The sequence below is a fragment of the Pseudoliparis swirei genome, chromosome 9 (assembly GCF_029220125.1).
Source record: "Pseudoliparis swirei isolate HS2019 ecotype Mariana Trench chromosome 9, NWPU_hadal_v1, whole genome shotgun sequence".
Lineage (NCBI taxonomy): Eukaryota > Metazoa > Chordata > Actinopteri > Perciformes > Liparidae > Pseudoliparis > Pseudoliparis swirei.
Genome location: NC_079396.1, coordinates 8,529,963 through 8,674,141, shown reverse-complemented (window position 1 = coordinate 8,674,141; position 144,179 = coordinate 8,529,963). Strand labels below are relative to the sequence as shown.

Below are 144,179 nucleotides of genomic sequence, written 5' to 3'. Positions count from 1 at the left end.
AGTCAAGCACTTTATTGAACACAGGGTCAAGAACCTTCACCTGCAGGGAATCCAACAAAATTACCGTTGGTCCACAGAAGAGAGAAGAAAGGCAGAAAGATTCTTGATCCACAAACTAGGAACCTTACACCCGTAAGGCCACAATATAAATTACAGAAAATAGCTTAATTAAACCCCTAGGAATACAGGATCACATTGAAGTTCTAAAAAAACCATTTTCCACCCCTCTTCTCCCCCACAAGGGCCATCACAGCCTGAGTCCGAGGAGGAACAACAGAGGTCAATTAACTAGAGGGATTACTTCTAAAATACACCAATTTGAATTTAATGTTAATTCAAATAGATAGGTGACTTCATATTATATTAAGGTAATTACTTATTATAAATTATATAATATTTTGTATTAGCTCTACCTACATTTAGATTTAAACTTCTCTTAGGGGACAATTTTAATTTGATTGAACCAAATTAGCACTCATCAGCGGGGGTACTTAATTACATCCAGCCGTTCCCTAGTAATTAGGTTATGAATTTTTAAAGGGGTACAAATTCTATAGTTTTAAAGGGTTAAATATTAAGGAGTGGGGGACCAATGATGTGATTAGGACCATATGTCACAGCGTTGTGACGTATGACACCCTTCCCTGCACGGACCAGTACCGGGGTAGATACCCGGTACCACGGCACCAACATAGAGGACAGACGTCACTCCCCAGGACGCAGCGCAGGGCGCGCACCCGACACACACAGCGGGGTACGGTGCCCGATTACACCTGAACGCACCTCGCTCCCGACGGAGCTCACCGTCCCGATACGAAGGGACGCGTACCACAGACCGGTACCGGGGGAAAGACCCGGGACCACGGCACCAACATAGAGAGAGCAGACGTCACTCTCCAGGACGCATATTGTATAAAGCTATTCAAGCGGTACATCATTACAACGTGTCAAACTAAAAGGTCCCAGCTAAGATCAGGAAGATGACGAATAATTTGGGCAACTTCATCAAGCCGGCGTCTCCAAACCAAGCCACACAGGAGGCGTTCAAACGCAGCGCTAATGGTTGGGAACAGCGTACAAATCAAGATCCTGGAGGGTCACTATGAAAAGGTCATGGCCAGAGCTGCAGCTGCTGGTGGACCTCCCCAACAAAGAGTGGCTGGCCCCCTTTGAAGTGTCCCTCAAATGGGCTAGGAGGAACTACAGCCGGAGGCTGGCACCTGACATTGACAGACACAAAACGACACATCAACGACTACTTACTGACGCACCAGGACCCCGAGGAAGACAACCAGGAGGACCCAGAGGAAGTCGTGGGGGACCCAGAGACCACCACAACCAAGCGGCCCTCCCCTTCTTCTCCCCAACAACAGCACAGGTGCACACTCCGGCAGGTGAGGACACACCTCCCCCCATGCTACTAACACCAGCAGGAGCCCATGACAGCTCAGGAGAACGGGACCCGGACATGGCGGACAGTCTTCCCCTGTCTGTGAACGCCTCACTCTCCCCAGCATCACCACAGGAAGGAGAGGACCCTCCCTCTCCTGTGGTGACATGGCACTGTGGCAGCTGTCTCCAATTTGGCCTCGGCTGCTGGTGATTGGCAATCAGTCAGCAGCCGAGGCCGCCCTCATAAAAGCTCTCAGCTGAGTGGAGTAGGAGAGTGAGCAGAGGCGCAGTGTTGTGGTCTGCTCTGGGTTGTGTGAAACACAATAAAGAATATGTTTTCAAACAGAACCTCATTGGTCATGGCTGATCCTTGGTGCTTTTGGGGGAAACCCACGGGTAACGGCAATGGAGTTGCTACAGGCACCTTCCACAACCACTCCCTCAGAGAGCAAGAGGCCGGTGCTCTCTTAGCCTAGATAGCCTTACAGCAGTGCACCCGGGGCCCCCCACACCCCCTTCAAACAGGAACGGGTGCTTCGTCATGGACGATGATGCCTCCATCACAGAGGGACAGCGTCGCGTCCCAGGCAGGGAAGAAAACCACCCGGCCATTGGCCATGAGCTCCCCCGCGCTCACACCCATCAGGAGAAGCAACGCTCTGCAGACTGCAGTGCAGTCCCTGCAGTGCAGTCCCCCTGCTCACAGAAACAAGCGGCCCGTCTCATCCGACCCATCACACATCGGGCGTCGCCCAGGAAGGCAACCGACGGGCAGATCGTCCTGCAAAGCAAGTGGGTCACCCTGGGCGACTCCAACGTCGGCAGACTACGACCACACGACATCGCCGGTCTGCAGATTGACTCTTTTCCCGATGCCACCTTCAGGCACGGAGCAACCCTGATGGAGAACGCCACTTCGTCCTGCAAGGTGGAGAAGATCATCCTGGCGGTCGGCCACAACAGAGGGCAGAGTAAAGAGACAATGGTCAAGCAATTTTATGCTTCATAAACGTTTTTCCTGTTTATCATAGCAATGGCCTTCCCATCGCCGTCAAAGTTTCTGTTGCTCAATGAACCGAAAGGCAAGGCCATTGTGCAGGCATTCCAATTATTGAGTGCAAGTACTGCTTGTGTCCTCATAGCACCTGCTAATTGAAGATTCATTCTCTCACATCCTGTGTTTTTTCACCTACAGTATGCCATCAGGGATGAGGCTGTCTCCAGACATGTCCTGCCTGGAGACATGCAGCGAGGCGGCCGCACACATTGCCGTGCTGACCCGCCAAAAGAGGCAGAGCGAGGAGCGCAATCGGTTCCTCCAAAATGAAATCGGCATGAAGAATGACTTCATTCGCCGACTGGAGGAGCCGAAGCAATCGGCAGCATGACGTGCCATGCGCAAGTCTCGCGCAGTTTGGAACGTGAGGTCCAAGATCACGTTCCGAGCTGAACACACTTCCACGGCATCTTTTCTAAAAGTAAGTAATGCTTCAATATTATGTATGTGTGTTTGATTCATGTGTTTTCTTGTTCGGTGTCATGTTACACAGCAAATGCGTTCAGCAGTGAGAACGCTTATATAAATTCTTATTAGAGCTAACCGTCACACAATGGCCGCTCCATCAGCGAGAGCGAGCCCATTGTGTGACGGTCAGTTAATAACTGCGTAATACCTGTCGCGCTGTTCACGAAGAAACGCGTATGTGAACTGGATCGTGCACTTACAGTGAACCTGTCTAGTTAGTAAGACTTGCCTAGTCGTGACATATTAGCGTGTGTGAACTACGGTGCTGCAGCGCTCGCAGTTGCTTAGTAGCAACTACATGGGTCAGTCAGTGGCGACAGGGCACCCATTTTAGTGCTGATGTCTCCAATACTCATGGTATTGACAAAAAGTTATGTAACAGCAACATCGCGACCACGTAACCTGCACCAGTAACAATACCTGTAAATGGCCGTGTGAAAACACTAATGCAGCGAGTAAAACAGTAGTGACTGTTATGGATTCAGTGTTGGACAAGGGCATGTTAATACACCAGATGGTCTGTTGAATCCTTTGATCATTTCAGTGCAAGGAAAGTCATGCAAATGTCAACATACATGTATATATCATTTTATTCTTCATAAACGTTTTTCCTGTTTATCATAGCAATGGCCTTCCCATCGCCGTCAAAGTTTCTGTTGCCCAATGAACCGAAAGGCAAGGCAATTGTGAAGGGATTCCAATTATTGAGTAAGTACTGCTTGTGTCCTCATATCACCTGCTAATTGAAGATTCATTCTCTCATATTCTGCGTTTTTTCACCTACAGTATGCCATCAGGGATGAGGCTGTCTCCAGGCAGGACATATACATTGCCGTGCTGACCCGCCAAAAGAGGCAGGGCGAGGAGCGCAATCGTTCCTCCAAAATGAAATCGGCATGAAGAATGACCTCATTCGCCGACTGGAGGAGCCGAAGCAATCGGCAGCGTCTCAAGATGGTAAATATGATCCGACCTGGTTTTCTAACAATAATTTCATTCATATTACACTTGCTGCTCATACCATACACAATGAACTCCTTTAACAATCTGCTTCCTTACATTTCTCAGACATCGCTGACGAGGAGATGCTCGCCGTTCCTCTTTTGGAGGAGGAAGATGTATTGTAAATATGTTGTTTGATTGTTTAAAGTTGCGTTTGATTATTTAATAAAAATGTTAGCCCAACTTTCCAAATGTGATTTCTTCCACTCAGTTGGGCCAAAGCACGTCAATGATGACGAGCTATTGTTCAAGAAGTGTATCCTACTTTGGCATTTTGTGAGTCACTTTATCCGAGTGGCAAACAGATTACAAGTACTTGACTTATTTATCAGCCTCATACATTACAGTTTTCCTGTCATGAACATTTGAATTGCAAATACATATTTATTTACTGTTCACTACAATGATTACCCTATTAACCCTCTGAAAACGAAGCACGCTGCAGTGCGTTTTGACAGCTTTACGTTTTTTAAATCTGTATATCTCCGCGACAATACGTCGCCGAGATACGTTTAAAATACTGGATGAATCCGGAGAATTTCCTCTTCCGTTTACTTCTCTCCCGTAAGCTCCTCTGCAATTCAGAGAAAGATAGGCGTACGAACGTGTCGGGTGACGCGGCACCGAGCACTGTGATTTGTCAATGCGGTTGTCGTCAACATTTTGCAGAGAAAAACAACCAATGAACACTCAAGAAATCACAAGGACCTATCCACCTCCCAGGTAAAGCTCATTAGCAGTCTGTCAGTCAGAGAAGCCAGAGAACACGGCGCCAACGGACTTCACAACAAGTAAGCAGCTGCAGCGACTTTGACAAGCAGCGCTTAGCCTCAAGAGTTCCAGAGCCACGAGGAGGAACACGCAGCCAGAAGAGATCCACTTGGACCGGGTAATTGTCTTCACTAAACGTTACGTGTCCGTTACGCATCTCTTACGTGTCCGTTTTACCGTGTCCCATCACGGTGTCCGTTACGTGTGCGCGGTGCTGACTCGTATTGTATTTTAGAGGATTCACCAGCGCCTGCAGCCGCACCTGCAGCTCTACCTGCCCGGCCAGCAAAGAGGTCTCGTGCCCCGGACCACCATGACATGATGCCATTATAGTGAAGCCATATTGTAAATATTCTGTATCAATATTTGTGTTCTGTTTTCTATTTCTCAACATTAATATTATATAGAATGTTTCCTTTTTAAAAATATATAATACATTTATTTGAAGGAAAAAAAAAAATCTAATGGTCATTTTTTATTTGCACACACCCCATGAAACTTTATCTGCAGTATGAAGTCATTTCTCAGTCACATCTTTATCATTTTGGTGAATGTGTTACGGACCACATAATTTCTACTTAAAAAACGATAATACAAAATTTGTTTTTTGACATTTACATGTATCTAGCATTGTATTCAAATATTTCACTGCTTTTGTGAACCAATTTCAAACGCCAAAACAGTTGGTCCACATGAATAAAGGTGTGTTTTCAGAAGAGATATGAAGAATTTTTAAAAATCGAACTTACATTTTCAGCTTTAGGGCCATATTTTTTCTTTCCACTTGTACCTGAGGACAATTGTGCCTCATTATATAGATAGCTGAGATTGTTATGGAATTTTTGATGTGTAACACATGGGTATGTGTCATATGCAAGAGCCTTTTAAAGGTGAATTTAATTTTGTTTGTAAAATTGAGAAAATGACCCCAGAGGGGAGACATGAAAGCATTAGTCCATTAACAGGGTCAGTAAATATTGAACAGAGCCCATAGTGCAAGGTCACACAAACAATGGAAACAGTAAAACATGACAAAAAGGATGTAATGATTAAAAAGAGAAAGGCGATATACATGACAAAACACGACCCATTTCTCTTAAACGACCCATCTGTTTCTTTCCATCTCATCAGAGGCAGACACCTGCACCATGGTCTGGTCTCTGTACAGGCAAAATACTTTAGCAAGTCAATAAACGTACTTCACTAGTAGCCCATAGAACCCGGTGTGAATATGAGGACTCTTTGGAGAAATAGAACCCCCACCCTTCCGACTACGCTCAGTCTGGGAACCTGAACAGTCATTTCTCCCAATTGATCTCCTCCACATTGACAAAAACACAATATAAAATATTCCACCACAACAAGAAAAGTATAGGCGCAGTCAGATGGAAAGACAAGCATGAGCATTGTTGGAAAAAACATATCCATAATCATAAAACCAGCAGACAAGGGAGGTTAAACAGTCATTCTTGGGGGGAAAAATGATATCCGGAAAGCCCTTAGACATCTTAATGACACCAAGTAGTATATCCCATTAGAAACACTCAAACAATGGTCCATGAACGAATAATATCCCAAAACATCAAACTAATCTTGCCACACCGACAGCACAAAGACAATTGTATCCCCAAACCTCCCGACCCTCCCTAAACCCTACATTTAGCAATTTTTTTTGGTAAATTGTTTTTATTCTCAAAAGCAGACATTGCACTTGTCATTCCCCCCCTCCCAACACAAAACGAACAAATCGCACTGCTTCAATTGTCAAGAAGCACATCACAGTATTAGTAGTTAAGTATTACACAAAAGTGAAAATAGTGTAGGAAGTAACAGTCAAACAGAAACCAGGAATGAGTTTGAGAAATTGTAAATTATTGCTATTATTAGTTCCTCCAACAGCATCAAGATAACTTAAATAGCTCCGCCCCCCAACCCCCTTTTTGTAAATAAGAAAAGAAAAGTCAAAGGACACAGAAATGGTTTATGAATCTAATGAGTCTTCAATGCATCAAAGTATTGTATAATCGGACCCAAAGTAGATTCAAATTTCTCCGGCTGTCGCCGCAACGAGAACTTGATTTTAAGAAGAATACCAGATCCTTTAACGACAAGGAGGAACTGGGAGGGTAAGGTGACTTCCAGTCCATTTAGCCATTTCTGAAAAAGTACATACATGTTGCCATTTTGCAACCCTGTATGTGAGGAGGGTAGGAGAGCCAAGTGCACCACGGTTGTTGGCCAGCCACTAACTACTGGCTGCAAAATCCCCCCACCAAGGAAAGGGGAGGAGAGTGCTCCAGCGCATGGTCTAGTAGCAACAGGGTTAGCCCTCTTCATTTAAAAAAAAGTTTAGTGTACATATTAGATTACTTTTGTAACTTTATTTTGCATTTGGTTTAGGGTAGGGTTAACCCTTTTTCTTCGACTGTGCGTAACAGGCTCGAACCGCCCTGCAGATAGGTGCTGTAGCTTGGAGTGAGGCTGCCAAGGTAGCAGATGCCAATCAGGATGGAGGCCGCCAACGACACGGCAGCCTCACACCAGCCTCCCTGCGTGTAGCAGTTGTGTACTCTTGTATTATTTATTCAGTCACACTTGATCTTGTATTGGATCAACCAGCCATTTATTCAGGCAGGCAGCTCCAGCAGATACGTGACACGGAGTTTACTGGTAATGTAATACACTCACGGCAGAACGTTTTAAAATCACTTGTATGTATTGTTAGATGTATGCACATGTTTTGGAAGAAACATTCACCTTTACATTAGAATATTAGTTTAGTTCCCACTGCAACTGCAAATATTATTTGTGTATTTAAAGGTAATAGCTTGGGATGCGTAGTCACACCCGTCTACGTCCCAGGCATATATGACCTTTTTGGCAAATGCCCGGATAGAACTACTCCTTCCCGAAAGGGGTCTTGAACGTATACAACACGCTGGACTCCAGCATACCGTGACAAAATAGAAAAAGGTCGAGAAAAAAATATGACAGAACATTTTCTTCAACCCCGTGTCCCGGGCTTGGACCTGGCCTGCAGCTCGGTGCTGTAGCCTGGATTGAGGCTGCCATGGTCGCAGGCCAGCCTCCCTGCAGCTCTCTTGTATTATTTATTACATCACACGTGAACTTGTTTTGGTTAAACCCAGCTGTTAATGCAGCTCCAGCAGATTCGTGACACGGATAGTTTACCGATAACAGACGCATTAGTTTTCATGAACCACCTCGTGGGGACAGATAAATATTCCAGATCGTATCAATAGGTTCATGTAGATTTGGTGGCACACGGTCATTGTGGCAGGCGTCAGTGCATGGACCCTCTACAGACGAGACCAGGTGCAGTAAAGGGCAGAATCAGGTGCTGCAGACCACCACGCTCCCAAGAACACCACCGTGCTCCCCAGAACACCACCATGCTCCCCAGAACACCCCCATGCGAAAGGCCACACGCTAGAATATCTCCTGAGAGAGGAAGGCATCGATCACTTCCCAACATGGAGACCAGGCAGAGATGCACAGGCAAGTGTCACGTTTCTGAGGGCAGAGACTTAGGAGCAGAGAACAGGAGTTGAGTTGAAATAACTCTTCACTGAAAGAAGTCACACGAGGAGCTCAGGCTGGAAGACTATGTAACACGAGGGGATGCAAAGAGGATCTGGCCCAGAGCACTGAGCAGACAGACTGAATACACAGGGGACGAGACACAGGCGGGAACAATTAGGGCGGGGCTTGCAATCACACAGGAGGCAGAGGAGTGGCTGAGGGCTGAAGGGAATGACCAATCAGGGGCCACAGGGAGGGAAGACAGACACACACACACACACACACACACACACGGTGTTACAGGAATCAGGTGTCCAGTGACTACTGTGATAGATGTAAAGTTAATATTTGCCTGAACAAGGACAGCAACTGCTTTGTTGAAATAAAAAGTTTGGGTTCGGTTCCTGTTTGGGAAAAATAAGAACCAAACTAACTGAAATGTTCTCAATCAATTCACATAATTAGTTGCTTCAGCAGTCCAACTCTTGTTCTTGTCTTCTTTAATAAACGTATTATTCTATTTCTTCCGTACCTTTTTTGTCCCTCTTCTCCTTCATATATCAGGCATGAGAATCCCTCACCTTTCGGCGAAATTCGCCGTTTTGAAACCAAAATAGGTGACTTACGTGAATCGTGTAGATCCGAAGAGTTTTTGTTTTGGGGTGGGGGGGGGGGTCAATTGGCCGGCGTTTATGAGATTGGAGTGGGACGCGGAGAAAGTGTGAAGTGTTGCTCTTCGCAATAAAACATCTTTGATGGGACGTGTCGCGTCTCGGCCAATCAGCGTTCAGATGTCTTCAGCGTTTGGTGGTTTAGGTTAGCTTGAATGTTAGACGCTACTTCTGCTGCTGTCGTGCTGCACGGTGGAGCGATGCTAACAAAGTACCCGTACGTTAAGAGCGATGTGATTTAGCATATTTTTAGTCTCAATACTTCATTAAAAGAGCGATCAGAGCGCACGCGCTGCTCCGTGTCAAGCTGTTTGCACGCGCAGCGCTCACAGCGAGGGGCGTTAAGTGGCAGAATTTTCGGCTTTAAAAATAAAAATAAAAAAAGATGCCAGAAGTGAAATGTTTAAGTTCAGTCTGTAAAGTTCTGTAACTCTACAGCTGCTCTTCCTAACGACCTCATAGTTTATAATCATTGATCAATGCTATGATGGCTCCATGTAGTTTCATTAATATCTTGCTGTATTAATACTAATATTACTGCTATTTGTTAAGTGTTGAAAAAGTTGGTAAAAAGTGAACCATACAGATATTTTATTTATTACTATTATAGATAAATATACCAGTATCGTATTTATGGTATACTGTTTTTATGGTATTGTATCATGATATTTATGGCAGGTATGGTATAGAAGATCGTGACAACCAGGTAGAGGCAGAACAGACTCGAGGAACAGAGTCATGGCTCAGCAGAGCACAAGACTTGAAGACTTGTTCACGCCAACAACAAAAAAAGCAAGTTGGTTCATGAATGACCATATTATACACAATATTACTATTATTATAGTATTATAGGGCCCGATCACTGACTTTGTGTCAGAATGGAGGACCTATAGATTATCATACAACGTCCAACATCGATGTTCGTGGAAGTCACCACCAGCACCCCCCCCCCCCCCCCCGCGCGCCTATCCTCCTCACCTTTTTCACCCCTGACCCGTTTTCATGCCTGATATATTCAGCTTTTTGAACCATTCAATTCAATTCAGTTAATTTGTATAGCCCAATTTCACAAATTACAAATTTGTCTCGGAGTGCTTTACAATCTGTACACATAGACATCCCTGCCCCAAAACCTCGCATCGGATCAGGAAAAATTCCCAAATAACCCTTCAGGGGGGAAAAAGGGAAGAAACCTTCAGGAGAGCAACAGAGGAGGATCCCTCTCCAGGATGGACAGGTGCAATATATGTAATGTGTACAGAAGGACAGATTTAGAGTTTAAAATACATTCAATGAATATGACAGAGTGTATGAATAGTTCATAGTAGGCATATTCCACGATGGAGACCTCCACGATCCATCAGGCAGATGGCGGTAGAGAGGAGGAGAGGGCGGAGTCTCAACAGGGCAGTAGCGTAGTCGGGAGCAGGAATTCCACGACCCAGACCTGATGATCCATCAGGCAGATAGGATCTATGCCGTCTCATAGGGTCCGATGACCCCATGAGAAGTGAAGTCAAAATGACTCCGGGGAGAAAGCAGCAGTGTTGCCAGGTTCGAGGTTTTCCGTAGTCGGAGCTGGTGGCTTTCAAGTGGGACACCTGGACAGTTGTCCCAACCTGAAGCTTCATCTCCACGGCGGCCTCCCTCCAGAGACAAACTGCTATCTGTGTTTCTCCCTGTGAGGTCAAATAATATTTTAAATCTATGTCTGTATTTCTTTCCCTCCCTCCGTCCGTCTGTGTCTATCTCTCTCTCCATATAAAGCAGAGTGCTCACCTGCTGCAGCTTCACATTGCAGAGTGGGAATTCTTCTCTCCCCTTGGTGATTTTTTTCACCGTGGACAGCTGAGCAAGATCAGTGGTGTAGTGGTCCCTGGAGAAGTAGGTATACTCTTAATTTTGCAATTTTTTTAAGCAGCCCATACAGCAAAGGATAAACGCCCTGTTTCATAAATAGTGACACTCTATTTAGTTTACCCAAAAATTATTAACCTAGTATTATTTACACATTGCCACATGATTCCTGCTGCTTGACCTCAGGGAATAAGGATTATGAAATTATTGACCCAATACTGACAAAATATGGTAAGAGACAACTACATAATTATGCAATTTGAGTGAACTATTCCTTATCCTTACTCCATCCACACAAAATTGGACAACTATTCTCTCACCTTGCAAGTTGTCCATATAGACCTTTCTTTCTTTTGTAAACTGTCTCTTGGAACAGCTAATTTACAAAACATAGTGTAGGTCAGAGTGTGGTACTATTATAAAAATAACATGACTTGGAGCAGATATTACTGGTCCTACACAGGTGGTGTTATGCATGAGTATAACATATATTCAACATGAGGCAAACACAGTTTTACAGTCAGATTTGTTTATTTTTTAACATTTATTTAAATAAATTACTTCAAAACTGAATTAGACCATGCATCCTTGTTCATGTTTCACTTTAAATTAAAAACTCATCATCCTCTTCCACACATCAAAACCAATTAGATAAACTCAAAAGTGCAAAGTCCTAAAACTGAAAAAAAAAATGGTTTTCAACAGCTGAACACTTTTTTAGCTTACCTCTTGAGATATATACAAATATCACCACAAATATTGAATATCATCATTCAAATAATTCAACAATATATTAAAAGCGATGTGTTACAAAACAACAATATCTAGTTAACAATGAACACAAATATATACATTTTACAACATATCCATGAAAACCACAGTGACTCTCAACCCAGTGCTTTGTTTCTAAATAAGTGCTCATATTACAGTATATTCCAGACAGACTTGCTTTCTGCAGTAGTTTTCACACCGCATTGCCTTGAACGCATAGACGAGGCAGCACGGTGTCTCTTCAACCAGGTCCTCGTATACTTTTGAGGATCAAACATGGAAGTGGGGGGCCATTGATATTAATCATCAAGTTTGATATGTTTGAGATCAGTAGGACAGCCCTCTTGTCTGAGCTTATATTGTTCATATGGCTAAAGTTCCTCTCACACTCTGCTGTGCTGACATGGAATGTTTTCATACAGTTCATGAGTGGTTTTAGGTCCTTGGGCTCACTATTGGGCTCTGCCTGTAGGTCTCGCATCCCATTCAGTGCTTGGTCTGTGCACAAGTTAAATCGCTTGCACAGTCGCTTAACTCGTTCTTCACCATGGCGAATGCTGGGGTTTGATGAAGGATGCTGAAGTCCTTGATGACCTCATCTTCAAAAGATATGCGTTGCCAAAGATTGTTCACAAGGCTTTGTAAGAACTGGCCTGGATTGATTGACTTCAGCTTTGCATTTCCTACCAGGGTTATAGAGCGATACTCCCCAGTCTCTTTTGCTTCTAAAGCCTCACAGTATTTTTCACCTGGACGCTCTTTGAATGACTGTATCACTCTGAGCGTTTCAGCAGATGCTCTGCTCTGAGTAGAGTTATAGAATGAGCTTGAAGCTCCTGTGACAGTAGACTTAGTTCATGGAGAGTGTCATACATGAGCCAAAGGTCACAGATAAATTCAGGACTTTGAACACGATATAATAAACCTCTGTACATTTGTTTCTCTTTGGTGAACACACATTCTTAAAGTGCTGCACAAGACCTCCCAGTGATGTCCAAACAGCACGAACAGTACGAAAGCTACTGGCCACCCAGCGTACATTCACGACTGCCAATGCGAAGAAGTTGTGAGTCTACTTCAGCTGCTGCATCTTTGAGTTCACGTTCATTTTTGTTTGACATACTATACAGAGAATATAGCTTCTGCATAAATATTTTAAAGTGATTGACACCCTGTACCTCATCAACTACATTTGAAACAGCTAGTTCAAGTCTATGGTTCATACAGTGCCATACAAAGAGCTTTGGGAATCTCGAGGTCAACCTGGTTGCTACTCCTGACTTCTTTCCTAACATGACACCTCCACTGCATTCTCAATGGCCGCTTCTTTCTGTTGTTCTGCCACCTTCACAGCTTGACAAAGCATGTGTAACAGTTTTGCTCCACGCCTTCCTTTTTGTCATAGTTGTTTTCATCCTGTCACCATCTCGTCAATCCAACTCCCCTCACCTGCCTCTGATCACTCCCTCGTTAGTCCCTCACGCCCTTCTCACCTGCAGAGCATCCCCTCATTAGTCCCTCACTATTTAGCTCCCTCACTTCCACTTGTCCTCTGCCAGATTGTCTTGTGTTTTCGTGCCAAGTTCTCCAGCGTTATTAGAGTATATTCCTGACCTGCCTCTTCTGACCCTGCCTGCCTGCCCTGACCTCTGATTCTCTGCCCCGCCCCTTTTTGGACTTGTTTGCTTCTTTGACTGATCTCCCGGTTTTGACCCAGCCTGTTTCCAACCAAAGACAGTAATCTTTGTTACTCCTGTCTGAGTCGTGCTTTTGGGTCCACTCTAATAGCGTCGTGACAGCATGTTTCCTAACCTTATTTCTCAAGACTGACAGACTTGTTTCTCTACTTCCCTGAGAAGACACTTGAATTTCAAAGTTCATCCATTCTCTTGAGAGTGATACACCTTGCTCCTTGTTGATCCCAATGGAGTTCACACTGCTACAGACCTGACATCCTGTGAAGCATAAACAAACAATGTAACTACTGTATCCACTACTGTGTGCATGGTCCATTTATCCCATATACATACAAGTACACACACAATATTAATGTGTGTCCACTGTTTCAGAAGCTACCCAAACTAACAATACACCTAAACTTACCCAGTTTTTTGATCCCAACCAGGGGTTCTTGGATTTAAAATCCTCTTTTTGTTTGACAGTCCACGGGTCAGGCCAGTCATTATTGATGTCTAAAGGAAGAACAAAAGTAATTTAATTATAGGCTATAAAGGGTAACAATGACCACAACCTATTCAAAAGTTTGAAGTTGTCGCCCTAATAATCCGCATCATTTGATTTTTTAATTTTAGCCCCCAAATAGTCAATTACACATGATGTAGCTTTATCAGTGGCTGTGTCAATACAAAGTGTGAAAACTCTTCTAAGAAAAGGCGTTATAACGTGACTCAATGTTGCACACAAATTAGACCAAAACAGACAAACCTTATCCCCTCTTCAACCAGGTGCTAAGTAAACAACAGAATAACATTTCCTTTCGTGCCTTCACCATCCTATGGCGTCAAATGATGTCAATCAAAAGAGCCAAGATGTTATATTCTTGTCATCTAAAAAGAGAAATGTGTGTGCAGGGACTTTACCTGGTTATTAAACCACTTGTTTCAGCCCATTTCTCCTCTTAACATTATTGTTGGTCAGTTAGTTCATGTATTAGGGTTATGTGATCATATTATTTCATGTGTTAGGGTTCTGATCATATTGGGATTTTAGGTTTATTTTTCTGTGCCTTAATTTCGGATGTGAGTCGGTCCGTGTGCTTTGTCTCGTAGTGGCGCTTCACATCGCTGATTTTAATATCGCTGAACATGAGTCGTACTGCTCTTGAACTGATTGTGGGAATAATGAACATATAACAGTCTCTCCATTCCTGGTTAAAGGCTCTGGTTAAGCGGTCCACATCTCTCTTTTTGGAGCGCCAAGTGAAATAACTTCTGATTCACATACTTTTTTCAACTATCTGATCTCTCTCCCGTCGCTCTGTGTGAATATGGCACAAGAGTCGAGGGCGGGGCTTAACGGAATACACACATGTGATTGGTCGAGTGTGTGAGAGGATTTACAAGGCGTGTGTTTCCTGGACCGCTGGACGAGAGCCGCAAAGGCAGGAAAAGCTGCGCCGGTGAAATAGAAGCGATCCATCAACAGTTAATAATTGGATTTCGGTCCAGGGTCCACAGACAACGGTCCGCCTGTGAGTGACCCATGCACTACTAAATAATGCGCACCAGGCACCAGTAGTGATTGAGAATTGGGTATACGCAATGCTGACTGAAAAATAAGTGGGTATTTGCCGTATACCTGCGTATACCCTGGACTACACCACTGAGCAAGATGGATATGTGGGTTAATTCATATGTTATGCTAATATACACAAATTCTTTAAATTTTGATCTTATTTATACTCCCATAATCAAGAAATTAACTTCAGCCACTATCCCCTGCACTGTTATAAACCCCTTGGCATCCCTGCAGGTCAGTGGTGAGAGGGGACGTAGTAGAGCCTCCGCTTGCTCTTTTAATTCGCTTGAAATCTCGATAGGAGCACTCCCAAAAAAACATTGTCTCCTTGGTGATATTGAGAAAAAAAGGGGGAGACTGCCCTCTCAGGGAATGTCCCCTGACTATGTAATGGCCGCCCTCTTTGAATTTGTGTGCAAATTCCTCAGACGGTGAATTTAGTCACCGTCTTTCCATCAGACATGCACGCTATTATATTGTTTTTGGTGGTCACTGGTCAAAACCCTGCGCTGCTCCGCCACACCTACCACACATAGGTGGATAGGTGGAGGTCGGTAGTATGGTGTAGGGGGCTTGGTCCCAATTGGGAGATATTTCAAATTAAAAGTCCTAAATATTTAAAGAAATCGGTCATTTCTTTCATGTTTGAGGTGCTTTATGTTTTTCCTCATAACCCCAGGAAATGACTGAGGCAGATGTGTTCAGGACGTCGTTTTTTATTCAACTAATCCTAATATATTTCAAAATGAAAGTCACACATTTGAACATTAATTCAGAACATTTTGAAAATTACGATTTTAGAACATTAAAGTGACACATTTGAACCGTGAATTATTTAAAGTGCAATTACAGAAAAAATAAAATAAAACCTTATATTGCACAAATTAGAATAAATGGAAAATAATAAATGTTGCACATCCTTTTGGTGCAATAATTAGGGACACATACAGCAGTTCCAGTTGGAATTTGATGCTTTCTGAAGGGTTTGTGTGTCCATTCCGAGGCACTGGCTGTGGAACCAGCGGGAACAGCTGTCACACTGAATCTAAAAAAAAGAGTGACAATTAATCACCTTTAACTTGACCACGGTTACATGCTGTTTTGTTATTTAAAATGTAACAGTTTGGCGCTTAATATAATAATGTTTGTATTACACCATGTGCTACATTTATTACAATGTTCAACAGTTTGGGGGCCAAAATAATAATGTATACATTTTATTTTAAAATGATCTTACCTTTAATGTCACGAATTCCCCACCTTCCTAGTTAAATTCATCCTGCTTACACGTATAATTAACTCTCCTGTCATTCCAGATCCTGTCATCCTCACCTGATTGTCCCTCATTGCTTTCACCTGGTCCTCACGCCCTTCTCACCTGCAGCCCATCCCCTCATTAGTCCCTCACTATTTAGCTCCCTCACTTCCACTTGTCCTCTGCCAGATTGTCTTGTGTGTCACCGCCAAACCTTCCAGCGTTATTAGAGTTTATTCCTGACCTGCCTGTTACGACCCTGTTTGCCTGTTAACCCGACTCAAGATTTTGCCTGCCCCTTTTTTGGGATTTGTTGCCCTGTTGGACTGACTACCTGGTTTTGACCCTGCCTGAAACATACAGTAAACTGCCTCCTCCTGCATTCCTGTGTTTGTCGTGCTTTTGGGTTCCAGTACCTGTAACCCTTACATTTAAAATAATAGCCTTTTTTTTCTCATTTGATCATTTATCAGCTCACCATCACATGATGTCAACAATCTTAAAATAATAAACACTATCATGCAGTCAGAAGACTAAAACGGATGATGAACTGGTACGACTCCAGCCAGAGCTCTTTATTGCATGTCATTCTCCATTACTTGTTGAACGTAATCCCTCTATCTTTCAAATAATATGTTCAAATTGCCCAAACAAAAAATGATGCGAGTCAAATAATTACTTCCCCAGTCAGTGAAAGCAGGCCCTGGACCGGGTGTTTTTTTGGCCGAGCACATTGAACATTTGTACTCCAATTCAAACACTAAGATATAAACACACTTATTAGATCTTGAGTACAACACAAAAAAAATATGGGTCGCAAAAGTTCTCACTCACCTGATGCTTTCAATATTTTCAGAGCTAACTGTTTCCGCTGATCGTCCATTTCTTTGAGTGTCGTACCAAATACCATGTTTGGCATGATTGGGAAGGCCTCCATGACTTCGTTTGCCATCTAAACAATGGCACAATATGTGATGTACATGTGAGCGATTGCAGATGCTGTTAAACCAACTAAAATACAGAATTGATAAATATTAATTTGGGAAAAGATTTTAACTATTAGGGACAAGATTAATAATCTCTTGCCCTTAACCAGTGCCAATCTGTCCTCAAGTGGAATGGCCTTGGAAACTGCTGTATGCCCTGGTGTATATTTGGAGGGCTTTTCTCCCATCAACCGTGACCAATTATCTTCAACGGTTTCTACTTCGAACACGTCTACCTGTCTCTTGGACCCCATCCCGACAAGGCTGCTTAACCCTTGTGTTGCCTTAGGGTCATTTTGACCCGAATCAATATTACACCCTCCCCCCGTTTTAGGATTAATTTGACCCCATTCAATGTTTAATGTCGGTGTTCTTTCGGTAGTCAACAAACAAACATAAAGTGCCTCACACTTAAACTTGGAAAACAATATTAATTCTAATAATTTTCTGGAGATTTTAATTGCTGGCGTCAAATTGAACCCAAAGGGTAAAATATGTTAGTAAATATAAAGGTAACAGGAGGGTGAAACATTGAATCGGGTCAAAATGACCCAAAGGCGGGGGGAGGATGTAATATTGGTTCGGGTCAAAATGACCCTAAGGCAACACAAGGGTTAAAGACGTTTTGCCTTTAATTGGCAGCTCTCTATTAGATATTATCAATGTGTCTCTGCTAACAGGCCACGTACCACACTCCTTCAAAGTGGATGTTATTAAACCTCTCCTGAAGAAGCCCACTCTGGATCCAGAGGTGTTGGCTAACTACAGACCGATCTCTAACCTTCCCTTCCTCTCCAAGATCCTTGAGAAAGTGGTCGCAAATCAGTTGTGCGACTTTCTACATCATAATAGTTTATTTGAGAAATTTCAATCAGGATTTAGAAAACACCACAGCACCGAGACAGCACTGGTGAAAATTACAAATGACCTCTTAATGGCAGCAGATAAAGGACTCATCTCTGTACTGGTCTTGTTAGACCTTAGTGCTGCATTCGACACCATTGACCATGACATCCTATTATAGAGACTGGCGCAGTCGATTGGCATTTCAGGCACGGCACTAAGTTGGTTTAAATCCTATTTATCAGATCGATCTCAGTTTGTATTTGTAAACGATGAAGCCTCGATAACCACCAACGTTAGTCACGGAGTTCCACAAGGTTCTGTGCTTGGACCAATATTATTTACCTTATACATGCTTCCTTTGGGCAATATTATCAGGAAACACTCCATAAACTTTCATTGTTATGGAGATGATACTCAATTATATTTATCGATCAAACCAGAAGAGAACAACCAGCTTACTAAAACTCAAGCATGTCTTAAAGACATAAAAACATGGATGACCTGCAACTTCTTGATGTTAAACTCAGACAAAACCGAAATAATTTTAATCGGCCCTGAGCACCTCAGAGATCAATTATCTGGTGATGTGGTTTCTGTAGACGGCATTGCCCTGGCATCCAACACCACTGTAAAGAATCTTGGCGTTATCTTTTATCGGGACTTGCACTTTAACTCCCACGTAAAGCAAATCTCAAGGACTGCATTCTTTCATCTACGTAATATTTCAAAAATCAGGCACATCTTGTCTAAAAAAGATGCAGAAAAATTGGTTCACGCGTTCGTTACTTCGAGACTGGATTACTGCAACTCCTTATTATCAGGCTGCTCTAATAAGTCTCTTAGGTCCCTCCAGTTGATCCAGAATGCTGCAGCTCGTATTCTCACTAAAACTAAGAAAAGAGATCACATCACTCCTGCACTAGCTGCTCTGCACTGGCTACCCATGAAATCAAGAATCACTTTTTAAATTCTTCTCTTAACCTACAAAGCCTTGATTGGTGATGCACCATCATATCTTAAGGAGCTTGTAGTACCATATTGCCCCACTAGAGAGCTACGCTCACTAAATGCGGGACTACTTGTAGTTCCTAGAGTCTTAAAAAGTAGAATGGGAGCCAGAGCCTTTAGTTATCAAGCTCCTTTTCTATGGAACTAGCTTCCACCTTCAGTCCGGGAGGCAGACAGTCACCTCATTTAAGAGTCGACTTAAGACTTTCCTCTTTGACAGAGCTTATAGTTAGGGCTGAATCAGGTTTGCCCTGGTCCAGCCCCTTGATATGCTGCTATAGGCTTATAGCTGCTGGGGGACGTTTTAGGATGCACTGAGTACCTATCTCCTCTTTTTTCTCTCCTTAAGGATGAATTTTCATCTCTCAATCACACGTTACTAACTCTGCTTTCTCCCCGGAGTCCTTTTGACTTCACGTCTCATGGGGTCATCGGACCCTATGAGACGACATAGATCCTATCTGCCTGATGGATCATCGAGGTCTGGGTCGTGGAATTCCTGCTCCTGACTACGCCACTGTCCTGTTGAGACTCCGCCCACTCCTCCTCTCTACCGCCATCTGCCTGATGGAACGTGGCGGTCTCCATCGTGGAATATGCCTACTATGAACTATTCATACACTCTGTCACATTCATTGAATGTATTTAAACTCTAAATCTGTCCTTCTGTACACATTACATCTATTGCACCTGTCCATCCTGGAGAGGGATCCTCCTCTGTTGCTCTCCTGAAGGTTTCTTCCCTTTTTTTTTTTCCCCCTGAAGGGTTATTTGGGAGTTTTTCCTGGTCCGATGCGAGGTTTTGGGGCTGGGATGTCTGTGTACAGATTGTAAAGCACTGAGACAAATTTGTAATTTGTGAAATTGGGCTATACAAATAAATTGAATTGAATTGAATCGTGGGCTGTGATGTCCTGTATGGTGTGCTCTTTTTTTATACTGTATAAATACATCTTTTTCCTCAACCTCCTTTGAATCAACTGAAATAAAAGAAAATAACAAAACACTCACTCGGCACTTGAGTTCGCCTTCCCAAAAAAGTGTACTACCCAATTTATAACAAGGAGCATGTGCACAACTGAACATATGAACACTTGAAACTGAGAGGCAGGAAGGTAAGGAATAGGGAGACAGTGCCTGATGAGACATTATGGCATATGCCTGAGTTCTGCTGATTTATCTTCCAGCTCTTTCTCAACCTCTTTGAGTTCTGTGATTTTTTCTTTGACTTTTTTTGAGTATGTTTGACTTGGTGATTAGCTGAACCATGAGTGTGCCTGATTTACCCTCAGCTTGCTCTGCCAGCTTGTTTGCATATTTTCCAAAACTTTGCTCAATCAGTATCATCTTCTTTGTAAGCTGCTCAATGTGGTCTTCTGCAACTTTTCTGTTTGTGCAGTGCTCGCATGCTTTCTATTTTCCTGGTCCAGATGTAGCCGATACTCTGACCTCGCTGAAGCTGCAGCTGCCATAAGCTCCTTTGTCAGAGGTACTTTGAGGACCCCTCCACAGACAGAGACGAAGTCACATATCATCCTTTGAGCAACCACTGTGTCTTCCTTTGTTATCAGCCTCGATCTCCTTATTTACAGAAAAGCCCCTCTCAACCATTGCTTGTTCATGGGAGAGGAGCAGAAGTTGCCTGGAGAAAGTCCAGAGATCAGGGTAGGAGTGATGGAGGAGTCCATGCAAGAACATATCCAGTCTTGTACGCATGAGTTGGAAAGAGGAGAATGATTCATCTTTTTCCCCCAGAAACAAGACATTTCCAAATTGCTGGACAATCACATCTTCAGATTAACACAATGATTTAAAAAAATGAATCAATGTATTGAAAAAGTTTAGACAGACAAACCACAAAAAAATCACATCAAGTAAGTGTGACAATGTCCATTCTGCCAGACTTCTAAATCGTAAGTACAGGCAGAGATGCTCCTGAAAGCTGGTGATCATGCAGAAACCTCTGAATCACCCCTTTCATTCTTTCATAGCACAAGTTGGTGTCTGAGAACATGTTTGTTGGGTCTAAACATGCCATCATGCCATCTGTCTCACAGATGGCATGTTTAGACCCAACAAACCTACTTCAGTGGGCTCTTGTCTTGCATTTTCTTGACAATGTTACTCAAACTGTCCATGCAGTCCTGCCAACAAACTGAGCCCGCCTACGCTGCTGTTGGGCTACTCTGGCGTTCCTAACAGGAAGAGGGGAGGAGGGCTTGTGAGATTGACTAAAAGTTTTATGCAAAAATAAATAAATGTCCTGTAACTTAACCATTGTTTGACATTTAACACCTTTGCCTTTACCTTTAGGACTGCTTCTGCTCCTAATCCAATGTCCACATGCTTTAAGCGAACCCTTGCTTCCTTGGCAGTTGTCCAGTTTGACCATTTTTAGTGCTGTGATGTCATTAAGGATCTCTGCCTTGATGAACCTCTTCAGCAGGCTCTGAGAACATGTTGAGGTTCATTAGATCTTCCGGCTCTGACTGGAAAAAACAGCGGTAGACTTTACTTTAAATCTATCAAGCGTTTTATTCAAAATCAGGATACAAGTAGACAATCATGCATGGACCCAATCAGTCTGATACCTAAGGTAATCAGACCAGAGAAAGGGCGCTTGAGCCGAGTGCGCGACGGTTTAAATAGTCATCAGGAACAGTTCTGATTGGTCCAGCGAAGAGAGGTCGGTGTCTTCTCATTGGTTCTTCGTCTCTCCGCCTCCACCGTTGTCGCTCATTCATTGGTCCTTCTCAGCTCGCCAATGAGTGCATATGTTGTGAAAAAGTGTGGGAAAAGAGAGACATGTTTCACTTGTTGCTTTCTTTGAAGCTTCTTCTACTGGGCTCAAGAGTCTTCTAAGATAGTCTTATCTCTTCCGAGATGGGATGTGCTGTATCTAGAAGGTCGTTTCCCAGGATAGCAACAAAGGGCCCGTGCAGGTGTGTGTGATGGGTCAGAGAGGGCATGTGGTTGAATCTGGAAGAAAACGGGATAATAGTTGCAACAGTTGGGCCGTTTCTTGTCTTATCTACGCTCAGTAGATGTCTCCTGTGACTTTCCTGTTCATGTGAGCATGAGTGTTGCTTTGTTCTATTCAAACCTAGGTGTGCGGTTCATTTAAGTTTCTTTCGTGTGTCACTGTTATCTTGCTTTGTTCAGTCAGGCGCTAGAATGCCCTGCTGGAGCTTCTAACCTTTATCCAGTGTTTTTCCACTTACACATAACATTTATGCACACAATACTAGGCTATGCTAAGCTGTAGTATATATTATTTACAAACATACAGTGCAACATATATAAATAATACAAATGTTCAAAAGTGTTTGAGAGGAGTTGTTGAATTTAAATTGCATACACTTATCCATCCATGGCATGTTAGACATTACCTTCATGAGAACAGAAAGATCTTTACTGATGAATGGCATCACAGGCTCATCTGTTTGATATTTAGTCAAAAGGGTTGTGAAGGATCTGGAGACGCCCATGAAGAAGTTGGCCATTATGAGAGGGTTACTCCGTGCCTCTGCAAGAGTGTTATAGGACGATGTTCTAGGGTTTGGAAGTTTTTTCTGTGTCACTGCCTCCACATGCATCACGATCATTGGCCATAATGTAATAGCACTTTCGACTACAGGTAGGATTTCTATCCAGCGATGCCCACAGAACGAACAGACACCACCACTTCAGATTAATGTCAGACTGGATAGGATAAAAGATAATGAATACTATTTCACAAATTAAGCAATGTGAGCCATCCCTATAGCCATTGTGGAGACTATTTAAACATGTTCACAGGTAAACACCAGACTCTAATACCATTCTAAAACTCAATTTGGCTGTTTTTAATTAATTTTGTATTTTAATTCATCCAATCAACATTTGGTGCCCCGTCCATAGCTGTTATTCACTTGACAGATCAGTAAAGCTTAACTATATGATCCACTAACATATACAAGATGTTAGTTAATACTAGGGCTGTCAGCGTTAACACGTTAATCTATGAGATTAATTTGGCCGCGATTAACGCACTAAAATATTTTAGCGCAATTAACGCAACTTTGTTTACTTCCGGTGTGCGTTGAAGTTGTTGCACTCCTGAGTGTCAAACCGCGGCAGTCCGCCTCCTTCCTCCTGTCTGCTCCTCGATATTCACAGAGAAACAGAGGGCGACGTGTTGGTGACGCGTGGCGGGAGGTGCAGGTGATTTTTTTTTTGTTGCTCCGCCCGATGCGCGTGCAGACACGCCGGCATGGCGCTCTGCGGCGCGCGAGACGGAGAGCCGAGAAGAGTTCACGATACGTCAAGACAGAATGACATGCTGCTGTAGAGACGACCAACAACAGACGTTTAGTTTAATAAAAGAACAAAGACGTCTTTTAGGAAAGAACCTTACATTACTTCTGCTGTAATCTGGCGCGATAGAGAAAATTACAGGGGGGCGGGGCCTCACCCTGATAGAATGGTGGGGGAAACACTGGGATGTGTCATATGCAAAAGCCTTTAAAAGGTGAATTTACATTGTTTTGTAAAATCGAGAAAATTAGCCCAGCCTCCAGGGGGTTAACATGACACATTTGCCAGTTTACCAAGGCCACTGGTTCTGCTGTTGTTCAGTGTTAAAGATGACAGGACCAATGGGGTCTCAGATATCCTTTTTTTACTAATCTGGATGTTTCACTGAAGAAACAATTTATCATCCACAATATTAAATACCTCGCTGGCACTTTATAGGTAGGAGCCTCTTTGAAAACACAGCTCTGTGTGAAGTTTCGTCTTTAAAAAAGAATACAATTAAACAAGTGTCTAAAATACACGCTGTCTGAAGTGATTACTCGTTCATTTAGAAGATTTAGGCCCCGTTTACACGATGGGGAAACGCATATATTTTCATGCGTTTTGGCCTTTCATTTACACAAAAACGGAGGTTTTATCACGGAAAACGATCATTTCTAAAAACTCCGGCCAAAGTGGAGATTTCTGAAAACTCCGTTTTTGTGTTTGCGTGTGAACTAGGTCAAACGGAGTTTTAGGTTGTCAAACGTCACAGTATGCGACTAAAAATGCTTGACGTCATGTGAGCGTCCTGTGTTTACAGTTAGTTTGCTTGCTGATCATGGATGGTGTCAAGGTAGTGCTCATTTGTGCGTTAATGCAAACCCTTTTGGCCTGTTTGTATTTACAAACACAACTGATTTTTTCCATCGAGGAGCAGAGGCGAAGAACTGCACGGAGGTCAGCAGTCCTTCTTCAGCTTTCTCTACTCCCAAGACGTCGGTACATTGCCTGCCAACGTCGCTGCCGCCGGTTTTGGATCCGACCAGGGCGAACCGCTGTCTGGTGGGAAAACTTTGAAAAAGAACTCGTCCTCCCGGAAGAATGGCATGAAAACTTTAGAATGTCGCGCTTATCACTTCTGTCTCTTTCGGAGTTACTGCGTCCCTCTCTTGAAGGTCAGACTACTGTCATGCGGTCGCCAGTCAGTGTTGTTAAAAAAGTTGCCCTCACCCTATACTATTTGTCTGATGAGGGTAGACTACGTAAAACGGCAAACGCATTCGGTCTGTCTAGACCGGCCGTTTCAATAATAATCAGACAGGTGTGTAGAGCCATAACAGTTGACTTGGGTCCTAAATATATAAAACTGCCCAAAACAGAAGCTGCTGTCCAGTCCCTTGTGCAGGGATTTGAAGAAGCTCATGGCCTCCCTCAGTGCCTAGGTGCTGTGGATGGGACGCATGTAGAGATTAAGCAACCATCTGCCAATTCCACTGATTACCTCAATAGAAAAGGGAGGTTTAGCTTAAACATTCAAGCCACCTGTGATTATAAATATTCATTCATGGACGTAGTTGTGAAATGGCCTGGGAGCGTGCATGACGCCTGTATTTTTGCAAACTCTTCACTGAACACGTCCTTGAAAAATGGAAACATCCCTCCCTGTCCAAGGCAAATCATTGAAAATGAAGAGCCAATACAAGTGTACATACTCGGTGACCCTGCATATCCACTGCTCCCATATGTGATGAAAGAGTATGTAAATGGGGGAAGCACTGCCCAGGAGCAGTACTTTGGACTATCTTTGTGCCGAGCACGGATGGTGATCGAGTGTGCGTTTGGGAGGCTAAAAGCCCGGTTCGGAGCACTGAGAAGGGCTATGGACATTAATCTAGATGATCTGCCCTTTGTAATTTATGCATGTTTTGTGCTGCACAATTACTGTGAGGCTTCTAAGGACAGAGTAGACGACCACAGTATAGTTGAGGCCATTCAGTATGACCGGGACAACCAGCCAGACACACAACCAGCTGTCAGAGGGGACTCCATGACAGCAGAAGGGAAGAGGGTCAGGAGGATCCTAACCCAATTCCTGGATCCTTAAAAGGAACAAACCTCTTTCCAGCGTGTCATACTCAGTCATACTGAGCATCAGACAAAACTGTCTGCTACAAATACAACCCTTTAAGATCTCATTGTTCAAAATGTTTTGGCTATGTTCATCACAGCATTTAAATGTACAAGACGTTTGTTCAAGCAAATATGTTTAGTTGTTTTCTTTTTTTACATTGTACATAGTTAACAAGCCACTTGAATGGAATCTATTGACATTGCCAAGTGTTACTGTTTGCATGTTTGGTAGAATACCATTATCCACATAAAGAATGAGAAATTCTTAATGGTCCTGTGTGAAAGCTTTCTGAAATAAGTTGATCTGGTTTGACCCATATTGATAAATCACAGACACACATCTTCAGTTTCCAGACATTTTACTTCTGACACTTGACAAGACACACAAACAAAATGCCTGATTGTCATTTAGCCAGAAAAACAGAGGTAGTAGTGCAAATAAGCTGCCTCTGTAGTGCAACTTTTCAAATAATAAATAAAAGCTACTTCAAGTAAACTTAAGACTTCAAGAGGAATAGACACAAGTGGTGCACATAGTTTGTACATAGTATCCATTTGTAAACTTTGTTAACAAAAATATTGGAACTGCTAGGGGTAACATTTCACACTAAACACCCCCCAAAAAAACAATACAAGTGATTGATACTTGCCAGTATGGTATATAACCCACAACATGTATTTCAAGACATAAACCATTAATCACAGACACACATCTTCAGTTTTCAGACATTTTACTTCTGACACTTGACAAGACACACAAACAAAATGCCTGATTGTCATTGAGCCAGAAAAATAGAGGTAGTAGTGCAAATAAGCTGCCTCTGTAGTGCAACTTTTCAAATAATAAATAAAAGCTACTTCAAGTAAACTTAAGACTTCAAGAGGAATAACTACATTGACACAAGTGGTGCACATAGTATCCATTTGTAAACTTTGTTAACAAAAATATTGGAACTGCTAGGGGTAACAGTTCACACTAAACACCCCCCCCCCCCCCCAAAAACAATACAAGTGATTGATACTTCACTGTAAAACTTTTCACTGTAAAATTACAGTAATTTACAGGCGAAACTGCTGCCAGTAATTTACTGTAGTTTTACAGTATCTCTACTGTATCAAAAGAATACAGCAGCTTGCTGTATTCTTTTGATACTGTAATTTACTGTAATAATTCAAAATTACAGTAAATTACTGGCAGCAGTTTCGCCTGTAAGTTACTGTAAAATGTACAGTAATATGGAAATACAGTAACTTGTAATCAAAATGTAAAGTAATTTGCTAAATGAATTCGTAAAATAACAGGACTTTTAGTGTTAGCTCTTTACCCCAAAACATTTAGGAAACTGTAGCGGAAGCATCTGTCAAATTAACAAGCATGAAAAAGAACAATTTGCAATAAATAAGACAATAGGACATATTCATAATATTCTTGTTTATTAGAATAGCCGTGACAAAAAATAGCATCCAAATAACTGATTCAAATATTCTAGCCCTTAGAAATCAAAATGGTATGGATAAGTTGCATGTGTGAGTGTGTTTTTCCGAGTGAGTGCATGGTTATCGGACAAAATGTGTACTTGATGAACTGAGTAAACACTAATGTTTCAAAAGAAAAGAGCCTCCCCATTACGCTAGGGGGTTTTACTTAACAGAACAATACTGACTATTGAACAATACTGTGTGCTAGCCCAAAACACAAAATAGCTATTACACATATAAATACTGGTGTGAATGAATTTTTTAATGTGTGTGTATTTGTACGTTGTGCATTGTACTTTACAGACTGAGACAATAGTGTTATGTTTCAAAAGGAAAGAGCCTCCCCAGTACGCTAGAGTTTTTTACTTGACAGATCTATGCTGTTGAACAATATTGTGCGCTAACTTCAAAATTTAACAGAAATAATGTCTGGTTGGACATTGTTAAGATAATAGATACAAATAAAACAAAAATAGCCCTTACAAATACAAATAGCAATGTGAATGAGTGAGACACATCCATAGATATGAAGGATTAGTGAGTGTGTATGTGTACTCATCTGAACTCCATGGACAATGTGAAGAAGTGAGACCCATACATAGAAGGGTGTGGGTGTGTGCGTCTGTGTTTGTGTGTGTGTGTGTGTGCATGTGTGCGTGCGTGTGTATGTGTACTCATCTGAACTCCATGGACAGAGTCAGGGTAGTGATAAACTCATACAAAGTCCCACTCGAAGTCCATGAGCTTCCTCAAGAGGGTGCACACATGCGGATTCAGGGATGTCGCTTTCTTTTGGACCATTCGCCCGCTCTTCTTGCTGGTCACCTTTCCCTGACGTGCCTTTGTCCCTCTCTCTGGGTTAATCCCAACACAGCTTCTGGCGAGCATGACAAGGTAAAACAAAAAGAAATAGTCAAACCACTTCTAAACTATTGTTAATGGCCACCACATATTGTTAGCATAATCATTCTTTTTCCTACTTTATGTTTATAATACATATTAGAGTAGATATATGGGAACATTTTGCTATATTTAGTTTTATATGCATCACATCTTTGGAATGTGCTAATTCAGTTTTTTTTTCTTGTACATAAGTACACGTCTTTATTACAGTAAAATGCAAAATATTATTACAAAGCACCTCTGATTAAATATGAGATTGTGTTATGTTTATCACTGAAACAGATCTGAAGCATTTAGATTTAAAAGCATTAGAATGCAAATAATTCCAATGGCATCTATGAGTACAAATGCTAGTAAGCGTAAGCTTAACCGGTGTTACGATAATTAGGGGGTCTTTTGCTATTTTTTCTACCCTGCAAGGGGTATCTAGCCCCAATAAATCTGATAACCACTGAAGTTGAATGTGTATTTCTGTTTATTTTAGAACCAAAGATAAATCTCTTTTTGGAATTAACTTTATGTGCTCTGTTCTCTGATTGAAGTCCATGTCCTTTAAACAATTGAACTATCAAGCTTGCATCCTGAAGATACTATATCTATCACATAAAGATAAATGCATGGAGGGCTGTAAGGCCCGAACACCTGAAACGAATGACTTGATATGGGATTCAAACTTACCTCTGTATGAATTCAAGTGTGCAGGCAGCCAGATCCTGATATTGGAGGTTGAAGTTGTAGTAGCATGCGAAGACAACAGCAAGCCCCAAAACAAACGTTGCTCCTTCGCACACCACGTGGCCCTCGATGCTAACCATCCAACGCTGGTCAGGAATCATTGGACCTTAAACAAAATGCAAAGTGTTAGGCTGAATGTCAAATTTACCATTTGAAATATAATGAAGTGGCAACATACTGCTATATCTTTTTCTGTATTGTACCGACATTTCCAACTGATATTTGAAAAGATTTTTTAAACAATGTAAGCTTCCGATAGATATCAGGATTTTTAATTCAGTGCGGAATGCTACTTGGCCTGTTGATGTCTCTGCAATGCACATACAGTTGCATGCAACTTAGTGACTGTCCTAAATAGAGACATCTATAGATAAATAATCACCAAACTATTTACAATTTTAAAAGCTATAAAGAGACCTTAATCAGTGGAGAAAAATGGAGAAACACAAGCAAACTACTGACATGGCAGAGACAATATTATTATATAGCCTACTGTGTCTGTATTATAGAGACTCAACTGTTTATTAACTATTTAAATTTGTGTAGTCATTTATCCAAGATATTTCTAAGCTATTTATGAATTAGTATATATTTACAGAAATGTAAAGGTGTGTGTATTATATAAAATATGAAAGAAAAACTCACCACAACTGAACTCACTATAACTGAGGGGCTTAGTGCTTACCTAGAATGATCAACCGAGGGCTATCGGGGAGGGCAAGGGATGTCTTCACAGTTGCTGCTGTGTCTGACACCTTTATAGGAGACAACAATATCATTGCAGTTATAAGTTCATGTTAATACAATTTAGCATTGTTTTAACTATGGCTGCCATCAATTTCACTTTTAAGAAAATTATTTTAAAAGATATTTAAATACTTTTAAAGGCTTATCTGGAATAAAGTTGACTACATCAGTTATACTCACATCTGCCTGCCATTTTAAAGACAACACTTTGCCAAATGAACGGTTACAACCATGAAAAGCACATTTAAATTTGATGTGGGGGGTGTTTTGGTGAACTTTCATATGCCTTACAAAGGCATATTTAGTAACACATTCGTGGCCACAAAATTGACAACTGAACATAATGGAAAAATAAGCTAGACTGCTGCCTTTCTTCCCTTGTTAACATGTAAATACTGAATACTATTAGTAACATGTTACTAATAGTATTCAGTATTTAAATATTAACTAAGCTAAGAACAGCTAACTGCTTAGCTAGCTAATGTGCATGCCAACCACATGGAGAAACATGTGCTAACTTAACTAACGTTAGCTAATCACATGTTAACAAAGGTGTTCGAAAACGTAGCCTAAGTTGAAAGTGAACTTACCGTGAGGTAGTTGGTTAGTAGTTGTCCTTTTTTTGTCTGGACTGAAGATTCAGTTGACTTTCCCAAACTGGCGGGGGTAAGACTTAAAAAAATACCCGCGGTGAAGACGTCGGTTCTCCGAGACTTGCACCACTCATTACAAGCAAAAAATGGCGGTGGTGAAAATAAATACAAATATAGCGATATCCTAATAAAGTTGGTGTCTCCTTCACTTGCACGGGAGAAGGAACGGGGTTACTGCTGCCGCGACCGGAGCGGACCGATCATGATCGCGCACAACGGTGAAAAATAAATAAATACCGCAACTTTTCTTAAAGTGGTAAAACTAAAGTGACTTGGATGTTAACACACGGAAGACGTTATCATTAAAATAGAAACTCACAAGATTGACAGAGGAATTGCAAAACTCTGCTTTGGCTACTCATTTATGAGAACTTCAAAATAGTTACTCTCCCAAGATTCTCAGCGGTACGCAGTAAACTACTGTGAAAAGAAGCACTTGACCGTTAGGATCATGGAAGCAAGCGTTATAACTCCCAGAATGCATTGCTTTTACAGCATTATACAGTAATAGCACAATACAGTATGTTACTGTTAGAATTTCACTGTAAATTTACATCAAAGTGTTACAGTGTTGCCAGTATGGTGTATATAACTCACAACATGTATTTCAAGACATAAACCATCAGAGGTAAATTCACTAAGCATCCTTGAAAAGGGCTTGAGTAAATGAAAACTGCCCCATGCCCTCGACAGGTGTGTGTGTCAAATCTGATGTGTTGATGGTGCTGAGTGGCCCTGCATTCTGTGTTCTGTTGTCAGCTGATGAGTTGGGTGGGACTGAGTGCTGAACTGGTGCTGAATTTGGTAAATATGACTGTCGTGGTGGCGTGTGTGCATATATCTGTCCATAAGGACCTCTTCCGTCAAATGGCATGTTGTAATGTGGCGGTGGTGGCGGTGTGTGCACGACTTGTCGCAGGAGATTAAACCCATCAGCAATTGATGTTGTAAGCCTATCAAGTGTATCTGTTATTCTGCTGAAATTATCAGATGCTTGCTTTTCTGAGGTCTCGATCATTTCAATCAGTTTCTTCTTGACAGCTTTGTCCTCTTCAATGGCATTCAGCCACTGGCTCTCAGCTTGCAGCTTTCTCTTCAGCCGTTCATGCCGGTGTCCATCCAGTTTAGCCTTTACAAAGTAGACCAAACAAAATGTATTTATTGTAACTATAATAGTTTGTAACTAATTTGCAGAAGTCAACCTATCCAAATACTATCTCATTTGATATCACCACAATAAATGATAGCCTACATTTTACATTTCCCTCACCATAATAAATCTATGTCCAAAGTCCTTAAGACTAAAAATCACAATTCACAATAGACTTTGTATAGGAAAATAGAAAAGTATTTGATATAAATATATATGGAAGTCTTAAAATAAATAACATACACACACAAGTTCCTTGAAATAATAAATAGATGACAATAATATGACAATAAATAGCCTACATACCTGAAGCAGGGCTCTCCTCTCCTTCACTGTGGGGGTGGGGGCCACACTGCCATCAGCATCTACCTCTGCTTCAGACTCTAGCTCCGCGACTTCAGACGAGGTAGATGAGTCCAGTTCGTTAGTTTCGATGCCGGACTGGATGGTTGTCGTGGCAGGGGAACCACCCCAAACTTGTTCACATAGTTCGTAGTAGAGAAGTACCACTCTACCATGGCCGCTCCTACGTCCAGTGTCGACTGCATTCCGGTACTTTCCTCTGACTGCCTTCATTTTCGTTGTGAGGTTCGCCCGAGTTATTTCCTCCTTGACGTGAGGATACTCCTCAGAGGTCTCGGACGGGTACTGTTCTAAGAACAATGCCAACATATCCTTGTATTTAGTTTGGCATGATTCCCAATCGACATTGTCGAGTGCTTTGTTTACCTTAAAATCTAAAGCGACTCGAAGCAGCAGCTCCACTTCGCTGTCTGTCCATACGAAAGAACCTCGCGCCATATTTACTATCAAAAGGAAACGGAAGTTGACCGTGTTTTTCGTAGTTGTTGTTGGTTTTGAGAATTCTGATTGGTTTGCATGTCTTTATCCTTCTCGTTACACTGCCGACTACAGGTTTGGCATAGTTATGACGGCGCCCGGGGGCGTATTTATGCGGGTTCATATAAACGGAAACTTTTTTGAAAACGACCTTGTGTGTACGACGTTATTTTTGAAAACGCAGGGGCAGAAATCTTCGTTTCTGTAAATACCCGGCTATGTGTAAACGTGGCCTTAGTCTTTAGAAGAAAAAAAACCTTTTAATCGCGATTAATGAATTTCAAAATGTGCGATTAATTCGTTAATTTTTTTTAATCGATTGACAGCCCTAGTTAATACATATATTTATGGCAGACTTACTTAGGTCCTGGGAAGTTGCGTGGCCCATGAACTGTGCTCCATAGAATCTTGACTGGATGTGGTAATTTAACCAATAACGCACATGCAAGTCCAGTAGTTTGCTTGTCGAACATAATAACAAAAGCACTGCATTTTTGGACCTCGGTGACGAGCTCTTTTTCTATATACGGCGCCAATCCAAATTTAGCCACGTATTTGGTCTTGTCATTTCCACTGGTAAATGACTGTACAAGCCCCGAAACTGAGAACATTGCTTTAAACACTTCTTCAATCCCGTCATTAGACCTGCATGAATTGTCGCTTGTCACAGTCCTCAGCACCCAAATCACCTCAGCTTAGAGTGTTGGCGTAGAGCTACACAATGCTCGGAGGTCAGATGGCATTACTGTTTGCTCTGGATTTCCTATGGTGACATCCAGCATTGTAGCGTTGACATCGTTGCTAGCGGTGGAGCAGAAACTAGCAATGGCGGCTTGCTGACACGCCTTTGCGTAGTGTCTGGGTTTTCTGCTCTGCACATGAGATTCCACAGCTTTGATCCCCATTGTCCCAAGTTGGAAAGTCTTTCGACACATAATGCAGCTCTCTTCAGAAGCATTTCCAGGCACCCACCTTAACCATACATACTTGTTCTTTTCAAGCCATTTATTGTTGAACTTGCATTTCCCTGTTTTCTAAAATGGCCAATGCTTAACGTTGTAGGGCATATTTTTTTCAGAGGGAGCGTTTTTGAAGCAGTGCATGCTAAAGATCTGTAAGCAGGTGTGTCCCGACCAGATACAGACTTTTAAAAATGTCAGTTTATCAAGAAACACCATCGCGGACCGAGTTACGGAACTAGCAGAAAACCTTGCAACACAGCTGGCCAAGGAGACACGCAGCTACACAGCTTTTTCATTAACTGTTGATGAAAGCACAGATAACAAGGATACAGCGCAGTTATCGATTTTAATTAGATGCGTGAAGTCGGATCTCTCTGTCACTGAGAAGCTGTTGGATGTAGCTGCAATGCATGGGACCACGACGAGACACAACATTTTTGATGCGGTGGAGAAGTCCATAAGTACAAATGCATTGCCCTGGGAAAACTTGGTGGGATTAACTACAGACAGTACACCGGCAATATGTCGAGGAAAAGTGGGCTTGGTTGGACTAATGAAGGGGGAAATGCAAAAAAATGAACTGTCACACGCCTTTGATAACATATCATTGCATTATCCATCAATAAGCTTTGTGTGGGAAGGTGCTGGGGATGAATGACATCGTGACCACGGTCATGAAAACAGTGAACTTTCATTTGCACCGTATATTCAAAACATCATCCGGACTGCATTCTTCCACCTCCGCAACATCTCCAGACTCCGCCCATCACTGACCCAGTCCAGCACCGAAATCCTGGTCCACTCATTTGTCACATCCCGCATCGACTACTGCAATGCCCTCCTCACTGGACTCCCCACCAAACTCATCAACCGACTGCAAATCATTCAGAACTCGACCTCCCGGATCACCTGTACCAAATCATCGGACCACATCACTCCTGTACTCATCCAACTTCACTGGCTCCCTGTACAATACTGCATCAACTACAAAAACCTTCTCCTCACCTACAAAGCTCTCCATAATCTGGCCCCCACTTACCTCTACGACCTCCTTCAGGAATACGCTCCCTCCCGCACCCTCCGCTCATCCTCTTCTGGACTGCTAACCATCCCCACGTCACGCCTCAGTACCATGGGTGCCCGAGCCTCCAGTTGCTCAGCCCCCAGGCTCTGGAACTCCCTCCCCCCACACATACAAATTAAGTATTATGAGGAGATTATTTAGGCAAAAAAATAGTCAAAAAATGACTTCAGACATTATTTTAGGAAGGTGACGATATGCAACTTGGAGGTGATGCTGGAAAGGGCATGAACAATGGTTGTTTCCCTCCATAGGTCAGACATTTTGGGGATTTTACACATGGACATAAATAACATGCCAGGGTATTTTGTCAGCTCCTTTGGGGTGAGGTCAGTCCAAGCTAAGGTTCCCATTCCTCAGTTTTTGACATTTGTTTGTTTACACAACAGAGGTAAAAAAAAAAAATATCAAATGATGTTTGGGTAATAGTGGTGATGAGAGGGTTGGGGGCAAGTTTAGGAATTAATCTGGTTGGGTGAGGGTGGGCAATATCAGGGTCTGCCATCGTTTTCCAGGCCTCTTGATGATGTTGTGTCATCAGCACTTCCACTGCTTCGGCCTTGGCAGATATATTTTTATATTTTTCAGAAAAATCTAAAGATACATCATACGATTAGATACGATTTATCCAAAAGAAACCCTTGTGTTTTAACAGTATAAGAATAGGAAATGAGACAAAGCCAATAAGAACAAAGTATCATTGTAATACAACTTGGATTAAATATACAGTGTATACGAACTATTACTTCCTGTGGCAGAGATGGCAACACTCCTGTGTCAAGCCTGGGGTGTGGTGGGACAAAAACTGAGGCGCAGAGGAATAGACAGGAGTCACGGTGAGCTAAAGCAAACATTCTTTACTGTGCAGACTGCAGAGCTTACAAAACAAAGGTGGGGCGAACACTCCAAGACCACATTTACACATAGCCGTATTTACAGAAACGAATATTTCTGCCCCTCCGTTTTCAAAAATAACGTTGTACACACAAGGTCGTTTTCAAAAAAGTTTCTGTTTATATGAACCCGCATAAATACGCCCCCGGGCGCCATCATAACTATGCCAAACCTGTAGTCGGCAGTGTAACGAGACGGATAAAGACATGCAAACCAATCAGATAGATAGATGTAGATGTATACTTTATTGATCCCGCAAGCGGGAAATTACAGGCAGATCCAGGAAGATTACAGCATGACACGTGGGAAGAGAGGAGAAAATAAAAAAACAACCCCCAGAATATGCCCCTAGAGGGGTACAGTGTGGGAGCAGAAAAAAACACCTCAGCACAAAAGCACATACATCTAAACAAGACGTGCAACGTGGAGGAAGGGGGGAGGGGAGGTAAACCAAAGACTGGGTGGTCAAACTCAGCCGTAGGGGGGCAGAAGGTAACCAGCGTAGAGAGTAAATATAGCGCGAGGTTCATTTGTATGGACAGACAGCGAAGTGGAGCTGCTGCTTCGAGTCGCCTTAGATTATAAGGCAAATAAAGCACTCGATAATGTGGATTGGGAATCATGCCAAACTAAATATAGGGATATGTTGGCATTGTTCTTAGAACAGTACCCGTCCGAGACCTGCGAGGAGTATCCTCTTGTCAAGGAGGAAATAACTCGGGCGCACCTAAGCAAACTAACTGTAAACATAGGACGCTCACATGACGTGAAGCATTTTTTGTCGCATACTGTGACGTTTGACAACCTAAAACTCCGTTTGACCTAGTTCACACGCAAACACAAAAACTGAGTTTTCAGAAATCTCCACTTTGGCCGGAGTTTTTAGAAATGATCGTTTTCCGTGATAAAACCTCCGTTTTTGTGTAAATGAAAGGCCAAAACGCATGAAAATATATGCGTTTTCCCATCGTGTAAACGGGGTCTAAAACTCAAGCTTGCAGGCGATACAGACCCAGGGATATTATAAAAACAGTCTGAAGGGGACAAAGGAAAGTAGGAGAGTATATATAAAATATGAGGGGAAACCACAGGTGAAGAGCATGAACAATCAGGAAATATACACAGGAGGCAGGGGAGTGGTTGAGGGCAGGTGAAAGCAATGAACAATCGGGACCCACACCATCCTCCTGTTTGTCATCCTCCACATGGGACTTTCCTCTCGCTGATAGATTTCTTTGACATTTGTATTCTTCAGTTATTTATTAACTAATGCTAAAAAGACAAAAACACTCAAACTTTCCTAAACAATATGATTACTATAATTTACAACACTAAAATATTATTTACGAAGAAAACACAACTATAACGCCATTAAGAACTATCAATTCAATTCAGTTTATTTGTATAGCCCATTTTCTCAAATTACAAATTTGTCTCAGAGTGCTTTACAATCTGTACATATAGACATCCCTGTCCCAGAACCTCACATCCAAGATGGGCAGGTGCAATATATGCCATGTGTACAGAAGGAATCATTATACACACATTAAAACACAGTAACAACACAATCAATGAATATGACAGAGTGTATGAATAGTTGGTAGTAGGCATATTCCACGATCCAGACCTTGATGATCCATCAGGCAGATTGAGGTAGAGAGGAGGAGTTGGCGGAGTGTCAACAGAGCCATGGCGTAGTTGGTAGTAGGCATATTCCACGATCCATACCTCGATGATCAATCAGGCAGATCACTGTTATATTGCATTATAGTTTTACTCTCGCTCTCTTCTCCATTACCGTAATGTACCACACATCGATGACAAGTTACGCTTCGCTTCTTAGGTTTCAGAATCCGTTGGAATAAAATTGATTGCGTACATGGTCGAGGACTTGCGGTAATTTCAATTATACACGTCACTTTCAAGCGCCGGCGCTCGTTCCAGAAGGGTTATAAGTAAGTAGGTCCATCCATCTATCAAGTATCTATATATTTAAATTACCTTTTGTGCCAGTTAAATGTCTACTTTGCAAAGAACTTTCACTTTTTATTTTAACTTTATGTACAAATCACTAACATGTTTGTTTTTTAATTGAACTCCACCCTCCAGTCATATTCTAGCTTAAATATTGAATCGGGTCAAAATGACCCGAAGGCAACACAAGGGTTAAAACACATCCTTTCCGACTATACCTTGAATAAAAACAGATTAACCCTTACTTATTCTTGTTCTGAGTTTCTATTCATGGTTGAATGCACTTATTGTAAGTCGCTTTGGATGAAAGCATCATCTAAATGACATGTAATGTAATGTAGCTGAGTTAACTAATGTGACCTAGCATAACGCAGCTCTCATTGAGAGTAAAATAAGCAACAAGCAAACATTCCTTCATACATTTTAGACTTAACTATTACGGTTAATTGCAAGAAATTTTAACGTGCAAAAGCGTTGTGAAAATGTATTTTCATTTAAATTCAAGATAATTTACCTTGCTTGTAGATTACTAAAGTTAAGTATGTGCTTGAATGCTGCATTTAAATATCTACAGAAATAAACTGAATATAATGAAGTAATTGCCTTTTTTCTTACTTTCTTCAATCAAAGCTTACGCATTGCACAAGAGTGTGAGGTTGCATGATCCTCTGCCACTTGTGGCTGATAATAAGCACAAACGATTGGTCTATGTTTATTGTGGGGAGATCTCTAAAAACTCCACAGGGGATTTCTATGACCTTGTTTTCACTCACTTGGATGTATAATTCATGGAGTCCAGGTTTTTGGTCCCCATAACATTTTAGGTTCCCACCCTGTGACTGTGTTTACATGCTTTGGGCCCCACCATATCATACAAATAAATACACACACACATATATATACAGAATACTGAGCACACAGTGGGGGACTAATAGGTTGCCAGTTTGAGTAATAAGGACCCAATTTAATGTTGTGTTTTTGACCACATGCTGTATTTGTGTGCGGGGGTGAGTTGTATATTCCTGCATTGATCTGCATTGCCAGCAGTGATTTTTCTAGTCTTTCTTCAATAACTTAAAAAATTGAAGCTTGACGGAGTAAATTATGTGCTTACTGGAGATGAATTTCTATGTATTGAAAAAACTAGAACAATATTTTACTTGTTACTGTGTTTTCTTTGAATGTTTTAGTGCATCCTGCAGCAGGTCAACCCTGTATCACAAAAATTACGTTCCCCCAGACCTAAAATACAATTTGCAGTTACGTTTGACTGAAACGTATTTCTCTCCAAATTACGTTTAAGTGAAACGTATTTCTCTCCAGATTACGTTTGCATTTGACGTATTATAATTACAAATACGTCTCTGATCAACGTATCTTTGCCGTTTGTTCTCTCTCTTTTCTACAATGCTGTTATGAATTGTAAAAAGCGTCCTCTAGTCTTATTTATTATTATTGTATCTGTTGTTTCGCCTGCGTATTCTGACAACAATAAGCGTTGTAACGGATCATATGAATTGGCGTGAAGACTTACTGCTGGTGACTCTCCTTTATTTTCTTTTTTTAGGTGACAATACATTAATTAAAACTCGTACACTATCACCACCTCATCACCACCTTAACAGAGTCAGTCCCATACGGGTCAAATCAACTATTTAACTTGTTATAAAATGCGCATCTGTCCGTAATCTATACCATAAAGTTCGCATTTTAACCTAAAAAAAAGTGTGTTTCCTTTTAACCTTTCAAAATAAAAGTCCGATTTATCTGTTAAGCGGAAGTAGTATAAAACGTCTATATTTATTCAAACAATACAATATAAAAGGCATACATACATCAAAATCAATAAGGAAAATGCCAAACAGTCAAACAACTCAAAACAATAAACCCTTCATGGTGTTATTTACAGGCGTATTTACTTTTCATCAAACAAAAAGAGCAGGTACCCGGAAAAATCTGGGAAATAATTTGGGAATTGTTAATAAAACATGATTTACCCTTCAACTTCCACTGATATGCATGCAAACTAATACATCGTTTCACACACACACACACACACACACACTGACAGAAACACATAGACACTCATATACGTACACACACACAGGCAGAGACACACACATACTCACACACACAGACACACACTCTCATACGCACACACTCTTACACACGCACACACTCTTACGCACACACAGACAGACACACACACACACAGAATGACAGACACAGACTCAGACACACATACAGACACTCACATACATACACACACAGGCAGAGACACACACTCACACACACACCCACACACACACATTTACACACGCATACTCTGCAGACTGACCCTTGACCTCCCAATTGTCTCTCAGATATAACCCTCCTGCTTTATATTTAATATATTATATTTACCTAACTATAAGACTTTGAGGTCGTGAGGGGAATCCCCTCCAAAACTTTCACAAGAGAAAATTGTCACCGTGCCAATAACCCTTGTACGATCCTTAAAACCAGTCTTTTAGTACATTTTTTATACTTTCAATCAACTTAAAGATCTGGATTCTTTTCAGATTCAAAGAGGGGCCTCTGAATATGAATACCCTACAGGTTTGGACCGATAGCTCTGAGTTAAGGGCCCCAAAAACAGGTCCAAAGGGTCAAATTGGGTAAACATGTCAGAGCTTAGCTTTCTTTTCCAGGTTGTAGCCACTCCCAAATGGGGTAGAATACAATTGAAATTGTTCATATAGTACAAACATTTAAGGAGTTGTTAACCTTTGAAGGAAGGAATTTTGTTTTTTCCGGGTTTTTAAACCCTTCCCAAGCAGGGATGCTAAGTGCTATATGTTGCCAGCCTACATGGTTGTGCCCCATTTGGGAGGGGCTACAACATGCAAAAGAAAGCTAAGCTCTGACATGTTTAGAAGAAAAAAAAGTTTAAATCAGCCCAAGCTCACAACAGGGTCTCAGATTTGTTAAACCACACACCCTCTTCAAGTCCTGGATTTCAGACAGCCAATTAACTCTTGTGGGTGTTTCAGAGGAAATTTCACCCCATCAACTCATTGTAGGCCCTGTCCTGAGTGTCTGTGTTCAATTTGGGATTTCCAGGACGAATATTTAGGAGATTATGGCCATTTTTGCACTTGTCAAAAAATATGCAAATTTAAGAGAATAAGGCCCAATTTGACCCTTTGGACTTGTTTTTGGGGCCCTTAACTCAGAGCTATTGGTCCAAACCTGTAGGGTATTCATATTCAGATGCCCTTCTTTGAATTTGAAAAGAATCCAGATCTTTAAGTTGATTGAATGTATGAAAAATTAACTAAAAGACTGGTTTTAAGGATCTATAAGGGTTATTGGCACGGTGACAATTTTCTCTTGTGAAAGTTTTGGAGGGGATTCCCCTCACGACCTCAAAGTCAAGCAGTAGGGTTATATCTGAGAGACAATTGGGAGGTCAAGGGTCAGTCTGCAGAGAATGCGTGTGTGTGCATGTGTATTTGTGTGTGTGTGGGTGTGTGTGTGTGCGTGTGTGTGATTCTGCCTGTGTTTGTATGTATGTGAGTGTCTGTATGTGTGTGTCTGAGTGTGTGTCTGTGTGTGAGAGTGTGTGTCTGTGTGTGTGTGTCTGTCATTCTGTGTATGTGTGTGTGTGTCTGTGTGTGTGTGCGTGTGTAAGAGTGTGTGCGTATGAGAGTGTGTGCGTATGAGAGTGTGTGTCTGTGTGTGTGAGTATGTGTGTGTCTCTGCCTGTGTGTGTGTGTACGTATATGAGTGTCTATGTGTTTCTGTCAGTGTGTGTGTGTGTGTGTGTGAAATGATGTCTTAGTTTGCATGCATATCAGTGGAAGTTGAAGGGTAAATCATGTTTTATTAACAATTCCCAAATTATTTCCCAGATTTTTCCGGGTCCCTGCTCTTTTTGTTTGATGAGAAGTAAAACGCCTGTAAATAACGCCATGAAGGGTTTATTGTTTTGAGTTGTTTGACTGTTTAGCATTTTCCTTATTGATTTTGATGTGTATGCCTTTTATATTGTATTGTTTGAATAAATATAGACGTTTTATACTACTTCCGCTTAACAGATAAATCGGACTTTTATTTTGAAAGGTTAAAAGGAAACGCACTTTTTTTTAGGTTAAAATGCGAACTTTATGGTATAGATTACGGACAGATGCGCATTTTATAACAAGTTTAATAGTTGATTTTACCCGTATGGGACTAACTCTGTTAAGGTGGTGATGAGGTGGTGATAGTGTACGAGTTTTAATTAATGTATTGTCACCTAAAAAAAGAAAATAAAGGAGAGTCACCAGCAGTAAATCTTCACGCCAATTCATATGATCCGTTACAACGCTTATTGTTGTCAGAATACGCAGGCGAAACAACAGATACAATGATAATAAATAAGACTAGAGGACGCTTTTTACAATTCATAACAGCATTGTAGAAAAGAGAGATAGGCCTAACAAACGGCAAAGATACGTTGATCAGAGACGTATTTGTAATTATAATACGTCAAATGCAAACGTAATCTGGAGAGAAATACGTTTCAGTCAAACGTAACTGCAAATTGCATTTTAGGTCTGGGGGAACGTAATTTTTGTGATACAGGGTTGAGCAGGTAGTATGTTCCAGAATTAAAGGTCAGTCACTGGCCTCTAGTGGTCTGAATACCTTTCTGGTGAGTGATTAATAAAGTCCACCTTTTTGTGTAAACTGCCTACAATTTACATATAACATTATGGAATGGAGTTCAAGCACTTCAAGATTTCAAGGTCTATAACACGCCACTAATCTCTTGAGAAGTCAGAGGAAGGCACCATAGTGCAACTGAATCCAGAGCTGGGAAAAGTAGAACAAACTTGAATAAAACTAAAATCAATTTAATTAAAGGATCTAAATCATTCAAGCTCTGTCTCTCGAGCATGTATTCATGAAATCTCATGCTGGCAGAAATTTAAAAACAATAATGCAGCACATCGTCATATTGTTATGAGCATCTTCAACCATTTACTGTCAGCCTCATAATACTTAAGTTATTATACAGTTATGATTTGTTTGTTCATGGTTCCACTTTACTAGCTTAAAAAACAGATCAGGAATTTCATTGTTAAGTAACTGCATATTTTTATTGTGTTAATCAAAAACAATCTGACATGACATTTCACAAAGACCTCTGGGAGTATTACAGTGCACCACGTTAACTTTGGCCTAGGACCTTTGAACTTTCAACTTCAGACCTCTACACACAGACACACACCACTGTTCCCTTTGCCATTATATACAGAGCTCTGCTTTCCCCCAAAACTCACACACATAAAAACCACAAGCACACATTTCTCTCTTGCGCTCACACATACACACACACAAGCCTCTCCTTGTGACCTAGCGTACAGGGGGAGCGTCACATGACATGGGATACAACAGGAGTGTTGATTGGAGGGCTGTGTGAACAACAAAGACTTAAATTGGACACTGTTTAGGATTTCTTTTTGTTTTACCATTGGCTGTAAAGTCCCAAAATAATGTTGAGGATGAGTCCCTATCAGCAGACAAAAACACATGTAAATCTATAATAAAAATAAAAATCCACCACAACATATCAGTTTATCTTTGCACATAAATACAAAGGAATGATAATAATATTCAACGTTGTGCTTTCTTTCTCTCGCTCTCTCGCCACCGCTTTAGCCACTAACATTGGTCATGCAATTTCAAAAGAGCACAAAACAGCTGGCTTAAAAGAGAGTCACGCATATTTGACATCACAACCATTGTAATAATCTCCTTTTAGTGATTTAGTAGAATAACCTCAATTAGTTCTACACTTGAAATGCCGAAAACATTAAAATGTTTAACTTGTTTTGATTATTTTTTTCATGCCATCACTTTGCAGTAAATCCTGGCTGTGTTGTCAAAGTGCAGTGTCCCTTTTACAAGAGTCAGTCAATCAGTTCAGTTTAAAGAGTTAATTACATCTCTATGAAGAAGGTACATAAATAACAACAATGAATCCATACATCTAAAATCCACTCGTAGACCTTTTTTGTGCTGCCTGCTGCTGTCAGGGACTGTGTGAAATAATGACCACAGACGCGTTTAATTTCAGTATACTGAACATTTCAAGACACGATACTTCTGAAGAATTTGTGTCAGAAACACAAATTAGACCAAAAAATCGTCGTAAAAATCATATTGAGTCATGAATGTAAAACACTAATTCATGTTTTATCTAACATGGCCAGTTGTGGATAGACTATGATATAGTAAAGTATGGTATCATAGGTAGGCTCTTCACCTGAGCTTGTACACACAATGGACACTAAGGAGGCACGCTACACACGACATGTTAGCACAGACAAGCAACAAACAGTTTTCTTTACAGATAATACACACAGAGAGAGAGATTGTACTAAAGATGGAGAGAAGGAAGACCATATCGTACTAATTGTCCATCACGAAGAGATGATATAAAGCAGCAAAAGGCAATGATATTAATGACTGTAACACTACGTTGAGAAGGGATTCCAACAGTGTAATAAGTCGGATGAACATTTTGTTTTTGATGGAGAGTGAAATGCATTGTGGGTAGCACAGAACAGCTTTCTGTGCATTTTGTAGTGTTGAATGAGGAGTTGGCCGGTGGCTTATCTCATATTACTTGCATATATCTATTTATCACAAACAATATGCAAGAACAGTGTAAAAGAGCAAGGGGTAGAAGTACCGTTTAGAATACGAAACAAAATCATAGTTTCACTCATAAATATCATGCTAATATATATATATATATATATAGTGTGTATATATATACTGTACTGTAGCCCAGAAACATGGGTTGTCTTACTGGTGTCCACTTCCCTCTATCACCTCATTGTATCAATGTCCCCCCCCCCCCAACCACCAAGTTCATGATTTATCCTTTATATTAATGCACAAAACATTTAACGCAGCCAAAAACAAAACCAATAAATAGCACCTTTTAGGGTGAGGTTTTGATCTTGTCAAAGCTCTTGTGTATGTTAAAAAATGCGACAAGATGTAAAGATGTAATCCAGGTCTTGTTTGGGCTTTTATTTGCTTTTGTGAATTCATTATTGGTGCTTCAACTTTGCCTGATTCCTGTAAACATCTCATCTTTCTTGCACATTGTGGAATGCCAGTAGTTTTTCCACCCCTCTTTAGTGGTTTGGACCAGTAAAGCAATATCATTATAGCTTGCCAGCATCAACTGCTCTCTAACCAACTTGCATTGTATTGTGTATTTTATTTTAAAACTACTATAGTATAACCTGTTTTGCAACAAGCTGATCTGTTCCACAGGCTACCCCACACTGCTGACATTTATACGTCTTCTGTGACTGCATTATGCACACAAACCCATGTGAAACGTGTGGTTACTGGAAATGTGTGCAACAAGAACACCACGGAAAATTGATCAGTTTATCTGTTTGTGTCATAACAATGTTTTAACGTGTTTATTTGTCTGACTGCATTTGCAGCTGCACATAAATAGTTGCAATCAAATGTGTTTCCAGTTAGAGACCATTACTTTCCAGTATATTCCAGTTTCTGTATTCCCTCCCATAATGTGCAGTACTCTCATCCAACACTTTGGGGGCTGTTTTTGTTCTGCATAGTGCAGTTTAGAGTTTAGATGTCCATTCTATGAGCCACGGTCCGCATGTAACATTGTGTAGTTAGCATGAAGTAGACAACAAAACGTGGGATTTCTGTGTCGCCGACCCACTTTCCATATACAGTCAGTGGCAGGCGAGTGTAAGTTTATTGCCCGCGGATAAAGGTGGGTTCACTCCCATGTATCCTGCATGGAACCTCAACTATGCTAGTGGATCAGTGTAAAGGGATCGTGCAGAATCATTTTGAGCTGTAAGGCAGCACATGCAGGGGCTGGCCAGTGAGACAAGCGCTCAGAGATCGGGGTACCCTATAGTGGCACGTCCATGGATAAATATGCACAATAGAGGAGGTGCTGTGTGTTTGTGTCTGTATGTGTTAACACCTCCAGGAGTTCTTGGTCTCTCCGTCTCGTTTTATCATTTTCCTCTTTTCTTTCTTGTATTAGTCATTCTTTTCATCCTGTGTCTTTCTCGGCGTTGTTATTTCCCGGCACTGCGAGGCGCCCGAGGATTCGGCTTCCCATCGTGGGTCCGGCGGTTTCTCCCCTTCCTTATCTCCTGAAGATGCTTCCACTTCTTGTTAGCTGGGCGGACAGCAGGGACCAGAGGAGGGGCAGCCTTCCCCAGAGCAGCAACTGTCTTATCCCCTTGGTCACTGCCGGCATTCTTTCGTGCCCAAACTTGCTCACAAATCTGGTCAACAGTGCTCAGGTTAGGGTGATCCACCAGCTGCATGAAGTCCCGATACCAAAGCTTTTGATTGGTCATCGGGGGCCCACCTCCACTGCGGGGTTCTAATCGGACAGGGGCATCGGAGGGTAGATTGGAGACTGAGGATGTTGAAGGTACAACTTCCAAGGTGATGCCTAGTAAGGTTTGTGTGAAGCCGTGCTCCATGGCATGGCATTGGTAGATGCCCACATCCCTCTTCAGGACTCGACGAATCAGCAGGCCTCTATCTGTATGGAGAATGCGGTCATCTAGACGAACCTGGGAAACAGAAATGTTGGAGCTGGACTTTGTGCCATTTTTTCTATTTGTAAAAGTGTTTTTTGGCACCAATGGCATCCACTAAAGTGTCATGCACAGGTGTAAAAATGATTCTGACATGGATTTTTGGAAGAGCTAAGAGAACAGACATGTTGTGGATCTGACAATGACTCTAAACAGACCTGCACATATGGCAGTCAATGCATAATTATAGAATAAAGCCCACATTGTAACTGCAAAAGAAGCTTGCATTTAAAACCTAATCTGTGAAGGTTCGCAGCATTGTACCCAGTATACTGTAAGTTGAATGCTCTTTAATTTGATTTGCCTTCTGCAATAATGACTATCTCCAAGGACTCCAAAAAACTAAAATGATCCAATTGCAGTTCGTTGTCAGAAGACATTAACATGAGTGGCACTGCTTGTGGGAAAAGCAGTGCCACGTGGGAAAAATAATTAAACATGGATACATGTTTTTGTTTTTGCAAGAATCATAATAAATGTTTAGACTTACTGCACATTGGCTTCATGACTTCATGTAAAACCTTTTTGGAATTTGGTCAATGTTCCCATCAGTTCTCTTAGTTATAACCTCTCTCCACTGTCCACCATCCCTCTCACCTCTTCACGTGGGTTCTGTGGATGTTTCTGGAAGGTCCAGGTGACTCTGGCCTGAAGGGACTTAGGGATACACTCCAAGAAAGTGCTGCTTCCCTCAACTCCATACAGCTTCCTCTCTGCAACACGGTGCTTATGGTGGTCTGTAGGGGGCAGCAGAGACAAGTACATTATGGGATCTACTAAAATCAAGGGCATCCACTCACTAATAACAATCCAGGAGAATTGAAAATCCAAAAGGGGGCAGGACAGGATAGAGAAAGGAGCTAAACAAATGGATAAAGCAAGACAGGGAAGGAAAGACCTGGACAGGTCATATCAAGGAAAGACGGGATGTTATGGGACAGAAACAACTTGAGCTGATTATGTGAATGCTAAACCAAATCTCAGATTCAATTTGAGAAAGTTATTGGGTCTTCAGTCTTGTAAGCACATGCATTTATGCATCAGTGGCACACAAGAAAAGTGTAAAGCACAGTTATTTGCCCAGTAGAGGTCTTATCTTAATAATCTAAGTTAGCACTGATGAAAGCCTCGGATGGCTGTGGATGGGAAAGTTCACTCTAATCACGAAATGACTGCATCCTGCAGAACATTGGTGAATATTTGAAAACTTGTTCACATGTTTGATGTGTGACGCCAAACAAAAGGACTCTTTTGGTCCTGGAAGTGTTTATTCATCGATGTTGTCAATCTAAGTGATGAGGTTTAGCGATGACAAAGCATCAGTGTTTGTGCCCCAAATATTAACCTGAGAAGTTTGAGCATATATATGTATATATATACTCTCGCTAATGGTGAAGAGAATTTCTAAAATATATCCACCCATTAAGACTGTAATTGGATCAGAATACACAACTTATTGTGAAATCAATGGCGTTAAATTGACCTCTGGTCAGTGCTTCCGGGCAATAACTCATCAGAGACAATCACTCTGACCTTCATTAGTTTTACACAACCCGGCTTGCATGCCACATGCAATCTAGGAGCTCCTAGAGTTTGAGAGATTTTCCGGATTTAGTTTTCTGGCAGAAAGATAGATAGCAGCAGAATGCTGGTATTGTGGTCTGGGAGGACAGAGGTCACCAGGGGCAAAAGGTTGAAGGCTTTGAGATTTTTTGGCACACAGACCGTGAGACGTTAGATGCCAAGACTCTTGAGTCAGATCAGGATCCGGGGAAAGCTTTAGTTTGTGAATATCCTCAGTAAACTTTAAAAAACTTTCATTTATGTTTTCAGTTGACCAATCAGACAAAACTATATATTATGAAGAATACCTCCAGAGCACAGGGTGTTGGGGTCTCCGTTCCTTACATCCTGGCGACGGAAACGTCTGTAAAAGGAGGCAATTACAATTTACTACTTTGAAATGACAACAGTTTTTACTGTGTTTGTCCTGCTCATTGTCATAAATGGTACATCAGGTGTGTGTTTGTGTGTGTTATTAGTGTTTGGGTCACACACCTCTTGGTGTTTGGCAGGTAGCGAGTACAGGATGTTCCGTCCCAGGCGCAGTATGGGTCTCTGGCCAGGCAGCACTCAGCGCAGGCCTTCCCATACACACTGCAGCGGTGCAGTGGAACCTGGGCAATGCCGGTGTCTGAGCCCAGATACAACTGTTGCTGTGAGGACACAGTGGAGGGACAAGTTGCAATAGAGAGTTTCAGGACCTAAAATTATACACTAAATTTACCTCACGGTCACAAATGCGCAAAATGAATGCTTGCCTCCCGTTCTTGTGGCATTGGTATTGTTAATAGTTAGGAATACATTTACTGTGCCCCATCACAGGCAACGCCATTCTCTAGTTCCGACTTAACTTACCTTTAACCCTTGTGTTGCCTTAGGGTCATTTTGACCCGAATCAATATTACACCCTCCCCCCGCCTTTGGGTCATTTTGACCCGATTCAATGTTTCACCCTCCTGTTACCTTTATATTTCCTAACATATTTTACCCTTTGGGTTCAATTTGACGCCAGCAATTAAAACCTCCAGAAAATTATTAGAATTAATATTGTTTTCCAAGTTTTAAGTGTGAGGCACTTTATGTTTGTTTGTTGACTACCGAAAGAACACCGACATTAAACATTGAATGGGGTCAAATTAATCCTAAGGCGGGGGGAGGGTGTAATATTGATTCGGGTCAAAATGACCCTAAGGCAACACAAGGGTTAAGCTGTCATTTAGCTTTTACTCTCACCAAGAACAGAGGCGCTTACACTCAGTGGCTGCTACTAGATACTTGAGTGCCTGCTTATATCTACAAGGTTATCGGCTTTGAGAGTTTATTCCCTGATAGAACATGCTGAAGGGAAGCTGTACCTAAAGGACGTGTTTGGGTCTTGACTCTATTTTCCATCCAAGACTTTGGGGAGATGGAAGCACATTACATGTTGCCCCATACTTTCCTCCAGCTGAGTTTCTTTTTCCACACTTTCCCCAACTCATCCAACTCGACCTGCTTTACCAGCAAAACTGTTCTTGCACATCTAGCTGCTTCTTCTTGCCTCTCAATCTCCTCAACAAGCAGCTTCCTCCTGCAAACTGCTGAAGGGTGTGCTACGCTTAGCCCATGCGGTACAAGCTCTACACAATACACCTTCATTTAAGTGTGGCCTGAGCTTGTAGAACTGCCTTCCTTGGTTTTTACCTTAGTTATACAAAGATCAATATTCTCTAAAGCAAAGAGAGCCACAATGTTCCATATTTTCATCAATTATTTTAAGTTTAAAACAAACATACCCGTTTTGAGGAGATCTGCATGTTGATGATGGACGAGGCATCCTTTAGAGCAGATGAGATACAGCAAATTAATTTCCATGCTAAACATCAAATATATTAATACATTTGAATTATAAAAAAACTGCATTTTAAGATACATCAGTAGTGTCTCTCGACACATTGTCGATACAGTGCTTGTATCGAGAATAAATTAGCTTTTTTATAGTTTTCTCACTTTGAAGACCTCTAGCTCTTCCAGTAGGAGTTCCTCCATGTTGTTCCAGTTCTCTTTGGGGACATTGATCACCTTTAGTACCGTCCCTTTGTCTGAAAAAAGAGATGCAGTTCATCAAGTCACACATAATGTATTACATTTAAAGCTAAGTTAGAACTGAAAACATTTCATTTACCTGTGCCAATAAACATGACATCATATTGTCCATCTGCAGCGTTGACTCTGTCCACAGCAATCTGTGTGAAGCTGTAGTCTACGTTAGTTCTGACGAAGACGGGCCGTCTGCTCATTGGGTAGACCGGGTTGTACATCAGAGGGTGGTGACGCGCAAACTGGATCACATTATCTGGGAAACCCTTTGTGGACTCAAAACTTCCAAATGTCTTGCTGGGACACTATTGGAGAGCCAAAAAAAAGATAGTTGAATACTTTTTAAAGTAGACGGTCCTTGTTTATACAAACTTTCAGACCAACACAAATGAGATGGAGCACAAACACGTTACAAATGTAGATGCTGACACAATTTCTGAAACTTCAATAAGGATACAAAATGGTTTAAGTAAATTTGAAATATATAAAACTAAGTAGATATGGAAAATTATCAAAACTGACGATTTAAATTGCAAATATTCCGAGAATGCACATTTTGTAATTATAAATGGATTACATTTTAACCAGCAATTGAAAGCCAATGCACTACTGAATGGGATTTGTGATAGCTTTGCAGAATAGGACTAACTGGTTGCTCAGAAACGGTCTACCCCATTCGGACTCAAACTATTCTTGATTTGTTTTATGATTGTTCTGCATGTAAACTGGTATACAATGTCTGACGTTATGGCTGTGCAGGACACAGTGAGGTGTTATGGAGTGATGGGTCACAAAAGGTGCAAGAGATTGCATCCAACTCAGCAGTCCAGCTTCCCTCTCAAATTAAAATTCCAGTCTTAGACTTTAATTCTAGATACTTAAGCTTTATGAACCTTTATTGTAAGATCACGCAGTTTGCATACTTATTCATGGTGTGCACAGGAGATGATGCATTTTAAACTTTGAATCTGCTTTCTACGCAATTTCGCTTACTTTCTTGAGGTCTGGTTTGTTTTTTTCAATTTGATTCTTTACGCTAATTTTACAACCCAGTGAGGTGATGATGGCATGAGAGGGGTTTACTGTCGGCCCAATACAATAACTATTCTGCGGTCAAACAATGGGGATTGTTTTGCCGTGCGGCAGTAACAGCTGAATCTTTGCATAACAAATCCTGCTGACGTTATGCTGGTGTGCTTAGAAGAATGTAAAAGCCATAATAAGCACATATTGAGTGTGAAGAGCGTTTGGTTGAAATTACGTCTAATAATGTGGATGGAGTGCTGTTATCACAAGGAAAAAACATGAGATCAATGTATTCCGATTGCTAAAACTTTACAGTTTAGTGCCCAAAATAGAAATATTAGAAACCAGAGAAGTTATTGACGTACCATTCCTGGGCGTGGATAGGGGACTTTTCCCTGGAAGGGGACCCACTGGTAGTTGGGGCCCTCTTTGTGAGCAAAGGGCCCCAGGAAGGCCCTCCGGATGTCATTCATGGAGTAGAGACACACAGCTGAGCCTTTAAATACACTGCTGCTGGGGAACAGGGCGAGCTGGGTTAGAAATAACATACAGTCCAGTTTTCATGACTTTTGGGGATATTGACTTCCATTCATTAACTGGAGATTCACCCTAACGCTAATCGTAACTGCTACCAGTCTAAAGTGTTCATCATAAAGTGTAGTGATTTACGTTACTTGGACGTAGCTTCTGTCCCCATAAGGTAGGTGAATCCCCACAATGTGATTGTGTAAACAGACTTATATCCCCCAAAGTCATGACAAAATTCCCACATTTATCTCCCTGTTTTTTTGCACAAGCACACAATATGAATGGACTCTGACCTGGAAGTAGAGAAGACTGTGTAGACCAGAGGGTTCTTTCTGTCCCTCGTCTGCAGCAGGAACACGTCGCCTGAGGACGGACAAACGTACAGACACGCACACACATACACACACACATACTGTGGTCAGGTGGTGGTAGTCCAGAGGTCAAAGGATGAGAGAAAGATAAGCAAAACCCAATGGCAATGTTTACTTTAAAGAGACGTTTAACCAATGTCTTAGTCATAACACGGAAACAAAATTCCCTACAGCCTCGAGCAGTGTTTTTTTAACATTATTTTATCGAGATTGAGTCTCATAAAAACATTTTTTAATAGCTAGGGGTCTGCCACAAACAAGATTCATCTCCAAGAACGGAGTCATGAAATACTGCAGTTAAAAAAACATTACTGCTCCAACTAGTATTGTACTCTTAAAAAGTTGTGTGTAGGTTTTTCACCAGGTTCAGAGGTATTTATACAGGGAGGTCCTTTCTAAAAATTCGGCCTCAGGTATTGTCAAAACACTTATGGTCAAGAGATAAGGGACTCATTGTGCTTATGAGGTAATGTAATGGACAGACTTAGCCGAAGGGGTGAGGAAAAATTCTTTCACTTGGTTCACTTTTCACTGCGTTACAAGATAAACCCAAAGGCAGATCATATTGTGGCGCACAGATATGTTCAGAGGGATAAATCATGAACACCTTAAGAGCTGAAACTGCTGCAAGCTGCAATTTAAATCACAAGAATGTAGGTTTTGTGTTTGTACTTTATGAGATGTTTTTATACCATTATTTAGCTTCCCATTCCTTATACATTCAAATACGAACATTCAAATTTTGGTCAAAGTATATTTGGGTTTAGTGTCAACATTTTATTTGTCTACGCCCTGCAAACAACGTTTTCCCACGTGACCTGATTTAGGCCATCAGATATGACCCTACTACAAATATACTTATCCATTGTATGTGCGTTACCTCCAGTAACGATGGCAGTCGGCATGCTCCCAGTTTGAAAATATTCTGAGCTTGTCCTGGCTAATAAGCTATGACTGGAAAATAGCTTGTAGGACGGGTTTAGCGAAGGGACAACTGTAGCAGACAACATGATTTACACTTCATCTTAATGTTCAGGGATCACTCTTCAAGCTGTTTTATCTATTAAAGTGTTACACAAATTGAATGAGTTTAGAGAGAAATGATTTCTTTATTACAAAATATTCATCTGCCAACAACCTATGCTTTGGAAATACAGCCTGGCTTCTGGATCGTGTCTGATGAAAACCTATTATTGACTTTTTGTCATATGAAGACTCTGACACTTTCTCTGAACTACTAGCCCAAACATTGGCTTTGGATCAGGCCAGAATATATTACCAATGTATCTCAAACTCATGCTTTCTGCAAGTCTGCAGGAATGTGGGGCAGAATAGTAATCTACAATTAAGGTCAGAATTCCAGTTTAATTTATTATCCTTTCACTCCCTTTGCACCCACAGAATATGCTTCTGGGTAAAAAATCAACGCAGAACAGGGTTAGAAAATCGGCACAAATTTCAACTCTTCTTTTAGCTTTTCAAAACTTGTGAAAAATATATATTTTTCTTAATGTACAATTTTGGATGGATAACGGGGACACATTATTCAACAGGGGATTGATCCACATGTGGCTGGAGTTCAGACTCAAAAGTGGGCTTTCTTCAATCCAAAAAAGGCACACATGATGATATGTGTGTGAGTATGCAGGGCCCTCACTTTAAACACCAATTACTATGACATCACGCTTTGCTCAACATCATTGTAGTCATAAACAAGTTGATCAGCCTACAGTAGACACTCTGTCAATGTGAACTTACGCAGCTCATCAAAGTATGTGTCGCTGCCGTCGGCTCCTGGCACCGAGCAGATCAGACGGGTCTTGAGGAATGTCGTCCACTTGTTCACCAGACTTCGCTGACCACCCATGTCATTCTGGTTCAAGACAAAACAATCAAAACAGAATAGGACTGAATTTTGTACCAGAATCTGCAGCTAGGTTGACTGAGCCTGGCTTTATCACACCGGCTTTAATTGGAATATTGGACTTGGTTGACGAAACGATCACTCACCCTACAGAGCTGTCCGATGCGGGAGTATGTGGACTTCCCCAGCCCCTGGGCCTCAACCGCCGTCTCGCGGAAGAAGAAAAATACCTTGTCATCATCAGGGTTCTCACTTTCTGGTACCCAAAAGGAACCAACAAACTTTGGTTCTGGTAGACGGAAACAGAGATGAACAATGTCAGTTGAGACCAGACAATCAGGTATGATATAAAATTAACTAAGCTGACACATAAACGCACACACACACACACCATTTAGCCAGCGTGAGTCATGCTGTTCAGTGCGGATGGAGGGGCGTTTCCCCAGACTTCTAAAGATGGTGAAGTCCCGTCCCATTAAGTCTGTGGCCACGCCTGCATATAGCTCATCACCTAGGAAACAGATTGAATCATCTCTCATAATCAGATAAAAAGTATGGCATGAAAATGTTAGAAAACAATCACAACTATTACATAATCCAACAAATTTGTTGGATAATCAATAATAATGAATGTACATGGGTTTCCTTACCGACGAGAACAGACACAGCATTGTGGCGAGGATCATACGGACTCTTCCCTTTCCCGTCCTCCACCTTGGAGGGGTCAATCCTGAACACATTGTCCTGAAGGAGCATGAGGATAGGGAGGATTGGATTTGAAGTTTGATCACACAGACATTTTGCTTCCTTTTGTCAAAATATTTTATGGGTTGAGATACTAGTTTTGAGGAACTGAAAACTAATTTGAAAGTGTGAACTGAAACTACGCTTGATGGATTTGTCTTCACTCTTCGCCATGATTCACCTTTTCTATAGCATCAGTCCATATTGCAGCATAGCTTGAGTAAAGTTTGCTACGCTACACTTTCCAAGCATCTTGTGATGTACTTTGACAAAGAACAATAAAAACCAGAATACTGCAGCTCAGCTTTTGCTTTAGTTTTGTGTATTCCTCACCTCCATCCTGTGTCCCACCTCCACGAAGGCACAGGTGGGATGGAAGGCCCCGGTTCCACAGGCGTACAGGTGAGTGCGGTTAAAGTGGTGCACAATCTTCACATAGTTCACACAGTCGGACTGAAACACACACAGAAACACAGTTTTAGTTGATGCTGCTTGAGGGCTTTAAACACTTTTACACAACAAGGTAAAAGGTACACAACGTCCAATGAGTGTCACTATAGGTCACGAAAACAAAGAAATGATGGGGGGGGGGGGGGGATCCCTGTAAGTGCAAGACGAACTAACAAAACTCGGACTGTGTGATGTACATTCCTCACATAGCTACTCTCACCCTGTCTGCCTGTGACAACACTGTTGAGTCTCTAGCTCCGCCTCTAACACACTGTTGTGACAGCCTTTGTGCCCTGGCTGTACACACATGCCTACAGCGTGTGTGTGTGTGTGTGTGTGTCTTATACTTTTGACTGTTGTGTGTGTTCACATGAAGGTTTGTATAACATGCCTGAGAGTGTGAGCTACTCAATGTCTGTGTTGCTGCTTCACTTGCACAGTTTGTATTTCATAAAACACATGGACATCATTTTATGTGAAACACTGAGCAGTAGATGGTTTTCATGACCAACAGATAGGACGAGAAGACGAACCCAAAGAGGAAGGCGTCCTTCTTAGCTTGGTGGCTTGTGGAATACATTCTAGTATTTTACATTGTTGGTCATATACTTGTTTACTTTCTTGTTCAGAGTCAGATGTCAGGATCCAAAATGCTCTCGTAGCTGCGTACTAAATGCCACAGACACCAGCTGGTTAGCTGAGCTCGGCATAAAGACTTTTTTTCTTGCCTGGCTGTGTGCAGGTAACAGAACCTGCCCACCAGCAGCTCTGAAGCGCATTAACTCACGTGTTATATATCCTTTCTTTCATTTGTACAAAAAAACTAAGTGTGAAATGACATATTGGGGTTATCTATCAGACTATTTCTACATCAAAATAACTTCCTGCTTCATGTAGGTTATTACATTTAACATATCTAACTCTTAATTTTTGGAAAATACACCTTTTCAGTTATTTAGAAACTATTAATTTTAACGAAAGTCATGCACATTTATTTTTGCCTTATCCTCTGTATGGTTCAGTTGTTGATACATCTGATAATTAATGGTGTATTATATAACCGGCACATCAAATGTATCAAATTTATGTCACACACAATACACAAGTTAAAGTTTTCCTCTAAACTGAAATTGTAAACTTAATATTTGACTTAGAATTTGTCCTATTATCTTCCTCCTTTTTCCTCCTTCAAATCATCAACTTTCACTATCCCTATTTCGGTCTGTTCCTCTTCTTATCGAGACAGCGGGTTATTGACCCAAAGTCACATCTGTCCATGTGAGGGTCAGGTTACATTAAGCTGGATCTCAGCAGACAGCTGGACAAATAGATTTACTGTACCCGAAGAGACTGGATGGAAACACCTTTTATGGCCTGATCTTTACACCATGCATAGAGTAGATCGGCCTGTTTTTCAGCTACCCTTTACGAGAATAGCAGATGAATACTATGATTAGCAGGACTAACATCATGATTATCAGTGGTCTTCAGGGCTCGGTAACACATAATCCGCTAATACGATGCTTTCAAGCATCTGCGTTGGAATCGCAAAACAAGTTAAGTTCACCTCAAAACTATAGTCTCACTAAATGATATCTTGCTGTAAACAAACACATCTGAATCCCTCCCTTTTTCTTCTGTCCACTATTCTCCAGACAGGCCATTTTAGCATCTGTCTGTAGATCAAATTACAGACACTATTGGACCCCTGGATAAGAGGTTTATACAAATGAATCTGACCTTCAATCACAAGCACAAAGTCAGCAGATTAATCCATATTTAATTTGTTGATGGACATGTTTTGTGTATTTTCAATCCAAAGTACATTTGGGAAATACAAGATGGGCTTCTCTCAATTTTCTTTGCTTAATATTTGCATTTTTATCAATTGTCATCATAGGTGTAGTTCTCGGATTGATGTGTTTTAATACCAAGGGGCAGAACCACATTTCCCGTACGATAAATATTTTGATTATGGATGGAGGTTGATGGAATATTTCCCATTTAATTCGGTTTCTCAATCTCTCTTTTACCTACACATTTACTCCCTTTTTTAATCAAATGTCTTTCTTTATCCATCTGTTCTGTCTTTAAGTGTCATCCGAGGGTGACGGACAGACACCCAGGTTGTGAAAGCAGCGGCAAGCGGAATTGTGGCTCATTAGGCCTGAAAACAAACACACACACACACCTCAGTGGTTGAGAACAAAGGCCTGCTTTTCAGCCTTTGAAAACCACTGGGTTAGAGTCCGAGTCGTTGGTGTGTGATTGCATACAAGCTTCCGTGTGTGTGCACATGTGAAGGTGTTCAACCAATCGATAGGTCGATTAAGCTGTTAACTAACAATGGACACCTCTGTTTCCTATGAAGGAAAGAGGTGCACACGCTCAACTTTTAGCCTCCACCCTTGCGTTGACACGGGTGTTAGCACAATGAATGAACATACACACACTTTGACACACACCTCAACAGCTTCCAAACACCCGTGGTCCTCCAAAGAAACGACCGCGTGCCACGTTTCAATCAACCCTTTCCCCATGATTCCCACTGAAGCGAGACCTCCTCCTGCTCAATCTCAGTCTCATTCTATTTCAAGACGTGTGGGGGTGTGTGTGTGTGTGTGTGTGTGTGTGTGTGTGTCTCGGAGTGCAGAGGAAGGTGAAGGAGTCAGCGGACTAGGAGTTCGACAAAGTCAATTCTCTGATGTGACCAAAGAGAAAGAAAGCGGGGGGAAAAGAAAAGGTAAGGAGAGAGAAGACGCTTGAAAGACCTTGAAAAGATCAGAAAGGAAGGAGGAGAACAAGGGAGGTGAATTATGCTAGCCATCACATTTCCTGTGTGTGTGGGTGTGTCTGTGTGGGTGTGAAATGGTTCACTGGCTCACCTTTGACCCGCCACAGACTCATTAGTTGAAACTGTGAGCAAAATGTGGGCTGTGACCTCACGGCGGCCTGAGCTGCAGGTCTTTGCCTTCACGTCTTATAAAGCTGTATTGTTCCTCAGCGGATGTCTTTTTTTCCTTTTCTCTCTTTATCCTCTCCATTCTAGAAATGATTAACCCGATCTATCTTATTTCAGCCATTATCTGCTTCCTCTCTCCACCTCTGTCTGTCTCACATGAACACGGTGTTCATGCAAGCATGACGTAGCCTTTTGGTTTATATAGTCAAAACAAAAGTACAGTTTCTCTCAATTTTGCAATGATCTTTCTTGATCGTTAACATTGGACGTCAGAGGCATTTTCTTTCTCCCTACTAATACCATAAGTGTTGTTTATGTAACATACTCACATCTTATGAGGTATAGTTGTTAGATATTATTTATTGTAATCTTTAGACAGCTAACTTGGCCAAAATCTGTGAATATTTAAAAACAATGTCCCTCATTTTCTTCCCCTTTCTTTATCTGGCATGGATATTTTTTTTAAATGCACATTTTCGGCTGTTTTAGTGCATTGTGATAAAAGATCCGATATATTTTTCTTCTGTTGTGAATGTCTCTGAGAGCAAAGAATCCCAGTGGCGCAGTAAACTTGAATAAAGTGGATGGTTTCAGAGCCTTTGACTGAACATGCAGGCCGATGACGCACAGTAGACAGCCATGAGACACAACATTATGTAATCCCAGGAATGCCTCTGAATGCTTCTGCTGAACAGGACTATGTATACCAGCGTTGGCGTTTGCCTGACATATTTCTCCTTTGGCAGAATTATTTCTGCACTCTAACCTTCAACAATCTGTCCAGCTGTAATAATATCACCAAGGAACACATCGAAGGCAGGGCAGGGTTTCCTGTTTTTTGATTAGTTGGATTGAAATGCTCAATTGTTTCAGTGAGTAAAGGGAATCTCCACACAGGGAGGATCAACAGGGACCTACTCAATAATTCTAGTAAAAGTCAAATAGTCAGTAGTTTTCAGGAGAAGACACAAAGCTGCTTCACACAATAGTTGAGGTTTAGCGTTCTGGCTCAAATACACTTCAAGTCCCTAAATGACTAATTACTGGTATTTTACCCATCAAAATAAAAAGCTTGAGTATTTTGCAGACACGATGCCAGCGCCTTGACTCTCTGGATGGCAACAATGGGCGGTTCTTTGGCTACTATTGGGTGGATTGGCATGATAGTTTGTCGAGACCGTTGTTATCCCCGGAGGATAAAACAGACTTTTCTGCACCACCATAAGCTTGATATTGACAGTTTTTAGTTAAATATATAAATGTAAAATATTGGACGGATTAATAGGAAATTTGGTAAGACATTTATGTCTTCCTCAATGTGTTTGACTTGATTTTGGTTTATAACCAAATACCTACAAACTCTTTTATTATCATCAGATGTAGCTGTATTTTGTCTTGAGTGCTAATAAGCGACTCTTAGCATGCTAACACACTAAACTAAGTTGGTGAACATGGTAAACATTATTCCTGCTAAACATCAGCACGTTAGCCTAAGGACAGCGTCACATGGTCACTAGGCATGACCGTAGATTCCTGTTCCTGTTTTCAAGGTGGGCAACAAAATGTATCCACTTATAGAAACCAACTCTGTTTGTAGAGGACAGGAAACACGAGCTTTATGCTCCAGTGTCAAACACTGCTGATGGGATCATTATATGAAAGGCCTTCTGCTGTCAAGAAAAGACTTTCTATGAAAGGAAAATGTGGACGCATTAGTTATTTCAGTCCTTCAAACAAACGACCAACGCTGTTATCTTTGTGGTGAGGGCAGTTTCAGGTTTTAAGTGTATGCCATCGCTCAACCTCAACATTAATCTCTTTACCCACAACTTCCCAGTGGGTCGATGGATTTTAACCGGCGATCTTCTTTTAATCGGCTTAAACGTGACAGCGTAAACACAATGCTATTCTATTTTTTGAGGTTTAAATATGGCTCCAACTCCACAGTCAGAGTGCTGAGTCAGACCGAGTGTCTCGGTGAACAGTTAACTGTTTACTGCCACTGTCTGTGTTTATGTGCATGTGTCTGTGTTTGTGTTGGTGGTTCTCTATGCATGTTAGGTGGCTTTTTGCTGTGCTTTAGCGGTGTGTGTGTGAGTGAAGAAGTGTTGTTAGGCTACTTGTCTTTATGTGGAGCCCATCACATGCCTTGAGTGTATTTTATTGAGCTAGCGTGAATGTGTGTACTGGGCTGGAAAACTATTTTCTTTAGCTAGCTAGCAAATTGTAGATAATTCATTTCAATGTATGTAATGCCACATAAACACACACATACAAATATAGTGTATACGACCACAGAAAACTTTCCCAACCTTTAAAGTAACAGATTTACGTTTTGGGATATATGCTTTTTTTTGCTTTCTTGCTAATATGGGAAGTCCCTTATAAATAATGTTACAGGACTAGGAGACACTTATCAAAACATAATTGTTCAAATGACTTGCTGTGGGGGCTGCACGGTGGTGTAGTGGCTAGCACTGTCGCCCGGTCTGGGCGGTCTTTCTGTGGAGTTCTCCCCCGTGGCAGCATGGGTTCCCTCCGGGTTCTCCTCCGGCTTCCTCCCACAGTCCAAATGCATGCAGGTTAATTGAACTCTAAATTGCCCGTGGGTGTGAATGTGAGCATGAATGGTTGTCTGTCTCTATATGTGCCCTGAGATGGACTGTTGACCTGTCCAGGGTGTACCCCGCTTTCGCCCAATGTCAGCCGGGATCGGCTCCAGCGCCCCGCAACCCTAAAAGAAGGATAAGCGGTTTGGATAATGGATGGATGGACTTGCTGTGGTTCTTGCTGTGGCAACAAAGGTGGTTCTCTTAAGCACAAGTTTGCATCACGCTGGTTTTCAAAATGGTGAATTATTTGCATTGCTGCCAAATGGCAGCAATTTTACTGACTAAGTTGGTAAAGTAAATCTTCTGAGACGAAAGGGTGAGCATAGAGTGCAGGAAGTGCATGCTGTCCACCACCATCTTGCCACGGTCCACAAGATGTTACTACGGTTCCAGACTTCTGAATCGTCATCCACATCTCCAGGTTTGTTCAAATGAATGTATGATTTGACCAAAGGTCTCTTCAGCCAGAATATGTGGTGACAAGGATCTGATCTATCGAAGACGGCCGGGCCAAAAAGAAGCAACCTTGCCAGAGATTAAATCCCTGTGGTAATGTCCTCGGCACAATCTTCGCGACATGAAGACACTCCTAATAAAGAGTAATTATATAATATAAAGGCAGTGTAGTGTAGATGCATGTATTTAATTATACTTAACAACATACACTTTAGCATCTCGCATTAATTCAAGTGTTTTTACTTGTCTATAATTGCACAGCAAATTTGCTAATTAGCAGCATTACAGTGTAAAATAGACCGATCCGACAGTAAAAGGGCTAATGTGAGGGTGACTGGCTGTGAAGAAAAAAAAGATTCCTCAAGCAAATACAGATCGACAATGGGAAGACTGAGGGGGTCGTAATCAACATGAGAAACCTCTGGTTCAGAGAGAAAAACTAATATGAGATACACAGAGAGCACGGGAAGAGAGAGAGAGAGAGAGAGAAAATACAGGGAAACACTTCTCTGAAATTAGGGTCAACGGTGTGAGGTCAGGTCAGCGCTGTGTGCGGGTGAATGTTCACAAATACACCAAAAGTCAAAAGGGATACGCGGGGAGTGTGTTAAACAAAGGATGAAAATAACGTTTCAAAGACCAGAAAAGCAGGAATAACAACTGGCCAGGGGAAAGCTCCTCAATGCAACGTTTGGCTGAAAATTCCCCCAAATTTCTTTTCTTTGTTTCCTTATCTCTTTCTCCCTCCACCTCTCCTCCCATTCTTCCTTTGGAGAGATTTGACTCATTCTCTCCATCACTCTCCGCCCATCCCCAATGTTACTCTCTCTTTCAAACAAACACACACACACACACAGACAGAACACATACACACAGAAACCTGAGCACACACACACGAGCGCGCACACACACACACACACTCAGACTCCTGGTCAGGTGAAACTGGAGCCTGGGGTTTTGAATGAATGGAGCTCGTTGTCTGTCTGCTCCAGCTGTGTAATCACACTGATGAAGGGTTTGTCCTACACACACACACACACATAAAAAGACGCACACCCATCGAACACTTGAACATACATGTAACAAATGTACACACGCTCTGTTAAACACAAGAATACAGTATATATAGGCATGTCAGGGAGCATTGATGGGAAGTTACTGTTTTACAAGTGCGCCCACCTGCGGGCGCGCACGCAAACTATATGAGTTTGCTAATTGTGTGTGATGTAATCCTGGGTGGTCTTTGGGCTCTCGGTGGCCTCCACATGTCGGTCAATGAAGCCGAGCCTGCTCAGCCCAGACTCCATCGCATTTAGACACATAATCATCACATACACTATTTACACTACATATTTTTGGAAACTAGATGTTGGTCTTCTGTAGATTAAAATAGAAAATTGAAACACAAAGTTTGGAGTAGCAGGGTGGCCGATCACATTAGGTCGTGAGTTAAACATTAGTCCTGAACCTCAACCAAACTTTCCCTGTAAAATAACAGTTAAAGCACAATGCAACCTGTTGTGACCCAACACGTGTTTAGGTCAATTAACAGGTTTGTCCTGTACCCCCCGTCCTTATTTTGGAACCATATCTTAATTACTGTGCTTTAAGGGTATTGGTGCTTCAAGATGCTCCTCTATTTGACTCGTCAATTGTAAGGAGACTTTTCACAAAAACTTCAATTTTTCCTTATTTTTCTTTGTATTGCTGTCACAGCAATACTTACTCTGTATGTATGTATGTATATACATACATATGTAAACTGTACATGTATATATACATATATACATGCAAATATCTTTGAATCAGGGGGTTGGCGGTTCAATCCCCGCCCTAGTCAATGTGTCCTTGAGCAAGACATTTAACCCTGAATTGCTCCCTGTAGCTGTATGTCGATGGTGTATGAATGAAACATGATTGTAAGTCGCTTTGGATAAAAGCGCCAGCAAAATGTAATGTAATATGTGTACGTGTATATGTGTATATATACATATATACATACATGTATGTATATGTATATATGTATGTATGTTTGTATGTATATATATATGTAAATCTGATTCAAACTCTAACAAGTATGGTTACATGGCTAAAAGAAATCTGGTTTTCCAAGAATCAAGCCTGTGCAAACATCGTTTATCTAATTCACTAAAATCTGCTCTCCTGCATATCAACCCCACGCTTTTCCTCAAGTGTGCTGTTTCAACCACTGTGGAAGCTGCAGCAAGGCCTCTAGATTAAGAATATGTGTGAATAGTTTGACCCATTTTCTTGTTCCCTGAATTAATGCTTGTTTGATCCCTGTGCTCCAGGATTCCTGTCGGCCTGTTTACCAGCTGGGCTGCTTGCCAACCTGCTCTCTCCAGCTGCTCTCCATTCCACTTCTGCCGTCTCCAGCCATCTCCACTTTCATTACAATAAACCTGTTATCACAGTGTCGGCGTTCTTTGATTGGGACCTCTTTACGTCATCACATCAAAATGTAAGAAGCCGTCGGTAGTGTGTAACACTAAGCCAGTCAGAAAGGATTCAAGCAAACAGATTTTGAGGGTGTGATGTTACAACAGGGCAGGTCCAAAAGGAGGAGTGTTGCACCTATTATCACATGTTATTAGTTTAAACCTGGTGTTTCTGTCTTGTGATGACTCCCATGACTCCAGTGGATTAAAAGGTGGCATTGTCTGGTTCCGGGAAGGAACGGGCGGTCCTCCACGAGGAGCTCCTCAGACCTCTTATTTATCTCTGTGGGCATTGTCTGTAGGCTGGTGTGTTAAAACCAATTTTATGTAACGGAGTATGACTCGTGCACCGTCGGTTTGTTTCGCTGATCAGTCGTAGAGTCTCTTAACTTTGGTCAAAAAGCTCGGTCTTTACATTTCCCATGAGAGGATGTCTAATACACAGAGTAGGTGTTGTAATGGGACTCACAGTGATATCCTTGCCGGCCCAGTTGCACTCCTCCCTCCAGTCGACGGGAGCGGGCCAGTAGATCTGAAACACAACAGCCAAAGGTCAGATGATTTTATCCCTTGTAATCTGAATCTCGTACGTTTTGATCAAATAAAGAAAACTTTACAACTTCAAACTTTTAAACACTAAAAATAATACGTTTGTTCCTTCTAATTGAATAATAAAGCCCCAAAGATAGCAAATGAGACCCCTCCTCGTTCTCCCTTCTCATTGTAAAGAAGGATGACCCCACCGCATTGAAAAACCGCTTCAGCTATGGATACTCTTCACACTCGGGTCATAAATCAAACTCGCCCATAAACCCCAAACCGACAGAGGCTTCACATCTAACGCAGCAAGCGCGTATATGTAATTTACTCCAAACAGCTGTGAACAGATGTTTTTAGTGGTCTGTATTTATATCTATGGTTCTCTATGCATTTAAGTGAACCCAATGTTTTTCTAGTGTGTACATTTCGGTATACATGTGAAGCTGCGGCAATGTGTATTCAAGTGTGCCTTGGTTATGAGTCCAAAGGGAATGGTTTCAATCAGGTTGGGTCATTTAGATATCAATCGCAATTTTTTGGGGGGGGATACATTCTCTCTTTTCTTCTCTGTCCACCTCTTTGATTTTCTACCTTTCTCTATCACTCCCACATGTATCTTTCTTCTATGGTTAGCCGCTCACTTGAGTGGTCACATGTGTGCAAGAATATGATTGTCATTTTCAAAGGAGCATGCTGGTAAAAAGTATCAGTTAATTATTTCTCCTTCCTCCATACCTTTAGTTCCACATGGAAACAAAACCATAAAGCATGTGTGGCTTGACAACAATAACAAATGATTTTTAGGAATCATACAATAGGACAGTGGTCGTAAAAAAAACCTATCTGCTCTGTTTTTAATAAATCTACTCAGTTGTTAACGCCAACTGAAGTAATAAAGTCATTTTATCATAAGAGGCACATATGGTTTCTAATCGGAGCACAGAGCAATAACTGACATGTTTCAGAGACATAACATTCTGAGCTTGTGAGAATTGTAAACGCATTGTAGTCAATTAACACAATAATAATAATATTTATTATTATTATATTAATTATAATAATAATAATAAACATGTTAAAAAGAATAATCTATAACCACCAAACCTTCCGTTCTTCCACATTTTTCATGGTTTTATTATGCTTTGAGCCAGTAACAATTCGCTATATTTAGGTTAATCTGTCCAACAAAAATAGTTCCTGACGATAGTTTCTAACCGGTTTTGGTTCTGACCGACCTTGTGCTCCTGCTTGACGATGTTGTCTAACGATAGCGACAGCAGGAAGTTCTTGGCCCCGACGAAGAGGCGGCCTCTCTCTTCGTCCAGCAGCAGAGCGCTGAAGCAGCACGAACGCTCCAGCTCGAACCTCCGCACGCCGTGGAACTGCTGCAACTCTAAAAGTGCACACATGTAGAGGACAACCACACGCTTAATGCATCTGTTTCATGGCCCTCTGGTACTTCCGTACATAGACAAATAGAAACCTTCAATTCAAACTGAGACAAAATGTACAACGCACTGTCAACAGTAAAAATAAATGTATTTCTCGTCATTATCCGTGTTCTCATTCTTTGAGGAGTACGTCTTCAATAAAGTTACACGTAACCGGTCACAATATCATAAAGCAGCTTCAAAGCATCAGTCTTCAGATCAGTTGGTCATCCACGAGGATGCAACAAGTCACCTGGTTGATGAAGAAGAGTACCTTCTAATTTTAGCTCTACAGTTTTTATTTGGTGTCCGTCTCCTCGGTCCAGTGACTTGTGACCAGGCAGGACAAACTCCTCTGACAGTAATGACACCGTTGGTTTCAATGGAAAAAATGAGTGTCATACTGTTTCAAAACTGGTACGAACAAATGTTGGGGGAACAGTGTCCAGGAAAATTCAGCTTATAGTTGTCAACTCAAGCTATAATAGTTACCCCAAGTCATGGAAAGAAAACAGTAATCTTGGCCTAAGAAGCTGAAGAAATTAAGGGAGTGCATCCTCCTCTGCTGGCCTACGCTTAAACGAGGAGCTCAAAAGAAAACAGCCCGCTTTGCTCAGGCTTTAAAATGGATTTATTAGTCTGCCATTGTTCTAATTCATAACTTGTATTAAGTGACTCCGACGCCATCCCAACAGCTGCCGTAGGTCTGTAGGTCTGCTCCTATTTTATATTAATGTGCCAGTTTTAGCAAATGTGTTTATCATCCAGCTCCAACATGCTGAGATGATGATAACCTGGGGCCCACAGAAGACTCCGCCTGCACCTCACCTTTTACTTAGATTCTTAGACGTTACTGAATACTCTACTGGGTTAAAAAAAAAGAGGGCGGCTCTTGACTTTGTTATGCATACCTGCAGGCGAAATTAAATCAAAAATAATGTAAGTGATACATGAGGTCATCAAGATCTCGTTCAGTCCTGCATGTGTCGACTAAAACTAAAATATTCAGCTGTCTTTCCACCCTGTGTGTTTCATGTTCCCGTCAGCCTAAATGAAAGGGAGCGCATGTCTGAGCTGGGCACACGGCCTTCAGCGAGCCTCGTGTCCTTGGTGAGGTCAGGCTGGAAGAGCCGGCTCTCAATGATGGAACACATCCCTGGTTTATGTGGTTGTGTTGAGCTGCCTTCTCCAAACCCCGCCACTGTGTGTGTGTGTGTGTGTGTGTGGGGGGGTGTGTGTGTCTGTGTGTGTGTGTGTGTGTGTGTGTGTTTGTTTGTATGTGGCTGTTTATCACACTAACTGCAAATTACAGCTGGCTGCTGTTCAGGACTGTTTACTTTGAAAAGGATATTGCGGAAGCTCACATGATGCATGAGTGTGTGTGTGTATATGCGAGTCCACGTACTGTACACAAAATCACATACACATTATGGGCAGTAGACAACTCAAACACTCCAGAGTACACAAGGGAAATGTCCCTTCTTTCCTTCTCAAAGCGGTGGATCTTACCTTTGTAGGAGAGCTTCATACGGGGTGAGGAGGAGGAAGAGGAGGATGTAGATACAGAGGAAGTGCGGGTCATGGTGCCCGAGGAAGCATTGGCGGTGGCCAGTCCCAGCAGGAAAAGACAGCTGGAGGTGACCATCATGGCCACCATCATCATCATCATGGTCATCATCTTTCCTTTTCAAAGTCAACTTAACGTTTGAGTATGAGAAGTGACTTTATTGTGGTATTCAGCCTAGATTCCTGTTCACATTAAAGCTCAATGTTTGTTTTAATATTTTTTGTTAGAGTCTGATTCCGATTTAGAACAAAAGGAAACTCGTTTATTTGTCCGTATATATGATCCACCGGCCTTGGTTTGGGCTTAGTTCCTGTTTGGCGAGGACTCAGTATCAGCTCAGCTCTCTGAGCCCAAAACAGATTCTCTGTCTCGGTGTTTGTTTAAGCAGAGCTTGTGGTCGCTCCCTGGCTTCCTTTCAAGATCTTAATATTCAGCGTAATCTCGATAACGCCCTCCTTGCTTCTGAAGAGTCTCTCTTGGTAGATTCACTGCTCCTCTTGTGAAGGACGACAAAGTTCACCTCTCACCTCCAAGACAGGACAAAACGTGGGCACAGATACCTAAAAATAGAGACAGAAAGGGAGAGGATTTAGAAATGGACACTTCAAGCATTCGTTTGCATGTGCCAGGGATACCCCAGCATACACACACACACACACCCACACACACACATACACACGCATTGGTGTCTGAGGTACAGTATATTTAGCCAGAGTCAGATTGATGCCCATGCCAGGCTGTGTTAACGCCAGCCTCCATTATGGCAACAACACTATAATCTCTTCACATTACAAAGAGACCCAGGGACAGCATCCAAAACACTCACACTGACCGTGTGTGTGTGTGACAGAGATCGGCCGTGCCACTGCCAAGCCAAGCGCAATCTCCTCCCGTCTGCGGCACTGCCAATTCAAAGCGGCCTCTCTCTCTCTCTCTCTCTCTCTCTCCAGATGAGATCTCTCTCTCGACATGATGAGCCGACAGTGACGTGGTTGGATGTACAGTATGATTGCATCACAAAGCAAAAGAAAAAAACTGTTTGCTTTTGTAATAAGATTTGGTCTCAATATTGCATTACACAGTAGTAGATAAATTACATTACAACATATTCAAAGCTTCAAACTGTTGGCTTTAATCATCATCTCTGCACACAGCTTCTATACTGTGCAGTTTCCGGGTGTATGGGTACTTTCTGTCCATTGCGCATGGTCAGGGAAAACAGAAAATTGAATCTCTATAAAGTAATTTGAGAACTGGAGTCAGATTTAGAGTGACAGTTTTGTTATTGTTGCGTAAAAAATCCCCAATAACATTGCGCCTCGCTTGTGAGCGTGTGAAACCACAACTCGACCACAGCAGGAGCAGAAAGGAGGTCACTGGTTTGTAAGCCTACATGTCTACATGTATATGAAGGTTGTGTAGTCAAAAGTGTGCACTGGACAGACACACACTCACACACGCCTCCCTTTCAGTACTTTGGACTCTGCGATCGGCCGTAACAATAAAGCCTTTCAGTAGAAACAGTCTCCTTTATTATATTACACCTCACAGTTGGCACTCAGTCAGTAACAGGCAGACAGTCTGTCCCCCCCCCCCCCCCCCCAGACAACTGCATCTGATTACAATGGATGGGGCAATATCAGGAATAGAGTAATAGTTATTAACTTTATTTACATGGCTTATAAGAACCTTCAAAATGACTGAAGGAAGCCTGTGTGGACTAAACAGGCCCGCTGGCCCACATAACTTGCTCAAACCTTGCAGCCGTATACAGACTAGACTCAAGTAGCACAAGAACAAAGAACATCGCCGAGTGAGCCGACGACCAGCTGCTCTTATCCCGACTCAGGCGCTGATGTGGCGGAGCTCGAGGTTACGGTAACACCAGAGTCTTTGTAGTCTTACGAGAATAGCTACAAAGTACAAAGTGGGTCCTTTTAAGATGCTGCAGATTTTCTTGATCACAAAACTCTTATTATATATATATATATGATTGGTGACCAAAGCTGACGTTTGATGGACATCACAGTGTGGCTTTGAGCCTGACGCATGTCATTGTGTCCACAGTCTTCAAAGCATAATTTCTTTACACATTACATCTATTGCACCTGTCCATCCTGGAGAGGGATCCTCCTCTGTTGCTCTCCTGAAGGTTTCTTCCCTTTTTTTCCCCCTGAAGGGTTATTTTTCCTGATCCGATGTGAGGTTTTGGGGCAGGGATGTCTATGTGTACAGATTGTAAAGCACTCCGAGACAAATTTGTAATTTGTGAAATTGGGCTGTACAAATAAACTGAATTGAATTGAATTGAATAAAACAAATTCACTTGATTCATTTTAAAACGTTAAAAAAAAAAACTTCTGGCGCAAGCTGCGGTGATCACATGTGCATACAGAAATACAGAAAGAGGCAGTCAACAGACAAATTGTACACACGCACACACACACACACACACACACACACACGCACGCACACACACAGACCCGTCAAGGCTATTGGCACAGGGTTTTATGAATAATGGAGCTGTTGAGGCGTGAAGACAGGAGAGCTCTCATAAGCTCAGCGCTCCCAGGCCACAACACAACAGGACAGAGCTGAGCAGTAACATCAAATCCTTCATAACCTGCAGAATGTACACACACACACACACACACACACACACATAAATGGACAAATGCACACACACCCTTCTGTTTCAGAATTGCACAAAGAAGCTATGTGCAAGTGTTATTCATCTGGGATACTTTTATAGTTTTGATCTGCCGAGTTCAGGTGTTTAGCAGTGTGTGTGTGTGTGTGTGTGTGTGTGTGCCAGAATAAAGACAGAGTCTGTGTGTGAGTCTCAAGGTTCTGCACCTCGCCGTAAAGATGCTGCAGTATTTCAAGGAGAGGGACGTCAGCGCTTTCATCAGCAACACGCAAACAGAACACACACGGCGACACTTTACGTCACAGGTGGAGTGACAGGGGCAGCAGTGAAGCCCGGACACTCTCGCCGGCCGCTGTAAGAGGAACGGCCAGTCCCATTGTTCCTCTGAAGTCTCCCCAAACTGTGTGTGTCATCATGTGTGTGTGTGTGTGTGTGTATCTTCCAAATCTGCCATGAGGAGTTTAAAAGAGCATTATTGTCTTGTCTATTCCCAGAGCCCTGAGCAGGCACACACACAATTATGTGCGGGAACATATACGTATACTCATATACAAACTCCTGCTTCTCAGCACTTTAGATCTGCAAACCCAAACACACACACAAACACGCACGCACACAAACACACACGCACACACCCCACACACAAAGATACACAAAGTCCTTGCATGCTACATAATGCATCTTAATAAAAAAAGCCATTGGGCCCACTGACACTTGCATTCAGTTCAGCTTCAATAGACATGGAGCAGCGGCATGCCAAGAGGGAGTGGATTAAAAATAAAGAGAAAAAGAGAGAGATTCTTCGGAGACAGGGGAAGGGGTGAGACAAGCCGTCCTGTCAAAAACAACCTAAATAGACCCAGGCAGACAAAGCAACCCGCCTCCAGGGCAAGAGACACTTTTCAAAGTAAGGTTAGAGTGCAAGCCTGCAGTCCACAAGGTAATCAAGCAGTTTAACCTGTAGCCCTTCCCTACCACAGGTTAGAGAAGACAATATGAGGAGAGTTGAAGACACTCAGCATCTAATAAAAAGGGAATCAACAGAGTGAGATACCAAAAGAGACAAGGGGATAAAAGGATGGGATGAGAAAAAGCTATTAGGGACAGAGAATGAGAGAAAAGAGGCATTATTGGAGGCCAAGGATTGTACGTGAATGTGAAGAGCACTTGCAACTGGAGGGAAAAGGAGAGAGAAGAAGGAGCGATGGGAAATAGGAAAAATACAAAAAGGGGGAGAAGAGGAGAAGGCAAAAAAATAACGAGGCATTGGAGAGAAAAAGGTGGGGAAGTGAGAAAAAGAAGAGATGGGGAATAATTTGGTGGATGAATTGTGGATGAAGTAATAAGAAAAGGTGAGTGGAGGAGAGAAGATATAGAAGTATCGAGGGAGAGCAAGAGATAGCGGAGGCAAGAGGTTGACAATGTAAGTAGAAGGGACAGAGCAATATACAGACGTTACACCACTTCAGCTCTGTCCCACGGAAAAAAAGAGAATACGATGGAGGGAGAGAGGGAGGGAGGAGAAAATGAGCGAGGGGAGAGGTGGTGTAGAGAAAGGAGCCAATTGTTTTGCCTGCAAAGAGAAAAGAGTTTCCCTGGCTGGTTCCCAACCAGTCAAAGCCTCCCTGCGACGGAGAAATGAAAGGAAGGAGGGCTGGATGGAGGGAGGAAGAAGAAGAATGAGGTGGAGAGGGTGAGGAGGAGGAGGATGAGGAGGGAGGGCTCTCAGCTTTACAGAACAAAATGACTGAAACAGCAGGTTACTGGTGGCTTTTGCACCAGTTTGTCTTATGGGAGGTTGGTGGCGGGGGGAAGATTAAGCAAATTATGGAGGATCTGAATTGCAAGAATGCTAAAATCTAAAAATCTAACATCAGGAAAAGAAAGAAATTGCACCATCGCGTGAAACAATGAGACAAAAATAATAATAAAATGGCATATGGATTGCGATGATTCTTATTTATTCTTCCGGCCATTCGTTAAATCAAACCGAGTTATTAATCACTGAAATAACATTTGTTTATGTCCACTTGTGTACTGCCGATCTCCATGGAGAATTTGTCCCTGCAAATAGAGGCTGCTTTTAAAACACAAAGGAACTGAAGTATGATGGGTTAAAAGAGAGCAGAGGAAGAGGAAGTGATGAAGACGAGCAGGGGGATACCGAAGGGAGGAGGCAGGATGATGTAAGGGTTCAGTCAATTTCCCTTAAAAGGAGAAATGTGACCGTTATGTGTTCACAGTTAAAATACAATTGAATTATGACTTTTTGGAAATGCATTGGAATTGTACTCACACGTTCCATGCCACGTTTTCTTTCAGGCATGTTATTGCTATTTGAATTACACATTGGCCAAGTGCTCATGGTCTACAGCCTATCAGAGGATATCGGAGTAACGGTGTGTGCGTGCTGGTGTGTATTCATCACACTGTCAAGACTAACCTCGACAATTTGATATTTCATTTATCTTAGTGTTAAAACTTTGCTTTCAGGGGTGATGTTGGGAAAACACCCACTAAGTTAACTGTTTAAAGAAAAGGGCCGGTGGTGATCAGCATGCAGGTGTGTGATATTTAAGTTACTACATAGAAGTACAAGTGCAGCAAGTATGTCAAAAGTTGGACCTCCACACTCGATGCATTCCGTCCTCAGCTGTTAGAGAAAATCCCTGAGAACTGAATAACCATAACACATGAAAGCGGGACGCCTCAAACGGGCAGAGAAACGAGGGAGGAAGAGCAGGTGATGCGGGGCGGCCTGGCTGCATGTCAACACGCTGCAGACTTTCACAAACGAGTTCCAGAGGAAGCAGAATGCAGCTAGCATATAAAAGAAGTATGACTTTTATAATGATTGCAGCTGTGACCACGTTATTGTTTCAAACCATGTGATCGTGTTGTTTCAGAGCAGAGAGCAGAGCTGTGCCACATTTTGCTTGGAAACTGAGAAAAAATAAATAAAAAGGTGCCAACTATTGCCAACTAAATGGAAAGGGCACTAATACACTTATAATTGATCCATAAATTAATACATTTTGAAAGTCAGAGCCCCAGTCAGAGTGAAGGTGAAAGTTCGGGTGGAACAAGCCTGCACAGAGATTCTAAAAAGCTCCGTCACATGACTGTCACAAGGACAAGTGCAGGGTTTTTTCTGCATAGAGAAAATTTGGGCGCGCGCCTAAGCCGTTTTCCCCGAACGCCTATGACAAATCCCGAGCGCCTAAGGCAAAAAAAAGTCTGCGATGGAAAAAAACAAACTGTGTTCATCACGTGCATGTCAGCGAATATGTTCTCAATAGTATGTTTCAAGTAGGCTACAGCCGAACCCTCGTTCTGTTTTGATCAATAGTAATCGAGTTGATAAGCGTGTCTTCTTGTCTGATCAATATGCCACTGAGGTGCGCGAATGGACAGAGCGGCCAGCTGCTGATCACTCAACAGCCCGACGTGCACGAATACACCTGTACAAATGCAAATGAAATTTCCACTCAAAAAATCTATTAGCCCATCTATTTTAATTAGTGCTGTGAAAAATAACACGTTAACGCGTTATGATTAAATTACAGGATTAATTAGTTTGTTTTTTAAACGCATTTAACGCATGCGCAGAATGACGCCACTCGCTGTGAGCGCTGCGCGTGCAGACAGCATTTAACGGAGCAGAGCAGCGCGTGCGCTCTGATCGGGCGCTCTTTTAATGAAGTATCGATACTAAAAATATGCTAAATCACATTGTTTTTAACGTACGGGTACTTTGTTAGTATCGCAACACCGTGCAGCGTGACAGCAGTAGATGTAGCGGACTAACATTCAAGCTAACCTAACTTCCCAAACGCTGTGGACATCTGAACGCTGATTGGCCGAGACGCGACACGTCCCATCAAAGATGTTTTATTGCGAAGAGCACCACTTCACATTTTCTCCGCGTCTCACTGCAATCTCAACGGCAGCGGGCCAGGTGAAAAAAATAATAAATCGGAACGCGTCTCTGGTATTGTTCAGGGGGCCGGGCCAAATGTGGAGGCGGGCCAGATGCGGCCCGGGGGCCGTAGTTTGGGGACCACTGATGGCGTTAAATGGTTGACAAAAAAGAGAAAAATGTTCTGTTTAAACATTCTGTTTAGGATGAAGATATATTAATGTTCCATATGGAAGAGAACTGCTAAATAACTGCTGAGTTGCAGCACCATTGGGGTTTTTTTATGAATAAAAAAAGAATGTATAAATGTATATATACGTCTTTTGTCATAAATCTTTATGTTCTCACAAAAATATACCGAGAATATCGGTAATATGTGATTAATCATGATTAATCCACAGAAACCTGTGATTAATTTGATTACAAATTTTAATCGTTTCACAGCCCTAATTTTAATCTAAAGTGGAAGCAAAATGATTTCCTCAAGCATAGCCTCCATTATTTCTGAAAAAAATAAATACAAAATACATAGATGTCTGCTAATTACGGTGACATGGTAATATAGACCGTATATTACCGTAATATAGAGAGAAAAAAATTGGGAGCACCGAAGACCCATTTTGACCCAGGAAAAACCCTGAAGTGTACCGACCGTGTACTATGGATTAGAAGTACAGTGTTGTTTTCAGTGGAGGGTCTTTAGGACAAAGCTAGTTACAGGAGAACATGGAAGTTGCATAGACACACACACACACACACACACATCAACGTCAAAGTAAAGTTGCTTTAAGCCCAAAGTGATTAGGAGTCTTTATGGGATTTAAACTAAAGAAGAAAAAAAAAACGAGTTAGAAAGGGAAAGCGAGACGATATGGGCCTCGAGAGCTTAGTAGTTCTAAAAGACACAAAGTGAATGAAAGAGCCAGAAGGGTTACATCGCTCTGCTGGTCGCTGGGGCCGAGCCACCTGGCCCGGCATCACCGATGGAAAGTTTCCCAGCCTGTGAACCCGTTGCTAGTAGTTGTATCCAAAATGCAAGTGCCACCCTATATCAACCCCAGGCTCTCTTTCTCATGATGATTGATATCTTTTCAAAATATATATTTTTTCCGTCAGTCCAGCTTGCACCGCCTGATTCTTTCTCTTTGAATTTCAATGTACAACTGCCTCACTATGGTCACAAGAATGCCTCAACCTCTCATCTGGTATTACAAGCTCTGAAGGAAAGAGACAATGAAGGAGCCGCTGAGGCGAAGGCAGCCTGCTGGTCGCTGGTCGCCGGCCACTTGGCCGCGTTAAACCAGCTGTAAGTCGAGACCTGACAGGGCTGCCTCTGGTCTCCTGCCTGGAGCTGCTCCAAGCGGCTCTCTGGAAGAAGACAACTCACTTTCAGCCCGCTTCTCTGAGGAAGAAGGCCACATGTCATCAGCGTGACTTGTGGAAAGATGTCTGGGTTTGTACTGGCTCAGAAACAGCAGCGCTGCACCAGAGCAGGTCACGAGCAGAGTATGAACTATTGCATCAGGATTTCCTCTCCGTCTGTGCTGAAGCACTGAATGTATTACAGAATGGTATTGCCAGAAATACCCAAATCCTTTTTACTGTGCATCATTATCTGAATCATAACTTGAATGATGATGTAAGCAGCGACCCTCAATATTCCTGATTGGACCAGTAATTATCAGCTCACCTGTCCAGCCGTTTCCAGGGGAACCAAATTCCAAAAGGGTTCAGAACATTCCAGGTCGGGATCAGTGTCCACTTGAGCCCGACATGCCTCGGACAGCGCTGACGCTTTTCATAGTTACTGGACTGCTTTTTCCTGTTTGACCTAATAATGTTTCCATTGCGATACCAAATAAAACAAACATGTCCACACACACCCTCCTTGATTATAGACTATCAGAATAGAGAGAGCTGTACACACACTTACATGCTCCCACTGAGCTCCTCTTGTGTGCTTGCAAAGCACCCATTCTCCGGCTTGAGCATGTCTAAATGCAATGGGGATGCACAGGAAAGTAATAAATAATTATAAAAAATGATCAATAGATTTAAGTTATTTTCAGAAAGCAGTGGAGGGAAAACTTCCAGTAATTCCAGTGATGGGAATGGTGCCTGGAGGGCAGAAAGAGAGCAGCGGCAGAGTCCCACTTTGGTGCGAAAAGTCCAGCGAGTCCTAAAAACAAAGAAAAGTCCAAAAAGCAGCCGGCGTGCGAGTTAAAAAGCGATGCAGAGAGATCTGAGAATCTCCCTGTCTGCAGCTCCACTGATGAACGGCTGTACTCCAGCTCCACTTAGAAAAGCACACAACCCCTGTGCACACACAGAGAACCCTTCCTGACACACACACGAGAGGAGTTCACACACGCATGTGCACACGCACACACACACACACAGTGTTCATAGAAGCTGGGCAGAGTAGAAGTGCTCAGAGGGAGAGCAGGCAGTAATAATGGACTTAATTCAAGAGGGAGAGAGGGAGAGAGAGAGGGAGGGAGGGGTTAAAGAGAGGAGGGAAGGTGAGAGGAGGGGCAAGCTCAGAGGGGCAGGGACATGCACTGTGTTGTTCTCAGTGTGTGACTGTTGCTCCTATGCATCTTTCTGTTGTGTGTGTGTGTGTGTGAGTGTGTGTGTGTGTGTATGTGTGCTACTGTATATTTGGTACCTGTCTAAAACTTCACTCCATCAGTTTGATCTGTGACTTTGATTAACATCGAATGAGACTTTAAAACCTCAGCCCGCAGCGGTCTGTGCACACCGCTAACCACGTGCAAGCCTCCAGCGATGAAATATTGCGCAAAAGCAACTCGGGTGTAACTGCAGTGAGATGTGACTCGACTCAGAGGCCTGACTTGAACCCTCCTCTGACGGACACATGACTCCTCAAAAGACTTGAAAAGCAGCTTCGACATGCGCAACCAAGCAACGGCATGTCGGAGCGGACAGCATGGTGACAGGGGCATCTGCACCCAATAACATTTGAGGGTTTACATCGTACACAAATCAAAGTTGAAGTGTGGGTCGGCTATTCATGAGTGTGTGTGTGTGGGTGTGGGAACAACATAAAATGTAAAGAGGAAAGTTTCAGTGAAAAGTGTCTCTTCTCACATGTCATCAAACATCTTAAAGTTCACATCTGAGAGAGTTTTTGTATTTGTTTGTTTGTTTTCACTGACAACAGTTGCTGTGGTTAGCTTCACACTCGGCTCCAATCTATTCTTTTGATGAAAAGTGTTGACAAGGGGAGACATTTATATATATCAAAGCATCCATTGTCAAACAAGTCCTGCAGCATAATCTCCTGCTGTCCACTGATATGATCAGTATTTACTTCTGGATGGAGTTTTCATATTAAATGTTTCAATTATAAGTCAAAATCCTCACACAATTGGTATGTGCTTGTTACGCCATTACACTGCATGTCCATCTGTTCTCCACCCGCCCCAGTCCTTTAATCTTCATTCCTACGGCAGGTGCAGTGATGTGCTTGGCAACCCTGCCACACACACACACACACACACACACACACACACACACACACACACGCACACTCCTACAAACCCACTCTCACCAGGGTAGGCTCCTCATAAAGAGAGGTCAGGGGTCTCACATTAGGGGGTTCACTGCAGTGTGTGTGCGCCGTCTTCACATTTGCCCCACATGTCTACACACAATGCACACTTGCCCTCAGTGCTTCAGTGTATGCGTATGATTGTGTGTGTGCTTGCGTCGTGTGTTTTCAGCCCACTGCCCGCCCCCTGCTGACCTGTCTGTCATAAACCAGTCTGATGTCTCTGCAGACTGCAGAGTGAGCACTGTGATCCTGACAAAGGCTTTTGTCTCAGCCAGAGTTTCTGTTCTTTTGAAACAGATGAGGGCTCAGTTTCCTAACGGCGTTTCAGGGAATCTTTGTTTTATGGCAAGTCAATGAACCGAGATGATCTTTAGATTGCCGTGAGACCACAATCAAGCTGGTGTCTCCCACGTCGGAGTCTCCCTGTGGTCTAATTCCATTAAGGTACCCCATGAAAATATATACAACAGAAAGAGAATCGATGGATGATATATTTATCAACATAAGTCATCTTCACATTGTAGACGACTTATGTTGTAGGGCTACAATATAATGAGTGAAGTAATTACACAGTTTTGAACAGCTTTGCATCAAGAATATTTAGATTTCATAAAGGAAAATACTGTATTTGTCATAGTGTTCTGCAATGTTTTGTATACATATGTTTATATTTACCTCTCGTTGTTGAATACATGATATATGTAATATTACCTATGCAGAACACCTATTCCTACGTGTATAAGTGTGTTGGGTTGATTCCCAGCTCATTACTTTCATAAAGTGTTTTGTGTTGTGTAGTCACACAAGCAGGAATGGTCACATGACAGCACTAATTAATGCACATTTAATTTAAGGGAGTCTATGCTATTATTTTTAGAGTTACACAGAAATTCCCAAAAATATTAATAAAGTCAGACTTCCCGTAGACTTGATTAAACCAAAATATAATCTACAATTCCAGATGTCAGCCAAGTTATTTGCATATTTAAATAGACAACAGTGTCACAACCTTTCTACACATAACGTAAATAGTACCTAAGACTGTTTGTCTCGTAAGATGATTAACTTACCCATGTGTGTTATGTAATACTCATTATGTATATTGCACAACGTCATATACCAGCACTACCAAACACGCATTCTCATGCTGGATTACATCAGTCCTGCAAAAACATTACCAGTAATGTCCTTACGTTAACATGCTTCTCTTGCGCTTACGTCATACACACACATTGAGATACACATTAGAACGTATACTCAGCACCAATAGTGACACTTGAGCTCAATGGCAGCCGCCAAGAAGAAGCTACCTTCTTCTGGTGCATAATACCAATATGCAGTCAGCACCAGACCCTGACTGCATATTTCAGGTATTTAGAAAAAAGAAGTCCAACCGTTTGGGCTTATTAAATGAATATTATCAATACATTATTTTTGAAGGCAACCTTTAACATAAAATAAAACACGTCGCTTAGTGTTTGAATACTGTGGAAGGAGCAGATAATCTCTGACTTAATATTGTCTTCCAATCGTCATTTCAGCATCTCAAGATGTAGCCGTGGAGTTCACCAGCCTTCGTGTTCGCTCTACGCTATTAGGAGAACACATTGTCACATGTTTTCAATTTTGCGGAACATGGCCAGAGATTGTGTGGCTTTCGGTTGGTTGGAGGATTTGACTGAGCATGTGCAACAGAGGATTCTCCATGGTGTCATCCCACGTTCTGCCCTCGGCCTCCTGCAGTCAAGTGGCCAGCATGCAATGATGATTGCGATAGGTACTTTCCAAAGCCTTTGAGGATGTCTTTGGTGCACGGCCGCTGCCACAGTGGCTGAGTATGTTGTTGAGGAGCCAAGTCAGGAGGCACTAATATGGCACTTTTTGGCATCGTCATGGTGATGCCCCTCTTTCTGGAGACATGCTAACTATTCTTTTAAGTTATGATTAATTACATTTGACATACCGTTTACATATGCTCTCTTCTAATCTCACATCTCTTTCGAGCCGAGCTAAATCTACAGAGGCACTGTGCTCCACCTCGATGAGGAATCCTAGAGGACAGATGCAGATTCTTCAAAAGCAAGGGTGGAATAATAGATTAAACCGGCATGTATATAGGGCAGGCCGACCATAGCTGTAAAACCACTTGTGATGTTGTGTTAGCGGGACACCTGCCAACATTACATGTGTTGCATTGTAAACATTTTCTCAACAGATGCAGGAATATCCTGGACCGCTGACCCGACATACAACAAATTCCAGCACTAAGTGGATCAATAGCATCATTGCAACTAAGGAGGCTGTGCTGCCAGCTGTAAGCACATGCTAATCTTATTCGTGTGAGAGGAAAGTGTGTGTGTTTTTGTGCGTGTGTGGAGTGAATTTGTCTATTAATAGCATCCACAGTAGTGGGTCAGGAGTTGAATTTAGATGGGGCAGAACAAAACGCCATGTCGGTGGTTTTGGGAGGGGTTTGTGCTTAACCCTTGTGTTGCCTTAGGGTCATTTTGACCCGAATCAATATTACACCCTCCCCCCGCCTTTGGGTCATTTTGACCCGATTCAATGTTTCACCCTCCTGTTACCTTTATATTTACTAACATATTTTACCCTTTGGGTTCAATTTGACGCCAGCAATTAAAACCTCCAGAAAATTATTAGAATTAATATTGTTTTCCAAGTTTAAGTGTGAGGCACTTTATGTTTGTTTGTTGACTACCGAAAGAACACCGACATTAAACATTGAATGGGGTCAAATTAATCCTAAGGCGGGGGGAGGGTGTAATATTGATTCGGGTCAAAATGACCCTAAGGCAACACAAGGGTTAAGTAGTGTTTGGGTCTCGAACAACAAATAAAAAGTGTGAAAAGGAAGATAAAATTCAAAACAAATTGATGACATGCATTAAGAAAGATAGGAACAATTCAAAAGAGAGAAAAATAGGGTAGCTGGGCTATTCAGGCTCAGCTAGCTGGCTCTTCATTTCCATCTGTACTGTACAGGTCGTCCATGACATGGTGCCCTGGCCTCCTGACTCCTCTGGGATTATAGGGTTCTCAGTGGAGAGTGGCAGCAACGGAAAAGAAAGAAAGAGAGAGCGTGTTACAGTTAGAGGGAGAGACGTCTTACTTGGGAACCCTGGAGGCACAGAAACCTATAATCCTCTCTGTTTCACTTTGATGTGATCACACCCAACTGAAAGGATGGAGGATAAGGAGGGTGGGGGGTGGTGAGGAGGGCAGTACGGGTGGGTTGGTAGGGGGGCTCATAGGTGGGACACACACAGTCTCACAGGCACACAGTCACACACCATCTGGCTCTGAGGTTCACTGGGTGGATAAGACTACCTTCAAGCATAAGCTTTAGTGTCACATTTTCACACACACACACACACACACACACACACACACACACACACACACACACACACACACACACACACACACACACACCTCTGAGCAGGTTCTGAAGGCTGAAGGTCACTGAGTGGATAACCGCACTTCGAATTAACACAGCTTTGTTTCACACACACACACACACACACACACACACACACACACACACACACACTTGCAATAAGCAGTATTTCTCAGTGGAATGCACATTGCTCCACTGGTTCCCACCACTGTTATATCTAGCTAGCTGATCAATAGATAATGAAGGCCTGCATCTACTATGATGGCATTTCTTTAGGTCTGTCACTAAATCTGCTATTACATATGTATTAAAGTATGCATTACAATGTATTTTCAAACACGTGTTAAAACAGTATTAAATAAATGTGTACAGTGTAAAGTCAGTCTCAACAAGCTCTTGCTATTCATCATTAATTTGATCAAATACAATATGGAGTTGAAGAATGCAAGCAAGCGGAGGCTGGTTTGGATCCAGAAGTACAGCAAGGACCCTGTAATCCAGAGCCTCACTTTAATCAAACATGGGATGTTACATTGCTCCTATTTCTGAGAAAATTTGAGACGGATTACAGTGAGGAAGGATGAAAGATAACACCGGGGAAATCACCTAGTAAAAGAGAGAAGCTTTTAAGTTCAGCCCGCACACAGACTCAAATATACATCTTATGAAAGCCAACACAAGCATCCTGACAGTAAATCTAATTTGTTTTTGCAAATGTAGCAACGCCCCCAAAAAGTCAATTACCGGGCATAACAAGCATCTCTGGAAAAACTAAGAAAGATTGTTGCATCGGTCACTTTTGCGGCTACTTAGCTGCTAGCTCTGCTGATACCTTTACCTTATAGGCTAAATGGACTACTCCGGCGAACAAGTCAACGCCCATTTCAACACACATTTTCATTGTTGAACATATTGACATTGACATTTGGTTTATGCTTGTACAAAGTCTAGTATCTAACTTCGACTAATATGGTACAACAGGGAGAGTGCGTGCAATGGATTAAAACATTGTAAATGTGGAATATAAACTGACAGGAAAAAACTTTCGGATTTAGAGAAATTTTAAGACTTTCTTTTGCTGAAAAGCAGACCGATATGGCACAGGGTGTGTGTATTGGAACACACACAGACACACACACACACACACACACACACACACACAGCAGGGCTGCTGTGCTGCCTCATTCGGGCCTGAGATGTGATAGCAGTGAGCAGACCCGACCAAATGATTCCTGATCCTGATGGGCACTGATCCAACCAGACAGGGTGCTCTCAGCACCATGGCAGATTAACGGCACACACACATGTTCGTGTGTGGAAACACGCGCACTTACCGAGGAGTTGTTCAGACATTATTAGTTTGAGGGTGCACATGCTGTAGACCCCCAGGGGAAACCTGAGCCCACCTCAGCAATGGGCAGGTTTCATGAGAACATGACTGTTCTGACGCTCACAGGGGAGTGAGGTAGAAATGTGAGGATTCATTTCTCAGAAATTAAATTTCTCTGTAGGCAGAATTAATCCTCACATAAGGAGTTGTTGAACGAAGCTCAAAAATGGAGACAAAGAGGTGGTACAGGAGATAATGTATTGCTGAAAACAATGCAAATCTATATCAGCTTGGGCATATCCTGTCAGCTGATACTACTGGTCTATATATTGCATAGATGTGGGCTCATAACTCTACAGAAATCCTGACGATTTGTTTAAAGGCACCGTTTCTGTGGTCTTTGTCATAGAAAAAGACATTAAAATATCACTCTTTAAAATATGGAACCGTTAAAGACATTAACTGACTTCACAATTCAATTTCTCAACTTTCTGTTTAGAAGATTAGATTAGGTTTTATTTTGGATATCTTAAACACAACACGCTATCAGTAGAACAGATAGAAAGCATTCATAGACAATGTTAACCTTCACTTACAATCACTTTCCCAAAGTGAGGAATGCCAAAAATGCAGCTGCTCACTTTGCTCTGTCAGACAAGCAGAACAATCACAATCTCTCACACACACACACAAACACACACACACACACACACATCCAACACACTGCCTGTGATCATAAGTGCAACAGCAGATTACACAAGGGGTTAAAGTACTTTAAGCTTTGCCATCATTGCATTTTCACTTTTAAATTTAGGCTTTCAAAACAGCTGCACACGCACACACAGACGTACATGCACATTTCTCTCAGGTGTCCTGAGTGCCGTCTGTGTCTGGCGGGCCAGAAATCCCCTCCACCACCCAGTAATTGGAGACCGTCAGAGGGGGATATAATAAAGGGCCATGAATGAATGGAGGGTGAGATGCGTTGTAAGACCGCTATATTTGTAAATTCATCTTCATATTAATCTCTCACTGAAACAAGTTTGGCCACCCACAAAGGCCCCTGATAACTATTCATACATTCTGTCATATTCATTGAATGTATTTATGTAACTACTACGCTGTTTATTCTGTACACATGACATCTATTGCATCTGTCCATCCGGGGAGAGGGATCCTCCTCTGTTGCTCTTGTAAGGTTGTAATAGTTTATTTTGATTCTGTAGTCTTGAGCTTTAAATGAATACATATAGAAAGATATTATAATAGGAAATATTAGGGAGAATATTATTATTATTCATGTATTTTGAAGCATAGGGGTACTGTTTACTCTATGCAAATGATTAATGTAAATGGCAAGAATTAATGTATGTTGCATGAGAGTGAATATCAGTTAGTATTTCAGAAATTGTTAGAGCCGGTTGAAGCCCGTGAAGTGACTTTAATGCGGACAATAACAGACGGGACTTTTATTGTGAAAATACTTGTCTAGCGACTTGACTGGAAGTGACGTTTTGACCCAGGGTTCATGACGTTTGACACCTCCATTTTGATAGCGGACTTTTATCCAACAGGAAGGTGTTAAAGGCTGAACTATCCTTTGAGAGTAGGTGATTGGCTGAGTTTGCGACTAATACTCTGTACCGGGGTAATATATATTGATCGTTTGTTTACACTTCTTGCCATTAAATATTGTTAAACTTAATTCACGCACATCCGGAGCCTGATTTCCATCAGCTGCGAAGTGCCCAGTTTCAGTTACCTTTATACTCTCCTGAAGGTGTCTTCCCTTTTTTCCCTGTGAAATGTTTTTTCTATTTTCTGGGAGTTTTTCCTGATCCGATGTGAGATCCGATGTGAGATCCTGTATGTGAACAGATTTTAAAGCCCATAAAGGAAAATTAGTAATTTATGATATTAGGCTATATATAAAAAAATGAATTGAATTGTATATCCAACTTCGAATGTGCAGGTACTCCAATCAACCCGAAGGGGACACGAAAGCAGTGCCAAGAACATGTCCCCTCTCCGGCTTCCACCCGACAAACTGAGACGGTCGTGTCTGGTGGAGACAAGCTTTACTACTTCCAATTTGTTGGTTATCAGGTGACCGTGCTGAGGTAGCAAACCTGCGATCAGTATCCATCCTGGCAGGTGTTTGACTCAACAAGACCAGCATTCTTTCTACAAGGAAACTGTTTCAATGAGCTTTGTAGTTTTATTGTGGGAAGGACTACCTGGTAAAGTCTCCACGACGACATGTTCAAAGTGCAATGTCACATCTGCTGATTTTCTATTGAACTGCACAAGAACAACACACTACTCTTCAGAGGAACTATGTGAACATTAATGCAAGCAATAATGCAAATGTGTTACTTAAACTTTTGAGGCGTTACGATCCTAAGCATGTGAAATACAAAACCTGATTGGAATCAAAGCTGTTTTAACACGAGCACTCAGCGAAATGAACAAGCCATTGAAGAGCATTTCAGTTCAAATTCATTCCAGACACAAAGACCGGCAAAAAGGAGTCTCCCAGCCAGCCTCACATGTAAACACATATGTACACACACACACACACACACACACACACGTGTACACACACACACACACACTAGATGACACAGGGTGTGATTTTAGATTGCCAGGGCAACTTGGGAAATCACCTCGTTATCATAGCGGCAACAGCTGTCATTACGAAAATCACAGAGAACAAACACACGCAGACACACTAAAAAAGTCAGAATGCATTCAAACAAAATCTGAGATGTTTTATTTTTCTTGAAGAAATATGCATTCACTTTAGACTCATGACTTTTATTGTCATCTGATGCTAAACAGTTCTGCTTTAGACAAGCACATGAACTCAATATGTGCAGTCCCTGCTGGATGACGGATAGGAGGCGTTATTAAGATGTTACGCAGCAAGCTGCTCTATCGACAGCTGTGTCTCACCTATTTTCAGACATGCATATTTCAAGCAGAACATGCTATTTTATTCTATTTATGGTGCTAAATTGGTACAAATATACAAGTTAGTCCACAAATATAATGAAATGATTTCTACACCGCAGCTTCTTTCTCCAGGCTGCCTCCATCCATCTTGTTTTCGGTTACAGGTAGTCGGCCAAGTGGAGGAAGATTAGAGTGTTATAATAATAGGCTGCCCTGACCAAACTGTCATTTCCCTGTTTTGGCTCAGCTCTGTTTCTCCTTCCACCCCTACTTTCCTTGCCTCCTTCCACTCCCCCTTCTTCTTGGAGTCAACGTGTCAAAGGGAAAAAACAAAAGCTGTTTAAACTCTCAGCAGCATGGAAAAAAAGATGCAGGGAGGGAGGAAGGGAGGAAGTAACAGAGTGAGGGATGAAGGAGGGACAGAAGTTTGAGGAAACATTTTAAAGATACATTTACATTGTACATTCGCTATCTTAACGTGAAAGAAGTGTTAAAGACTACCTTTATATGAGCAACACTTCCTGTAAAACAGTACATCTTTAGTGATGACATCATGCTGCAAAATAGGGAACCGACAAGATTTAACCAATTCAGTCATTTTAAGATAGTCCTGCTTTTATGTGTGTGTTTACAAACCAAATGAACTTTTTCACAAGTGAAATCACTCATTGTCCAGGAAATACATCACATATAAAATGTAATGGCACCAAACAACAAGCAAATGTTCACAAATGTTAAAAAAAGAAGCTATTACATGATACGACTCGAAGGTTTGGGCTTGAGGAAAAGGAAGAAGCACTAGTGCTACGCCACAATAATAGAAACGTTGATTATCTTGACATCTTTTCTTTAGACAGTCAAATAAGTCCTTCCTCACCCACTAAGACACCATGTTTTGTATATTTCCAGTCTCTCTTGATTCTCTTAGCAAGTGGGTTAGGTTACTATTTAATGGGATGTATGCCACATAGAAAACATCCTGTACAAGATGAGCTGTGATAAAAATCACAAAGCAAGATCTTGGACTTTAAGTTGAATGTATATGATGAATGGAAAAGAAAGAGCAATGAAAAATAGAGAAAGAAACAAAGTGGAAGCAGAATCACTGAGACACAGAACAGAAGCTGCTGCTGATCAGAACATCCACCATGGAACCGACAAAACTCACTGATCAACCTAACACTCTATAAACATGCCAAGTTACACACACATACACACACACACACACACACACACACACAGACAGACACACCCCTATGCTGTTAGCTCTTAAAAAAGATTAAATAGATGTGTCCTTATGATTTAAAATGTTTGCTCTCTTCAGTGTAAACATGTAGAATTTGTAAGTAACTGTTATTTGTAGCGTCTCTCGGAACCGTTCCTTTATGCAGCAGCTGCTGTACAACTGTTTTCTAGCTGAATCTATTAGATCTATCTCTGTGCCACTGTTTTTAGAATGTTGGGTTCAGAAGACGAGATCAAGGAAATGTTTGACTGAGTCAGAGATGAGTTTTGCACGCAGTCTCTGAATCCTGACATGGAAACGCTCTCCTCTCAGAACCTGTGTCGTTTTTCTAGATAATCCACAGAACCGCTTGAAAACAGTTTCTATAGACCTATTTCTTTCGTGGAAAGTATAGTTCTAATAAAAACTCATTCAAAGGTTGTTTCCTTTTAACCCTCCTGTTACCTTAGGGTCAATTTGACCCCATTCAATGTTTAATGTCGGTGTTCTGTCGGGTCAATTTGACCCCAGGCTGTTTTTCACTGTCAAATATCAATTTTTAAATATATTTAAAGGGCTATTTAGGTAGTCAACAAACAAACATAAAGTACCTCACACTTAAACTTGGAAAACAATATTAATTCTAATAATTTTCTGGAGGTTTTAATTGCTGGGGTCAAATTGACCCCACGGGTAAAATATGTCAGTAAATATAAAGGTAACAGGAGGGTTAAACATTGAATGGGGTCAAATTGACCCTAAGGCAACAGGAGGGTTAAATCAAGCTTTCTTAACGTCTAATTGGTGGAGCAGCACATGGATTCATCAGCCACCGCTCCCCGAGATGGACACCTGGTTTCAACCACAGGCTGTGATTAATCAAAAGGCCTTCCAGCAGCACTAATTTGCCTCATGTGGCAGATAAATGGGCACGCCGCCCCTTTTTCTGTTTAAATGAAACCACAAGGCCAAGACGCTGCAGCCAGCTCTGCTAACGTGACTCCTCCCGAACACATTCACTAGTGTTCCTCCCTCCTGTGACCGCAGCACACCCGCTTCAATAAAAGAAGACAACGACATCGTGCTTCTCCACATGTGTTATTACTTAATATGGATTGCAATGTTGGCTGAATCACATTATAGATCTACTCCAAAGCGAGGCCGACCATTTGTCTAGAATAACACGATAGAAAAGATGATGTGGAAACGAAGATGTGTGTGTGGGCACCGTGCTTCTGATTATGTGAGGACCAGTTCAAGATCTTTGAGGACATATTTCAACCGTATTTTTAGGGTTCAGGTTGAATCAAGTTAAGATAAGATTACGATTGGATTGTGTTAAAGATTGATATTTATGGTATTCAAGTATCAACGTGTGTGTGTATGTGTGTGTGTGTGTGTGGGGGGGGGGGGCGTGTGTGTGTTGTGGTGTGTGTGCGTGTTGTGGTGTGTGTGTGTGTGTGTGTGTGCGCGTGTATACTTGATTTATCGAATACCTGCCTATCAAGTAGCTGTTAAAAAATGTAGGGCGTTGTTCTGCTGAAGTCCAGATCAGTGCGCCCGTCTATGCAATAAGATAATAATATAATTTCAAACCGTTGATGGATCTGCAACTCATGTCTGGTTTTGAACTAATTCAAATATTTTTTGTCCACATTTCTCAGTACTGCTTGGCTTCTGTTGTGGAGTCCACCTTCCACAAGGTTCTATTCTTGGTCCGTTCTTCTTCTCACTCCACATGCTTCACATAATGCAAACTGTCTCATCACCGCTATGCAGATGACACCCAGCTGTCTATACTCATCATATTCCCCCGCATAACTAAGGGGAATCAAAGAGTGGATTTGTCAAGACGACTTACTGCCAGACAATAACAATACAGAGGTTTCCCTGATTGGCCCACGCTGCACTACCGAAGTGCACACACTCCAGGTAGGTTACTCAGCGCCCGATACCACCCTGTCCAAAACTTCTCAATCCCATTTGACCTGAAGAGCAGGTCAACAGGGTTTTTCAAGCTTGTGTTCGACAAAGAGAGATCTTCAAAATAATATATTTTCCTCTCCTTTTTGATATGGTGGAGGTTTTAATGGGCGTTTACAAAAGGGAGCAAATTACACGTGTCCCAGCACCATTACACTGGCATTACGGCAAGTTAGTAGCAAAGGGAAGGAATACTTGTTTTATGTGTTTCCCTTGTTTTGTGTGTCTCTCTGACTGTTCTCAGTATACGATTGGACTGTGTGATGTCTCATACATCTGTTAATCATTCGTGGGATTCTCCCTCTGATACTTTCTTTCTCTGTTTTGATAAATTTTCGGAAATTAATTTAAGTAATTTAGGAGAAATGTACCACAGAAAATACATCATACAGGTTTCTTGGAATTATTGGATGAATACGCACACACAGAGCGTGCAATGGCATAGAAAATGTCCCATTATGTGTTTGTTCACTTCATAAATCCACAGAAACCTGATCCTGGTAATCCCTTCTCGGGGACATTGTTTCATACAAGTTGCAACTCTGCTCTCACAAATCTTAGTCTACACTCAAATGTGTGTTTCAGCAGCTCCTATTATCAGATACATGACCAATCTGGAGTTTCCAGTGGCCAGCGGTGTGTTTGTGCATACTGTCTGTGTGTGTGTGTGTGCGTGTGAGATGTTTGTGTTGCATGCAACCTCATATAAACCCGAGCTGGGCTGAACTAAGAGTGTATTATAATATTGAAAGAACATTGCCTGTGGTTTACCAAAGTTGGCCAAATCACTCGAAATAAATTTTTTGATTTTTAATAGATAATAATAAGCCAGCAAAATGTTCATGCAATGCAACAGTGCCGCGTGCTTATTTGCTTGCTCAGGTCTTTGTTTATCTTTATTTGCAATCAAGTTCATAAGGGATTTGAATCTTTATTTCCGATTGTATCGATATACATACGGGATTACATTTGGTGTGGCAGCAGTAACAAGTGGTTTGGCTGGTGAAGTGCCTTGGAAACACTGAAAAGTATGTTTGCTTGTTGCTTGTGTCAATGTTTCTTCCTCATCCCTTCTTCCATCTTATGTGTGTATATATAGCAAAAAAAACACTCAGTGGATTGATTCCTAATGTGAGACAGATGCATGTCGAGGCACCGCATTGAACCCAACAGCATGTTCGTTAGCGGAGCCATACGGCAGCAAACTCCTCCCCTTGCTGTGTGTTTGAGGGAGGATTGTAAAGTAGGTGGTGCCTTTCAACATTGTAAATATGTGGCCAGGACTTCAACCAAGCACTGGTTGGAAGAAAGACTGAGGGAGCAACGTTGTGAAAAGTTGTGAACTTGTTCAGGGAAGACACACACACACACACACACACACACACACACACACACACACACACACACACACACACACACACACACACACACACACACACACACACACACACACACACACACACACACACACACACACACACACACACACACACACACACACACACACAGTTTGGCAGCAGTCCACAGCCAAAAGGAGCATGATGCCATTTCGAGGAGCTCTAAAAGGGATTGCCTCCCTTCCTCTCTTTGGTCATTATTTTCCTATTACACCTCCTTATAATTTCATCTTCCCTCATCACCTCTTTCGACATCAATTATCATATTCCATGTATTTCCTTCCTCTCACTTTCCTCTTCACAGCCATGATTTTCCTCTATCCTGATTAATCAACTTTCCATCCTTTGTCTCCTTCTCACTCCACTAAAACAGATAATAAAATAACCTAATCAGCCTAAATTAAACTCACATTTCCCCCCCCTCTCTTTTGCTTCAGATTTCCCCGACTGCCGCCTCCTGCCAGACATGCAGTTGATCCCTCAGATGGGAAACACATCAGACACCAGAAGTTCTGCTCACAGTCATTATGATCTGTACTCTGTCTGAAGCTGGATAAACACACCACTCCTGCACCAGAGCCCTGCACAATAATTTCAATGTGTCTGGACTGTTTGTATATGCACAAATGTCAAATATAAACCTTGAACTTGAGATCTGACCGGGATATAGACACGAGACGGAAAGATTTCAGTCATTCAGCTCAAATAAGTCTCTGATTTTGTAACTTCTTCTCTGGTTTCACTGCGACTGCAAAGTATTTTTTAAAGGCAACAAGTCGGTCAGATCATATAAAGACAATAACTCATATGGAGCTGTTTGTGCTTTATTAATGGAGCAAGTCTCTATGTACCACAATTGTCTCAAACATGATGGCTGCCATGACAATAATGTAAATCACCTTTTCAATTGGATATAGCTTGTAATCGTAATGTAATTATTTTTTAATCGGTGCAATCAATCATTTCTAAAGTGTGAGCATCACTTGCGGCTACTGTATGCTATACTTATTTCCTGATGCGTGCTTTTCTCTGTAATTTGATTACTCATGCCTGTGTTTTAGTGGCTTATGGGTCATTTATTGGAGCTACTATGAATACTCAGTGGAGAGTGTTTCAACAAGAAGCTGAGCTGTAGGCCTGACACAATGCAAGAGGTTAGTCAAACACTGTGTGCACTGTAGACAGAATGGGGAGAGAACAAAGATGTGGAAGAGGAGGTTTGCTCCCTGGTATAACCCTCAGACCCGCAAACTGAAGCAAACGTCACGAAAGCTTGAACGCATATGGCGTTCAACTAATCTCGAAGAATCCCGCTTAGTTTGGCGAGATAGTCTTAAAACATATAAGAAGGCCCTCCGTAATGCCAGAGCAGCCTATTACTCATCAGTAATAGAAAAAAATAAGAACAACCCCAGGTTTCTCTTCAGCACTGTAGCCAGGCTGACAGAGAGTCACAGCTCTGTGGAGCCGAGCATTCCTATAAACCTCAGTGGTAATGACTTTATGAACTTCTTTAATGAAAAGATTTTAACTATTAGGGACAAGATTAATATTCTCTTGCCCATAACCAGTGCCAATCTGTCCTCAAGTGGAGTGGCCTTGGAGACCGCTGTATGCCCTGGTGTATATTTGGAGGGCTTTTCTCCCATCAACCGTGACCAATTATCTTCAACGGTTTCTACTTCGAACACGTCTACCTGTCTCTTGGACCCCATCCCGACGAGGCTGCTTAACCCTTGTGTTGCCTTAGGGTCATTTTGACCCGAATCAATATTACACCCTCCCCCCGCCTTAGGATTAATTTGAGCCCATTCAATGTTTAATGTCGGTGTTCTTTCGGTAGTCAACAAACAAACATAAAGTGCCTCACACTTAAACTTGGAAAACAATATTAATTCTAATAATTTTCTGGAGGTTTTAATTGCTGGCGTCAAATTGAACCCAAAGGGTAAAATATGTTAGTAAATATAAAGGTAACAGGAGGGTGAAACATTGAATCGGGTCAAAATGACCCAGAGGCGGGGGGAGGGTATAATATTGATTCGGGTCAAAATGACCCTAAGGCAACACAAGGGTTAAAGACGTTTTGCCTTTAATTGGCGGCTCTCTATTAGATATTATCAATGTGTCTCTGCTAACAGGCCACGTACCACACTCCTTCAAAGTGGCTGTTATTAAACCTCTCCTGAAGAAGCCCACTCTGGATCCAGAGGTGTTGGCTAACTACAGACCGATCTCTAACCTCCCCTTCCTCTCCAAGATCCTTGAGAAAGTGGTCGCAAATCAGTTGTGCGACTTTCTACATCATTATAGTTTATTTGAGAAATTTCAATCAGGATTTAGAAAACACCACAGCACCGAGACAGCACTGGTGAAAATTACAAATGACCTCTTAATGGCAGCAGATAAAGGACTCCTCTCTGTCCTGGTCTTGTTAGACCTTAGTGCTGCATTCGACACCATTGACCATGACATCCTATTACAGAGACTGGAGCAGTCGATTGGCATTTCAGGCACGGCACTAATTTGGTTTAAATCCTATTTATCAGATCGATCTCAGTTTGTATTTGTAAACGATGACGCCTCGATAACCACCAACGTTAATCACGGAGTTCCACAAGGTTCTGTGCTTGGATCAATTTGATTTACTTTATACATGCTTCCTTTGGGCAATATTATCAGGAAACACTCCATAAACTTTCATTGTTATGCAGATGATACTCAACTATATTTATCGATAAAACCAGAGGAGAGCAACCAACTCGGTAAAATTCAAGCATGTCTTAAAGACATAAAAACATGGATGACCTGCAACTTCTTGATGTTAAACTCAGACAAAACCGAAGTAATTTTAATCGGCCCTGAGCACCTCAGAGATCAATTATCTGGTGATGTGGATTCTGTAGACGGCATTGCCCTAGCATCCAACACCACTGTAAAGAATCTTGGCGTTATCTTTGATCGGGACTTGTCCTTTAACTCCCACGTAAAGCAAATCTCAAGGACTGCATTCTTTCATCTACGTAATATTTCAAAATCAGGCACATCTTGTCTCAAAAGATGCAGAAAAATTGGTTCACGTTCGTTACTTGAGACTGGATTACTGCAACTCCTTATTATCAGGCTGCTCTAATAAATCTCTTAGGTCCCTCCAGTTGATCCAGAATGCTGCAGCTCGTGTTCTCACTAAAACTAAGAAAAGAGATCACATCACTCCTGCACTAGCTGCTCTGCACTGGCTCCCAGTAAAATCAAGAATCACTTTTAAAATTATTCTCTTAACGTACAAAGCCTTGATTGGTGATGCACCATCATATCTTAAGGAGCTTGTAGTACCATATTGCCCACTAGAGAGCTACGCTCACTAAATGCGGGACTACTTGTAGTTCCTAGAGTCTTAAAAAGTAGAATGGGAGCCAGAGCCTTTAGTTATCAAGCTCCTCTTTATGGAACCAGCTTCCAATTTCAGTCCGGGAGGCAGACACAGTCACCTCGTTTAAGAGTAGACTTAAGACTTTCCTCTTTGACAGAGCTTATAGTTAGGGCTGAATCAGGTTTGCCCTGGTCCAGCCCCTTGATATGCTGCTATAGGCTTATAGCTGCCGGGGACGTTTTAGGATGCACTGAGTACCTATCTCCTCTTTTTCTCTCCTTAAGGATGAATTTTCATCTCTCAATCACACGTTACTAACTCTGCTTTCTCCCGAGTCCTTTTGACTTCACGTCTCATGGGGTCATCGGACCCTATGAGACGGCATAGATCCTATCTGCCTGATGGATCATCGAGGTCTGGGTCGTGGAATTCCTGCTCCTGACTACGCCACTGTCCTGTTGAGACTCCGCCCACTGTTGAGACTCCGCCCACTCCTCCTCCCCACCACCATCTGCCTGATGGATCGTGGAGGTCTCCATCGTGGAATATGCCTACTATGAACTATTCATACACTCTGTCATATTCATTGAATGTATTTTAACTCTAAATCTGTCCTTCTGTACACATTACATCTATTGCATCTGTCCATCCTGGAGAGGGATCCTCCTCTGTTGCTCTCCTGCAGGTTTCTTCCCTTTTTTTCCCCCTGAAGGGTTATTTGGGAGTTTTTCCTGGTCCGATGTGAGGTTTTGGGGCAGGGATGTCTATGTGTACAGATTGTAAAGCACTCCGAGACAAATTTGTAATTTGTGAAATTGGGCTATACAAATAAACTGAATTGAATTGAATTGAAACACTGTGTGCACTGTAGACAGAATGGGGAGAGAACAAAGATGTGGAAGACGAGACAGAGATGAGGATAGTAAAACCAGGAGAGGGAAGTGAAGAACGAGTAGAGAGAGGCAGGCCCAGTGGAACAACTGAGGAAAGAATAATACTGCCTCCTCATAAACCATTTCATTTCTTCTTTTTCTTCCCTCCTGACAACACTTCTCGTTTCTCCGCCATCCTGCTGCCAAACGCCAGAATCCCACTTGGAACATCGCATCACTTCATCAGTAACACTGATACTGTATATTGTAAACGTCTGGATTCCTACTGTTTTTCACCAACTGGTATGAACTGCATAATGGAAACTACAACCAGTTTACAAAGGCTTTTATCCATGAAGTCTCGTGTTTTACCTGTGAGACTCTGTTGGTTGTCTTTACTGGCGAGTGACAATCTCACACATTGTCATATAATATAAAAGTAAACACAATTTGACATTGTAGCATCGTAATAAGCACTGAGTTACTCTGCAGTGGCTTACCGGTGGCTCGTAGGTTTGGTGATTCTTCAGGGAACAAGATGTGACTGCATCGTCTCCACAGGTGCCTGACAAATGATTTGTGGAAAGTGTTGAAATACCACAGCACTGAAAACCGATAAAAAGACGTTGCGAACATACCAGAGTTTATCTTTAAAAAGAAAAGTCAGCACAAGGTTTTCACAAAAATGCATACAGATTCACACAAACATATTTCTCTCGCTCATGATCCAGTTATTTTTTGTTCCTGGATGACCGTAAAACCAATGAAGTGTTTATCCCAAACACCCGGTGCCAAGCACAGAGAGGAAAACCCCCAACATTACCTGTACGGCTCTGGTGACCACCTCATCTTTAGACTAATGAACAAAAGACCCCCCCCCCCCCCCCCCCACCCAACACACACACACAGAAGAGAAGACCACGGTCACACACATATTTCTCTCAGGTCTACACATGAGCAGTTCACAAAGAGACTTGTGAACCAGAAACCTGCACCTGGTTATGATAATAAAACACATTTCCTTTCCATATAGATGACATACTAATTTGATTCCACTGTTGTCCTTCAGCTATCCTTCAGCTCTGATTACAGAAGATGGAGATGACATAAAACATCCTACTTTGTGTTCACTTTCTCTGACATTAATACAGTGTGGGAGCAGGTGATGAAACATCATCTCATGAGTAGCACTCACTCACTGCACACATATTGTATAATGCGACCTGTATGCTGTATTTATGTGCCCACAGCTTAAATTCTAGAGAAATACAAGACTACAAAGGCCTCAGTATCTTATTCCCAGGCAGACAGAGCAGTGGGAGTGGTACACCGTTCCTCTTGCCTAATTAATTAACACACTTAACAAGTTCACGCTTAACGAGTTCAGCTTGAACATTGCTGCTAATTGGCCATGTCAAATGCATGTGTCCCATGCTAACTGGCTCTTTGATTGGGGCTCCATGGAGTTAATTAGCCAATTAACCACCGCAGTCTGCCAGTTCGGTCACACTGTGGCTCATGTGCCTGATTTGGGGGCGGATCAGACGCTGGTGTGGAAAAATGAAAAAAAGATACCAATGTCTCTCTACCAAGGGACAGCTATTATGAAAAAAAGGCAAAACGACTGATATGTGTTGCCAGACGAGAGGTTAAGCAATATCTTAAACATCAGAAACATAGGAGCCGTTCAATTTTCTGTCATATCCATTTGCTTTGTGAAGAGCATAATGTGGTAAATGAGAGAGTTGTCCTCATAATATTTTAGAAAGAGAGAGAGAGAGAGAGAGAGTGAGAGAGAGAGGGGTCAAAAGGTTAGAGAGACAGGCCCCCCTGCTCGGTAGCAGATAACTTCTGCGAGGTAAACATCAAAAACGTTTCCATTTGTTCTCATGTTTCCTGTAAACAGTATCTAGATTCCTCATTGGAACCAAATGGGACAGCTAGAGGCTAACGGGACCCAACTATCCCTCTGGTCCCTGTGAGGAATGCGAACAATGGGAGCCAGCCTTTGTAGGCAAACTGAAGGTCAACTGTGGCCACAAGTGCCACAATGTAGAAACACATTGTGAAATGTGTGTGTGAGAACACACCCCTCTTGCGAATTCTCCATCTATGTCCACGCCATGAGTCCTTCATATTCCTTTGTCAGCACAATATATCAAAATGTAAAATCACATAACCTTCACTACAGAATGATTGTATGAATAATATGTATAGCACAACTAACAAACCGACCCTTGCTACAATTACCCTTTGATATTTGAAATTGAGCCTCTCAAAAAGCGCGTCCTCGTCAATATAATGTGAAATAATAGTTTATCATAATGCATACACCTTTCATAATTAAGTCAGTCTTGTGCACTGCTTGCATTTTCTGCAGTCAGTCAGTATTTCACCGTCTGTTCACCTTTCAATAGATTCTACTAAAGTGTATTTGTTAGTAAATCATCTATATTAGAGTTAGAGCCGTTGGAAGCATGTATTAAAACATGATTTACAGTCCTCAAATGGAAAAACGACATCAAAAACAGAATCTTGATCCTTGGTTCACGACAGCATGAACATGTAACTGCTCTAGTGGGGATCAACAGATTTTGATTTAAAGGTGCTTAACCCTTGTGTTGCCTTAGGGTCATTTTGACCCCAATCAATATTACACCCTCCCCCCGCCTTTGGGTCATTTTGACCCGATTCAATGTTTCACCCTCCTGTTACCTTTATATTTACTAACATATTATACACTTTGGGTTCAATTTGACGCCAGCAATTAAAACCTCCAGAAAATTATTAGAATTAATATTGTTTTCCAAGTTTAAGTGTGAGGCACTTTATGTTTGTTTGTTGACTACCGAAAGAACACCGACATTAAACATTGAATGGGGTCAAATTAATCCTAAAGCGGGGGGAGGGTGTAATATTGATTCGGGTCAAAATGACCCTAAGGCAACACAAGGGTTAAGAAGATGACAACAACAAATCCAAGACAGCTTTGGCTCATTTCATTTCCTTAAGTGACAACATGTTTGACGTATTGTCATCTTCCGAGAAGTTACAATATATTTATTTTCCAGGGACTCGGCAACATTCAGCTTGAGGCTAAATATCTTGTTCTGAGTATTTCTTTAATTAAACCCAAGTATATTGTGTTGATGGTAATAATTCTGGCCACGTGGATTGGATCCCGTACCTGTAAATGGCTCCAGCACCACTGGAGCTCATCATCATCTCAGAACTAGCGTATAATCCCACCAGCACAAACCAGGATTTGAGACCACTTAGGAAGATGACAGATGGGATTGGTAACAAATCCCCTTATCCTCAGCTCAATTCATTTCCATAAGTGTCAACACGCCTGAAGTCTTGCAGTGAGACACGAAGCTGCAGCCAAGAGAGATTTGACTGAGAGTTTTGTGAACGAGACAAAAACATGGGCGCCTCCACGCCTCTAAAACGATCAGTAAGTGTTGGCTGGACTGGAATATTCACACTACAGCCATTTGGGAATGTGGCTGGTATATTGTGCATGTGTTTTAAAGAGAAAGTCACCATCGTCATTTAATGTGAAGGGATCTGAAATCCCCTTCTTGTTGTAGCGTGTAAATGCACACACACACACACACACTGACCCACAACAGAAAGATGCATATGAGAAACAGTCACTAAAGAATGCAACACACACTCAGAGAGGTAAGCAGCAAGCAGGTAATAAGCCTCACTGTGTGTGGCGCTGTCACAGGGAGAGGATTCTCTCTCACACACACATACACACGGGGGAAAGGATTAGAGGATATTGGGTGTCACGTCTACTCTCTCTCTCTTTCTCGGTCAAAAAGTGTAGAACAAAAGACGTAAACAAGCTAATAGTAAGGGTGAGAGATAGAGAACCGGATCATGAGACGGACTAATGGGTCTAATTTGCCAAGAGAAGAGGGGAGTGCATGTGAAAGTGCATGTGAATGTGTGAATGAGCGTGCGGGGGGGGGGGGGGGGGGGACACCACGCAGAGAGAGAGGGGCACCAGAACAACATCGGTGTCTTTGAGAGTTTTTCATGGAAGAAAGAATGCAGCCAGGAATTCCTTTAATTGCCTCGATGCTCAGCCTACTCAACCATCCTAGGACACACACAGGCACACACACACACACACACACACTGTAGATACATACACATACCAGTCATTCTGTTTGCACAGTGCTCCATTGAGAACTTCAGAGGACTCCATCTCCTGGCGCCTTTCCTGTCCGACCTGCACTCTCAGCTCAGGACACAACAAAACTGACTCGATGACATATTTGTACGGGAGTCCAACTGTCTCATGGTACTCTCCTGACACAAGTGTGTTCCTCATGTGACGTGGCTTTTTTCTAATAATGTCTCAAAGGTCACGCAATAAAGACTCACTGTTTTGAAGAAACGTGTCGGCATCTTTAATGATGATGTGTCCACGCTCCGGCCAGAGGACGGCTGGCTCTGATCAGCCGTCGCACAGTAGCGCTGCAGTGTGATCGCTGCTTAGTGTCTCTAACATTTAGCTCTTCCTGTAGTTTATCTGGGCCTCCTGCTCTGCTGACAGCTGTGCTCCTAAAAGCTGCCCTTGGGCTAGGACTCACTTTGCCCAGGTGTGTGTGAGTGTGTGTGTGTGTGTGTGTGTGTGTGTGTGTGTGTGTATAGAGTTACCGAGGGGGCTACAGACTACAGCTGTCTCAGATCTGGGTGAATCAATGAAACGCAACCCTGGCAGCTAGCTGACACATTCTGTTGACACGCTGTCATCATACACTCAGTTGATTGCTCAGCACAATAACATATACTTTATTAGTAAGATACAGTTTGAATGTAACTTTTAAAAGGGAAGTGGACATCTCGTGAAAGCATGCACAGATTCATGTGACTGTAAGTCATAACTTCAGAGATACCGGTCCGTTATACACACACACACACACACACACACACAATACAGACAGAGAGGCGACACAGAAACCTGACTTCCGATGTCACCTTGTGATGTCTTTCTCCCCTTTGTGTGTGTGTCTCCTTTCCATTTCCTGCCACGCCACCCCTCCTCTACCTCTCTGGCTTTCTTTCAGGAGTTCGTGTTTCAAAGGGGGAAATTACTGTATTCATACATGAGACACACAAAACCAACAAACCATCAGCCACGCCCTCCAGCGCTGCGTCTCTAAAACCTCTGCTCCATCCCATAATGAGAAAAGCTCTGCTGCGTGGCGCCGCTCTGCAACAGCAGCTGAGAGGAAACAAAGGACGGAGACTCGAAGACAGAAAAGTGCAGTTTGTTCAACTCTGGAAGTCTAAGCATCATCTTCTCCTCCGTCAGTTATTTCCTCTTCTCTGCTGCGTTTCTTCGTCCCTGTTTTCTTTTCTTCCTTCTTCTTGTCTCGCCGCTGCTCGTGCCTTCTCTGTGTGCTGCCGTCCTGTCTCTTCCTCCCCGCTTACTTGTTCCCTGTGCTTTCATTATTTAGCACCTGTCGAGCGGGGAACAGGAAACCTTGACAAGCGAACCCTCTGACGTAGAAGCACGCACACAGAAACTGTGACGGAACCACACACACTTCTGAATGCTGAGGCACGCAGACCCGCATACACAGGGTTCCAGATACCGTGTTCATGAACACACCACACACACACACACACACACACACACACACACACACTCCAGACGTTTCAGGTTCACATTAGCTAATGTGGAAAGACGGCCGGGCGGAATTACCACGACGCCTAATGACTATTTCATGTCAGGAAGAGAGCAAGAGCGGCGAGGAGGACGAGAGGCCAGAAAGTGAACAGGGTTGGATTCAGCAGGTTCACTCCCTCCCTCCCTCCCTCCTTCCTTTCCTTTTCATACTTCATAATTGATCTCACAGTCCATGGATGGATTTCAATTTTTGCTTCCTTTTCATTTTGCCAGAGGCAAACGGGGATGAAGTCCTAATTCAAAGGTTTACAGTTTGAATTAAATCAGAATTTCAATCTGGATCAAATCAAATCTCAATTTACATGCATTTTAATTAATTCAATTCAATTCAATTCAGTTTATTTGTATAGCCCAATTTCACAAATTAATAATTTGTCTCGGAGTGCTTTACAATCTGTACACATAGACATCTCTGCCCCAAAACCTCACATCGGATCAGGAAAAACTCCCAAATAACCCTTCAGGGGGAAAAAAAGGGAAGAAACCTTCAGGAGAGCAACAGAGGAGGATCCCTCTCCAGAATTAAGCATGTGTTTGCACAATATCTGATTACTACTTGAGAATGAATCCTTACAACCTTGAAATATAGAGGTATAAATTATTTCCCTTTTAACAAAGCTTTGATTTAGAGCACGTGTTAGAGTGAAATTGTCATCCTGAATTAGAGGCATCACCACAGGTAAACAGCTGTTCTTACATCCTGTTCCACCTGTATATGTGCTACTCGGTTTTGTCTGTGCATCATGCAATAACTCACGTATTAGCCTGTCCTCTCTCACCTTTTTCTTATCCATCGTTAGTTATCCCTTTTCATTTTTTGGTATAATTAATTAAATTATTTTCAGACAGGCAATCAATCTTGGTCCCTGCACCTCCAGGACGTCTGCTAGCTGGGTGCAAATGTTCTTCATGCTTGAATTTTCAGGTCGAAGCCGAAACAACTGCAGAGCTCAACTCGCTGCAGCATCAGCAATGGTGTTCGGCACCTGAGCTGCAGAGCATTTAAGCCCGCTCCTCCTCCTCCTCCTGAACTGTTGTTCTGGATAGATGCATAGGATGCCGTCTCTGATTGAGCGGGATAAGGTAACCCGCTGGTGCACAGTGGAGACCTGGTCCAAAAGCAACGCTTACCACCATTTTACTGAGCTGGTGTGAGGGCGTGTTGAGGAAGGAGCTTGGAGGAGGCCACCAGAAGACCTCCAGGACTGTTGCTGCCACCTCCATCACCACATTTTGGGGGCTGTGGACGGACTGCAGCTGCTCCGTAAGGATCGTGTCATGCTCCTGAGCCAAATGAAAAGGCTGTGGATGTTGAAAACCAGGAGGCATGTCATCTGGGGACTTGAGCAGCCTTCTAACTTCAAACTCAATGTCTCTCATTTTCACGCTGCTGTTCACCTCCCGCCCGAACATTAGAAGAAGCTCGACATCACCATCAAAATCCAAATCCAAAGTCCCAGAGCTACACTCTCATTGTGTCTTTGCTTTGCATTAGTGGGTGTGTCCAACAACACCTGCTACGTCTTTAGATGCCTCTGCTTCCTTCAATGGACTCCATTGTAGTACAAATACAGAAGACATTTATTTCAACTTATTATCATATTGATTGCCTCAATAATCCACTCTTTACAGTTCAGTGTATTGGAGTAAAGTTGTATAATAATTAATAATTAATATTAAGTATTTATTTTGATGAAAAATACATGTTGGGGTATTTTGCGTATAGAAAATGGTTTAAAATTCCCAATCCTAGTAGTTTGTTGTATTCTTACAGAAAAGACACATCAGTACCACCACTTTTTGGACAATTTCTGTACACACCCACATATTTGTTGAAACCATTATATTCAGTAATGCCTTTTGTTTTTGACACCAAATCCAAGACACACACTGACTTAATCGTAACAATTATCAAAGTGCAGCTCAGTCAATATGCCCATTAATTTCTACAGTTTGGTTTAAAAAATAATTTCTAACCAAGAGTTTGGCTACACGATTTTTTTTTAAAGAACTGCCGTGTAACTTCAAGCCCAATGTATCGTGGGGACAGATTTACAGAGAGGAACTGCCAACTTTACAGAGTCTCAGAGTTCATGGAGGATGGATGACAGGACCTAAAATAAAGCCCACTGAGAGATCATTACGCGCAGCATGAGATGGAAGTGGTTTTACTTTTACACCCTATGGTTCATTGGTTTTCAGAGGGGTGGCGCTTATTGGGCAAATAAGTTCGTTTTTTTTTCTCTGTTCAGGAAGCGAGCGTCAGCACGTCAGCGTGGAGCTGAGTCCTGCTGCTAAACCTCCTCTGCCTCACAGCAGCCCTGCAGGACTCAGGGACTGATGACAGGTTTAGAGAAGATCATGTGTATGTATATGTGTGTGTGTGTGTCTGCGCGTGTGTGTTTGTTTATTTGTGGTGGAAAAAGTGTGTTAATCTCGGAACACGCAACTTGGTAAAAAGTTATTGACTTTACTTAATATTCTTAAAAATATTGTTAACATAATTGTGTTGGTTAAAAAGGTCTTGTGACATAAACTCTCAGTGACAAGTTGCTGCCATTTTTAGCTGTGACAAATTATAATGTCATGATCCGACAATCATCTGACTGATAAACAAGCAGATTGAGTTGTTGTTACCCATTATAAACCATTAAATATTACTAAAAACGTACCCAGATAAGTTTGGAACTAAATATATCCAGTTTGTCCTGATCCGATGCGAGGTCCCATGACAGAGGATGTGGATGTGTTCAGAGTGTAAACCCCTCTGAGGCACAGTTGGGATTTGGGACTTTGCGATACAAAATAAACTAAATTGAATCGAAATCAACAACAAAATATACAAATACTTCAACAAAAGCAGACACAGACGGATTTGACATGTTCATTGAGAGGTTTGCAATCACTTTAAATGTTTTTTAATGAGTTGCCCATTATCATGAATGCTCGTCCATTAATTGAAAGGGAAAGTATAAGCCCAGCCATAAGGGCTCTGCATCGTTAAGTGTGTTGAGTGAAGGTGTGTCCAGGTATGTAGGTTAGAAGACAACTGTTGCTCATGTCACAGCCTGCTCCCCTCTTTCCAACACTTATACATGCAGCACACAGACTAAACCCCTTGCAGAATGCTGGTCACTCATTATATCTCTGCCTTTCATCTGTCAACATTACTGTCAAAGGATAGACGGAGCTATAAATGCACACAAAGCTTTTCAGGTATTAAGATTATTTTTTTTCTCTGCACAGTGCGTGAACAAAGGGCAGATCCATGAACTCAAACTATACTTCATTAACTCCACGTGAGTGCAAAACAAAAGGGAAAAGAAAAAGAAGGAAAGACATAAATAAGTGACTAGGATGTGTTTATGTTGCCCTCAGGTAGATACCCCCATCAGCTTCTGACCTCTGACTCTGACCGTATCAGCAAAAAGGCACAAATGCAGATTCTCTGACCCTTTTGTACCTGCCTCATTACCTTCCCTTTCCATCTTCCTTATGTTGCCCCAAGCGTTCCTGGGAGTCTTCCCATTCATCTCTCATTATCCAAAAAGAAGATTGCGATTGAAAAGATAAGTGGAAGAAAGAAAGTGAGCGACAAGAATAGGGGAAAGAAAAGTGAGAAACAAAAATACAGGCATAGAACAAAGGTCTCAACATGGAGTGAAGTGACTTGTTTTTCCTTCGACCAGTAGCTCTAATTCAACTTGCCTGTCTATCGTCATTAACCTCAAGGAAATGACCTCCTGCAGCACATTTCACATGAATCCCCAAACCTTTCCACCTCTCAATGTCTCTTTCATCTTACTTCCGATGCTCTTTGTACAGCAGTCGGCAGTCACAGACATTTAACTAATCAATCAAGTATTTTGACCCACATTAGGCATTAAAATACATGCATAATGTATGTATTATATCCATATATATGTGCACAATTAATGCAGTGGAAAACAGACTCTCCCTTTTTTTATCAACACAAGTATTCACATTATTGGTGGTCATCAAAAGACGCACACACACACACAAACACGCACACACATACACACATGGCTAATGAGGGATGCAGTGAGCAGTATATAAGCATATGGGGTCTGAAGCATGAAAGACAGATCTGTTTGAAGCCCCTTCACGCAAACATAAGACACCAGCCAATTCTCCTCATAGCTCCAGTTTATAATCATTGGTCACATCAAAGACTGTCAGTTCTATATTTGAGGATGGTAACTTTCCATTCCTGCCAATGAAAACATTTGAATTTATGTTTGAACTATCTTTTTCTTTTGTTCATTTGAGATATGCAATTTTTTCGGCCTTTATAAGAAGCTTAATGGAGAGGGAGAGAAAAGGCGTGTGACAAATGCCTCATAGGGGACAGTATGTCATTTAAATACCTGGCTAAACATTTGCCATATGACGTTTGTCTTATCACAAATACATTTTACTAAACAAAGTCTGTGTAAGTCTGTGTCGGGAGGAGGTCGTGGTGGATGGATGGGTAAAACAAATGCAGGGCGTTCTGATCATGTCCAAATTGAAGCAAAAGACAACTCTGAAGTATTATATTTGAATACGAATTTTAAGGTTGAGTGACAATTATAATTTTTTTGTCATCATTTAGCTGCCGAAACAACAAGTGGTCAAGTGAAAATGTCGATGCACAACCTCTCAAGCGTAAACCCACTTTGTACCATCATGGTGGATCAAAAGGTGAAGGCATATGGGGCCCATTATGTTTCCTTTATGGTACATCTGTGAAAAATTGAATGCAATTTTTTTTTTTCCATCTGCACATCTGTTTGAATGTAGTGGAAAAGGTCTCACTTGCTATTTTATGATAGGGCTTTGTTTTCCACTCCTGTACAGAGACGAAGAACAGACCTGAAGTCTTTCCACACGCGGGGCTGAAGGTAGCAACTCTCCACGTGTCAAATGTCTTTTCCACACGGCCGGTCGACCCCGAGCCTCCAGCTGAAATACCTTTTCTGTCCATCTGAAAATACCTTTTTACTAAAGGCCACAGCTACTGCTGCATACCAAGCACAATCTGTAAGGGTGCCTGACTTGCTGCATGTGTGCGTGTTTGTGTGTGTTTGTGTGTGTGGGTTTGTGTGTGTCGGTCTATGTGCAGTTGTGGTTTAATTTCAGCTACTGTATCTTGAGGATTAGATATTAACGCCTTAAAAAAAGTCGTACTGCAGTCGCTCAGTGTGACAGGAAACAGACTAAAACACACACACACATACACATTCTCTAAATACTATGCATTAAATTTGTCTTGCATGCACAGACACACCCAGAACCTGAAAATATGTATTATAAATAGCAATGCAGTATCAACACTATAGCACACCTTTAAAGGTTCACAAAAAACACATTTTGATGCTGTTTGATGTTCACAACAAAAAAATCTCAAATTCCCAATCTGGGCACGTTTGAAGACATTCGATATTATTTCTTCTGATTCAGAAAGTGTGATAAAATCAATAACAAAACGTCTTTGTTCATCGCCTGTCTGCTTGTTAGTGGTATGAGGCTCGGTTTATAGACACACACACAAATACACACACTGAGACACGCCCATTGTAGTCCCAGGTGCGGCTGGTGGAGATGGAGCTCTCTGAAGGTGAGCCCCATGGAGAGCCAAGGCGAGGTGCTGTGCTATGTGTGTGTCTATGTATCCGTCCTTTCATGTCTTCAGGTGATTATGTCTGTATTTGGGGCTGCCAGTTATTTGTAGAATAATTTACAAAAAAACCATTAAAAATCTTTTTTTTCTCCACACATGATAATGTAAGTTACTCTTTCTAAACTGTACAAAATGTAAAAAATGCAACAACAAAAAAGAGAAAACAAAGGAGAAAAGGGTTAGGTTGAATAGAGACTGAGGGGTTGAAGCAAGGGGGGTTGAAGGATAGAGAGATGTAGCTTTTATCTGGAGGAGGGGAAGCCAAATTAGAAATGTGGCATGATCCCCCCGCCCCCTCCTGGGACTGAGTCAATTAGCCTGCCTGGAAGAGCTGCCGAGAGGGGGGATGGTGTTGGTTAAGAGGGTGGTGGTGGATGACTGGCTGAGAGAGGATCGGCCTAGGGCGTAGGCAAGAGGGTTTTCATGGGAGGGGGTCTGGATGTGGAGGGCTAACAGGGACTTGCTGGGTGTTGTGCACGATATTAAATACACTGCAAGAATATAACAGCAGAAAAGGTAAACGTTGAAGACACTCCACTGTAAATGTGCTTAATAAATACCCACAGAAAGAAGATGGAGAAGCATCAATGTGTTCCTTCGATGTCACTGCAGGCTGGGCTATCCCCGGGGCGGCTTTAGCTCAGTGGGGTAAGAGGGCCGTCCTGCAACCGCAGGGTTGTGGGTTCGATCCCCGCTCTCCCCATTAGCTGCAAGTCGAAGTGTCCTTGAGCAAGGCACTGAACCCCCAGTTGCTTCCCGGGCGCTGCACCGCAGCCCACTGCTCCTTAATAACTAAGGATGGGTTAAATGCAGAGAACTAATTTCCCCTTGGGGATTAATAAAAGTGTATATTCTATATTCTAGACACAGGCAGATGGAACATGAACTTTGGACCCGATTTCTCAGTCCATCCCAAAGTGTAAGGTTTCCAGGACGGGTACGACGGCATACACTGGGCTAGAATCTGGGACTAACTTGAGGACCAAGGAAGGATGAAAAACAATGGAATCCAATGGCCAGCTGGTGTGTAGGCTAACGGCAGCTGTACTGCAGAATATAACAGGATTGGATGGAGAGAGGGTGGTTGGAGGCTCAGAGTGCTGGCCAAATGCCATTCTCTCACGAAGCAGCCCATCTTCAACCTGATCAATCATTCATGCCCCAAATCACTACTGGCAACGCACGCTGGCCTCGGCCACACATTGGCATCAAACTGAGAATTTTTATAGTGAACATCATTTCGAGGGAACAACAACTGCAGTGGTGAAAAACAGACCGTTGCAATAAGTACTCTCCCTCTCTGCCTCTCTTCACTTTTAATAACTCTCTGTGATCGTGAGCAGCTGCCGAACAGCATTACAGGTGGTGAGAAGAGACGGCGAAAAGGCATGGAGGGGGGGGGGGGGGGTCAATACAGAATTGTTGTCGTCAAAGGAGGTGAAGAAAATGAAAAAGGAGTCAAAAAGGAGAAAAAACACGAACAAAGAAATAGCCGTGTATGTGGATGTATGTGTGTATGTTCGCTAGTTACCAAATGAGATAGCAGAGCGTCCCTGTGTGCGCGCGCTATCATCGCCAGTGGCAGCAGAGGGTGGCAGGTGACTTGAGTGACGGGTTAAAACTGAGACGGGAAGGAGGCTGTAGAGCATACGCTTAGCAGCGTGTCACCAGGCAGGCCTGCGTCTCCTTCCTTATCTGACAGGCACACTGCAGAACAGCAAAATCCCTGCATAAGCCCCTCTAGCACTCCTCTGGGACATGTGTGTGTGTGTGTGTGTGTGTGTGTGTGTGTGAGAGACAGTTGCTTAAACTAGAAGGGTGCGTGTGTGTGTGTGTGTGTGTGTGTGTGTAGGTGTGTGTGTGTGTGTGGGCGTGTGTGGGTGATTACACAGGATAGAGAGAATCTCGTCATTTTCCTATCTTCCTGCGTAAAGCTTCCTAATTCCACCTCACCTTCAACACTGCATGACCGCTCAAGGTGATGGGACAGGACAGGACCGGAGTCCAAATTGACGCTCGCACACACACACGCCCACATCTACACAAACTGAGAGTGCAATTACAGGTCAGTCTGGCAAAGGAGGGGTAGTTCTGCTACAGCGCTGGGCAGGGATGAGCATTCGAGGAAGGGAAGAAATTATTGGGAAGGACAGGGTGTGTATGTGTGTGTGCGTGGTGGGGGGTGTAAGAAGGGGGAGTGGAGGGTAAGAAAAGGTAGGATGGGGAGCGCAAAGACAGTGTTGGAGAAATATTTAGAGCTTCTTCTAGCAACAGACTGCACAAGCCGTATAAACTGTAAAAGAGTGTGGCGACGACAGTCGGTGGTGTAAGCACAAGGGAATAAGAGGAGCATGAGACTCTTCCAAGTTGAGCACAGAATCATCCTCTTTCTCTTTGTCCTGTTTTGTAGTTATATTAGACATTTCGATGGTGACGTCACACAGTGGGGAGAATAGGAAGTCCAGGTAGTCAAATGTGAGTCTACCTCTTCATGTGGTGATTCAAAAGGTGTGTCGATCTTTGTGGTTTTATCAAAGTTACTCTGGCTAAACAAAATCTTCAGCTTGAAATTATGGGTCAATGTGTGCTACTGTGGCATTGCTAGCAACTCCACATGAATCATGAACAGATTGCGGCATTTATTGCTCATTTTGTCCAAAGAGAAAAACATCATCTCCATGTTTCCTCCCCTCGAACTGCCTTAAAACCATCCCATCAAACAAAACCTTTTTTCTCTCCAATGAATTCCACAACATTAATGTGTTAGTTTTTGTTTATTATGTGTTTATCTCAAACAAAGTAGGTTAACATTACACGTCCAGCCATTCATTGTGAGCAGCCCACTGATAGTGAACTGAGATCAACTGCCCTCTCTTCAGCTTTGAGCCATCAGCATAGTTAAGTGATCGGCTTTAATCTGATGACATGTAGAGCATTTGAATGTCTTCCCACAGAATCCTCTTCTGTCAGACCACAACCTCATAACTTTTGAGTTTATACTACCGGAGTGTACACCGTTAGTCAAAAGTCTTTACACCAGATGTCTAACTGACGGTGCTGTAGCTAAATTTAAAGAAGCGATTCCTTATGCATTTGATTCAATACCACGTCTCAATATAACAGAGGACTCCTGGTCTAACTTTAGTCCGTCCCAGATTGATCATCTTGTTGACAGTGCCACAGGCTAACTGAGAATGACACTGGACTCGATAGCCCCTCTGAAGAAGAAGACAGTGAGCAAGAGGAGGTTTGCTCCCTGGTATAACCCTCAGACCCGCAAACTAAAGCAAACATCACGAAAGCTTGAACGCATATGGCGTTCAACTCATCTGGAAGAATCCCGCTTAGTTTGGTGAGATGGTGTAGCCAGGCTGACAGAGAGTCACAGCTCTGTGGAGCCGTGTATTCCTATATACAGTACCTCAGTAGTAATGACTTCATGAACTTCTTTCATGAAAAGATTCTAACTATTAGAGGCAAGATTAATAATCTCTTGCCCTTAACCAGTGCCGATCTGTCCTCAAGTGGAGTAGCCTTGGAAACCGCTGTATGCCCTGGTGTATATTTGGATGGCTTTTCTCCCATCAACCTTGACCAATTGTCTTCAACAGTTTCGACTTCTAAACTGTCTACTTTTCTCCTGGACCCACTCTTGATCCAGAGGTGTTGGCTAACTACAGACCGATCTCCAACCTTCCTTACCTCTCTAAGATTCTTGAGAAAGTGGTCACAAACACTGGCGGTGCGTCCATAGAGGGCGCTAGGGCGCCGCCCCTCTTAACATTTTGAGATGAAAAAAAAAAGAAGAAAAAAATATAATATATCCTGTCAAAAAACATTATATACCAAATCATTTAAATAGCAAATATACCGTGTTGACGCGCTAAATGTGTGTGGGAGACCGTAAGCCCCTGTCAACAACCACTTAAGTTAAATGTGACATAAATAATATATCGCCACTCATCCTCACGGAGAGAAGCCCCTCCCCATTTTCGGGGCGCCGGCCCAACGTGTGTGTGCGGCAGCGAGCAAACATTTCACGGTCGTTTCGGCAAGGACGGCTTCTCATTGGCGGATGAAACGTGAATCTTGGGGCGCAAAAATTTGCGCCCTGGCCAATGACATTGTTTCTTATTTCACATGACTGGACTATTCGGCAAATCATAGACCGGTATCATTCCCTCAGCCAGAGAGCTCCACGGAGCTACGGGAGCAGGTAGCTAACCAGAGCTGGTTAGCTGGAGGCTCAGTGAGTAATGCGCTGTTTAGTTTCTCCTGTCTGTTGTTCCAAAGTCCTGGGACTGAAACTCTCTGGACTACAACGGGGTGAGGGATCTAAAGAGCTTCAGACAAGTGTAAAGCACGAATCTTGCCGCAGTTATCTAGCTAACAGCATGAAGCTAACTAGCTAACAGCATGAAGCTAACCCTGTTTGCAGAGCAGAGCAGCAGAAGGAGACCGAACTGGCATCGAAAACACAACGAAGAAGTTCTGAAAAACAGACACATTCCCTCAAGAATAATGGAAACAGGCTGGTCACAGACATGATTGACTTTAACCAGAGAGTTATTGAGAAGTTTGCCAACTTTAAAGAGAGGAGGCTACTTTTCTTTACAGTAGTGGGTCTACTCTGTCAAACACCCAATGTAACATGTGCTGCATCTCCTTCTGACTATTCTGCTCTGAACCTCTTTCATGTGAGGGTGAAACTCTTTTATTTTGCAAACCTCTGAAACCCAGCCCAATGTTCCTTAAAGCTGCTCTGAACCTCTCATGCCCAAAGTTACAGTGTGTTGATAGTTGTTATTGGAGAGTGTTGAGCACGCTGTGTTCTTGAAATAAAGCTTTGTTTTTTCCAATATTCTACTCAAAAAAAATTGTCACCAGCCGCCACTGGTCACAAATCAGTTGTGTGACTTTCTACATCATAATAGTTTATTTGAGGAGTTTCAGTCAGGATTTAGAAAACACCACAGCACAGAGACAGCACTGGTGAAAATCACAAATGACCTCCTAATGACTCATCTCTGTACTGGTCTTGTTAGATCTCAGCGCTGCGTTCAACACGATTGACCATGACATCCTATTACAGAGACTGGATCAGTTGATTGGCATTTTGGGTACCGTATTAAGCATTTAAATCCTATTTATCAGATCGATCTCAGTTTGTATTTGTAAACGATAACGCCTCGATAACCACCAACATTAGTCACGGAGTTCCACAAGGTTCTGTGCTTGGACCAATTTTATTTACCTTAAACATTCTTCCTTTGGGCAATATTATCAGGAAACACTCCATAAACTTTCATTCTTAAGCAGATGAAACTCAATTATATCTATCAATCAAACTAGAAAAGCCAGGCAACCAACCAGCTAGCTAAAATTCAAGCATGTCTTAAAGAGATAAAAACATGGATGACCTGCAACTTCTTGATGTTAAACTCTGCAAAACTGAAGTTAGGGATCAATTATCTGGTGATGTGGTTTCTATAGATGGCATTGACCTGGCATCCAACACCACTGTAAAGAATCTCAGCGTTATCTTTGATCAGGACCTGTCCTTTAATTCCCGCGTAAAGCAAATCTCAAGGACTGCATGTTTTCATCTACGTAATATTTAAAAATCAGACACATCTTGTTTCAAAAAGATGCAGAAAACTGGTTCACGCATTCGTTACTTCTAGACTAGATTACTGCAACTCCTTATTATCAGGCTGCTCTAATACGTATCTTAGACCCCTTCAGTTGATCCAGAATGCTGCAGCTCGTGTACTCATTAAAACTAAGAAAAGAGATCACATCACTCCTGCATTAGCTGCTCTGCACTGGCTCCCCGTAAAATCAAGAATCACTTTTAAAATTCTTCTCTTAACATACAAAGCCTTGATTGGTGATGCTCCATCATATCTTAAGGAGCTTGTAGTACCATATTGCCCCATTAGATAACTCCACTTACTAAAGGCGGAGCTCCTCGTGGTTCCTTGAGTCTTAAAAAGTAGGTTGGGAGCCAGAGCCTTCAGTTATCAAGCTCCTCTTTTATGGAACCAGCTTCCACCTTCAGTCCAGGAGGCAGACACAGTCACCTCATTTAAGAGTAGACTAGAGACTTTCCTCTTTGATAGTGTGTATAGTTATGGCTGAATCAGGTTTCTATAGGCTTATAGCTGCTGGGGGACGTTTTAGGATACACTGAGCACCTATCTTCCCGTCTCTCTCTCCTCATGGATGAATTTTCATCTCTCCATTGCACATTATTAGCTCGGCTTCCTCCCCGGAGTCTTTGTTACTTCACATCTCATAGCATCCATTGGACCTGGCTGGGTCTGATGCCATGGCCCTGCTGATGTGCCCCGCCCACTCCTCTCTCCCTCCATCTGCCTGATGGATTGTGGAGGTGTGGACTACGAACTACGCATACACTCTGTCATACTCATTGAATATGTTGTAACTCTGTAATGATTCCTTCTGTACACATGATATCTATTGCTTCTCCGAGGAGAGAGATCCTCCTCTGCTGCTCTCCTGAAGGCATCTTGCCTTGTTTCTGTTTTTTCTATTTCTTGGGAGTTTTTCCTGATCCATTGTGAGCTCCTGGGACAGGGATGTGTACAGATTGTAAAGCCCTCTGAGGCAAATTTGTAATTTGTGATATTGGGCTATACAAAATAAACTGAATTGAATTGAATTGACCCATCCTTATCCTCTGTGCTCATGCAATGAGCGCGAAAACTACACATTTTGAACAAATATAGCCCATAAATAATACAGTGTATTCACAAACCCAGAACTGCATACACACATATACACACATTTTTGCTGCCATTCATTGTATATACTGTTCAGCACAACTCTCTCCCTCTGACACACATTCACATACAACTACATTGTTAGTCTTCATTGTCCGCATCTTTCAAATAAAGGGCATCATGTTTTTTCTTAATCAGAAGGATTGTAAAAGAAAACAAAAAATGAATGAATAAAAGACACTGCTGAAAGTTTGATGTTAACAGCCTTTTGCTTTTTATTTAAATGAGGTAACCACCGCTACCGTCTGTCCCCTCTGGCTATATCGGAAAAAGTCAATATTTCAAGAGAGCAGAGACACTCATTAAATATTTCAAACAAAAAAGGACCCGCATCGCTATGCAGTTCCTCTCTCTCTCTCTCTCTCTGTTATCTGTAACCTATCTTCATACTTTCTACATGTACGTATTAGGAACCACAGGATCATGAATCACACCATTTGAAACTATACGTTCTGCTGATCAGGTAGAAATTTCAGGCTGCAGAAAGGGTTAAGATGAAGGTTAATGTTTTTTTTCCAGTGAGGACGGGTTGAGATCAGGGTTAATGGGTTTTAAGATGTGGCAATGGATCAGTGTATAGCCATTTCAACCATAAAGTTACCTTAGTGGTCAATTCGTCACCAAGCAATCACCAGAGCCACCTTGAACCCACAGGAGCTGCTGGGTTGAATAAATGTCCACTTTGCTGCTCTCTCTTGTGAAATGACTGAACACACGAGAAGAGTGAATGCAACTTGTGACGAGGTGGTCTGTCCTGGAATAAAATACTTTTGACACAGAGGATGAGGTTTTTGATTTGCATTCGCAGCGGTGTGTTTGGAACACACAGAAGAGCTGCGTAATTAGCATGAGTAGCGTTAGCCACCATGGCCGAGCAGACAATGCAAACAGTGACCTCTACAGGCCGGATAGAGAACACTGAGTAGGCCTACTGCAAGCTGTTCTCATACAGTGTGTGTATCTACACGTATGAAACGTTGTGCATTCGTATACAACCAACATAATCAATAATCCACGTAATCTAGAGCTACGACAGATGACAAAGCGTAAAGAGAGTCCACTGATGGAGGAGGTCATCATGTACGAGTGGGTAAGAAAACACAGGAGTAAACTTTGATTTATATATCACGTAACTTTATTTTTAAGTAACACCATCCCTTGTTTTAACCCGACGTAGTTGTTTGTTTGAGCGTTTAGCCTAATCCACAATATTTTCCCAAAGCTAACCAAGTAGCATCGTTGACTACACACCTCTTGGGCGTCAGCAGGTGCACAGATCGCTTGTGTTGCTGGACATTTGTTTACAACATTGTTTAGTACTGACCTATAGCGATACAGAGCATTCATCTGGTGCCCATAACACACAAAGCAGCACTGAAGAAAGGGAGGAGTAGCTAACAAGGTCCAAAAGTGTAGCGCAAACATAGACTCGGATTTAGTTTTTAATTGCAAACACATTTCTCTTTGGCAGAACACAAACCATTGCCATATTTATTTGTTTTACATTTGTAATAATTTGTCATTCTAGCTTTTTTTTGTCTGCTTCCCGACATAAAATAGTAAGTCTAATTCTTAACTACATGTACACTGCATCATGGATCTCAATCACGCCTGATGGTGTGAGGATCTTTCTGTATTTGAAGTGGCTCCTTTCATAACCTTCCTGCACTTCTTTAAGATTTTGTTGTATTTGAGAACTTTTTTTTTTTTTTATCCCATATCAAGAGCGGCCATCAAAAAATAATGACAAGTGCAGTACTCCACTGATTTATTGTTGCATTACAAAACCCTTGTGATACGTAACAGAATATGTTGTCTTTTTTATTCCACACATGTTCGTGCATCACCCACATTTATTACCCACAATACAACCTCACCAATTCGGTAGGAGATTGGGGTGTGGTCCGCTAGTACCCGCCAATCTAGCCTAAAGCAGAGATGAGGTGCAGCTACAGACGACTGATAAACTCACTTCTCTCAAACTCCACACAATGATGTTTTTCATTTTCAACCTCGGAGTCTTAAGACCCAAACTACGCTGCCTCGAGTGACATCACTTCAGGACATTTATCAGACTTGACGCCGCTCTCTCTGGATCCGTACAAGGCTTTAAACTGACCTGTTAACTTTATGTGCAAAAACTTGAAAACGGCCTCCTGTATGCTTAAAGTCAGTGTGAAGTGGAGGTTTCCATTAAAGCAAGCAAGATGACAGACCTTTTGTGCACGGCCACAATTACCACAACACAAGATAACTATTGTATAACACCTTGTTGGACCATCCACTGCTGCCAGAACACACCCCACTGTGAAGGTAAAGGGGTTAATTTGTGGTTCAACAGGATGGTAATGGCAGGGTTACTGTGCGGGTTGAAGTGGGTGACGGGTGAAGGGGTTATACAGACCAGTGAGACCTGGGATTACAAGACTGAATAGGAGAGATGACAGACAAAATGCACACCTGTGAGTTTTAAAACACATAGACACCCACTCCAAACATGCTGGTGAAGGCTAAAAAAAGCAGATGTCGATACTACAAATAGCATAAAAGAGAACAGATATTTAAAGCTTTATGAAAAAGAAGATGGATTGTCAAACAGAGGATAAAAAGGAGAAAAGAGAGGGGTGGTAGAAAGGATGAGAGAACGGCAGAGTGGCACGGGATAAGCCTCTATCATTAGTTGTGGGATTTGAACAGAAACCAGCAGAAAAAGGCAGAAGTAAATGAGATTAGAGAACAAAAGTGTGGCAGCGTGGAGGGAGGAGTGGAGGGATGAGCCACACAATAACCGCAGGTGAAGGGACCAAAGACTTCTAATCTTCTATATGTCCACTGGTTTCTTTATTCAATATTGATTAATAGTCTGTTAAAATTCCTATAAGGCATTATTTTGCTTCTGAGCCTTTGCAAAGAAGCTTTGAAAAGAAAAAAACTGTTTTCAAAGATATAACATGTATGCAGACCTCATTATGTTCCTAAACAAAAAATGTAACTTCAGTGTTTCTGATCAATGCCAACTGAACAAGACAGATGTTCTGCAAAAGCCATAATATTTCCCCCTTAATACCTCACTTCCACTGGTGGACCATCAGGAAATAAAAACATCCAAGATACACATTCCCCCACACACACGAAAACTCTTCTCACAATTTCTCCTTTTCTCAGCTGGCTTCCTGTCCAGCCACGCTACCGTGTTGCTCAAGTAAATCACCCTAATGATGAAGACATATGAAACCAAGTCAGCATCCAGAGCCGAGTAATTCCAACACAAACACCTATAGGGGTATTCCCGGTCTCAGTATAACTTCAGGAAACTAAAGAACAATTAAGAACCAGTTAATAAATGAATATAAAAGACCAGCACAGATGTTTCACTTTCACATTTACACTTGCGCAGTCAAACACAAATACTACTTCCTACCTCAGTTACTCCCTAAATCAAAATGTCTGTTACTTATCTGTACTCAGATGGATATAAATACTGTGGGAAAAGACAAAAGACAGATCTCCTGTCAGAATTAAAAAGCTCACCTTCATCAGCAGCTTCCTCTGCCTGCGTCCCGGTTCAGTCCTCAGCCCCTCCTAGTCCCTCTCCCCCTTGGCAGGTGCCATCATGGTCAAATAGTCCACAGGAAAAGGCTGGAATGGGCTATTCTCTAATGCTCTCTCTCTCTCTCTCTCTCTCTCTCTCTATCTCTCCGTCTTATTCTCCCTCCCTGAGTCCTTTTGAGTGTGTGTCACCACAAGAACAGCAGCACGTGTTTGTGTCAGTGTGTGTGTGTTTGCGCACAACTCCAAAGGTCCTGAAATTCCTAAGTCCTGCGCTAAAGAGCGAGCGTGGTTGAGTTCCCTCTCTCTCTCTCTCTCTCTCTCTCTCTCTCTCTCTCTCTCTCTCTCTCTCTCTCTCTCTCTCTCTCTCTCTCTCTCTCTCTCTCTCTCTCTCTCTCTCTCTCTCTCTCTCTCTCTCTCTCTCTCTCTCTCTCTCTCTCTCTCTCTCTCTGCACTCCTTTTCTTTTCCGGCAGAGAGGAGGGGAAGATGTCAGGGGGTGGGACGTACAAGACAGAAGCTGCTTTCAGCCAACTGTCTCCTCTTCCTCCCCCTTTGTCCCTCTCCTCTCCTCGCGTCTCAGTCTTTTTGCCTAACTTTTAGTTGTCCTCCTTTGACTTGTTCTATGTGACAGATACTCTTTCACTGCTCAGCAAGGCGTGAAAGCAAAGCTCTCTCTGTCACAGACACACACACACACACCCTCCTTTTTCTTTCAACGCCACTCCCTCTGCCACAGTCCAGAGGTAAAGTCACTCCCGCTCTGTGTCACCCAGCCGCAGTGTCCTTCTCCTTCTATTTATGATTCAACATGCTTCATCACCAAAGGTCCAATGCATTGTGGGTCCTCGTGTTTGTGTGCTTCTCAGTGATCCAGAAAATCGTGTGACGGAGCTGGTCATGATACAGAGTGTGACTGGGATGAGCACTCGGATTTACTTTCAGTTGAAGTTCCTTCACAAAGTTCACACATTCTTTCAAATGGCAACTCGTCCATGAGTTCATTGTTCAACACAGAAGGTGTTCGTGGAAACATCTATTCTGCTCCCCCGAGTTTAGAAGAACTAACAGAGCGCTCAACCCTGATTACCTTGACCTTTGCTGCTTGCTATACTTAACGGAGAGAAAAAAAAAATTTGGAATTTGGGGAAAGCTTGTGGAACATGTCGTTCTCATGTCTCATTGAGTTTGAGCATTACAAATTGCTTCTCTGCATCCTGCACTCGATGGAAAAAAAGTTTGATGATGCAGCTCATTTCTACCCTTCAGCCATCAATGTCTCCAAATTGAAAAGTTTGCTCCCGAAAGTGGTGTTAAAATACCTACTCCTGTTAAACAACACGAGAAAAGAAAGAGACATACTTCAACATCTTCTGTGTCATGTTTTTTTTCTGCTATTAACTTCTGATTCTGTCCTCTTTATGCATTTGGCACGAATTCCCCAGTAAAACAGTGTACAGCTACAAGAGTGACTTTAATAAACAGATTATTTGTATTTGATTGACGGAGCAACAGTGCACACACCTCCCTTGTACATCCATACGCGTCTGTGCGTTGACTTTGTATTAAAAAACATCCCCAGTTCTCCCATTATGGTGAATGTCAGTGTTACACCTCAGGTTGAACTGAGTGCTGCTTCCTTTTCTTCAAAGCACAATGGTGTGCAGTACTAACTGATAAAATAATCAGAAGAAAAGTTAATGTTGTATACTTGAATCTTTTTGAATTGCTTTTCAAAACTACTTTTCACTTTTGTATTTCATATTTCTGCATGAAGTCACTGTTGATTATTTGTATAAGTCTGAAGTTACTGACAAGTATTGTTTGTTGTATTACATTGTGTTCTTAAGATGCACTTTTTGGTTTATAACTGACAGAAAAAGGGAATATTTTTAACAATGTGTTTGTGCATACTGTGATATTCTTTACTATCTCAGGTAAAAACTGTAACATCTTTTCATTATATCAATTTGAGAAGTTGAAAATGTTCCTCGAGGGTGATGGCGGGTCCCCGCAGCCAGACCAGTGGAGAACCACTGCCCCCGACCAGTGGAGAACCACTGCCCCCGACAAGTGGAGAACCACTGCCCCGGACCACATCTGTCACACATGTTCTTAGCTGCTCACTATTTGTTGAACCAGAGTTATGTCCTTCTCCACGGTGACAAAAAAGCTTTGAACAAAGTTAATGTAATAATGTGAGTTTTATCTTTGATACAGTAATGCGGGTAATAATAAATAGAATTAAATTAAATGGATTTATGTTAGAATATTTTACATTTATTTAAATGCATCAACAATATGTTTAGAGTGTCAGGTTCTTGTGACGGTGTGAGGCTCAGGCGCAGAGTGACAGGCTGGACGCAATATAAATAACAAAAAAAGCACTCTTTAATGAGGCAAAACAGTTTACAAAAAAACAAGGTCCAAACGGGGCAGGCAGAGAATCCAGGTTCAGGGCAGGCAGAGTCAACAGGCAGAACTAGGAACACGGGAAAAGGACACAGAACTAGAAACGACAATCCAACAGCAGACAAGGGGAAGACTGACACAATATATGGGGGGGAAACAGGTGTACGACATCAGACAGTAACGAGACAAGAGTGGCTGAGGGCAGGTGCAGGGAATTAAACAATTAAGACAGAGAAGACACAGAGGAGACATAGGAGACACAGAACACAGGAGAAACAGAACAGGGTGTTACATAGAGTTAAATAAACAATAATCAGATTCAAAGACAGTTATTTAACAATGTGCTCAGGAGTAGTTATATTTATACAGTGTTACAGTTACAACCGGCCCTTTGAAATGGTGCTGATGTGGCTCACGGTAAATAGTAATTAGTTTGACACCCCTGACAGGCAGGAAGTAGTATTCTCTATCCTATAGACTAGAGCATACTACCTCCTGCCTTGGCACTTGATGGAGGAACTAGATGTAAATCTAGTATACAAGTATGAAATGACTCCCTAAATTTTATTTTAATGTTTATTCTTGCCAGAACCAGAGTAATCATTTTTTAATTGAGAACAGGTTTAAATTGAGTCAGAATTAAAGTAGCGGCCGGAAAAGGGGGAGCCACTCGGTTTCTTTGACATTTTGTTCACCTTTCAAGTCATTGAAAAGGGAAAGGAAAGACCTAACAATCTTGCTAAAGATCAGTAAGAAAACGCACAGGTTGATGACTAATACGACATGAAGTACGAGAGTTTATTCAAAAGATGTATCCGTACGATCAACTCTTGTTGCTCATATGTCAATGCGAGTCATTGCCACGCGAAATATAAATCACTCTCCGTCCCATCAAAGGTCAGCCCTCTTCAGATGGTGTGCTATTCATCAACAGCGAGCATTTGCATGTCAGAGTTCACCACAGTTGCTTTAAAGTGATGTCATTTTAACATGCACGCCTGTTAATGATTCACTTATAAGATACGCTCGATATGGAGCAACGCCAGGATATGTATATGATCTCAAATCAATTAGAGAGAAGGACAGAGGAGAGGGAGATACAAGAAATAGAGAGTGCGTAGAAGCATAGTGGAAACCTACACCTTACGGGACACACTCACGCAAAACATGGACCAATTTATTGTATTTATAATCCGGCCTCAGACAACGGGGCGCGGCACAGTATCAGTGATGCACGCACGCACACACACACACACACACACAGGGTCATGACATATTCACACACTCATTCCTTCAGGTACACACATACAAACATAAACGTCTGCTGATGGAACGTTTATGTAAGCGCAAATGCATGCAAACACACTCACTCACTCCCTAACTCACGCACACACACACACACACACACACACACACACACACAATGTGTGCCGTCTGTCTGGTGTCTCTCTGGCACCATTCAGTCGGCCATCTCTAGAGGCTGCAGTGGTAGCCAATCACAACTGCCCGTCAGCAGCTTTCATTATCACCCACACATAAGCACACGGTCGGTCCTTGGAGACTGGGAGAAGTGTGTGAGTGTGTGTGTGTGTGTGTGTGTAGACAACTGGTGATCTGCTGCTGTGTGTGTGTCCCTTGCAGTGATTACAATACAATAGAATAAAATAGAGTGAGATTCTGTATAATAACTTGGGAAGATGAGAAAATAAACACTAATGACAGATGTGGCTTCTGATTCATATATTCAATTCAGTTTCTTTTATATAGCCCAATATAAAAAATTAAAAATTTGCCTCAGAGGGCATATATATATATATACACTGTATACAGGCACGTGCACAGACATTTTGGGGGGCAGGTGCTCAAACAAAAAAAAAGGGCACCCAATGCCAAAAAAAAATGACAGAGTTGAAGCATAAGCATCACTACACTGATGATGCTGTCCTCAACCTGCGTCTCCTCTGGCAGCATCAGACCGCTAGCTTACATTTTCTTTATGAATAAAGATGAATTATTATATAGCAACAACAGTACAAGCGTTCTGATTGGCTAATGGGCGTCATGCCAGCCACGTATTGCCCTCCTCGCTGGTCTGATACGGATCCGTATTGCCCTCTTACGTCATTTTCAAAATGAGCGATATTGATAGACATCAACAGCCAAGAGCAGTGGTCCTCAAACTAAGGCCCACGGGCTGGATACGGCCCGCCTCCACATTTGGCCCGGCCCTCTGAACAAGAGAGGCCTTATGATTTATTTTTCAGTCTGGCCACGCAAATCCTAGACTAGCCCCTGTTAAATAGAACGGAATAAGAATTCTCTCTCTCTCTTCTCTCTCCCTCTCTCTTTTCTCTCTCTCCTCTCTCTCTCTCTCTCCCTCTTTTCTCTTGAATTCTCTCTCTCTCTCTCTTCTCTCTCTTCTCTTCTCTCTCTCTCTCTCCCTCTCTCTATTTTCTAAACATAACTAACGTCAGTAAACAGCTGGACGAGGCTTTGAAATCAAGAAGTTTTTGTTTGTATATTTTTTTAGGAACCGTCGGACCAGTTGTGACGTCATATTTTCAGCAGCGCTAATGTTGTGGTTGATTTATCACAAAACAACGTCAGGGAACAAACACCGTCATGACCTGTGTGTCTGGTGCTGCGGATCAGAGGAGAAGGAGGTGCACCCGTTCGGTGGCGGGAGGAGCACTGCGCGGAGGAGGAAGTGGAGGAGGAGGAAGGGCGCGGCGGGGTGGGGGGGCTCGTGAGCGCCGCGGAGCGGGTCGGGGCGAAATTCTCACAAGAACTCAAATAAATGCCCCGTCGGATATGAAAACACATTTTGGGGGACTTGATGACAGAAAGAGTAACTTTTATTCTTAAATACGGATGAATAAAAAAAATGTGTCTCCAGCAAAAAGGGCACTTTACTCAACCAGGGCAAAGGGGCTGGTGCTTGAGCACCACTAGGGCTCTATCTGTGCACGTGCCTGACTATATACATATATAATAGTCCGACAAGGAAAGTTCAACTCGGCTTTCTATGATCTGGATCGGAGCGTTATTATTGTCATTGCACTCAGACCGAGTTCATTTCTGCATTCAGTTTACCATAAATGACATGTCCTTCCCATCATTAGTTCCTAAAGAGACACCATTTTTCCAGGTTTCATTCATTTTCATTTGTATTTTAAAATGTGTAAATAAAAAATGTATGATAAAGAGATCCCGATGAAAATTGGAAATACCATTTGGATTGCTTAACCATATATATAAGTGTGCATACTGCTGGCCATTGATCAGACATTTGATTTAAGATTTTCAGAGTTAGATCATTATTACAGACCTTTCTGATAATACAACGCATAGTATACAAACTATTATTATGTTGAAGAAATAAGTATGCAAACTGTCGTCAAACATATTATGAGAAGCATCCATAAGGTTGTTTGTTGAATTCCTTCCGAAATTCTTTCTTTCTGGAGCACATGTGCACTTCCAAGAAACGCAGTGCTTCATGTATGAATGAGTTGTGGTTTCTTTTACACATAAAGGGAAACCTGACACCAGATCCAAAGTCTGATAAGCCTGTAAAACACTCTGTGGTGTCACCAACCGGACGTAAGCGTGTCAAACTGTCCCGGCGTGCTGACAACACCAACACCTCCACAACTGATCTGGCCCTTATTTTCCATGGAAGCAACAGAAACACACACCCACATGCACACACACACACACACACACACACACGCACGTACGTACGTACGTTTCCCTTCTAGCTTGTGAGTACTTGAATCATTTGTTTTTGCTGGTGCCTTTTGAAATATTTTGGCTCATAATTTATGTATCAGTTATTGATTTGATACGCCTACTACTCCAGCACACACACATACACACTTTATTATTTTTGTGTATCTTTCTCTCTCTCTCTCTCTCTCTCACTCACCCACACAAACACGCACACAGGCACACAAACACGCACACACACACACACACACACACACACTTTTAACCCTGTGGCCTCTTTCTTCCGTCAAAGCTAACCTTTACTCAGAGAAACCTGTGGTTTCCCTTTATATTTCTTACTTTATCTAAAATGGCCTCCTCCCCTTTAAATCCTTCCATCTTTCCATCTTTCCATCTTTCCATCCATCCCAATTTCCTCTTCCCCATTTCTTTTTTACCCAACCCTTCTTTTGTCCCCTTCCTTCTTTTCCCTCTCCTCCATTGATCCCTCAAATCTTTAATCATCCACTACTTCCCTAATCCCTCTTTCTCTGCCTACTTGCTTCCAATTAGGCTGTTTAATTCATCCTTTCTTCCACCTATTCATATTTCCCTCCATTTTTACACACACATCCCTCCATGCACATCTTGTAATTCTTCCACAATTCTCCTTTACTCCATTCATCCACGTTTCCCTCATTCTAACATTTTCCCTCCATTTGTTCCCTCTCTTTCTCTTTCTTCCCACCAAACATAGCCCCTGAACCCATCCCTCCCTCCCTTCCTCTATCCTCTATTCTCTGTTTGTTCAAGGCCTCTTTTAACGAAGCCAGTCTCCTCCCAGGTCTCAACAGACTATTGTCAATACTGACGTCTGGCCTCACACACTGAGACTCATGCGTGAGCATGAACACACAAACCCACAGACTCATAAACATGCATCCAAAATTACACTTGGCTTTCTGTAAAGGTCTCTGCCGCCTCTGTCCTTTGTCCTGTTGTCTAATCGCCCAGTTTAGCCTTTACCACTCCCTCAACACACAGACACACACACACACACACACACACACACATCAGAGTGCCAAGTTCACCGGATCCCCATCCATGACTTTTCAGGCCCAAATTCATTGATCAAGAGTGACAGGACGTTATAGTGCAGAGAAAAGAGCAACATTAACAGCTAGCATGTTGCATGTGGAATGAGAAAAATATACTAAAGAAGTAAAAATCTGCAGAACCACAATCTTACTCAAAGATTAAACAGGCTGTAATTCAAAGATATTGTAAAAAGCGAGAATTGAAAAAAATAAAACATTGGCAAATGATGTACCATATCTAGGCTGATATGAAGCCGTTGCATGACTTTGTTATCTTCTACAAGCCTGTCGAACTTTTCATCGACGATTGTACACAAATTTAAATAAATAATTAGGATATTTGGATCCTCCTCTGTTGCTCTCCTGAAGGTTTATTCCCTTTTTTCCCCGTGAAAGGGTTTTTTCTATTTCTTGGGAGTTTTTCCTGATCCGATGTGAGGTCCTGGGACATTGCTCTTCCAGGCAGCGCGGATCTTTTCTTATTTGTTATCTCAACACAAGTTCCTCCCTTTGTCCTCTCCTTTCTTTCTCTCAACTCGTCCTCCCAAAGCAGCCCTCCTGTACATATAAATATTTCACGTTCAAAACTTAAAACGGCCTGTTACTTTACACTTCAAAGACCTCAGTGTATGCATCATTCCCTCATATACACACACGTGCAGACACTCGTACACATGATAATGCACACACGCACAGACTCATACTCACACATACAAAACACACATTCACAGGTAGACACGCATAAAGAAATGCAACACATTTTTAAGCACACAAAAAGTGTATTTGCACACACACACACACACACTGCTGTGCACTGCAGGCCTTGGACAGACCAGGAAGAGGTGCTGGCACACACCTCATTAATGATGTATGTCATGAGGAGGAGGAGGAGGAGGATGAGAGGAGAGGAGAGTTGATAGATTATGCCCTCCAAAACACTCCTGTTGCTTCCTGCTGGACCAAAACACAGATACTGCGGAGGCTCTCATGTATATTCATCTAAATATAAAAAAAGGCAACAAACTTAAACAGCAAGTATTCCGTAAAACAAAATGTGTGTACATGTAATAACACAAATAATTATTTAAAACATGCATCTGGTTCTTTTAACCAAAAGAAAGATTGGAAGACAGGATGCTGTTTTGTGAATCTTGCCAGTGAAAGATAATCCAACGGACCATTTAGTTCTATAACTCTGAGAAATGAGTGTTGTGTTGCACGGGAGGACAAACAATCCAAACAAATATGGTGTTTTAAAAACACTTTTCAAAATAATTGAATGGCATATTTTGATTTCTTCCCTGGCTGGGAAAGGACGTTTTCAAGGCCACTGCGAAACTAATCCATTTTTCTTTGTACCCTCCTCTCCCATGGTCCGTAAAGAATGCATATGAATGTGTGCGTACGTGCGTTTGTGTGCTCACACACACATCAAGCAGGTGCAGTTGCAGCGCCTAATAACAGTCAAGCAGCCATCTGTCAGAGCCTTTGTAGGCAGATAGAATGAACCAGAACACAGTGGTGTGTTAGATTCATCAAAGCCTGCCGACGCTGGCCCTAAAAAACGTTTTACTGCTTTGGAGAGCACACAGCTGCATTGATTGAAAAAACACCTGAGTGTGTGTGTGTGTGTGTGGGTGTGTCCGTGTACACGGCTTTCTGTGTGAATGACAGGTGGCAACAGGAAAGTATGGGTGCGTGTAGAGATTTTGACTTGAAAGCGTGAGTCTTGTGGTTCGACCACGAGCTTGTGTGTTCGATGTCGTACGTGAGCCCGCGTGTCACCGCTGTTGTTCTGCAGTCTTCGGAGTCGCCTGGCTGGGAAAGCCATGACTTTCTCACATGTGAGCCCATCTGTCCCTCTCCATCTCTCTCTCTCTCTCTCCCTCTGATCCATGAAAAGAGAGAGAGAGAAATAACTGAATGAATGAGAAGAGAGAGACAGGGACAAAGTGTTTCCCGTTATGGAGTTCTGGGCAATTCTCCCAGGAGTCAAGGTCAACCAAGATCCAGAGCCAAGAGCCGGGGATCCACCGAAGTGAAAGGCGTGAAAACACATCGGCTAAGCACATGAAGTCCAGACTGAACAGCCCCCAGGGAACTACAGATAGTAACAAATTAAAAAGGTACAACCTAAATGTATTGAATACGAATTGGACTTTTTAAATATGTGTCTGCAGTGGAAGGGTAAGTACTTGCATTGCTTTTGGAAAAGCATGCTAAAGAAAAACGTTCTCGGACTTTCCCAACCAGCAGCAGCATTTTATTTCTCACTCCCTCTCAAAGGGAGGACAGGAGTCCTGAAGCGTCCGAAGGTAAACACACTTGGCTGAGCATCCTTCACTCCCTCCATAGCTCAGCGCACACGGCCCCTCTAATTAGATAAACTGCCTGTCCAAACACTGACATCAGTAGCTTGTAGTATCTGAACTCCACCCTTCCCCTGTCCTCAGGACCCCCCCCCCCCCCCTCCCAACATCATCTATCTTCATTGTCTTAGCTCCTGTACCTTTTAAACCCCTTTTTCCCTAAAGCAGACCTTCTCAACAGAACTGTTACCAAGTCCTTTCTGCAACATATGTTTAGTTGACAGGAAGTTGATGTCGTCACAGGGTCACAAAGTCCATTTAGGGAGGAGGTCAACAACAAAGCATCAGACTTCAACAAACGATGTGGAGGACTCGTGCGTCGTATGTCCTCGCATGCCGTCAGCGGCGAAAAAACATCAAACGGAAATGCTAAGCATCCAAAAAAAACAAAAATACAGAATCTGCAGCATACTCAAAGATTTTAAAACTATTGCCGTTATTTTTCCATTGCTATAAATTGAGTTGAGGCCATGATCACTCCAGGAGCGATTTGTGAAATTAAAATGTTCACCTCACACAACAACAGCTCTTTTGGTGGTTGTGTGTGTTGCAGCAGATTGACTTGGCAGGTCAGAGTTATTTCCACGTCGGTTATCTGTTCTTCTTCAAGAGCCGGTGGACTGGACAGCTCGGCGCTGTACACCTCTTTATCTCCTCCACGCCCTCACTCGTCTATCCATCACTATCACTGGACGTCTTCTTCCTCCTTCTACTTACTCGTTGCCTCCCTCAGTCCACCGCTCTCTGTCACTGATCCCACTTCCTGAAGTCAGAAGCAAGTTTTTCATTTAAATGTATTTCAGGGAAATTGTAAATCAATGTCATCTCCGACCACTGTTGCATGTCCTCATTTGAGGATAGTCTGAGCCAGTGGACATTTAAATCACGTTGATTTAATCTGAAGCACTTTGTTGCATTTCACTTTTCTTGATACATCCACTTTTTTCAACCCACTTCAAAAGCTTCTTCTTTTTTTTCCAACTTTCTGTATTTTCACTCAGGTTTCTTCATGCCTTGCAAATGTTCTAAAAAAACAGATGGATGGAAACTCACCAAGAATCTTTCATTCTCTCTTTCACTCTTTCCGTCCTTTGCTTCCTATCCGTGCGTCCTACCGTTGAAATATATTTTGTTCAAAGTTATATTGGCACAAAATTCTTTAAAAACAGAGTATTTCCCTTTGAACCCTGCTTTTGTACTGCAACCATAAATGACCAAAAGATTCAGGAAATGAGCCTTTTAAGCACATACTGTCTGTCAGCAGAAGCAATGAGGACACAATATGACGAGTACCTTTTGTTATTTTGACATCAAAATAATTATTTTAAAAAGGTATTAATTTCTATAATTGTTGTTATTTAATTTGCCCAGTGTACAACAAATAGAAAACAAGAATGGCATTATATTATTATATTTTAATTCACTCCCACTGCTTTCATGGAAATGTATTTTCCATCCATCTCACTTCACCTGCTAACCCTGGTTAGCAAAAATTACGTTTCACCAGAACTAAAAAGTAATTCTGTCAAGATGGACCCAAAAACAAGTTCATAGCTCCATCGTTTCTTTTTAAATCATGTTTTAAATCATGTTTTATTAACGATTCCCAAATTATTCTCAGGATTTTACAGGATACCTGTATTTTTTTAATGAGAAGTAAACACGCCTATTGCTGTCATAATACGCAGGCGATACAACATATACAATAATAATAAATAAGACTAGAGTACGCTCTTTCCAATTAATAACGGCATTGTAGAAAAGCGAGACTACAAATGACAAATATACGTTGAAGAGACGTATTTGTAATACGTCAAATACAAACGTAATCGGGGGAGAAATACGTTTCAGTTAAACGTAACTGCAAATTACGTTTTAGTTCTGGTTAAACGTAATTTTCGTGATACAGGGTTGCACCTGCACCAGCTTCTTCTGTCATTTCAACACTAAAATCCATTCCTTGCTGTAATTTAGACTGACTCTTTTCTCCAAGATCTTAACCTGATATGTGCCTCCACTTCTTCTCCTCACTCTGAGTGAGATAGGAAACCAAAAGGTCCAAACTAACTATTGTTATCGTGGAGTGAAAGAGAAGGAAATCCTCTCTTTGGCTTGGGTTGGCTTTCAGTTATCACAGCAACTATCACCCTGGCCAAGGAACACAAAATACATTCCCTCATAGACACTTGGTATTTTAACCATTTATTGCAAGGAATCGTAATTTTTTTTGTTGGCTTGTATTTGTTTGGATTTTGCATGAGGTCGCCTTGCATTGCATTTTTACTACCAACGCCACAGTTTAAATGCTCTTATGATCTGAGCTTTCATTTTCTATTACGAAGGAAGCATTGTTTCTTAAGTCTACAGTGAGTATTCAGTTACCACGCAGCACTGCCAAGAGACATGAAGTCTACCACAATGACCTTCCAGATAACACAACACCAGCACTACCGCTATGATCTGTTTAAAGGGGAAGTGACCTTGTTCTCACGGTGCCATGGCAAAGAGTGATAGGATTGTGTTTCTCTTTAATAAACACACAGAAATAATCCATATCTACACAATAATTCAACCGCAGGTCAAAGTATGAGATACTAGGTCTCTGCATTTAACCCATCCTTATAGCAGTTTAGGAGCAGTGGGCTGCTGTGGAGCGCCCGGGGAGCAACTGGGTTCAGAGTCTTGCTCAAGGGCACTTCGACATGCAAACTAAGGAAAGACCAAGGATCGAACCAGCTACCTTGCCTGACCTTACCTTGATATCTTTGTTTGACATCATATCCTCAACTGTCCCAACTCTTCGAAAACCAACGCTTGGTCAGGGCTCCACATTGGAAGCCCAATGTGCCCTTTGGCGGCACATTGGGCTTCCAACCAACTCCAAAGCAAAGTCAGTCAGAGCAACTGCCGTTATTCGTCAGAGTGCATGGTTGAGTGTGTGACTTACATAAACTACGCAGCATACATAAGTTAAGTAACAAGCATTTTCATCTTTAAAACAAACACATATCATGAACATCAACCCCAATCATCTTTTGCAAAGCCAAACTGTAAGTTTCTTGTGAACACGGAAATTTATTTAGAAAAGACACAATGCATGTCATTCTGGTGTGTGTCCCTGACACACCTAGACAGCCATAGTGTGAAGCCTCAGACACTGACCGAGCATCGGTATTGGACCAGTTTGTTTCTGTGTTTTGCAGCTACTTCCATTTCCCATCAGCTGGGCGACCATGGCTCAGTGGTTGGCAGGTCTGCTTTCTGTCAGAGGATCGGCGGTTTGATCCCTGGTTCTGCTAGCCCATGTTGATGTGTCCTTGAGCAAGACACTTAACCCTGAATTGCTCCCTGTAGCTGTGTCTACGATTTATGATTGTAAGTTGCTTTGGATTAAAGTGTCAGTTAAATGTAATGTAATAATGGAAACGTTCCCCAAGCAGCTAATGTGCATACGTTCCCTCATTAAATAGTGACAACACAGATGTTTTCAACTCAAAGCCATCATCTAATTACCATTTTAACAGTCAGCTAATAAGGACAGAGGTGTGATAGTTTGGGGAAATGTGAAAAGCTATAAAGGGCCGGGTGTCCCCCCCTTCGGGAGGAGAGCACTCGCTTGTTACCGTGCATGTGTGATATGGAGCACTTCTTACAACTCTGTGTCCTGAAACTAATCATTTGGAAGCTTTTCTAAGAAGGGAAGCTAAGTCCCCCATTGTGTGTGTGTGTGTGTGTGTGTGTGTGTGTGTGTGTGTGTGTGTGTAGATGTGTGTGTATGTGTAGGTGTGTGTAGGTGTGTGTGTGCAGATCTTGTTAGGAAGTTGGGCTATCTGTTGCTGTAATATTACTTCCTGTGTGATGCCATATTGACATTTTCAGGGGCCAAGTGCTCAACCTTTTCTACATGTTAGTGTATGCACACATGTATCTGCCCTGCATACCGCACACACACACACACACACACACAGATACACACAGAGCTGTTATGACAAGACAGACAGATAAGCACGGCGCTAGCAGACCAAATACACTTCAACTGCGCCGTGGGAAACAAGCGTGTGTGTGTGTGTGTGTGTGTGTGTGTGTGTGTGTGTGTGTGTGTGGTGTGTGTGAGTGCGTGTGAGCCCATGCTTCTTTATTTTCCACTGTCCAACCAAAATGTCTTTGTCTGTGCTTTTATTATTCATCCTCGTTTACTTTCCATCTTTTCTCTCCACGTTTCACCTCTTTACACAACTGAATTATGGGTCATTTTACTTCAAAACGTGCCTGCATGTGTGTATCTTTCAGTGTTACTGAAGTACACAATAGCCCCACACCTAGAAACCTTGAGAGCAGTCAGCCAAAGGGTCTCACACAGTAACTGATAGACACACACATACAGTACTGTGGCAGCTGTCTCCAATTTGGCCTCGGCTGCTGGTGATTGCCAATCAGTCAGCAGCCGAGGCCGCCCTCATAAAAGCTCTCAGGTGAGAGTGGAGCAGGAGGGTGAGCAGAGGCGCAGTCTTGCGGTCTGCTGTGTGTTGTGGGGATACCAATAAAATATGTTCCCGAACGGAACCTCGTCGTTGTGGTCTGGTAATCCTTGGTGCTTTTGGGGGAAACCCACGGGTGATGGCCCGAGAGCTGTCACAAGTACATAATAAGACACATGTCTGTCTTTCTATACATGTGGGCACCCCCTTTGACATAATTAATTCCCACGCCCTTACTCTCACATAAGTCATTCTTACCTGATCTTTAAAACCAATTCTGAGAGAACGCACATTCCTTTGAAGGTCTGTGCCAAAGTGAGGAACAGTCAAAAGGTTCTCACTTCCAAGATCTGAAACCCACACTGATTCTCACAAAGATACATTTGTGGAAATAGATGCTTTTTATGGCAAAATATATATAATTTTTTGTAAAAGCATTATTAAATACACACACAACGGACAGCAGTTTATATAAATCGCACACACGTGTTTGCCAAATTGTTACTGATCATCCGACTAACAATAAAGTGCTTAACACACACAAAAGGTGACTCTTTTTCTCTCTCTCTCTCTCTCTCTCTAACCAATTCACTATTTTCTCCCTTTTTAATTCTCTTCCTCGTCATCCTCTTCATCTTCTTCTCTCTCCTGTCCTTGGATTTTATCTTTACCTCTCTTTTCTTATAACACATTTCCATTCATTCTCTTATTCTCCTATTCTCTCATTCTCTCTCTGTCCTGTCCTTGGCGCTCATCCCTCGCTCTATGTTCAGTCTGTTCCTATTATCATCCTTGGCTTTTTTTTATAATATCTGTCTGCCTTTCCTACTTTATCTCCATATACAACCCGCCTGCACACAGACAGTGCAGTGTGCTTCTTTATTGGAGGTACAAATGGTGTGTATTTGTATGTGTGTGCACATATAGGTGGCTACACATTATTGGAAGTAAATAAACAGAGAAAGGAAAAAGAATTAAAGGAGACCATATATAGAGCCTATTTTATATATATATATATATATATGTGTCGTCTCCTTTTTTTATTTTTTAGAAATATTCTTTTTTTTGTGTTAAGATCAAAGTAAAACAAATCGCCCATTTAACTACTGGCAAATCAAAAGCACTTTATCATATTTCTTAGCATTTTTGAAATTTTCTCTACAGTAATTTAGATGACTGCAGTACCATTCTGGTATCAATCGATTTAACCCTAGTGGGACAAGAACTTCTCCAGTCAAACAAAATATGCAATCAATCCTGTTGGTGCCTAAATATTTTTAACACACATTAGACAGCCTAAAAGGCAAGATGGGTTTAGCAATGGTTTTGCTGGCGATCATTTTGTTGTTGCATTTTCAAACACTGTGGTAGATGCCTTTAAGTGCATGCTTTCTTTGAAATACCACTTCTAATGGCAGTGCTTCAGTTTTCAGTACTTTCAATTTTGGACGGTAATATTGATATGCTCATAGGTGGTGGTTAATTGTTGGCCGCTGCTATCGACTAAGGCTATAACTTAGGTTGTATAGTAGAAGGTGGCGATTGTTAGCAGTATGAAACTATTCATATTGATTTTTTGTCAGAAACATTGTTTATTGTCCCAGGCCAGATAATGAAAAAATTACAAAATTCAGTTTATTTGTATAGCCCATTTTCCCAAATAAAAAATTTGTCTCGGAGTGCTTTACAATCTGTACACATAGACATCCCTGTCCCAGAACCTCACATCGGATCAGGAAAAACTCCCAAACAACCCTTCACTGGGAAAAAAGGGAAGAAACCTTCAGGAGAGCAACAGAGGAGGATCCCTCTCCAGGATGGACAGGTGCAATAGATGTAATGTGTACAGAAGGAATCATTACACACAAATTAGAACACAGTAACAACACAATCAATGAATATGACAGAGTGTATGAATAGTTGGTAGTTGGTAGGATTATCTGATCTCTGCCTACTAAGGGGTGTATAATTCAGGGAACACAGTTACCAGTCAATTTAACTCCACTATTCATTCCTTTGCTCCTGTATCTGTCTGTTCTCTCTGTCTAGAAGTTGAACCGTCCTAAATTACCCCCTTCTCATTGCTCCAGTTGTGATTACAGAAGTGGAAGGAAAAAGGGATTGAATAAGAAAGAAATGGTAATGATGGGAACACTCTGTGATGTTGGAGTCTGCAGGAAGGTTCAGACAAAAGACTGAGGACACATGTAAGGGAACTAAATATGGAAAGTTAAAAGAAGGAAAGGAGTTATGTGTAGCATCCCGAAATGAAATATATACACCCTGATGAATAGAAATGAGTAGGGATTGAAATAATCCCAAAAAACACAAACAAAGGGGGGAAATGAGGAAGCAGCTGGGTGGAGGATATGGGAGTGCTGCAGGGAACGGAGAGGATGGAATGATTGAGCCTAAGTGCTGGAGGGAGAGAAGGGATGTACATGTTGGGTGGGAGGGTGCATGGATAGAGGCAAAGGTAGCATGAATCGGGTTTTATGGAGGATGAGAGAACTTGAATGTGTGCAGAGTGGATAAGGGAGTGACCCAGAGGGGAGAGAACGGGTGCCAGACGGATCGGATGAGAGATTGAGACAGTAGAAGAGATGGAGAGCAGAGAGACAAAGAGATAGTGGTACAGGGGATAGACATCGCCATTGTTCAAGACTGGGAATGTGTGCCAAACATGATTAAAGACGTGGCCACAAAAAAAAAAAACGTAAGCACGGGTAAAACCCTTTGCTGAAGTCTGCATGCTAAAGGGATGAGTGGGCGGGTTAGTGGGATCAAGAGAGAAAGAGAGCAGAGGGGAGGGAGTGTGGGAGCGAGGGAGAGAGGGGGGAGCAAGATGAGGAGGAAGGTGAGGATCCCCTTAGGTGGCTAAATAGGCTTATGTAAGGCCACTGCAGAGCGATATGAGAGTCATGGCCTTTTAAATGCACACACATATACACGCAAGACCAGTGGCGTGCTGGCCAGTGTCCCAGACATCTCCCATGAGTGCACTCAGAGACTCAGACAAAGGCCTGGATCTGCAGATACCCTTTCTGAACACAAATGCTGAGACAGAGACAGGGTGGAGGAATAGAAGGTACATCAATAGCATGATAATGGCAAAACAAGCAGATAAACTGGACGAGGTTCCCATGCATTGATTAACCCCAAACCTCAAGATTTACATTACAACTGATTATAAAATAGATGAGAAGATCAGAGAAGAGGGAAAGAAGACAGCAGCAACATCGATTCTGTTGTCGTATCAACTTTTAGAAAGTTAACAACTCAATTGATTATAATTTTACCGAATGTTTTTAGGATTTATTTTGTCCCGTGATGTCATGCAACAAAGACTTTGGACATCAAGAATCAGAGCAAACAGTCGAGTATGAGATACCGTGGAGTGTTTGAATGTTGACTAAAAGGTACAATTTGTCTCAAAATGTAATTTCCTCTTCTGTCATATGCTTCCTTTCCTAAATGTTTTCTAACCTACCTCATTTCCTCGACAGCACACCGGAGGCGAGAGGCGAGACAGAGCTACTGTTAAATGGTTAAGGCTGTCATAAACTGCCACACCTGCAGCAATAGTAGAGCGATAGAGAGAGAGACGAAAGAGTGAAGAGGGAAGGAGAAGGGTGCAGGTGCAGCCAGTGAGGGTGGGATTTAACGATGGGTCCTTTCAAGTCCTCTCTTCTCGCTGACTTCTTTGGTTGGAGGATACTGGCAACGCTAGGACACGCGTCTTACAAGTCGAGTCTGAGCAGATCTTAAATGGCTTCAGGATAAGAATGTAAGTCAGCCTTGCCAACACATTCTCCTCCCCTGCATTCTCCCTTTAATGTTGCCGCTTGGTCGTTGGCCTAGGTACCCATCTAGAGTTGGCCTTCTGGATGTAAGTCCTGTGTCTGTTTAAGGCTAATCCTAACATGTTTTTCTAATTGACTTTATATCGGAAGCAGATGGAGTCACCATGATTTCACCCATTGGTTTGTGGACTCCGGTTTTGAAGCCTTGAGTTTTTTTTATTTATTTTTTTATTATTATAAATTTTATTTGTCAGGGACAAAGCAGCGCACATTATTACACAAAGTGTACATGTGATACAAAAGGTTTCTAGCCAATTGGCTAATTTGCAACCCCAGTCCCTGGTCAGGCCTTTCTAAAACAAAACAAAACAGAAACAAGAAACATGTCTAAATCTAAAACTAATCTAAAAGTGGTGTATGTGTGCAGACAGCTCTCCATACACAGAGAAGACCTGACAAAACATCCATGCATAGACTGAGTGTTCATACACCTAACCATACACATCATAAGATAATAAGATATATACAAGAGCAACACAGGCAGTAGATCCTCTAAACTAAACACAGTTAATACAATACAATAAAACCCGTACAATACAATAAAAACCCATTAAATTGAGTGTGTGCGTGTGTGCAGGCTGGCGCGTGTGTTTCAGTGTTGACATCCCTGGTTTACTTTTAGCCAGAGTTTTACCTTGCTATTAAATGTTTTCAGTTCAGTTTGTGTTTTTAGTTCCGTTGGTAAGTCGTTCCAGAATCGGGTCCCTTTTGTTGAGAAACATGACTGACCGAAAGTGGTTTTGCGCATCTCTGCTGTGCAGTTGCCACCCACTGATCCCCTAGTGGCCACTCTCCTGGTGCACGTTTTTGTCACACTAAGACAGAGTACAGAAGGTGCTATGTTGTTTGCACATCTAAAGATGAGTTTTAGAAAGGAAAACTTAATGAAGCTGTCGAAACTTAAAAGCTTGTATTTATGTAAAATTAAACAATGATGTGTGGTTATTGGTTTCTGGTCCATTATTTTCAGTGCCTGTTTGTATAATGATGTGACTGGTTTAACTGTTGTCTGGGAGGCTTCAGCATTTTTATATTTCTACGGGTACCTGAAAGAAGGTGGAATTAAGCACAATGGATCACTGAACAAGGCAGTCATATAGAAGACCAAGAATCTTACTTTCATGAACTGAAAACACACTATTAAGAGTGAAAAAATGGGACCATAACTTAGTATATGAACATGATGCTGTATTTACAATATTTACAGAGGATAAACCATGTGAGAGGGAGGGTCATTATTCTCTCTATTACAATAAGTGCAAGATGAAGATGCATTGGCTCCACTTGGTTCCTGGTTTTGCCCCTCTAGTGGTGAGAATCTAAGAATAAAGTTGTCTTTTTATCCATCCAATAAATGTCTTCCAAGTGTGACAGTACTGCCTCACAGGGACACTAGCTTGGCATTATTAACTTTTATTCTTCAGTGACTAACAGAGGCTTGAGGGTGAAAACATAGCTGATTCAATGTGATTCAATTTGTTTTTATTGAAAACAGTTTATTCAGTTAAGTGGGAGCTGGAGAACAACATATGCAAACCAGTGACCGCGGTAAAAAAAAACTACCAAGAGAAAGTTGCCCTCACAGAGACAAGCAAACATCAACATGTTTTCCATATCAAATGCTCTTGTTCAAATACACACTGACACAAGAAATAGCAGATCTCCCACAGAGTAAAAAAAAGCCAGAACAGCAGTGAGTAACATCATGTGTATCAGAGAACTCTTTCCATTAATCAATTAACAACTAGGATCAAATGTGAGTTGTATGAAAAGCAAAGGCAGTTCGATCATTACAAGCAAACAATCAAACGTTCCTAATTTATTTACAATTTAAAAATATCTGCAGATCAAAATCAGAGTATAGGAACCTAAAAAAAGACATAAATAACGTGTGTGTCATCGTGAGTGAGCTCATTATTTTATTGAACTAGACGTACTCTCTTGACATGTCATCTGATGATACACAAGCGGGCCGACAATGACAAACTAAAACCACACAAACCAAACAACAGATGACAAAGAAGACCAATGAAACGGGAGAAGGAGGAAGTTATTACAAACCTGTAATTATGGACAGCACATCCTGTATTTGTTAACATGAAGATTGTTACCTACAAACAACCGTCAGTGCAATGGAGAGACACAAGTTGGAACTGGAATCTTCTCACCTGAACCGTGGCGTCGATTACTGATTACAAACCTCATAAATATCTCAAAAGAGCCTTACAGTTGCCCCGGTTATTAGTCAGAGCCACCCACTTCATTCTTGTCCCATTAGACTCAGTCTTCAGCAATTGGAGCGGAACAATGATTCATAGAGGGGAATCAAGTCATTCTGTTTTTCTCATTTCAAGCTTCTTCTTTATTCCAAAGTGCATCTCTCCATCGCTATGATTTGCTCAAGGTCACCTCTTTCCCTGACTGCAAATCCTTGGGGAGAGAGAGCTGTGTGTGTGTGTGTGTGTGTGTGTGTCTGTGTGTGTGTGTGTGTCCTTGTGCAAGTGTGTCATATCATGCTCACCACATAAAAGGTAAAAGCAGCTTTTAATTCTAAAGAAGAATTCCAGATGACAGTTTTGTAACTTTTTAACAAGACCCCATAACAATAATTTCCTTTTGGAGTTTGACGGGTCTGGAAATGAGATCCAGGTCCAACCAGAACACCGACACCCCTTGTTGGAGCTCTAGAGCGCCCCACTGCTTTTAATGAGCCCGAACCAAAGTCCGGAGTAGCTATTAATGTCATAGTTATTCATTTATTTGACAGTGAGCATGACAGCCCACCTGCGGTGTCCATCAGCACAGGAACTATATGGAGAGCTGCCGGAAGACAAATGTGTGTGAAGGCCTTGGTTCTTCAATCAAACATCAAAGAGGACCGTACAGCTGAAATGTCATTTGGTGGAGAACTGAACTCAGAAGTAATGATTTCAAAGCAAAATGTACTTTTCGCAAGGCTTCGGCGATAATTCCTTTAAATATTGATAACTCTTTACTTGCCAAGATAATTCCTAAAAAAGAAACAGAAAAGGGAAACGAGACCATCCGTTTTAAACAACTGAGCTCAATATCAAAGATTACAGTTTGACCAAGATGTCCTGGAAAAATCGATGCTTGAATACAGATTGTTACATAATTTGGACATTTATATTTCTCCTCCTTATACAGTATTTGGTAGTTGTTGTCGTGATCATGTTGCTGCTGATGAGCTAGCTTGTCGAAGCTGACAACAGAACACGCTGTTTGCCCGCGCCTTGACACAGAAGCATTTTCTGATCTGAAACATCATTTCCACAACGGATTAACATCTTCAATCTAAATATGAGTTTTAATTAAAGTTTCAGTAACCGAAATCCAGTTGGATGTCAAGTGGAAACCATCTTAATTTGAAAAAAATGTCTTTAGGTGGGTCGGTCTTCTCATGGTTGTAGACTGAATTCATTATTATGTTAAACTTCACTCAGACTCAAGCTCTTTTCATAATTTAAATTTCCTGGTTTAAGTAATTGACCATTTTAGTGGCAAGCAGTAAACCCAAACTGAAGAATTGCTTGTTTCATTATCTGACATCTCTTTTCCTCTACCTTCCCAAATCTTGTATGTGTGCATCATGTCTCTCCTCCAGCTGTGCCACTCCCTTCAACTCCCTACTCCTGCTTCCCTCTCTGACTCGTCCTTTTAATCCGCTCATGCGGTTTATTTACAATCCTCCATCCGTTCCACTCCATCTCTTCTAGCAGATGAAAAGGTCTGTGACCACATATCATGATAAAGCCTCACAGTGACCTTGAGTTCATCCCTCACACATCTTCTCCCTCATCTCATCATTCCCAACATTATCCTTTCCATCTTCACCAGTGTTATTACACTTTTTTTTAAATCTAACTACTCTTGTTGCTTTCTCACATGCAGCCTTATTCTACCACTCGCATTTCCCTCCTTCTGTTTTCATTCTTTACTTCGATTACCCAGAATGCTATCTTAGATCTGTGCTTCCTTCAGGGGGGGATCTGTTGGCTAGTTTACACTGTTGGAGTTCTGGAAATAACACGCAACGCCTCTGACTATTTTCATCCTCACTGCACTGCTATATATACAGCAAGGTTCAAAACACAGGATTTTTTGTTTTTTTTAGAGAAGTGAAATATTGATGAATACCTTTCGAAGAAAAATAAGAACGAAAATGGTATGGGCGATTGGAGAAACACATTTGTGATGGGATATTTTGGTTGTCAGAGTTTAATACAATAAATGTTTTATTTAGAGTTCTTGTTGAATATATCTCATTTCATGTTTACTTTTGAAGGCTCAGTATTTGTACATCATGCTGCTGAAAACTAAACTATGATCATAGGGCTAAAGTATTTTCCCCCTGAATGTGGAGGGTCAATTATTCGTCTCCATCTAGTGGTTCATGTTTGGTGCCTGATGATTGGTTCCAGCCTCGTTACTGATTGATTGAGCTCACCTGTGAAGGAGTCTTTTAAAGCCCTGCAGCGTCCTGCCTCTCAGAACTCTTGATCCTTTTTCACTTTCTCTTGTGTCTGTGTTTACGTTTTCTCCTTGTAACTCCATTTTAATTATTACGTGTGTGTGTGTTGTCAAATGTTTCAGCTCATCCCCAGTGTGTCTCATTATGGACATCATGTGGACTACAACTGGACTCAATAACTGCAATACTTAGAACTCATAACAACAGGGTGGAAACATAGCGGCATACTTTTGAACTCATATGGTATGCACTTGTGTTTTTGATATTTAATTATTTGCACAATTCATCTTCAATGTGGTTGCTTTCATGTATTGCTTCTGTGACGTGCAGGATTATCCCCCCGGATTACTAAAACAAGGCATCTATCTCAGCTGCTGCTATGTTTAGCCGGTCCTGTGTGCTGGCTGAATTTCACCGTCAGCAACCTTTTGCCAACCTTTCTCCTCACGGTTTCGCCTCACGGGATCTTTTCCTGATCTCTTCCCAGCTGCTCAGCCTCCTTTGTCTTTATATTCCCGTCATGTGACTCGGGCTGCTCTCCTGGAAACGACCCCCTCAGCATCCTCTGCCTCACTTCCGTTCCAGCCCATCTCAGCCGGCAGCCACTGTAGTCTTGTTACTTTTTAAAAATTATTTACATCACATTTAATTTCTTTAGATTTGAGAAAATTGTGAGTTTCTCTACATTGGACCTCGGTCTTTATTGTCACAACATGATAATGGACTTTAGTGTACCCTTGATACTGAAAGTCTGTAGATTAGCAAACATTAAATTAACATTGCTGTCCTGCATCTAGCCTTGCAGATGCTAGTGTCATAATAATAAATAGAACCGAACATTAAAATCATGTATTGTGTAGCAAAACAAAAGCGATTTGTCTTCAATGGGAATGTAAAGAATGTATTGAAGAATCAACTTCCTTTATTTATTAAAACCCAGATGACGCAGAAATACATTGGAACAGCACCGTAAGGCGTAATAGTGTAACATATGCTATAAATCTACACATGCAGGTAATCATCCCACTGTCGCTACCTGTCTCCCACTGACAATGACAGATGTACAATAAATCCGTGTGGATGTGTTGGGGTGGCCTTGTAGAACGCCTGACTGTGAGATGACCGTAGCTCTCACCCTGATCAGCTACAGTGTGGCGCTATTACACGCTCAGATAGTTTTTAGTTGGACATCCAGAATTGTTCCAGTCAGCAGCTTCCACCGAGCCTCCTATCATTCATCCACGTTGTACTTTTACAAAGCTTTGCAAGAAAACACACATTAATCTAAGTTTAACACACCGTTAACTTTTGTTCTACCATTGGGTCAATCGGACAGGATTAAAGTACTGTGCAAATATACACAGAACGACCCGATTAGGATTTTACACCTTTTCTTTCTCCTTGTCTGTCACATAAGAGAGACACATTTGCACTCGAAGCAAGTAAGTTATCACCTCCTTATTCCATGTACTTATAACTTAAAAAACACAAATTGCCACAAATTTAACTACCAGTAACACATCTAACATTCAAATGAGTGTGCCGCTACACTCATATAGTTACAAGTGTACAGAAGACTTCACTAAAAGTAGATTTACGTTGCGTTTCTAGTTGTGACAATAATTTCAGTTCCGAAAAACCTCCGAATTAATGATACACTACTTGTTTGGCTGCTGCTGTTTACAATTCTAAAAGGCACTACTGGAATAAACTGTCATATGTTGTGTGGGCGACAACTACATTTTGTTGTGCATCCATGTGTTGCATAATGACAATAAATGATCCTTGAATACTTGAGTATACAGTAAATGTCTTACGGCATTAATCACAAGTGGCATGCTCTTAAATGAATCAAAGACGCACATCATTGAACAAAGTTGTTAAAATGTCATATCTGCATATTTTTGGCTGCACGTCGTGTTTTGGACATGGTAGTGTATTCCATCTTTATGCTTTTCTTGGGTCATTATTTCAAACCTGTGAAACTCATTCCTTGCTTCACTGCTTCTGTCCTTTTGGTTTAATGTCACTTTCCATTCGCTCCTCTCCTTCTCACGAAGAAGGTTAGAGCGAACACGGCCGGGCCGCCAAGCTCCACAGTTTGACGCTTGTGGGCGGATCAATCGTGCCGTGAATCCAAATGCTGTTTCCTGCTGGCCTCCATGGCTTTTGTTGTTTAGGTTGAAAAAAACGGCGTAGAGGAGCATAAGTATGTAAAAGCAAGATATTCATAAGTATTCATTATTTAGCCATAGGTCTCTGGTCTGTGCTACAGCATATATCTGAGTGCAGATTATAGCTCAGATATAATAAAGTGAGTGGATTTCTTTGTCAATTTTGGAGCAAAATGTGCCTTGAACAAAATACTATGGTAGAGGAAGTGAAACTGGAAGGGACCTTTCCTCAACATCGCATTCTGGCCTCCGGTCCCAACTCATCTCTGAGTCTTTGCTCTCCTTATTTCTCTTTTGTCCCAATCCTATTGTCCCGTACAGGAACTTCTGTCTCTTTCACTTTATTCTTCTCCTCTTAGTCAACTTTCCACAGGTTATCCTCATCACATTGTTTTCAACGATAACCTGCTAAAACTGTGGGAAGACAAATACAGACATGATTTGACAAGTATTTGTGAAATTGTCAATGTGTTTCCTAATTCTGTCCCTTCCTGTCTCCATATGGAGGCATGTCTGTGTTTTAACCATTAACTCACAGAGCGGAGGTTAACCCCCCCCCCCCCCCCCCACGCCCCCATGATTAACGCATATGTTACCTGCTTAAACCATTAATAATAATGACAAAAGGTCTCAATCCCTCTTTCTCCATCGTTGTTGTTCTTCTATTTCCTTCTCACACCTTTTGTCTACCCAAACCTCTTTCTGTTTGACCAGTGGCTGCTAACATCAGTGAGTCATCTGTATCTGGGGACGTAAGAGGCGAAGGAGTAGCTCTCAGCTCCTGAGTTAGGAGAAACTCCAAGAAAATAGGGACATGTCAGTTCAAAATATAGGAATCCTGAGTTTTTGGTCAAAGAGTAATTCCCAAATCAAATTAGCACATACGCCTGAGGTCTAAAAGAATTAGAGGCAGTCCAGAGGACTCCCAAAGCCAAATATACAGTTTTGAAATAAATGTGTCAAAGTTAAGATAATAAGGTATACTAAAGATTACATTTCTGGGTAAAAGGTTCTGAGTACAGATGATGTGCTGATTAGGTTTTGCTTATCAGAAATGACGATGAATCGTGGTTTCAGATGTAGTAATCGGCTCCGTACACGAAGCTTTATTTTACCAAAAAAAATAAACAATTCAGGACTGGACACAAATGTCTTGAAATATTAAAATCTTTCAAACGTAATACTGTACTGTTCCTTTTTTCACCTACCTCTCTTCTCCTGGATCGCTTGGTCATTACGCCTCTGACCTCACTGTAACTCCTTCAACCGTCAGACCAGTCGGTCCTCCAGCTGTACCTGAAAAACTCATTTTGATTTCATTTCTATGCGTTCAGTTCTATCTGTCGTTCAGGCCACAACCATTTGAACTTTCGATGAAGTCTCGTTACCGCCTCCTCATCCAAGGCCACTGCTATATTTGTGCTGCATCTAGAGCAGACATCAATTAATGATCACGTTACATTAATACACGGGAGAGACTAATACATGTTTGACTGCCCGTGTTCATCTCTTTAAGGCCCTGTTTTCACTGATGCTTTCAAAAATAAAACTACACATGACTCTGTGTTGCACTTGTAGACCTGCAGAGGAGTTGGGACAACATTGACAATATTTTGTTGAAATCCTAAGGTTCTTTTGTCTTCGTTTTTGGTTCTGAAATGTTTTGCAGGAGTGATAAAGGCTCAATAACTCCTGCATTCTGTTTTCTTACGCCATCCCCCTTGAACAAAAGCAGTTTAGTGCTGCGAGAGCAGCAACACATGCATGAGCAGGTGTGAGTACAACACGTGCACATAACCATTCAGTGTTAACAGCCCATCGCTGCCCGGAAGAAGTGACCTGTGCAGGTGTAGAAGTTCAGGCCCATTGACCAAACACACGTTGTGTCTGAAGCGTAGAAAGTACTGAATGCTGTGTTGTCTCTGAGTAGAAAGGCAAGAATCCACTAATGAAGAGCTAACATCCACAAAGACGTGATTAATGTTCCTCTCTTCAAGTGAATTGGTCTTTCTCCGTTCAGTCGAGGGTTTAAGACGGATATGTTCCCTTTCAGTCCGTGACATTCTGCTCTCTGAGCACGTCAACACCTGATGAGTTTGAATCATTGCATAAAAACCTACATTATGAGAAATATGCAACATTTGACTTACTTTCCCCACAATCATGGATTACTTAGTTAACGGTTACAGTAATGGGATCAAACGTTGTTATTATTTTCAATCATGAGCAGCCAAAGAGCCACATATCACCCTCAATGGGTGGGACCAAAACAGAAACCCAACTCCAAATGCATGATAAGGAATGATTTCATGATCCGCATATATGTCAAGTCAAATATGCTGATCAGAAAATCAATTTCCACACTGGATCGGTCATCAAATATAGAAATAGGTTATCTTCTGTGGCAGCAGTGAAACAGATGAAAGAATAACACTTTGCCTGCTGCTGAGATGTAGGGCCCTTAAAAAAACTTTGATTCACTTCACTTAAATATTAAATGGATATATAGATTGCACAAGAGAGTGCAATGTGTGTATGTGAACATCTAGCAAGATGTGTTGCTTACACTCCTGATCCCAAAAAATGAACCAAAGCCAACAATGTTTTTCTTCAAGCATGTATGTTTTTATTTATTTATTGTTGAATTCCTTCCATCTGGACAAAATTGAGGAGAAGTAAAGGGGTCAATTTATCACTGAGGGCTCTTTGGACTGAAGCAATGACGGACGATGTGACCTTTTGTGCCCTCTAAACGGGTGGCTGAATCGTTCTAACGAAGTCTTTTAATAATCTTCCCACTCAGACGGCTTATGACGTGAAAACATCAGATAGCCAAAAAGAAAACCAACTCATCCATTTTTTCACGTCGGAAGCAATTTCAATTAAAGCTGCAAGCAGCGATGAACGGGTCCTCTTCCTGCTTCGCACGTCGGGGGTGCTGGCCGCACGCCGGCCCCCTCGGCCGAGAGCGCACGCACGGCGTTCGGGCGTTTGACCGTTCGTCACGCGACACTGATTTTACTTTGCTAGTCGGTGGCGCTTTGACTCTGAGTGAAAAAAGGCTTGTTGATATCCTCAGGCCTTGAATTCTACGAAGCATGAGAAGTTTGGAGCAGATTTGAGCGAGTCCAGGGTTAGCAGCAGGGGACGCTGTGACAATGTGAACATATACATGCATCATGTGTATCCATGTGAAGTCTAGACCTTGTCATGTAAATTACATGTGAATGTGATTCAACGTGTCGCTACGAGCTCCACAGGGAAGCATCATCGAGGTCTTAGGTCTATTCTGGTATATTTTGAGAGCGATCTGAATAATCTGCGAGGAGCAGTGTATAAAAGTAAAAAACATGTAACTTCCTAGTGCCACTAGTTGGCGCTAAGTCCAGAAAAAAAATTAGCATATGGATGTCTTCAGGGTCACTATGTCATGATGTATGAGAAATATGGAGCAGATTCCATTATGTATGGCTGAGTTACAACAACGTCAATTTTCATGGCGAATGGCGTTTCTTTCCAGGAAAAAAATTAGCATATGGAAACATTAGCATATGGATGTCTTCAGGGTCATTATGTCATGATGTATGAGAAATATGGAGCAGATTCCATTATGTATGGCTGAGTTACAACAACGTCAATTTTCATGGCGAATGGCGTTTCTTTCCAGAAAAAAATTTGCATATGGAAAAATTAGCATATGGATGTCTTCAGGGTCATTATGTCATGATGTATGAGAAATATGGAGCAGATTCCATTATGTATAGCTGAGTTACAACAACGTCAATTTTCATGGCGAATGGCGTTTCTTTGCCGGTCCGGCAAACGCACAAAGTTTAATATTATTGAAATCTTTTAAGGCCATTTCAAGACAAAGGTCTCAAGACCATATAGGCCAAGTTTGGAATGTATCGGGTTTAAGCTCTAGGAGTAGTTAACCCCTAAAATCATGAAAAAGGCATATTTTGAGGGATTGATTATAGCGCCCCCTAATGTTCAAACGTTATGAAAAAAGTAAGGTAGGTTAAAGGTGTCCTTGTGGACATAGGCTACCAATTTGGTGAAGTTTGTCCAAGTGATTTGGAAGTTAGGTGTCTTTACATATTAGACCACACCCCTTGGATGTTCATTGGTCCATATCTTCTGAAAACAATGACATATCAACAATCTTTCAAAGATTTCTGATGGCATTGAACCAATAATGAACCACAACAAGTTGTGTATGATTCGGTCTGAGCGTTTAGGAGGAGTTAAGCAAAACGAGTTTTTGTAAAAATTCAAAATGGCGGAAAATCTAAGTAGGCGGAGCTTAGGGCTCCAAGAGGATTTTTTGTAGAGCAGGTCAATTCTGACCTGTGGACCAAATCTCAAGTCAGTCGGTCATCGGGGGAAGAAATGTAAATTGTTTTAAAACGAATTTTCTAGGGGGCGCTACAGAGCCATTTCTTTATACACAAATACGAAACCTCAATAATATAAAATTTTTCGCCGGTCTGGTTGTACATGTGCAATTTCACTCTGCTGGGGCGCACCGTGTGCGGCCAGTCGACGTTTAAACACGACGGAAGAATAATAATAATTAAAGCTGCAAGCAGCGATGAACGGGTCCTCTTCCTGCTTCGCACGTCGGGGGTGCTGGCCGGACGCCGGCCCCCTCGGCCGAGAGCACGCACGGCGTTCGGCGTTTGACCGTTAAATCACGCGACACTGATTTTACTTTGCTGGTCGGTGGCGCTTGACTCCGAGTGAATAAAGGCTTGTTGATATCCTCAGGCCTTGAATTCTCCGAAGCATGAGAAGTTTGGAGCAGATTTGAGCGAGTCCAGGGTTGCCAGCAGGGGCGCTGTGACAATTTGAACATATACATGCATCACGTGTATCCATGTGAAGTCTAGACCTTGTCATGTAAATTAAATGTGAATGTGATTCAACGTGGCGCTACGAGCTCCACAGGGAAGCATCATCGAGGTCTTAGGTCTATTCTGGTATATTTTGAGAGCGATCTGAATAATCTGCGAGGAGCAGTGTATAAAAGTAAAAAACATGTAACTTCCTAGTGCCACTAGTTGGCGCCAAGTCCAGAAAAAAAAATTAGCATATGGATGTCTTCAGGGTCATTATGTCATGA

The 144,179-nt window shown here is 42.0% G+C and overlaps 1 protein-coding gene and 1 long non-coding RNA gene across 7 annotated transcripts; one reads left to right on the top strand and one right to left on the bottom strand.

Annotated features, from left to right (window-relative positions):
- The first annotated feature begins 2,294 nt into the window (after positions 1-2,294).
- On the top strand, positions 2,295-4,102 carry LOC130198889 (uncharacterized). The gene is made up of 4 exons (XR_008832708.1): positions 2,295-2,870; positions 3,542-3,625; positions 3,704-3,874; positions 3,986-4,102. It is a non-coding gene; the product is annotated as an uncharacterized LOC130198889 (long non-coding RNA).
- Positions 4,103-41,810: 37,708 nt separating this feature from the next.
- Positions 41,811-114,708, bottom strand: sema3b (sema domain, immunoglobulin domain (Ig), short basic domain, secreted, (semaphorin) 3B). Of its 6 annotated transcripts, none has more exons than XM_056422753.1 (18): positions 114,446-114,708; positions 65,956-66,573; positions 64,252-64,409; positions 62,946-63,008; positions 53,871-53,990; positions 53,444-53,537; positions 53,185-53,304; positions 52,940-53,082; positions 52,688-52,802; positions 50,852-50,921; positions 50,396-50,540; positions 49,090-49,309; positions 48,915-49,006; positions 48,701-48,742; positions 47,421-47,578; positions 47,234-47,289; positions 45,960-46,099; positions 41,811-45,338 (listed from the first exon to the last, which is right to left on the bottom strand). In XM_056422753.1, exons 2-18 carry the CDS (start codon positions 66,122-66,124, stop codon positions 44,829-44,831), a joined length of 2,415 nt encoding a protein of 804 aa, XP_056278728.1. In that variant the 5' UTR covers positions 66,125-66,573; positions 114,446-114,708; the 3' UTR covers positions 41,811-44,828. The 6 variants fall into 6 exon arrangements, with proteins under 6 accessions (XP_056278728.1, XP_056278732.1, XP_056278733.1 ...); XM_056422757.1 differs by lacking the exon at positions 114,446-114,708 and adding an exon at positions 99,557-99,574; XM_056422758.1 differs by lacking the exon at positions 114,446-114,708 and adding an exon at positions 93,213-93,230.
- Between the last annotated feature and the right edge of the window lie 29,471 nt (positions 114,709-144,179).

Bases quoted from the DNA above. Each gene is read 5' to 3' on its own strand.
- sema3b (XM_056422753.1), bottom strand. From the start codon at position 66,124: ATGATGACCATGATGATGATGATGGTGGCCATGATGGTCACCTCCAGC. The intron at 47,290-47,420 runs GTGTGTGACCCA...CTCCTTTTACAG, and splicing joins TACCTGCCAAACACCAAGAG to ACGTTTCCGTCGCCAGGATG. The intron at 46,100-47,233 runs GTATTCTTCATA...TGCCCCCTACAG, and splicing joins CAACACCCTGTGCTCTGGAG to ACCACCATAAGCACCGTGTT.